General features: G+C 45.0%; 2 protein-coding genes and 1 pseudogene across 7 annotated transcripts in view; all 3 read right to left on the bottom strand.

The window, feature by feature from the left end:
• Positions 1-12,986: 12,986 nt before the first annotated feature.
• LOC132025473 (protein FAM163A) lies at positions 12,987-88,645 on the bottom strand. 5 transcript variants are annotated; one of them, XM_059412799.1, is made up of 5 exons: positions 88,495-88,645; positions 20,876-20,966; positions 17,738-17,759; positions 16,662-16,776; positions 12,987-16,112 (listed from the first exon to the last, which is right to left on the bottom strand). In XM_059412799.1, exons 4-5 carry the CDS (start codon positions 16,752-16,754, stop codon positions 15,705-15,707), a joined length of 501 nt encoding a protein of 166 aa, XP_059268782.1. In that variant the 5' UTR covers positions 16,755-16,776; positions 17,738-17,759; positions 20,876-20,966; positions 88,495-88,645; the 3' UTR covers positions 12,987-15,704. The 5 variants fall into 5 exon arrangements, with proteins under 5 accessions (XP_059268782.1, XP_059268781.1, XP_059268780.1 ...); XM_059412798.1 differs by having other exon boundaries at positions 88,488-88,645; XM_059412797.1 differs by lacking the exon at positions 88,495-88,645 and adding an exon at positions 87,973-88,443.
• A 5,744-nt stretch (positions 88,646-94,389) lies between these two features.
• Positions 94,390-94,993, bottom strand: LOC132025472 (large ribosomal subunit protein uL22-like; annotated as a pseudogene).
• A 30,586-nt stretch (positions 94,994-125,579) lies between these two features.
• Positions 125,580-144,179, bottom strand: part of TDRD5 (tudor domain containing 5) — an 89,167-nt gene continuing 70,567 nt past the window's right edge. For both annotated transcript variants that reach the window (XM_059414034.1, XM_059414033.1), the window contains 4 exons: positions 139,237-139,419; positions 138,347-138,496; positions 131,189-131,384; positions 125,580-125,824 (listed from right to left, as the gene is read on the bottom strand). In XM_059414034.1, coding sequence (XP_059270017.1) covers positions 125,580-125,824; positions 131,189-131,384; positions 138,347-138,496; positions 139,237-139,419 — 774 coding nt within the window. The remainder of the gene's footprint in view (positions 125,825-131,188; positions 131,385-138,346; positions 138,497-139,236; positions 139,420-144,179) is intronic.

A 144,179-nucleotide genomic window follows, 5' to 3' on the forward strand; every position in this document is an offset into this window, starting at 1 on the left:
CTGGCGTCATTTTGACCATCCCACACTTCCCATGCTGGTTATGTAGTTGAGTTTTCTATAGCTCTGTACTTAGGGAAATAGGCTCATTTGTGTAGGTAAGCCTTGGAACTAGCCAGATACCAGGTACCACCCCCACCCCCCAGAGCCTTTTTTTGTGAACTAACCTCGTCCAACATTGCCCTGTGCCAGGTTCCGGGCTAGCCTGAGCTATGAAGCCTGCTTATGCACCATATGCACCAATAAGCTGCCTTGGGCTGACCCAGCCCTCCAAACCCATACAGCGCAGGCCAGACGCCCTGCGTAGCCTTCTGCAACTCGGGATCCCACCTCCTGAAAACTGCTCTGAGGCAGCAGCTGCAAAGAGGGACAATCAGCCCCCTCGAGAACAGAACCCCTGATGGGCCTGTGCCACAGTCAAGGCTCTCGGGTGTGTCTTATTGAAGGCGACCCTGGCTAGACCTCCCATCCAGCCCTGGCAAGGCAGTCCAGATTCTTTCTCTCTGCCTTCTGGGGGAATAATCACATTGGGGGTGGGAGTGGGGAGGCACTTGGGTGGCTCAGTCGGTTAAGCATCTGCCTTCAGCTCACGTCATGATCCTGGGTTCTGGGATCGAACCCCGAAACCGGCTCAGCAGGAAATCCGCTTTGCCCTCTCCTTCTGCCCCTCTCTCTCCCTTAGCTCGTGCACGTGCATGAGTGTAATCTCTCCCTCTTCTCTCAAATAAATATAAATAAATAAATCTTTAAAAAATACAGATGCACATTTGTGTAGGTCAAGGCTTGGAATTCAACAATACAAAGCCCCAGGCGCTCACTCCTGTGAGCTCACCTCCCCAGGCACTTGCCGGGCTCCGGGTCTCTAGCTCCCTGAGCTGCGTGGTTCACACAGGAACAGTGTGTATCATCAGCTGCCTCTGAGCAGTTGGCAGAGGGGGGCCAGGCCTGTGGAAGTTGGGCGTATCCCCGACTACTTGCACTGAGTCATCAGCTGAAATGGGCAACAACAGAGAGTTCCCAGTGGACCTGTTGGGGTCCTGGGCCTTGTGGTACAAGAAGGCTCCCAGATGTCTCTTATTGGAGTACACCACCACCAGTTTGCCCAGTTTAGCCCTATCTGTAAACCAGCCAGTATCCTCTCATCTTCAATCCATAAAAACATGTTAGTCAATGCCTTTCTTTCCAGTATTACCTGCAGTGTCTATTTGTTTTGATGTCTTTAAAAATCCATAGTTCAGTCCAGTACTGGGAAAAGACTCCCCACTCCTTCTTATGGAGGCTCATCAACTAAACTTACCCTTAGCCAAGGAGCACTTTCCTGAGCTGAAGAGCGCATTGTGCACTTGAGGAGTGGCGGCCTGCAAAAGGGCAGTGTTGGCAAGAGGATGGAATGCTTGCCACGGCTGGTCCGTACTATGTGAGCCCTCCCTTTCCAAGCCCTCTCCCTGCCCCAAACTCCGTCCCAGTGTTATCAGCACAAAACTCCTGGCAGCTGTCCCTGTTGGTCAGATTAGAAGCAATTTAAATTTATTTCCCATCCCTGTCACGAAAGAAAGAAGCATCTCTCATCCTGACTTCCAAACACAGGTGCCTTTTGCCTTTTTTCTAGTTAAAAAAAAATGGGTTTTGCCAATATTCATGTCAAATTTCTTGGCATTCCTTCTTTTTCCTTAGGCAACCCTGACTGCTTTTGCATCTGTTTCTTTTCTTTTGTTTTCTTTTCTTTTCTTTCCTTTTTTTTTTTTAATTTTTTTATTTTTTATAAACATATATTTTTATCCCCAGGGGTACAGGTCTGTGAATCACCAGGTTTACACACTTCACAGCACTCACCAAATCACATGCCCTCCCCAATGTCCATAATCCCAACCCCTTCTCCCAAACCCCCTCCCCCCGGCAACCCTCAGTTTGTTTTGTGAGATTAAGAGTCACTTATGGTTTGTCTCCCTCCCAATCGCATCTTGTTTCATTTATTCTTCTTCTACCCACTTAAGCCTCCATGTTGCATCACCACTTCCTCATATCAGGGAGATCATATGATAGTTGTCTTTCTCTGCTTGACTTATTTCGCTAAGCATGATACACTCTAGTTCCATCCATGTTGTTGCAAATGGCAAGATTTCATTTCTTTTGATGGCTGCATAGTATTCCATTGTGTATATATACCACATCTTCTTGATCCATTCATCTGTTGATGGACATCTAGGTTCTTTCTTTTCTTTCCTTTTTTGAGATTTTTCTGGTGGTTTATTTTGTAGCATTATGTTTACAATGCAAATTTATAATTTACAATAATTACAATGTTTAAAGCATTATAGGTACTTAAATGTTTGCCTGAACATGAACTATAACTATTATTTAAATACTCTAATAGACTATTAACTATTAGTTAAAATGACCTATATAATAAACACTTGCACACACACACATATGCATACATATACTTTTGGCTACTGCGCTCACTTACCATGACCATAGGCAGGCACTATTAAGAAAACCAATAAATTGTATTTCTTTCTTATGGATGTTGAAGAAAATGCCTTATTCCCATGGGTTGTCTTGTTTTACTGAGAAGGAATCTTTTTCGTCTTTCTCAGTCAACTGATTTTTGATTGGTTCCAAAAAGACCCAGTTTATACAAGTGGCATGTGTCCTTAAGGATGGGACAAGAAACCGCCCTCCTTTAGCAATAAGTCTAAGAGCCAAAGAATCTTGCAAGGGTCAGGTGACACCCGTGACACCCATGGCCATCAGTGGAGTGACATAGTGCAGTCACCAGGCCTGGAATCTGCTATGCCCTCCTTCACTATTTCCTGTGTGCCTGTTCTTATTCACGAGGCTTTCTTGAATCAGAGAGAGAGGGAGGTTGCAAGTCAGGCCCGAATTACTCCCAGTCTGGGGTGTGCTGGCTGAGCATATGTTAACCCTAAGTGTGAATAACATTCAGCTGTGTGTCTGGAGTGGAAGAAGCCAGAGTGTCTTCAGAATTCCTGCCTTAGAATATTGTCCAACCAGAACTAACGAGCCGAATAGCCCTCCACACCCCTCACCTACCCTTCTCCTGGCTTCCCGGCTGCCCTGTCCACACCCAACAAACACTGGATCTGTTAACAGACATATTTTGTAAAATAGTTCTCTACCAAATCTGAATTTAGTTTTGAAAATCTCAAAGATTCAGTCCTGCAGTTTAGAAAAACAGGAACCCTCAGGAATTCGTCTTAAAAGGCAAGCTTTCATTGAAATGGGCTCCCAAGAATGCGGCAAAACAGAGCCTGAAGGCAAAGAACACAAGATGTGTTAATAGTCGTTCCATAGACCAGTGGAACAGAGAGCCCAGATATGGATCCTCAACTCTATGGTCAAATAATCTTCGACAAAACAGGAAAAAATATACAGTGGAAAAAAGACAGTCTCTTCAATAAATGGTGCTGGGAAAACTGGACAGCTATATGTAGAAGAATGAAACTCGACCATTCTCTTACACTGTACACAAAGATAAACTCAAAATGGATAAAAGACCTCAACGTGAGACAGGAATCCATCAGAATCCTAGAGGAGAACATAGGCAGTAATCTCTTCGATATCAGCCACAGCAACTTCTTTCAAGATATGTCTCCAAAGGCAAAGGAAACAAAAGTGAAAATAAATGTTTGGGACTTCATCAAAATCAAAAGCTTCTGCACAGCAAAGGAAACAGTCAAAAAAACAAAGAGGCAACCCACGGAATGGGAGAAGATATTTGCAAATGACAGTACAGACAAAAGGTTGATATCCAGGATCTATAATGAACTCCTCAAACTCAACACACATGAAACAGGCAAACATATCAAAAAATGGGCAGAAGATATGAACAGACACTTCTCTAATCAAGACATACAAATGGCTATCAGACACATGAAAAAATGCTCATCATCATTAGCACTCAGGGAGATTCAAATTAAAACCACATTGAGATGTCACCTTACACCAGTTAGAATGGCCAAAATTAACAAAACAGGAGACAACATGTGTTGGAGAGGATGTGGAGAAAGGGGAACCCTCTTACACTGTTGGTGGGAATGCAAATTGGTGCAGCCTCTTTGGAGAACAGTGTGGAGATTCCTCAAGAAATTAAAAATAGAGCTTCCCTATGACCCTGCAGTTGCATTCCTGGGTATTTACCCCAAGGATACAGATGTAGTGAAAAGAAGGGTCATCTGTACTCCAATGTTTATAGCAGCAATGGCCACGGTCGCCAAACTGTGGAAAGAACCAAGATGCCCTTCAACGGATGAATGGATAAGGAAGATGTGGTCCATATACACTATGGAGTATTATGCCTCCATCAGAAAGGATGAATACCCACCTTTTGTAGCAACATGGACTGGACTGGAAGAGATTATGCTGAGTGAAATCAGTCAAGCAGAGAGAGTCAATTATCATATGGTTTCACTTATTTGTGGAGCATAACAAATATCACGGAGGACAAGGGGTGTTAGAGAGGAGAAGGGACTTGGGGTAAATTGGAAGGGGAGGTGAATAATGAGAGACTCTGGACTCTGAAAAACAATCTGAGGGGTTTGAAGTGGCGGGGGGGTGGGAGGTTGGGGTACCAGGTGGTGGGTATTATAGAGGGCACGGATTGCATGGAGCACTCAGTGTGGTGAAAAAATAATTAATACTGTTTTTCTGAAAATAAATAAATTGAAAAAAAAAATAGTCATTCCCAGCCTCGCAGGTTTGTGGGGAGGTGACTTTTTCAATACATAAACTCACCACTGGAGGGTGTTATATACTTCTCCAAATACACTGGAACAGACTGAGGCTCCCATACTGTGAAAACTGACCGGGGAGGATGGGTGGGGCTGTGAATTATTTACCTATTGTATGTAATAAAGAGGCTGTCAATCGCAAGTTGCAGTCTGAGTCATAGATTGGTTGATACAGAAGCTGACAAAGATTCTTGACCAAACTTTAGTCATGCTCCGCAACCTTCCTATAGGTCCATCTGTGCACTTTCTTGTAAAATACAGCTTGAGTACAAACCCTGCTAAGTCAGTTTAACCTGAACCCTACCTGCCCCCCAATATCTCATCTGGCTCCTCACCCTCCAGCGTCCCCCACAGCTGGTCTCCAGCAAGAATCCTGTCAGGTGGGTTTAATCAGAAGCTTCCCTCACCCCCGATGTGTCCCTGCCCGTGCTGTATCCAGAGTCAAGCCTGACCATCCTGACCCCCAGAAAATCCCACAGCAGGGGTCCCTATGCCTAGCACGAGGGTCCTGAACAACGTCTGCCTTACCATCCTTAACAAGTATCACTGAACATTTTATTCTCTAACAATGTAGCTTCATCAAGCTACTAGAAAAAGGATATTAGCTACTGAGTGACCCTAGGCTACTCTGTGAAAAGGAAACAGAGTGGGCAGATCCCCTTTAGCAGAGGCGCAGGGCACTCCATACTGAGAAATCCACCCTCCCCGTGGGATCTGTAGGGACTGCAGAGGCCCCCTACTCACAAACACTTAAAAATGAGACACTTAGGTGGACTTTTTCTGACCTGTAACCTGACACTTTCTAGGATCCCTGATTTTCTAGCATCAATGCAAATCACTATTTGAGGGGAGACATCTATTCAGCAATGTCTGTTATTACCAAGTTACCCGAGGTGGCATTGTTAAGATCTCACGTTAACATCCCTCTGTCACTCCAAACATGTAACAATAATAGATAAAATATTTCAAGGGAACTTTAAAAACAGAGCCAGACTCAAAAACAAAGACGCATCTTTGGGGCACCTGGGTGGCTCAGTCGTTGGTGAAGCATCCAACTCCTGGTTTCGGCTCAGGTCATGATCTCAGGGTCACGAGGTCAGGATCTGTGCTCAGCAGAGAGTCTGCTTGAGATTCTCTCCCTCTCCCCCTCTGCTCCCCCCAACCCCCTGCTCCTGGGTGCAGGTGCACACCCACTCTCAAATAAACACATCTTTAAAAAAAAAAAAAGCATCTTTGAGGATCAAAAACAGAATAAAAACAAAGTGGCAAAGCCACAAGGACGTTGCATCCCATCAGGCAGGGGCTGCTGGACGCTGGGAACAAGGCTGCCCCCTGGAAGGCAGAGGGAGTTTAGTTACATAAGCAAGAGGGCTTGTTGGCAACTCCTGCCACTGGTGGTGTTACCTGCAAATACTCAGTAATTATGTTGCTTCCAGCAGCTTTAAAAAAAAAAAAATCTGGTTTGAAATCCCCCTGTAAGTATGCTATAAGCCAGTTTCATAATTTCTTATACGTGATGTAGTATGTCTTTGGCTGAACAAGGTGATTACGAACCTGAGCTACTGTCCTTCTGCTTATAGACAGTAATTTTGTTACACAATGTGGGGTGATAATTACACACCAGACACATTACTAGGCAGTGTGAACACATGTCATATTTTTCTAGTTACTAAATCCCCCTGTTGGCTCTATTGGCAGGGATAATTGGGTGCCACTTTGTCAATTTTCCATTCTATTTCTTCAATCAGATTTTCGCCATATTGCTTCCTGACAGAGCCAGAAATTTCTCAGAAAGCAAGAAAAACAGAAGTGTCGATGAATTCATGAATCTACCATGCTGTCAAAACCATTACCAGTGGTTTTCAAATGTCCCTTTGTACATGGTACTGAATATTATTTAATCATGGAAGTTAACATTTATATTGCACTTCTTTTCTTCAGACTGGATTCTTTATTATATCTGATTCATAGATGCACTTATACATAATTTTGGAGTTATTTCCTTCCCGTGAAATTTTGACATCCAATTTTTAATGAATCCTTACAGGTTGTGAAGAATTTCTAATGGGACTCTTTTCTTTAAAAATGCATGGCCTAAATGGAAATAAATATCTAAAAATTAAATGTGGTTTTAAACAATAGTATCCCAAATAATCATGGGAAGATTAGAATGAGGATATCTAATCACTTAATGCTTTGTTTTATTTACTTTTTTCAGCTTTATTGAGATATAATTGACAAATAAAATTATATATAATTTAGGTATATGAGGTGATATTTTGATGTATGTATATTGTGAAATGATTACCACAATCAAGCTAATTAACACATTCATCTCCTTCCCTGGTTACCTTCTTTTTGTGGTGAGGACACTGAAGATCTTAGCAAATTCCAAGTATGCAATACATTGTTATTGCCATACATTAAATCCCAGAACTTACTCATCTTATAACTGAAAGTGTGTGCCCTTTGATCTATGTTTCCTCATTATTGTTTATATTTTAATTAAGTGGTGTTTGTCTCATCTTATTTTAAAAAAAAATCCCTCTTAAGACCCATATCAACTGTCAATTTGTTTCCCTATTGTGTTCAAGTACACAATTTTTTTTGTACATTGAATTAGCAACTTTCAGTGTCACAACTTATTGTAACATTTTACTCTTGTGATACTAATTTGTTAGCTTAAATGATTAATTGATATGATTGATAGGATTAAATGATAGCTTTTCAAATCTGTCACATTATAGATGTGCTATAGATCCTGAACTGGATTGAGGCATGTACACCATCCAGAGGGTCTCAACCACAGCACCATCTCAAGGCTCTGTCCTTGGGGAACAGCCTCTGAGAGCTGGGAAGGCAAGTGGAACCCACATCCCAAGGAAGGGGAGAGGATGAGGAGCCTCTGAGTGTCAGGGTCCAGCTCATAGTCTCTCAATAACCTCCCAACACTTGAATAACCAATAGGTTCTTTACACTTTAGCTTTAAGTTTCTTTGCATAAAGCCTGTCAGTCAAGAAGCTGTAAAGAAAAGAGAGCATGAAATACTAAAATAAAATGGTCCAAGTGGTCATATAGTCAAACCCCCTCCTTTTACAGGTTTGGGAAACTGAGGGACGCCATGGCCATCTAAAGCCATGTGTTTGTCACTGCAAAACTGAGACCAAACCCGAGATCCTGGCCCCTAGGCTACTGTTATTTCTGCTGTGGAGACACCTAGCAAGTGAACTAGAGAAGCACAATATTTAAAAGAACCTACTGCTATATCAAAAACATAGACAGGGCGGGGAGTGGGTAGGGAGGGGGGAAGAGGGGGTAGGAGGAGGGTAAAAATGTAGAGCTTTGCATCCAAACTTAAATTGCCATCAACTTTAAAAAGGTAAAACTTTGGGGTGCCTGAGTGGCGCTCAGTGGGTTAAGTCTCGGCCTTTGGCTCAGGTGATGATCTCAGGGTCTTGGGATTGAGCCCCGCATCAGGCTCTCTGCCCAACAGGGAGTCTGCTTCCCCCTTTCTCCCTCTGTGCCTCTCTGCCTACTTGTGATCTCTCTGTGTGTGTGTCAAATAAATAAATAAATAAATGATCTTAAAAAAAAAAAAAAAAAAGGTAAAACTTTGAGCTATAAGATAATGAATTCATGGGTACCTGTGTGGCTCAGTTGGTTAAGGGACTGTCTTCCGCTCAGGTTGTGATCCTGGAGAACCAGGATTGAGTCCTGCTCCCAGTTCCATGAGGAGTCTCTTCCTCCCTCTGACCTTCTCCCCTCCCATACTCTCTCTCACTCTTTCTCTCTCAAATAATAAATAAATAAAATCTTAAATAAAAAAAAAAGATAGCCAAGTCATGGGGATCCAATGAACAGTGTGGTAACAATACTGTAGAAAGTAGAGCTTTACGAAGACACAGGATTCCAAGTCTGTGCCCACAGATGGTCTGTAATCTAAGGAAGGAGGCAGAGTACACCCACAAGACAGAGTGCATGAGCAAATACGGTGACCTGGGGACGGAGAGGAAGGCTCAACAAACATGTGCAGCATGAAGAGCGTCGTGGAAGGCTTCCCAGAGGTGGTAATAGCCGGCTCCTTGCTTTCTTTTCTCTTTGTTCAAGTTGGACCTCAGGGGCAGAACGTGAAGTCAACATATTCCGCACATCGTAGCCGATTATCACTTACCACGGTTCTATGCCAGGCTCCTTCCATGCTTTGTATGCTTTTTGCTTGCTTCTCCCCATCCCATTCCCTTCCTTCCATAGATGCCATTCTAACATTCAGTATGACCCATTTTTTGGGCATGAGTAGATCTCAAAAGGCTCATCACTATACAGCAACGACAAATTTATACCTATATGTGGTGATGGGTGTTAACCAAACTTATTGGGGTGACCATTCTGCAATAAATACAGATATCAAATTGGTATGTTGTATACCTAAAACTAATACAATGCTCTAGGTCACTTATATCTCAACTTTTAAAAAGTTAAATAAATACATACATATGTAAGAGAAACTACTGCTGGGGCACCTGGGTGGCTCAGTGGGTTAAAGCCTCTGCCTTCGGTTCGGGTCATGGTCCCAGGGTCCTGGAATCGAGCCCCACATCCGGCTTTCTGCTCAGCAGGGAGCCTGCTTCTCCCTCTCTCTCTCTGCCTGCCTCTCTGCCTACTTGTGATCTCAGTCTGCCAAATAAATAAATAAATAATCTTTAAAAAAAAAAAGAGAGAGAGAGAGAGAAACTACTGTTGAACTATCCTGCGATATGAAAGATTGCTGTTTGCCCCAACTGATGGCTTTACCAGCACTCTGGACTTTTTTCAGAGCTCCCACACACACCCCCAGATTTGTCATGTTTACTGTCTTAAGCCCTGAGACCATGGGACCAGCAGCCCAGCTGGAAGGAGGGGTGGAGGGGGAGCCCCTGTTTGGTCAGTTCATCTACCCAACTGACTCACAGTTCCTGTCCCCCTCCCTCGCTACCTGGGTCTGTTGCTTCCCACCTCCCCAGAGCCAAACCAGCCCTCCAGGCAGCAGCCAATCTGGGCATTACCAAGAGTGTGGGCAGCAGGTGGGGCAGAGCTTCCAGGCTGGGAGGGAGGGCCCAGGAGCAGAGCCTGGTGTGGAGCTAGAGAAGAGGGGTTGCTCCCGGCAGTCTCTGGGAGGTAGGTTGGGAACAGTGTCTAGACATGGGTCCCAGTTTGAACGCATGTGTGCTTGTTTCCCATGCTCCCACTCAAGGGACAGAGCTACTGTTGGTCCTGCTGCCCCAGGAGGAGACAGTCTGCACTGTGCCAAGTCCTGGGAAATAGCCATGGCTTCCTGGGCTTGCGGCCTTGCCCAGCCAGCTCAGGGAGTTCTGAGCAGCCATGGTGCTTCTGGTTCAAACCCAAGGCCTTTGAGAGGCACCAGGGTGGGTGGACGCCACTCTACCCGGTCGGTCTAGGACTCTTGAAAAACACGCATCGGAGAAAAGCCAAGCCTTGAGCGGCGGATGGGTGACTTTAGATTCCCGCCTTCTCCCAGCTGGGCGTGGGAGCAGGAGGAATGGTGGGGTGGTTTTGCAAGAGTTTGGGAAGCTTCTCACTGGAAGAACCAGTGAGTGACCAGCTAATTTGGTCAGGGTCTGTCCTGGTGGCTGAGCAAATCCCAAAAGAGACCAAGCCTAGCGAGGAGGTGACAGGGAAACCGGAAACCTCAGATGTTACGGAAGGAGCGTGGCTTTGAATGGTCTGAGCTCCACGCTCCGGATCGGCTCGGAGAGCTGTCCGATGTCGCCCCTACCCGCCCCTGCCGCAGGCAGCCCAGGACCCGGCTCTCATGCCCGTTACCCGCTCCGTTGCAAACTGGCCACGGAATCCTTTCCTCCAGGGGCTCAGGCGACAACCTTACTACATGTCTGCCATAGTCATGGGCTTCGTGTAAATAAAACCTGCTGTTCCCTCTTCTCCAATATTGTCACCTAAGCCCACTTCAAGGACATGTACAAAGGGAACAAAGGGGTATTCCCTACACTCAAATTTTTCTAGTTCACTTATATTTATGGTATGGTTCTATTTCTTTCTCTCCCCTTCTGAATACACCTGGGGTTTTTTGTTTTGTTTTGTTTTGTTTTGTTGTTTGGGGGTTTTTCGGGGGTATTTTTGTTTTTTTGTTTTTTTTAGTTTTTTTAATGTTAAGAATGGTCTCATGATAGGGAGAAATGCATCCTGCTTCCTTTAGCAGACTTTGGTCACTACAGACCATGTGCGGAGCATAGCGCTGAGTTCAGTGGTGAATTCAGCGCCCTCTGTGAACATTCTGTCTACTGAGGAGATAAAGGGCAGGATCAGCCCTCCAACTTAGAATGCCATGGGGAGGTAGAGATAGGCTGTTTGGGTTATCCAGAAAAAGGGAGAGATCACTGCAAGTGTGGTCAGAGGAGTAAAATGTTAAATCGTGGAAAGGCTTAAAGGACAGAGGAGATTTGCACAGGTGGAGATGGGTGCATGGGGTACGGGTTGTAAGTGAAAAGTCATTTCGGGTTGGATGAAAATTCCTGGTGTTTTTGTGTTTGTTTTCCATTTTTTTTTTTTTTTTTTTTTTTTTTTTTGGTTGGGGGAGGCAGGGATCCTCCTTTATTTGTGGAGAAAGAGAGAGCACTCATGCAAGGGTCAGCAGAGCGAGACAGAGAAAAGAAAAAAGGAATCCCAAGCTGACTTCCTGCTGAGCATGGGCCTGTTGAGGGGCTCGATCTCATGACCCTGAGATCAGGACCTCAGCCAAAATCAAGAGTTCCACACTTAACAGACTGGGCCACCCAGGTGCCCCTGCCTGAATGCTTTTCCGATACCTGATGCACACACATTCCCTTGACTCCCCGGGTGTTCAGAAACCCCATGTGCCTTCAAACCGCTGTTTGGTTGAGTCCCTGGGGGGAGTCTGGTGACGGTTAGCGGGCACCTGGTTTGCTCTCCTTTCCTGCCCCCTTTCCCTCCCCTCTCAGTGGCCAATGGTCCACCTGCTGTGGCAGTGTGAGAACTAGGAAGGGGACAGGTGACTGCTCAGTGGAGCAGGCCCCGTGCAGCAAGGTCTACTGCCGAGAAGTTTGCCGGGATGGCCCTCGTGCCCGGTTTCTGTCTGGGGACTTGTGAGTGGTCTCCCTGAGGCCTCTGCCGTCCACCCAGTGGACCTGAGCTCAGGACCTGAGCATGCAGGTGGCCGGGGAGGAAGGAGGCCAGGCCTCCAAGCTCCCACTGTCGCTGCCGGGCTCCACTCACCTAGCCTTGCCCCTCCCGGCTGGTTCATGCTCTCCACTGCGCAAATCCTCTTCCTTTTCTTCTTAAAATATGCTGCCTGCCCAGGCCTCCCGCCACCTTTCCCGCAGAGTTACATTCCAACACACTCATCTGTGGAGTTCCCTTGAAGTCAGGTTTTGCTTAGGAGAGTCCATTGTGGGAAAAGGGGAAGGGACGACCCCTCTACAGCCCACCTTCCTACTGGTTTGCTAAGACCCAGCTTCTGGCAGGACAGGCAGGGGGCCCTCCTCCAAAGCTTGGTTTTCATTCCATGGTAAAACACAGCTGTTAAAAATAATTCAAACATGAGTGGTCACAGAGGTTCTATTTGGGGTAAAAACATTATCATGGTGGTGATAATTTATGTAATTAATGTAATTAGTGCCACTGGGTCGTGCACCTCAAAATGGTGAAAATTGTAAATGTTATGTTATGTATATATTTTACCACAACAAAAAAATTGCAAAAAATAAAAAAAATATATATATATACACGATATGAACCACGGCCAGTTAACCTTGTTTTCCCTCTGATCTTCCAACCATTGACCTGAGGGAGAGAAAATTGCTCCACACTTGTAGTGGAGAAGGCCCTTTGCCTGTCAGGAGGTGGGGGGAGTCCCCTGGGGGCAAGGAGCAGGGCTGAAGCTTGGGCAGCTCCCCAGTGAGGCTCCCTGGGCCCCTTCCCCTCAGGGGCAACGGCAACTACACTTCACAGCCCTTCCCCAACAAATAACACATCCTCCCTGGGCGTGAGCTCTAATGGAGGCAACGTGGTGGACGCCCTGTTGATGAAGAAGTAGGAGTGGAGAAGAAGCTGGTAGATTTTGGTGTTGAAAATGGACATTTGGGGAAATAAAAAGGAGCATTCACTCTTAAATCCATGCCCGGCTGCCCCCTCCTTGGGTGAATAACAGAGGATTCTGTGGGATTTCTATTTCAAATTCCTCATTTATTTGGACATTCACTTGGTTGTGACTCCAAGTTATCAAAGATGCAGGATGGGAAATTTGTAGCGGGAGCAGTGACATGGAGGCAGAGACAAGATGGCGGAGAGGATAGGGTCTTCATAGCCTCTCCTTCTCTTCCTGTTAGGGTACGATCTGAAAAGTGTCCAGATAGTGTCCCATAGCACAGACACCACAACAAGAGTGTGCAGCGCAGTTGAATGCATAAATTCCTCTTCCATGGGTAAGGCCCTCCCCACAACAGGGGGGCGGACAGGCAATCTGGAGATCATGCCCCATGCGCTGTGGGGGTGTGTAGGGGAGAGCTGTGGCCCATCATCTCTCCAGTGCCCCAAACCCAGATTTCACATGTAGGGTGACAAGATCTTGGTTGGGAAAGCTACGGGAGGAGAGGGGACTCTATAAGATGCTTTTTCCTCAGGGACCCCATAGATCAAAACCAGAAGCAGGTGAGAGCTGACTGGACTGTCTTAATTTCTCCAAAGGGAGGAGGAACAACAATACTATGGTTTCGTGAGGAGCAATGGCCCTTGCTGTGGTTGACTGGCTGTGGAATTCCCGGTCAGCAAGGCACAAGGGCTGGTCATCAGGAGGCCACAATGCCTGTCAGACCCAGCAACTCATATCAAGTAGGGAGTGGGCTTGGCCCAATAAGGACTGGTGATGAGACGGCATGTGTTCAAGTTGCTGTTCTACACTGGTCCGTCTGGACTGGGAGACAGACCTCATGACCTCCTGCCTAGAACTGCCTCCTGGTATAAGGACGTGTAACCGTCTGAGATCACCCAGGGGGAGAATCAGACAAACGTGTTTGCTTTTCACTGAACAATTAAAATCGTTTTGCCTGCTGACCCCATATTTCAAGGTGCTGGCTTAGTCCTCAGTCCACGTCCCTGAGCACTGGATCAGGCGGTTGGCAGGTGCATCCGGCTCCTTCCAGGACTCAGGCAAGGAGGAGCCGCATGGTTGGCAGAACTCTTCAGGGAGTCCTGGCTGTTTCTTAGGGTCCATCTGAACAGGTCTCCTTTTCCTGGAGAAAACTGGCTCTCAGAGAAGATAAATAACTGTTCCTAGAGCCAATGAATGACCTCAGTGTGACCAGACCCCAGGTCCGCTGATCCTCACCCAGTGGGCCCTAATGACAGCTGAGATGCAAAGTGACAGGTTCCAGACAGAGGAAACAAGAGGTGTGGTGAAGGCTCCCCCTCCTCCCCCTCTCCCAGGTGCGCCCAGCTTCTCTCAATAGCTCCTTCCCTGCCCCACCCTCTGCAGCAGGCCCTGATTCAGAAGCGCCAGGGGTTAGGCGTGCCCTGAGAAGGGGGAGCAGGACCCCTAAGTTTAGAGGCAACTGGAAAACTCATCAGGTATTTTCCCTCAGGCCACAGAGGAGTTCTAAGTGGGAACTAAGGGCCAGGCTCGAGCAATTAATAGGCCCTCACTGGAGCCTGGAGGGTTGGGGGAGTCCAGCGGAGGGAGGGCAGTGAACATAGAATCTGGGGTGGGGGGGTGCTGTCCCCAGGGCAATGAAGTCATCCAGCCCTATGACAATGTGGTTGGGTGCCCAAGTAGAGCGCTGGGCCTCCGAAGGGGGTTGGGGGCTTCACAGCTGCAGCACTGTCCCTGGGAGACTGCAGGCCCTCCCCATACCCGTCAGCTGCTTGCTAGGGGACTAGCCACGTCAGTCACCTTTCCCTCACGCTGTCTGAGGTCAGATTTCCCTTTCTAGTCCATGCATCAGAGCCCTTCCACTCTGGGGCTCCCAGAGGCTGCACAGCCCCCCACCCCCTGTGATGTGTGAGGGCGGTGACAGGTGTGTGCCCACCTGAGAACACACACACCCTCACAGCACTGCTCCCCCACCGCTCAGGGTGGCCGACCCAGGCCCCAGAGACATTCAGCAAGAAGGTCTCACTCGCCCAGCTGTTCAAACTCAATAACAAAACTTCAACAAGGTTCTCCAGCAGTGGCAGCTGGTTCCGGAGGCAGAGAAGGAGGACTGGGGAGGGGTGGGGCGGGGAGACAAGGTTAGGCTTCCCTTTTTTCATGCATTCCCCACAAAGAACCTTATACCATGGCCTTCCAAGTCCACTCAGGGTATCCCACGAGGAAGGGGAACATAGCAGGTTCCAGAATCAATGTCCACATTGGAACAGTGGCAGGGACCGCAGTCCCCATGATCACCAAATACAATACTGTCTTGGGACCTGGGTCTCGGTGTCATTTCAGCAAGCAGGTCCCGAAGAGGTCCCCTGAACACCTTCCACCCCCTTCTCAGATGCTGACGTGCCCTACTTCTCACACCTCTCCTCACCCCGGGTCCCTTTTTTCTTCCATCCCTCAAGGAGTCTTGGGGTGGAGGCAGCCTTCACTTAGCTTTCCCTGCTGCTCGTCCTCTCACAGTCCAAAGCTGGGGGGTAGCAAGGGAAGCAAGAGGGGTTGCAGTGGGGCTGGTGCTGGTGGAGGAAGGTTCAGGCACAGAAAGAGGCCCGGCTGCCCACTCGTCCTGCCAGCCCCCACCTACGGGCCATGGGGCCAGGCCCTGCCCTGTTCTCAATGCACTGGGCAGCTCTCATTCCACTGTGGGGCAAGAAAAGCCAAAACAAACAAACAAACAACACGGAGATGTCCTTGTGGGCTGTTGGAGGGGACCCCCGCTGCTCCCTGGTGTTCCTGCCGGGACAGCAGTGTAGGTAGGTACGTGGAGGGGTCAGGGGTGAAGGGGGTTACACGTCTGTACTAATAGCCCTTGGATTGGTGAAGGCCTCATGCCCAGAGCCTGGCCACGTCACCGGGTAACTCTGGGGCACTGCCAACTTGAGGGGCAGGGGTCCCCCTTCCTTGTAGTACGTAGGAGCGAAGGAGAGCCTCTCCCCTCCGCCCCCATTGGGCACCATGTCAGCCGTCCGTATGTAAAAGGGGGAGCTGTACGGGGAGCAGGCGGTGCAGTGGCCGGCCGCCCCCCCACACGGCTGGCCGCAGGGCTCACTGGTGAGAGGCGCCAGGCCGCCTCGGCCATTGGGGGCTTGGGAGCTGCAGGCATTACAGCTGGGGCCTCTGGGGTGTGGAGGCAGGTCGCGCTCCTCCTCCTCCTCGTCTGCATCTCCGGCTCTGCTCTTCTTGCAGCAGTAGTACTGAGGGGACAGTGGGGAGGGACGCTTGAGGGCCGAGGCTCCCCTTGTGGGGCACAAAGGCACCCATACCCCTGTCCACCAAGGACACAGCACAGAGCGCTTTTTGATGACTAAAACTCAGCACCAGACACCCACGTCCCACCAGCACATACTCCCAGCCTTGCTAAACCAATACCTTCCCTTTTCCTTCCCCCTACCTAACCCTAACCCTGACCCTGCAGGATGAGGTCGAGAGAGGCAGGACCTCCATGTCTACTGAGAACAGGGGTGGGGCCATAGATCCCCCAGAGGGGAGCCCTTTCCACCACTCCCGAAATCTCAGCTATGCCAGAGGCACGACACAGTGACCAGCTGTCTTCCCAGCACAGCCTCTTTGGAGAACCCCTAAAGTGGACAGAGTGTGAGAGACACACGGCTCCGGTCTGGCTACCCTCGATTCCCAGCCCAGCCCCCACGCTTCCTGGCTTTGAGGTTTGTCACCCTGGAAGCGGGTCCAGTTTCTGCCCCTAGAATGGGGACATGGTTTGCCAGTGGCCTCCGGGGACTGACCTGGAGCCTGCAGTAGCACAAGACGGCAATGATGCAGAGGAGGATGACTGTAGCTAGGATTCCGCCAGTGATCACAACTGTTCCCGCTGTCATCCGCCCGACGCCCCATCAAACTCTGCAAAGACGTGTGAGCACAGGGAGGTGAGGAGCTGCCACACTGCGCGCAGGGGAGGGGAAGGGCGGGGAGGCCTCCTGGGACTTCCTGCATAGGTGGAGGCAGGGAGGACCTGAGGGCAGCGGGACGAGAAGGGCCGCGGGCACTGAGACACCCGGGGCTTCCTGAAGGCAGAGAGAGGCTGCAGCCTGGGCCAGGCTAACCTGGGGGGGGGGGGGGGGGGAGTCACAGCTGAGGTGGGAGTTGGGGCGGTCACAGCTGAGCAAGGGAAGAGCAGAAGCAGAGCACTAACAGAGAGCAAAATTCCGTTCTTGGCCTCTGCTCAGTTTCAAAGCTTGCCGTGCCTCTCTCTAATTCTCCTTCTCGCATCCTGCTCGGCCTGGCCTCACCTCATGGCTCCATCCAAGGCACGAAGATGACAGCTTCCTTTCCTGGGGGCTTAGTCTGTGGCACTGCCCTAAGCTCTCCCCGCTCCTCTCAGGTAACCCTCAAAATACCTTTCGGGACAGTTCGTTATTAGCCCTGTGTCACACATGATGAACTGCGGCTTCGACTGGTTTGGCTGAGGTTCTGCCCAGCTTGGCTCACCCCGAGGCCATGCTCTCAATCGCACAAAAAGCAGTGGCCCCCCGAGCCCCGGACTCAGGTGGAGGGGACAGGGGCTGAATCTCCCAAGTTCCACCTGGTTCTGTCCTGACTCCAACCCACACTCCTTTTGGGGGCATCTCTGTCCTCTTTCCAACTCCTGTGCAAGACAAGGGCAAGGTGAACCCAGAGGGAGTGGGCAACAGGCAGCATTCTGGCCCCCGGACCGTGGCAGCGAGGCTAGAGAATGGTCCTGCTAATGGGGGTGAAGCTCCACCTCCCCCCAGGCACGTGGGGACAAGGCTGGTGGTGCCCCTGCAGCGGGAGGGCGGGAGGAGCCTTGGCATCTTGAGGAAGAATGACCATGATCACTTACGTTCAGTGACGGGAACAGAGACCTGCAAGACAATAACAGGAACAGAGCTATTGGGAGAAGACTGTTGCCCCTGAAAAAGGCCCCAAGAGTTAGACTAGTCCGCAAGCCCCCCTCCCTACCACCCACACTCTGCCCTGGTCACTGGGAGCGTCACAGACAAGCCCGCAGCTCCCAAGTCAGCCTCCCCTGTGCCTCCCACTGCAGCCTGAAGGACATTTCACTCAGGGGTCCCCCTGGGATGTCCAACTCTGGTACTCTGGTACCTGATATGACAGCCTAAGTCATCACCCTCTTTCGAGGTGGGCACCCCCGCCCCCCTCACCTCCCGTTCGTGCTTCCGCCAGAGGAGGCTGCTTGTTACTTGGAGGCCAAGCAGGGCTATTAGGCGAGCGACAGTCCACGCCAGAAGCCGTAGGCCCTATTGTGTCTGCCTGGAGGAGGGGCGCCTTGTTCTTCACTCAGATACCTTCTGTGGCTCGCCATCCTCATGCACCCCGCCACGCTTTGCCTGCCCCGCGTGCCGGCATGCTCACCCCCTGCGGTCCCCCTCCATGAATCCTCTCTCCACCAAGCAGGCCCAGTTCTTAGGAGGCTCCAGGCCTAGGGTTGACAAGGCACTTTAACGTACCTTGTGGTACGGCCTAAGACACACAGAGCAGGGGCTGTGGGGGCACCGAGCAGGGAGCGACTAACTACTTGGGAAAGGCTCCTGGAAGCAGTTTCGCTCAAGCTGGGTGCTAGAAGCTGAGTGGGAACTTGACCCGTAGGTAGACAAGGGGAGAGGGCAGGCTCAACAGCCCAGGTGCCTGAGAGACCATGGGGGCCTCCAGGAGCTGTAAGGACTCTGTAAAGGCCGGGTAGGGTAGGCATCAAGTGGGAGAGGCTGAGAGCCAGGCAAGGATTGGCATCCCACTCTCTCGGAGGCCACAGCCGTTCCTGAGGGGCCGCTGGTAGCAGAGTGCATGAGCCTGCTTTGTCCACCTGTTTAGATCCTGCCCACCCTCCAGCGCTCTGAGAGACCCCCTGGAACCCCCATCGTAGTGCTCTCTCTCTCTTTCCCTGGATTCCCACTTCAAAACCTTTCCATGGGCCACTTTCCAAACCCTCTCTTGGTAGGATACTTGTTTGCTTTCATGTGGGAACATCTTGACTCCTCTGGTACATGAGAAGTCCTTTGGGATCAGGAGCTGTGTCCGATCGGGCTCCTGCCCCTGCAGTGTTATACATGGCAACGTGCTTGATGAACCAGTGTCTGCTAATCCTCTGCCAAGTATAGGCCTTCCTTCCCCGGCCTGACAGTGATGACCCTGACCGACCACCGGGGGGGCAGCAAGTTGCATGGCTCAGCTCCCATCCGGTCTCGCAGACTGGAGCATCCCCTGTTCAAGTCCAATTTGACTGACTTTGCCAGATGCATGATGGTTCTTGCTTCCGGGATTTGCTAGGCATTTGTGGGAGAATGTATGTGCCCTTATGACAACATGTCTGCCCTTGACCCTGCTTGCCCGGACACTCACCACGTAGGGCCCTTTGAGCCAAGAGAGGCCTGTGGAGTAACCTGAAGCGGAAGGCAGCAGTGACTCACTCTACTTGCAAGTCTTGGCCTTGCCCCCTGAGATATTAGCCTGTTTTAGGATACAGGGAGTGAGGAAGCTATATAAGAACACAGCCCTCCCTCCTTCTGACCTCCACGCCTGGCCTCCCCTCTTTGGGTACCATGCAGCGGTTCCACAGAAGTGGCTGGAAAGTGGGGGTGCATGGCAGAGGCACACATCTGAAGGCCCATCGGAGGCCCAGCTGTGCCATTTAGTGGCTGCCCCATCTTGGAGGCTGACCTCCTTTCTCACTTGCGAAAGAAAGCTTAACAAAAAAACTCAGCTTACCAGTGTGCTTGTGAGGAAAAAGTGGGAGTCACGTATGCAAGAGCCCCTTCGGTACTATAAGAGAATCCTTCAAACCAGTCATTTGCGGGGGAAAAGGACTGCCCAGACATTTTAGATGTCGGCTTCAATGTGGCCTTATAGTCAGGAACCCAGAAGTCACTTGTGAAGGACACGTGGGGAACAGGCCGGGACCCAGCCTCTTGTCCTGCAGACCCTGTGGTCACAGTACAATCTAGCATTTAAATCCCCATCTCCAAGGGCTCCTGTCTTTGCAGGTGGGTTCATTTTCTTGCAACTAATGCAAATGAATCTAAACGGCACTCTCCAGTCTAAACACTGCTTCCATTTCCATCTCTTCCTGGGAGGGGCAGGCTCTAAGACAGCCCCAAATGAGCCCTGCCTCTTGTAGTCATGCCTAGTGTGCTCCCCTGCTCTCGAGGGGCATCTGACACTTGCTTCTAACCTACAGATCACAGCAAAGGCGATGGGATGTCACCTCTGTGAATAGACTGTATGCCATTTTGGCCACCTTCTTGCTGCCAACTCCTTCCCTTGCTGGTTTGCACACAGCAAGTTGCCATGTTGGGAGGCCCCTGTGGCCAGGGACGGGGGTGGCCTCTGGCCCTCCGCCCAGTGACCTAAATCAAGCTGGACCATCACAAGTGAGAGCAGAAGTGGGTCCTTCCCCAGGTGAGCTTCAAGATGAAACTGAAGCCCCAAGACACCTTGAAGGCAGCCTGATGACAGGCCCGGAGATGGTGACCCAGCTGGCCATGCCTGGAGCCCTGACCCACAGATGCTGTGAGCTGGTCCGTGTGTGTTGTGTCAAGTTGCTAGGTTTGTGGGAGTCTGTCATGCTGCAAAAGATAACAGATGTACCTCGGAACCCCATAAAACCCCCACATGCAGGAGAGAAAGTTGGACCTTTAAGTGATTCCCCTCAAGTCATACAATAGCAAGTCAGGACCCAAGGGTCAGTGTTGTGTAGTTTTCATCCTACCCAGCTGCCTTCTACTGAGCTTCCCAAGGCCGGAAGCAAGACTTTCCCTCCCAGGGCCCAGCAGATGGGTTCTGTGGTAGCCAAGTCAGGGAGCAAGGGCAGCCAAAGAGGACAAACCCATTGCCAACTAAAGATTCCCGGGACCTGCCCTGAGACCAAGGTTTTCTGGACCTCACTCCCCACCAACATCCCTCCCCACCCAGGGCCCAGTCACCTTCTCCTGGGGGTGAGGCTCAGCCTGCTCCTCACACTTACGCAAAACAGCGGGGCAGTGACGGCTCGGTCATGCAGGCTGCGCCCGAGCAGACAGAGGTTGGGGGTGCGTCATGGCCATGGGCATCAGTTCCTGCCAGAGAAGAGAGAGGAAGATCTGTGAGAGCTGGAGAGGGAGGGCAAGAGCACAGACAGACTCCGAGACTGAGTGGACGTCCCCCAAAGGGACTTGTCTGTTGGCTTCCATGGCTGCCTCAGTCTCTGAGACCCCCCAGCCTAGGAACCTGAAGACAGGCTTGTAAGGCCACATACCATTCTGTCCTTGATTCCTTCCTTCAGTGCCATTGTGCGGAACCCACGGCCCAACACAGTAGCAGGACGCTGGGCACGAGCCTCTGCCTATTCTGGGAAGCGAGGCTTAAGGTGGGGAAGGGGGTCTAGCTACTTCTGTCACACTCTCCTGGAGAATTCTGGCCTGTCCCCTGGCAAATGTGTCCTTGTTGCCTACGTGGCTGATTCTTTTCTCTATGGCCGCACATACCTCTCTCCCATTCCCTCCCCATCCTTCCCTGGGCTTGTCCATACTCATAGTGCCCACAGCCCCACACTCCTGTCTCTCACTCCTAAATCCCAACCTGCCTCAGGACAGCATGCCTACAGGACAGTCGGGTCACACGCTCACGCTGGTGTGCCGATGGAGGAGGGGTGGCGAAGTCCTACCAGGACGTTTACGAATCCAGTGCAAGCTAATCATTCCCTGAGGTCCCTTAAAATGAAAATTCTTTAAATATCCACTCGACATGATTTCCAGGAGAGTCTGGGCCTTAGACTGGGAACAGAAGAGTGGGAAGGAGGACACTCTCCAGTGAGGCTTCCCTCGGCTCATTGCCCTGAGAGGGTAAGGCCCCGCTGGGGGTCTTGTACTGGGAAGGGAACCCAACTGATAACTGGATCCCCACAGCCACCCTCTACAGGGATGGGCTGACCAGCGCAGGGCTCTCTGTGGCAGCTGCAAGCTGGAGGTCAAGGGCACACTAATGTCTCAAGTCCTGGATCTCATCTAGTTCAGCAGGCCTCAGGAGCAGAACTCTGGGAAAAGCTGAGAAGGCCCACGTTCACCCACAGATTTGGCCCAGGCCCACCCTCACATCTCCTCTAGATCAAGGCCTTCCTGCCTATGATCGACCCGGGATGTTGTGGGCGCTCAGGCTTTCTTTTTCTCAAAGATGTTCTTATTCTCATTAAAATGGCAGTCACGGGTAGCTGGATATCCAAGGAGATGTTTCCTATCTAGGTTTTTTGTTTTTTGTTTTTTTAAGATTTTATTTATTTATTTGACAGACAGAGATTACAAGTAGGCAGAGAGGCAGGTGGTGGGGGGGCAGTCTCGGGAAGAAGGCTCCCCACTGAACAGCGAGCCCCATGCAGGGCTCAATCCCAGGACCCTGAGATCATAACCCAAGCTGAAGGCAGAGGCTTAACATACTGAGCCACCCAGGCGCTCCTCCTATCTAAGTTTTGACTGAGATGTCAACTGATAGAAACAAGAGGACGCCCCATGAGTTTGGGACAGGTCCCTCTTCCCTAGCCCCATGCAGGGGAACACACATGGAAATGTCAATAGTCTATTTCAGGGTCCAGGAGCCTTTCTCCCACTTTGAAAAATACAGATGGGTCAAAAATTTGTGAAGATATGGTGTGGAAGGTTTCCTTGGCAAGTTGCTGCTGAACCATTAATCCCTTACCTGAGCCCCCAAGGGCGGCAGGCCTGGGGCTGGCGCCGGGCTGGCTCTCCTGAGTCCTGTCCAGGAGCGCCCCCCGGAGGCGTGACAAGAACTGCGACTGGACATCCAGGTGCCCTGGGGCTGAGCAAGAGGCTGCAAGAGATGCCTGGGACAGGGCTGATGTGTCTGCCTGGGGTAAGGGAGCTGCAGGAGAGAGGGGCCCAGCAGGCAACCTCCAAAGAGCCCACATACACAAAAAATATACAAAAGCAAGAGCCCTTTTGAAGCTTCCCCTGCTTTCTAACCGGTAAGAATTCCCCATTTCGATGTGGCAGCTCGTGAAACAGACCCTCTTGGGGGTGGTGGGAGGAAGGGAAGAGGTGGGGAAGTACAGACAGCAGAGGGACACGGCACACCACCCCTGCTGCTTTCAACCCGAAGCAGATCCAAACTGGCCCAAATGAGAACACGCTGTCAGTGATCCAACGATTCCAACTTCTACTTTGAGATTGTAGCTGTAGCTGAGTGGTACGACAGGCTATCGTCTAAGAGTGGGTGACAAGAAATGGGACTGGCCCATGTTTTCATCCAGAGGCAGGAGAAAATTTCTTCCATGGAATACATTCTTTTTTTTTTTTTTAAAGATTTTATTTATTTATTTAACAGAGAGAGAGATCACAAGTAGGCGGAAAGGCAGGCAGAGATAGAGAGTGGACAGGAAGAAGTCTCCCTGCTGAGCAGAGAGCCCAATGCAGGGCTCGATCCCAGGGCCCTGGGATCATGACCTGAGCTGAAGGCAGAGGCTTCAACCCACTGAGTCATCCAGGTGCCCCCACGGAATTCATTCTAAAGTAAAGGGATGCTCAAAGAAAAAAAAAAAAGGAAGGAAAGAAAGAAAGATGTTTCTTAAGCACAAAATCATACATTATACTTATTTAACCTACCAGCTACTGAGAGAAAAATGATCGATGGAAATGGAAGGACTCTGAGATCTGGCCCAGTATCTATTTCCTAGATGAAGAAACCAAATCAGAGAGGACATGTGACTGGCTTCACCACACACAGCAAGATAGAGACGGAGCAGCAGGGCCACAGGGAGTGGACCTCCTGGCCCCAGGCCAGGCTGGCCATGAGGCTGCAGTCTCTCCAGCACTTACTTCACCAGGAGCTAAGGTGGTTGAAGTAGGGTCTTCCAAATTATCTTGACAGTAACAATCACCTGAGTCAGGTGTCAAAAAACAGACTCCAGACCCACCAAGAGAAGGGGCCCCATCTCCAGAGAAGGGGCCCAGGAATCTGTGTTTTTAACGGGCTTGCGTCTCCCCATCTGGCCCCTTTTAAAGATGATGTAGGAATGAAAGTCTTTGGGAGGATTTCAGGCTGCAGGCAGCAGGGGGTTGTGTGGGGGGGTAGGTGACCTTGCAGAGCCTGGGGCATCATCTGCTGCAGCCCAGAAAACTGGCTCTGGACTGTGTCCGTGAGGATACCGGGCCAGAAAGGAAGAGGAAAGGAGGAGTACAGGAGAGCTACAGGAACGTGGCAACTCCGGGGAGGGGGTGGGGCCCCCTAAAAGGTCAGTGATGGGGAATCTTTTTTTTTTTAATTTTTTATTTTTTATTTTTATAAACATATATTTTTATCCCCAGGGGTACAGGTCTGTGAATCACCAGGTTTACACACTTCACAGCACTCACCAAAGCACATACCCTCCCCAATGTCCATAATCCCACCCCCTTCTCCCAAACCCCCTCCCCCCAGCAACCCTCAGTTTGTTTGGTGAGATTAAGAGTCACTTATGGTTTGTCTCCCTCCCAGTGATGGGGAATTTTAAAGGCCATTCTTCCAGGAGAGGCTTGGGGGAGGGGGGGGGCTGCAGAGAGAAAGGCCACCCAGAGAAGATGTACTGGGAAGTGAGGGTCCCACTCCCCCCACCCCCCAAGGCCAGGGATCTGTGACTTCAGCTCACTGAGGCAGAGTCACCTGCTCGCTGCTTGAGCGATGTGGGCAGACAAGGCAGCCACAGCTGGCCACAGAATGTGTAATTAACGACCGGCTGCCCCTTGTTCCCCACTCAGGCCCCCTGAGGAGCACAAGTTAATTGAGTAAGGCCTAAGCACCTCTGATCTCAATTTCTTCTGAGGCAATTAAAGCTTCTGCAATCATTTATTAACTCGTGAAACTGACACAGCAGGTTAGCAGCCAGGGAGACAGGGGCCAGGTTTTCTTGTCTGTTACCAGTCTTCCTAGACTGCAGTCCTCAGGCCAGGTCCGCAGAGGGGAGGAGGGGAAGGGGTTCCTATGCCTTTGTGCTTGTGGCCCTGACCAAGCCCATATCCCCGGAAGGAGGGCGTGAAAAAGGGCAGCCACATGGGTTCCTTTGTCCCCAGCGGGTGACGACAGCAGCAGAGAAGAGGTCTTTTCAGGACATACAAGGAATCCTTGCAAATCGTCAAGAGAAAGAAGGGAGACTTGACGTCCTAAGGGGCAATGAGGCTACCAGAAAGTGAAGAGATGCCCACATTCACGGCTAATCTGAGGAATGCGGACGGTGGGCTCTTACTTTACTCTGGTAGGACTGGCAAAAATCAGAAAATGGGCTTGTCAACGTGGGGGGCTTGGGGGGTAGGAAAAGAATAAATGAAACAAGATGGGATTGGGAGGGAGACAAACCATAAAAGACTCTTAATCTCACAAAACAAACTGAGGGTTGCGGGGGTGGGGGGGTGGGGGGCTGGAGGGAGAGGGTGGCTGTGTTATGGACATTGGGGAGGGTATGTGCTATGGTGAGTGCTGTGAAGTGTGTAAACCTGGTGATTCACAGACTTGTACCCCTGGGGCTAATAATACATTATATGTTTATAAAAATTTTTTTTTTAATTTAAAAAAAAAAAAAAGAAAAAGAAAATGGGCTTGTGCCCAGGGCTGGAGTGGCCGTAGGAATTTAGGGGCAGGGCTGGTAAGGGTGTAGCCAGAGCAGCCCCTGGAGGGAGAGACCCGTGTCCCTTAGCCATGGTAAGTCTGCACAAGAAGCAATTCTGCTCCTGAGTCTATTGTCCCCAAACCTTATCAACGCAATATAAGGGGTCACGGGTGAAAGATGCACATTGCTATGTTGTTTATGGTGCAGGGAATTGGAAGTGAGCTCAAGGGATCATCATGGGGGACTGGGGGAGTCATGTCAGGCTGATGCCACCTCGCAGGGTAATACAGCTGTTGAAAGCACTGGGCCAGACAGACCAGAGAAACAGTGGTAAATCTTAGCATGGCACTTAGTGAAAAAACAAACAACCAAAAGCTAAAATAAACAGAGTGAGCTAATACTGTCTCCATAAATTTAAAATGCAAGTGTACAGATCAACAATTCCCATTTTCAAGAACACAACCAAAAAAATGGGTCACACTCAATGTTAGAATGGCTGTCTGTGAAAGGAAGGGAACGGGGTGGAGAGAAGCGAAGCAAAAAGCATACAAAGCATGAAAGGAGCCTGGCATAGACCCATGATAATCCGCTACGATGTGTGGAATATGTTAACTTCACCTTTTGCCCCTGAGGTCCAACTTGAACAAAGAGAAAAGAAAGCAAGGGGCTGTTACCACCTCTAGGAAGCCTTCCACAATGCACTTAATGCTGCACATGTTTCTTGAGCCTTCCTCTCCGTCCCCAGGTCACTGTATTTGCTCATGCACTCTGTCCTGTGGGCATACTCTGCCTCCTTCCTTAGATTACAGACCATCTGCGGGCACAGACTTGGAATCCTGTATCTTCGTAAAGCTCTACTTTAGTTGCCTGGAGTTCTGTGCGTTCTAGACACAGGAATGACCAGCTCTGATGGGGGAAGTCTCTGTATGCAGTGTGCCAGCCCAACACACAGCCTTGCCTTCTGGGCTCATCTGCTGTGGACAGTGGGAAGAGCACTAAGAAAGGAGTACCAAAATTTGGCAGTTCTATCTTCTACACTCCCCTGGATGACTTTGGACAATTAAGAGATTCATCTGCAAATGACACACCTTTCCTTACATGGTAAAGATGACCGGAAGGGGAATGTTATTTTGTTATTTTTAATTATATTGTCTTCTAGGGAGAGTGGGTGTGGTTCCAAGGACTCGGGCTCCCTGCGGTCCTCTGTCCCACCAACAGAAGAGATAGCCTTTCATTCTCACTTGGCCCATCATGAGTTGACCATGCCAGGGTTTGGGAGTAGATCTGGTCAGAGCTGGACCACTCGACACAACAGAATGAGCAGAGTTATTCAGGTGCATGGTAGCAGGTGGATAGAGAGGGTGGGATAAGGAAGAAAGGGGATCCAGAGGAAGGAACTGGCTGAGGTTGGTGGGGCTCAGTTGAGTTTTTTGGCCCATTAAAAATCCCAGCAGTTAGTGAGTGCAAACAGCTTTTAAGATCTGGGGGGTCTCTATGGTTTTTGTGTTGTCCTCTCAGGCTGCCGGTAACATGGAATGATCTTTTTCTCATTTGTGGCAATCAGATGAAGGGGCTGAGATCAGAACGGGGTGCACATTGGTGGACACAGGTGACACAATAAGGACTAATTCAGCAGATGGGGATTTGAGCAGTTCTTATCTAGATCCTTAGAACACATGACCCCAGATTCTGTAAGAGTTATGCCTTGGGGAACTCTTGTGAAAATAGCTTGTCATTCCTCTTCCATTCTGGTCCTGACCTGCCTCTCAGATACAATGCATCCCTAAGATCCCTGATCATGGCCTTGACTAGCATTTCCACTGAGACCTTTGTGTCTCAACATGATACTCATGGGAAACCTATGCCATTCCCCTCACTTATTCTTTGCCTACTAGTCATTTAGCACAGAGCCTGGCTTTGAGCCCCACCTTGGGAACACAAATGTGATGGGACTGAGCACCCTCAAGAAGCTTACAGAGGGTAGGTGAGTAGTAAATAATAGAGAACATGGTCTCTGGACCCTCGGATGGAAGTCCTGGGGCCATTCTGCAGTCCTTATCAGAGCCTGTAAACTCCCTGGAGCAGGCTGAGCTTCTTGTTCAGAGCTTGGGGTTAGCAGTAAATGTTTGCCACAGATATCTAGAAAAGATGGGGGTCCTGCTTGTCTCAGCCCAGGGCCAACCCAATGGTGTCACCTGCATCTTTGATGGCTCTCGCAGAGGTGAGGCTGAGCCTACCTCTTCCCTGTCTGGGGAGGCCCAAAGATGGACCCCTCTGCATAGTCCCTCAGTTAAAACTGCGCTGGTCCCGAAGAGCAGTGGGCACAGACGGGGTCCCACCTGTCCCAGCTCACAGCCTTCTCTGAGCTCACCTCCGGCAAACCCCAAATGCGCTCATAGTCTGTAGACACAATGAGCTTAATTTAATTACGTGTCATTTTTGGTGGGCGGAGGCTATTTTGTACAGGGGATCCTTGTCTCTGCAGCTCTTAGACTCAGGGTCCCTGATCGTGGATCTGCCCTCTCTGCTTCAGAGAGACCAGAGCAGAGGTCAATACACTTGTTAAGGCTGTGATTCACCCCGCACTTGGCTTTGTTTCCCTTGCTGCCTTTCCAAACAATGTCCATTATCGCTTACAGAACTTTCCTGTGTTTCATCTTGTCTAATCTCCAGGCATGGCCATTTTTTATTTCTTTTCCAGAAAACATGAAGTTCGGGAAAGCCATCCACACAGCTAATTCGGGGTGAGGGGGAATGCCCTGTCTGCATTGTTCTCCCACGAATGGTGGTTCCTGTGGGAACACACATAGTGTGTGTGTGTGTCCCTGTGCCCCTCCAGCTCCTCTCCCTCCCCAACCCCCACATTCAATGCTCTTTCCCAGCCTGACCATTTGCAGGAGGGAAGGCAGCACCATGGCCTGTGTTGTGGGAAGGGACTGGCTTTTCCTTTCCATGAGGTTCATTGTTCTGCACCATGGGCTTGGATTTCTCTCCAACTGTATTTGATGTCTACTGTTGTTTGGAAGGTGTTCCGAGATCCCCAGGCAGCAGGCCTCCAGCCTGATGATGGCTAAGCAGGGTTGTTAGGAAAGGGAGACACATCATTGGGGTTTGGGTCTCCTCTCTAGCAAGGTGTCAGCAGGCTAGAAGAGAGCCCAATAAGAACACAGACCATAAAGAAGAAATCAAACTCTCACTATTTGCAGATGATATGATATTTCATGTGGAAAACCCAAAAGACTCCACTCCAAAACTCTAGAACTCATATAGGAATTCAGTGAAGTGTCAGGATATAAAATCAATGCTAAGAAATCCGTTGCATTTCTATACACCAAAAGCAAGACAGAAGAAAGAGAAATTAAGGAGTCAATCCCATTTACAACTGCTCCCCAAACCATAAGATACCTAGGATTATACCTAACCAAGGAGGCAAAGAATCTGTACTCAGAAAACTATAAAGTAGTCAAGAAAGAAACTGAGGAAGACACAAAGAATTGGAAAATGTTCCATGCTCATAAATTGGAAGAACAAATATTGTGAAAATGTCTATGCTACCTAAAGCAATCTACACATTTAATGCAATCCCTACCAAAATACCATCAAGCTTTTTCAAAGAAATGGAACAAATAATCCTAAAATTTATATGGAACCAGAAAAGACCCCAAATAGCCAGAGGAATGTTGAAAAAGAAAGCCAAAGTTGATGGCATCACAATTCCAGACTTGAAGCTCTATTACAAAGCTGTCATCATCAAGACAGTATGGTACTGGCACAAAAATAGACACATAGATCAATGGAACAGAATAGAGAGCCCAAAAATAGACCTTCAACTCTATGGTCAACTCATCTTCGACAAAGCAGGAAAGAACATCCAGTGGAAAAAAGACAGTCTCTTCAGCAAATGGTGTTTGGAAGATTCGACAGCCACCTGCAGAAAAATGAAACTGGACCATTTCCTTATATGACACACAAATATAGACTCAAAATGGATGAAAGACTTCAATGTGAGACAGGAATCCATCAAAATCCTGGAGGAGAACACAGGCAGCAACCTCTTTGACCTCAGCCACAGCAACTTCTTTCTAGAAACATCGCCAAAGGCAAGAGAAGCAAGGGCAAAAATGAACTATTGGGACTTCATCAAGATCAAAAGCTTTTGCACGGCAAAGGAAACAGTCAACAAAACCAAAGGACAACTGACAGAATGGGAGAAGATATTTGCAAAAGACACATCAGATAAAGGGCTAGTATCCAAAATCTCTAAAGAACATATCAAACTCAACACCCAAAGAACAAATTATCCAATCAAGAAATGGGCAGAAGGCATGAACAGACATTTCTGCAAAGAAGACATCCAAACAGCCAACAGACACATGAAAAAGTGTTCCACATCACTTGGCATCAGGGAAATCCAAATGAAAACCACAAAAAGATACCACCTCACACCAGTCAGAATGGCTAAAATTAACAAGTCAGGAAATGACAGATGTTGGCAAGGATGTGGAGAAAGGGGAACCCTCCTACAGTGTTGGTGGGAATGTAAGCTGGTACAGCCACTCTGGAAAACAGTATGGAGGTTCCTTAAGAAGTTAAAAACAGAGCTACCCTATGACCCAGTAATCACACTACTGGGTATTTACCCTAAAGATACAAATGTAGTGATCCGAAGGGGCACGTTCACCCCAATGTTTATAGCAGCAATGTCCACAATAGCCAAACTATGGAAAGAACCTAGATGTCCATCAACAGATGAATGGATAAAGAAGATGTGGTGTATATATACAATGGAATACTATGCAGCCATCAAAAGAAATGAAATCTTGCCGTTTACAATGATGTGGATGGAACTAGAGGGTATTATGCTGAGCTAAATAAGTCAGTCAGAGAAAGACAAATATTATATTATCTTCCTGATATGAGGAATTTGAGAGTCAGGGCGGGAGGTCGTGGGAGGTAGGGAGGGAAAGAAATGAAACAAGATGGGATCGGGAGGGAGACAAACCATAAGAGACTCATAATCTCATGAAACAAACTGACAGTTGCTGGGGGCTGGGGAAGTAGGGATAGGGTGGCTGGATGATGGACACTGGGGAGGGTATGTGCTATGGAGAGTGCTGTGAAATGTGTAAGTCTGATGATTCACAGACCTGTACCCTTGGGGCAAATAATACATCGTATGTTAATAAAAATAATTTTAAAAATAAAATAAAATAAGGTGGGGGAAAAAAAAAGAACACAGGCCATGCTAGGGAAGGGGAGCTCGGTTTTGAGGCCAGGTGGTGTTAGGAGGGCATAGCATTGGGAGAGAGCTAGCCTGTACAGGGCTAGTCCAGACCGAGATGTCAAAGCAGGGGAAGAGGAATTAGAAGACTTGCTCAAGGCTTCCCAAGGGGGTCAGGAGTTGAAGTAGGGATAAGATTATACCAAAGGAAATTTAGACCAAATCCAAGATAATTCTCACAGGACATAAGCAAGTGTAACAGATGGGAAAACTGGCTGTGGGCTCACATCTCACAGGGAGGCTTAGAAGCATTACAAAGCAGGTCGCTCTCCTCCCCTCCTGTCCAGAGGACTGGGCCTCTTTCTACACCAGTCGAGTCTGATGGGGCCAGACTGAGGGCAGGAGGACGGTGGGACTGGAACAAGGCAGCTTCTGGGTTTAGGGACCTTAAAAAAGGCAGCAGAATGTGTTCAGAATATTTCATCATTTCAGAAAAAACATTCTAAAATGGGCAAGAGAGGCCCAAGGAGGAGCATTCTAAAACGGGCAAAACATTCTAAAACGGGCATGAGAGCCCAGGCCTTTGCTGGGGTGCTGGGTTGTGACATTCTATAGGAACCACGGGAGCCAAAACCAAGGGCTTCAGCAAGGGCTCCAGGCAGAACCCCATGGGCAAGCCCAGCCCAGACACAGCAGGATTGGGGAGAGGCCCGGCAGAATCTGCACAGAAGGCATGCGAGTGGATCAGAACAAAACCATCCCCTCAGCCACACAGACTGGAGCTCTGCCTCCCAACTGCCCGGACTTAGTGAGCAAAAATGGGGAGTTCACGTCCAGACGCATCTCAAGTCCACGGCACACCACAATATATATGGTTCCTGCTCCACGTTCGGGGTCTAGTACTTCTCAACCAATGTTTTGGGTGTCTTTGTGAAGGACCAAGCTAAACTCCTTTAGAAATGGCCCTGCTTAAAAAAAAAAAAAAGAAAAAAGAAATGGACCTACTTAACAATTAGGGTCGATACTGCAGAGAAACAAAAACTAAGGGAACAGCAGCTGTATCTCAATGGTATTTCTGTCTGATTGACATACTCAGACTTCTCTGGTACTGGTGGTCTTGTGATGGTTCTTTCAGCTGAATCTTTATCCCTCTGCATCTCGTAGATGGGGTTGGGGAGGCTTTTGTAGATTCTATGCAGCAGCTCCTAACTCTTCCCCCAGAAATAGAGGTGAAGGACAGGAGCCCCATTTCATCCACAGGAACCGAAGGGCTGAGACAGGGGTGGGGTGGGGTGGGGACCGCACGTGGCCGCCTGACCTATCAGGGGAGCCTCCAGAACAGAACGACCCAGATCAGCCAGAAAACAGGTTAGGAAGAGCACATTTAGGGTGCCTGGGTGGCTCAGTGGGTTAAGCCTCTGCCTTTGGCTCAGGTCATGATCTCAGGGTCTTGGGATTGAGTCCCGCATCAGGCTCTTTGCTTGGCAGGGAGCCTGCTTCCTCCTCTCTCTCTGCCTGCCTCTCTGCATACTTGTGATCTCTGTCTGTCAAATAAATAAATAAAATCTTTAAAAAAAAAAGAGTACATTTACTCTTCTTTTGCATATCAGGAAAACATGTGAAGGTAGAACGTTCATAGGCTCTCTCCTCCTCTGCTTTCTGCTAAATTGTGTCTACAAGCTCATCTCCTGGAGTGGGCAGATTTGGGGTAAAAGAGAGGCTGGGAGATCCCATGCTGTTTGAATTTATGTGACGTAAAAAGGTCAGAGTGCTGACCTGAATACACTTGGACAATGAGAGAAGAGGAGGAGAAAATCTAAGAGCCAGCATGAGAGGCATTTGAAACGCATTCTGGAAGGACAGAGAAAAGAGGAGGTTCAAGACAGTTGCCATGTGCCTGAGTTACTGGGAAAGGTGGAGACAGGGAGAGATGATATTTGAAAGTTTTTGAAATATTACGAATATAGTTTCTCCCATTGGGATCTTCCCAAAACATGCAATCAAGATTTAAATTGCTTTCCAAATGTGGTGGGATTTTTTGCATAGAGGATTGGAATTTCCTGGGATAAGACTCCTTGAAGGGACTGAGACTATGGAGTAGCTTCTTTTCTTTTACAGGTGATTCATAAAGGAAGACGACTTGACTAAAGAAAAATAATCAGGAGCAACTTAGTTCAATCCGTGCCACCTTGAGGAAAGTCAAAAAGCATTTACGAACTTCCAAAATTTTAAGTTTGTGCATGTGTATGTGTGTGTGCGTGCACGTGTGTGTGTGTGTGTGTGTGTGTGTGTGTGTGTATGCGTGTGTGCATGTGCTTGCTTCTGGAGTGGCTGTATGGAGATTTCCTTAGTATCAGAGAACTCTGTGACTTCTGAGAATTTAAGGATGACGTATAAAAAGACTATAAAAGAGGAATGGGATGGCTGGATAGATAGATTAGAAGACAACAGCTCTAGGGACGCCTGGGTGGCTCAGTTGGTTAAGCAGCTGTCTTCGGCTCAGGTCATGATCCCAGGGTCCTGGAATCGAGTCCCACATCGGGCTCCTTGCTCAGCAGGGAGCCTGCTTCTCCTTCTGCTTCTGCCTGCCTCTCTGTCTGCCTGTACTCTCTCTCTCCCTCTGTCTCTGACAAATAAATAAAATCTTTAAAAAAAAAAAAAAGACTTTAAAAAAGAAGACAGCAGCTCTAAAAATAAAAATAAAAATAGAAAGGAAGAAAGAAAGGGAGAAGGGAGGGAAGGAGGGAGAAGTGAGACTCCTGTCTTGGGACCTACAAGTAGAGGAATGAAGAATCATTAAATTTAAATCATCTATGCATGGTCAAGACAAGATGTCATTTCCACAAACAAAAATTAGCCAGGCAGAGGGAAGAAAGTAAAAAGACATAAAGAAGTCAGGGATTTGGTAGAAACATGAATGATAAACAGCACCTTAAAACGTTCCCAGGAGGAACCCCTCTGGGAGGAGCCGACTGTCCCCAATGACATGTGGCCAAGGCAACAGCACACATCTGGGTCTCTGACTTTTTTTAACCCCCAAAGGGGATGTTTTAAAAAGCCCTCCTTCTATGTGCATGATCACTTCTTAATTTCACACATTTTCGTACTTGTTATTTTGTGCTTTTTAAAATCAATTTCTTAGAGGGGCACCTGGGTGGCTCAGTAGGTTGAGCCTCTGCCTTCAGCTTGGGTCATGATCTCAGGGTCCGGGGATTGAGTCCCACATCAGACTCTCTGCTCCATGGGGAGCCTGCTTCTCTCTCTCTTTCTCTGCCTGTCTCTCTGCCTACTTGTGATCTCTGTCAAATAAGTAAATAAAATCTTCAAAAAAAATCAATTTCTTTGAAAATTTACCAATTAGGCATACTAACACTTATGGTGTCATAAGTACTATAAATATTTGTCCTACAATGGACTCCTTTTCTACGCAAGCATTTCAAGTTTTTAGGGAGCTAAATCTATTATTACTTTTTCTTTCTTACCTTGTCTAGGAAGTTTTCTTGCACACAAGTTTATGTCAGGATTTCTCATTTTTAAAATATAATTCTTCATCCAGTGTGAAGGATGAAGGTTTCAGTTTCAGTACTTTTTTTTTTTTAGACAGAGAATCAATTCTGCCAGTTGAGCCCAATTTTCTTAGAACTAAATATTTTTTAAAAGATTTTTTAAATTTATTTAACAGACAGAGATCACAAGTAGGCAGAGAGAGAGAGAGAGGGGGAAGCAGGCTCCCTGCTGAGCAGAGAGCCCAATGTGGGGCTCGATTCCAGGACTCTGGGATCATGACCTGAACTGAAGGCAGAGGCTTTAACCCACTGAGCCACCCAGGCACTCCTTTCTTAGAACTAAATTATCATCTTTATGTACATATTACATACATACTAATTTCAGATTTATTTATATACAGATCTATGTGTGAATCTGCTATTCAGTTCTACTGACCTATTTACCTACAATTATTAATAAGTCCTACTGTCTTTATTATGTTGCCTCATAATAAATTTTAATACCTGGTAAGACTATCTTTTAGCCTTTTATTGAAAGGCAACATACAGAAAGTGGACAAGTCATAAAAAAGCATCATTGAACACACCAAGTAACTTGCACCCTTGGTCTCCCCTGGAACTCTGGCTTACGGGTCTGCTTGACCCCAGCAGAGCTCTGCTAGAGGGCATATGAATACAGACTTTCCCAAGGCTACTAGCTCCTTTGCTGCTGGCTCTTGGGCTATAGCTTCTCACATGATGGTTCAGGGCATCAGAACAGGAAGTCAAGGTAGGGACTATGTCATGGCAGGACTATCATGAGAAAAGAAATGGGGGTACTGTTCTAGGCCTTTTCCACCAGTGGGCACAGAATCAAGTCATCTATAAATGAACAAAAGTGAAAAACTCCCAAAGTCTATACCCTCACTGTTTCTTATCAACAGCAGGAAGAGCTGGTCCATTCTCCTTTCAAGCTCCGCTACCCAGGCCAGTGAGATGGGGAGGATCTGGGACACAGTCCTCTTGAGAGGGCGAGGGGCCGTGGGCAAGTGCCAAGCCTGCTGCCTTTTTCTCCCTTACAGAGAGCTGCCAGGGGAGGACACCTGGCCCCAAATCAGAGCCACTCTGGGTAATACTGTAAAACTCCATGACTTAAGAGAGGGATTGTTTTGTAGATAGAGGAATATTGTAGACAGGGAAATTTTTCTGGGTGATTCCGTGTTTCAGAAAATATTTTTCTTTCTTAATTTGAGTTTAGACTTAACTGTCTCTGAGAATGATGTGACCTTGGAAGCTATGTGGTATGAGTGTGTATGTGCATGCACACGTCTGAACCAGCACAAACCCTCTGGAGAACTGTGGTAGGCATCTCTGCACATGGCATTGCCTGAGAGAGAGACAGAGAGAACCAGACATGGAGTGCCAAAACCCACCTCTGACTGCTTTGCCTGATGGAATTCAACACCAACAGGCTCAGACTCTGTGAAATAAACTGCTGACCCACTGTGTCCTTGAGTTGCCATGGAGGGACAGAGAGATGGACCCTAAGGAACACACACGCCCTGTGAGTCAAGGACCGAAGAATGGTCCCCTCTGAGAAAGAGAGACAGAGGAGGAAGAAGGAAGAAATAACTTGCTTTTTCTCCCTTTAGATTACAATATTGGACTGGCCAGACTAAATATCCATTGAAATTTCCTCCTCCCTGCAGAAACCTCCCCTCTAATTACTACCAAATGTCCATCAAATCTGTTACACATTCAAGACCTGGGGTGGGGTGGTCAGAGGGATGAGCCAGGAATGGTGAGGGTGCATTTGTTCTCCCCCTGCACTGCTGCACGCAGGCTAATGTAGCAGAGGAGCATGGCATGAGACGGCCAGTGAGCCCAGAGTCCCAGGGGGGAGAGACACCAATGTGGAACAGCTGAGAAGGGCAGGGAGAGGAAGAGAAGGAGTGTACCATGAGGAGGTGCTGATGCTCGTGGCTGCCTTGTGACTGGATATAGCCAACTTCTGTATTTATTAAATTTTCTGGAGGAGGTGGATGGAGAGGGGAGAGGGAGAAAAACAACATTTGGGTAACAGATAAAAGAAGATGAACTGAAAGTTGCCTGTCTATAACTGTCATTTGTTCAAACAGGTTTACCCCCAACGGTCATTTATGATAGATTTATCTCTCTTCAAAAGACAGCTTTCTCAACATCTCAAGACAGACAGCAGGGCATATGAGGTCCTTCATGCTCTGCTAGATGCTGGGACAGAAAAATCCCCAAATCTGGGACCTGGGCCTTCCATGTGATCATGTAGAGACTCAGGGTCCTCCCATGTAGTGAGTCTGCTTGTAGCCATCCAGACAGAGGAAGAGTGGGCGATCACTGCAGGAAGGGTTTGGTGGGCCAGACTGTGAAGGGGAGCACTCACTCCCACTCACATGCCATTGACAGGCCATGCCCAACCACAGAGGAGGCTGGGAGACATAAAGACACTACGCACCCAGGAGGAATGAGGAGGAGCACAGTGCCTAAATCCTGGTCCACCCTTATTTCTTGGCATTATCTCTTTGCACTTTTGCTCCAATAATACCAAAAATGTATGTCATTTCCTAGGTAAGCCACTCTCTCTCCTATCTCTCCATCCTTATACAGACTATTACACTTCCTAAACCACCCTCTCCACCCTAGTTGGCAAATTTCTATAACTCCTCTAGGAATCAGCTCAAGAACCCCCTCCTTGACTCCTCTAGGAAGAGGTAAACCCTTCTTATTCTCTACCTTATGGAAACCTCCTATGCAGCACTGGCATAATTTATAATTCATAATTTATCATTGTTTTTAATCATCAAAAAATCTGCCTCCTTTGCAAAATTGCCAGCCCAGGTTCAAGCAGGAATGATCTTTTTATCTCTGTATCTGCTTCACAGAGTGCCTGAAACAAAGAAGACTCAGTAAAACAGTCACTGATTGAATGAATGAATGAATGAATGAATGAATCATATACATGGAGATATTCCCCTTCAATTTCTTTTTTTCTTCAGGTTAAACCTTCTCATTTCCTTCTGCTTTTCCCCAGGTGGCATAACTGCCAGGTTTTCCACCATCCTTGTCTCCATCTTCAGAATGAGCTCCAATATATCTCCACCCATCAGATGTGGAGGCAAGGATCTGAACAGGGTGCTCTGGGTTGAACTGATTGGTGCTGATTCACTGAACTGACTTTGCCCCTTTGCTTGATAAATCCACAGCAGATGGAGGACCAGGTCTCAGCTATGGCCATAGACCCTTTTTTCTTCTTGGAATCCTTTCCCCCAGCCACACACCTCTACTATTTCACCCAGGAATCATCCACTCTAATAGAATATTTTAAAGACCTTAGAGGAGGGATGTTAAGTTTAGATTAGTAAGGTATTGCTGGGTTATGTGAGACTCTGAAAATTATGCCCAATGCTTCTCTGTCCTTAGATGGGCACGGTCACTTTGCAGCAGATTTTCTTTCCTAGTGGGAGAATCACTTGAGTAGCCTTTTTTTTTTTGCCACAGAAATATACATGACTGGTGTGGTAGGTGGAGCAGAACATCTTTCCCATCCTCCTACTTGCCTGTCTTAGGCCAAAGCCAGAATGCTAAATGTGACATTTTCCAGACTCCCTTGTATCTAGGGTTCTGGACATGATGTAAGTGTAGCCAATCAGATGTACTTGCATGAGATTTGGGAAGTGGAAGTAAAGCAGAAACTGCTTTTCTGCTGGCTGATGGCAAGTGAGGTTATTAGACATGGAATTTTCTGGATTATCAGAGTCTCAGTGTCTCTCAAAAGGCAGGGCGAGTGGCATCTATTTTTGCAGTGGTGGATCCAGCAGGATCTGTGTGGCTCAGAAGCCAACAGTTGTGGTGGCAGCTTCCTGATCTCTGGAATGCAGCTAAGGCCATGAGCAGCTATGGCCAGCAGCCACGGTCTCAGCTTTATGAACACTCCACTTCCTGACATGATCCTATCATCCCAGGACTCATCTGAAGGGACTCAGCCTAGATCCTGCCCTTTGGATCTCCCAATGATTTGTAAGCACCTAATCCCCTGTATTAAATACACCCCCTCGAAACAGCTGAAATAAAATCAACAAAAATAAAGACAACTAGAAAAAGGAAAAATTTTTTTTCAATATGTAGAGTGACTTCTGTTTTTTGCAACCTGACCAAATGAATAGGCATCCACTGACCTCCAGGAAAGGTAACCCAAGCCTTTTGTAGTTTGATGAAAAGTGTATCACTTTTCTTGAGGCCAGAGCTGAAAATTTAGGGTATGAATTTGCAAAAGGATACCAAGATACTTCTTAGAGGACAAAAACCAAGACTTTATCTCCTTCTGCCCAAGATGTGAAGTTACAGAATCCTGTGGAGTGGCCCTCACCAAGGTCTGCTGGAAGTAAAGAACTACAGGAGTGGAGGCAGAGGGTTGGGGGGCAGGGAGTATCTGTGAAGGATTCAGGCTTAACACAAAGGCGTAACAGTTGTGGAGAGATGACATGTCACCTGGCTTGGGCCAGAAGCTTCTCCTTCTCCAGTTGCCTTAGCATATAGTAAGGGAATTTGGGGGACAATGATTTATGGGAACCAAGGTATTTACCTTGAGACCATGTCCTATTCACCACATCTGCAGGGAGGACTTAGCCACAGCAGTGGACATACACGTCCACGGACAACATAGAGCTAACATTCAATAGTCTGTCATGTAGTATCAATTAGTGCAAGACGACTCAGCAGGATTTCTAGTTTCCTTCTTGGTTTTGTATCTAAAAACAGGAGTAGCCTCCTCTGGGTTAACTAAGACCCTTAAGGGTTGGGGAAAGAAGGTAAGAGAGGTCTCGAGAGGAAGATATGGAGCTTTCAGCCAACAAGAACATTTGAAGGTTGAGTAATTAATTAGAGAATAAAGAGTTAGGAACTCACTTGTACCCCAAACTGGCGAGGTGAAAATTTAGTGAAAAATTAGTTACAAAGAAGAAAAACCTAACTACATTCAAAATTCAAACTTACATATGAAAGAACTCAGAATAAAAATAGATGAAAAGGTAAATAATAAATTGGGAAATTAGCTACAAAAAATATGAGAGCACAGTTTGATGATAAAGGAATATATTAAGACCAAATAGGTAAATGGGCAAAGTACAGAAATGGATGGTTATACAGGATGAAGTAAATTAAAAACCATATGTAGAAATATACAATCTTACTAATAGTCAAAGAAGTACAAATTTAGACATACTTCTTCCTTCTACCAAATTAGGGGAAATTATAATATCTGGTGCTGATTAGACTGGGGTTTAATACTCTATATCACTGGATGAAAATTTTGTAGAACTCTGTGGGAAAATACGTGGCAATATTTAATTTAGGAATATACATAACAAAGGCTTCAAGTTTTAAACAGCTGAGCAAAAGTCTGTATTTATCTTTCCTATCTCCCAACATCTCATTGAAAAAGAGACATATGAAAACATAACCTTAACAGCAGCACTAGGAAACCAGGATGGTGTACCTCCAATTAGGAATTTCTGGATGAGTTGAAGCTGAGGGGAGCAGATTGATGGTGAACCCCAACAACCTATGACCCCCTAACAGAGGGCAAAGAGGACATCCAAACCAAGTGGTTTTCCTACCAGAGTTCTGGCAAATCCCTCTATCAGATGCATTGTACCTTGGGAAAGAAGATGGCCTTAGGCATCAAACTTAGGCCTTCAGACAAACTAACTGAGCCAACCCCTCCCCCTACTGCCTGAGTTAATGACGTGGGCATTTGCCTGTGGGATAAAGCTCAAGTTTAAGGCTCTCTGAAGGAGGAATTTCACTACAGGAATTCCCCAGAACAGACACTAAAGTTACATAAACAAAGCTGTACCCTAATGATCAGGATGGATGGACAGTCCCCAAACCCAAAAGTCAATTAAATTATTGTTCATCTTCCTAGTAATCAGGAAATATATGTTGAAACAATAATGAAGTAGCACTATTTGCCCATCTGATTGGCTAAAATGTGAAAGACCAGTGTTGTTGAAGGCGGGGGTTACGGGTCTTTGCATGCACTTGTTGGTGGGTATAAACCAGCAGAGCCAATCTGAGGGCAATTTGATAATATGTGCCCAAATTTGAAAGGTACAAACAGTTTGCCCCAGCCAATTCTACTTCTAAAGAGTCCATCCCATAGCTATACACATGTGCACAGAATACGGGTACAAGAACATTCCTTGTAGTATTATTTGTAACTGCAAAAACTTGATAAAGAGCCATCGGTAGAGCAAAAGTTAAATGAATTAAAGTTCTCCCATGGAGTTGAGGTAGAGTAAGATTCTATTTGCATTAAAAGTTGGTGTATGAGGGCACCTGGGTGGCTCAGTCAGTTAAGTATCTGCCTTCCACTCAGGTCATGATCCCAGCGTCCTGGGACCAAGCCCCAAGTCAGGCTCCCTGCTCAGTGGAGAGTCTGATTCTCCCTCTGCCCCTCTCCCTGCTCATGTTCTCTCTCTCCCTCTTGCCCACTCTCTCTCTCAAATAAATAAATAAAATATTTTTTTAAACGTTGGCATATGAGATTAACACCTAAAAGTGTTCATATTGTTTGACCCAACATTCCAGTTTCTGGAAATATATCCAGAAGGAAATGATCCAAAATAAGGAAAAAGCTAGAAACAGAGAAAAAAGTTAACTTGTAGTATTATTTATAATTGAGGGGAAAAAATGGAAATGCTAAATATCTAGTGACAAGGAAGTTATTTGCTTATGGATAACACTCAATGAAACATTGTATAGTTACCAAGTTATAATTACGAACATGTTATACTAACATGGGGAAACATTTAAGAGGACAAATTTGGTCATAAGCTCATGTAAAATATGATCACAATCAGGCAAAACATAGAATATAAATGAATAAAAGAATGCACTATATGGTATTGGGCTGGGGAGGAAGTGATGTGCAAAGATTGTAGATAATTTTTCCCTTTATTTTCATCACTTTCTGTAATGCTGTTTTATAATAAAGTCTTATAAATTCTTTGCTGTTCTACAAATCCTCCTTAGATTATTTTTTTTTAGATTTTATTTATTTATATTACAGAGAGAGATCACAAGTAGGCAGAGAGGCAGGCAGAGAGAGAGAGAGAAAGGAGGAAGCAGACTCCCTGCTGAGCAGAGAGTCCGATGCGGGACTCGATCCCAAGACCCTGAGATCATGACCTGAGCCGAAGGCAGCGGCTTAACCCACTGAGCCACCCAGGCGCCCAATTTTTTTAAAGATTTATTTATTTGAGAGAGAAAGTTCGAGCACAGTGAAAGGGGGAGAAGGGGAGAAGCAGACTCCCTGCTGAGCAAGGATTCCCAATGTAGGACTTGACCCTGGGATCATGACTGGAGCTGAAGGCAAATGCTTAACTAACTGAGCCACCCAGGTGTCTCTAAATAAATTTTTACTTGTTTTTCAGTAATTCTAGTCACTCTGATGACCCTCTCCCATGCCCTGTTCCTACCATCTCTCATGTGCTTGCTTCTGTTGGAAGTTACAGGATGATGTCTGTGGTTACATGTTTCCATGCAGAGTCTGTGGTAAGAAGCCCAGGCCTTGGAGCTAAAAGGCCCAGGTTCAGTTCCTGGTCAGTGGAACTTTAGATAAGTCACACGGCCTTGCTGAATTCCCACTTTCCATTTCCTTATGGCAGTACTTTTCCTACCTACGATGTTGCACCATTGTGTAAATGTCCCCCTTTGGCATTTCTTTGTTACCCTGAGTAATATCTTCATGTAATATCTGTCTGAATTCCTTTCCAGACATAAACTCCTTTGATGCAGGGACCTGTCTTATCTATCTTAAAACTCCCACAGCATCTAGCAAAGGGCTCTGTACATCATGGGTACTCGTATTTGTTAAATCAAAGTCTCACCATATAGGCATTGTAAACCATATAAGCCCTTCACAAAAGCAAGAGAATGTTTTTTTTTAATTAAATTTTTTGCAAAATATGCTTTTTATTACAAAGTATTCAATTTTTTCTCTTTTTTAAAAAAGATTTTATTTATTTATTTGATAGGCAGAGATCACAAGTAGGCAGAGAGGCAGGCAGAGAGAGAAAGGTAGAAGCAGGCTCCCTGCTGAGCAGAGAGGCTGATGTGGGCCTTGATCCCAGGACCCTGGGACCATGACCTGAGCCAAAGGCAGAGGCTTTAACCCACTGAGCCACCCAGGTGCCCCTCAATTTTTTTTAACTTAAAATTTTTCTCACCCATTTCTCCTACCTACTCCCCATCACCCATCTCTGGCAACTACTAATGTGTTTTCCATATCTACACTTTTGTTTTAGAAGGTTCATTTGTTTGTTCAGATTTCGCATATTTGACAGATCATACAGTATTTGCCTTTCTCTGTCTTATTTCACTTAGCATCATACCCTCAAGGTCCATGTTGTTGCAAATGACCAGATTTCACTTTTTTATATTTTTATATATTTATGTATTTAAATAGTATTTCCTTAAATATGTACATCACAATTTCTTCACGCATTCATCCTTCAATGGACAATTAGGTTGTTTCCATATCTTGGCTATTGTAAATATGCTGCAGTGAACATGGGAGTGCCAATATCTTTTCAAGTAAGTGTTTTCATTTTCATCAGATAAACACCCAAAAGTAAATTGCTGGATCATATGGTATTTCTTTTCTTTTAAGATTTTATTTTGTTTGTTTGACAGAAATCACAAGTAGGCAGAGAGGCAGACAGAGAGAAAGGGGGAAGCAGACTCCCTACTGAGCAGAGAGCCTGACGTGGGGCTTGATCCTAGGACTCTGAGATCATGACTTGAGCTGAAGGCAGAGGCTCAACCCACTGAGCCACCCAGGTGCCCCCTTTAATCTCTCTTGTGTTAATTTTTGTGTATAATATAACATGGTGGTCCTGTTTCATTCTTTTGTATACAGCTCTCCAGTTTTCCCAAAACAATTTATTGAAGAGATTCTTTTGCCCCTATTGTGTATCTTGACTCTTTTGTCATATATTATATGCGGGTTTATTTCTGGACTCTCTATTCTGTTCCGTGGATCTATGTGTCCAGGCTTATTCTAATGTCATACTGTTAAAATTTCTATAGTTTTGTAATATAGTTTGAAATCAGAAGCATAATGCCTCCAGTTTTGTCTTCTTTCTCAAGGTTGCTTCAACTATGCAAGGTCTTCTGTTCCATACAAATTTTAGGATCATTTGTTCTATTCCTATGAAAAATCCCATTGATATTTTGATAGGGGTTGCACTGAATCTGTATATTGTTTTGGGTAGTATGAATATTTTAACAATACTAACTCTTCCAATTCATGACCATGGAGTATCTTTCCGTTTGTTTGTGTCCTCTTCAATTTCTTTCATTCATGTCTGGTGGTTTCAAATATTCAGGTCTTCCACTTCCTTGGTTAAACTTGTTCCTAAGTATTTTATTCTCTTAAATGCTATTGTAAATGAGATTGTCTTCTTAAGTTCTCTTTGTGATAGCTCACTACTAGCATATTGATTTTTCTGTATTGATTTTGCATCCTGAAAATTTACTGAATTTATTTATTAGTTCTAACAGTTTTTTGATGAGTTCTTTATGGTTCATGTATATATAATACCATGTCATCTGCAAATGGTGATGGTTTTACTTCTTCCTTCCCAATTTGTATGACTTTTATTTCTTTTTCTTGCCTAATTGCTCTGGCTAGAACTTCCAATATGATGTTGAATCAAAGTGGCAAAAGTAGACATCCTTGTCTTGTTCCTGATCTTCGAAAAAAAGCCTTCAGCTTTTCACATGAGTATGATGTTACATGTGTGCTTTTCATATATGGTCCTTATTATGTTGAAGTAGTTACCTCTATTCCTGCATTATTGATGGTTTTATCACAAATGGATGCTGAATTTTGTCTAATGCCTCTTCTGCACTTACTGAGATGATCCTATGACTTTTATTTTCTTTTTTTAATAGATGTATCAAATTGACTGGTATGCAGAAAATTGTTGAAAATCTTTGCATCACTGGAATAAATTCCACTTGATTATGGCATATGATCTTTTAATTGTTTTTGTTGAATTTGCATTGCTAATATTTTGTTGGGAATTTTTACAACTGTGTTCACCAGGGATATCAGCCTATAATTTTTTTTTCATGGCATCCTTGTCTGGTTTTGTTATCAGGATAATCTGTCCCATAAAATGAGTTGGGAAAAGCTCTCTCCTCTTCTTTTTTTGCAAGTTTGAAAGAAATTGGTCTTAAGTCTTCTTTGAATGTTTGATAAAATTTACTGGAAAAGTTTCTGGCCCTAGACATTTATTTTTGGGGGGAAATTTTGATTACTGACTCAATCTCCTCATAATAAGCAGTCTGTTCAGATTTTCAATTCCATCATGATTCAGTCTTAACAGATTGTAGGTGTCTAGGAATTTATCCATTTCTTGTTGGCTGTCCAATTTGTTAGTATATAAATGCATGATGAGCCTTCTAATTTTTAGTTTAGTTTAGTTTATAGACTCTTGGAATTTTGCAAATAAAGCATAAGCAGCTTTTTTTTTAAGGTTTTAATTATGTTATCACTAACAAAGTGGTTACAGTAATGTACATAATATATGTAGGGCTTTGAATATCTCCTGTCATTGGAGAATACGGAGAATGGACCATTCCTAGAGAGGGGCCAGTGAGACTTACAAACAATTAGGTGAGCAATGGTTGGAGAAATCAGTCTTGTTGAGTCTGCCTAAAGATGTTGGATAAAGAATGGGAGGAGAGGCTATGATAACTTCTAATATCTGAAGACCTGTCACTTGAAAGAAGGGTTTGTTTTATTCTATATTTCTGTTCCTTAAAACTGTGTGACTCCATGCTTCCTTCTTCATGATAGTCCTTTTCCACCACTGCCTCCACCTCTCTCAAGTTCCACTTCCTCTATAAAACCTTCCCAAGGCAGGGCCTGTTGTCCCCTCCTTCAAGCTGCCAGCGCCTATCACACTGTGTTCTTTTTTAAAAATATTATCTCTTTGGGGTGCCCGGGTGGCTCAGTGGGTTAAGCCTCTGCCTGCGGCTCAGGTCATGATCTCAGGGTCCTTGGATTGAGTCCTGCATCGGGCTCTCTGCTCAGTGGGGGGCCTGCTTTCTCCTCTCTCTCTGCCTGCCTCTCTGCCTACTTGTGATCACTCTACTCCCTCTGTCATATAAATGAAAAAAATCTTTAAAAATATATATATCTTTGTGTCTCATTCACTGGAGTCTGAGTGCCTGAGGGCAGGAGCTAGAACACAATTTTGCATTTCAGCACCTAATACAGAATAGACATTCCATGCATATTTACATGAATAAATTACAAGAATAAATGAGTTAAGGGTCATGTTTCAAATGGTTTGTCTCTTTCCTACCTATCTCTCCTTCTTTCCATCTTTTCTGTATGCTGCTGTATTTACCTTTTGAAATCATTCTTTGGGCATGTCCCTTCCCTCTAAAACACCCTGGGGTTCACCATCACCCACCACATAAAACACAGTCTCATCAGCTCAGCCCTCCAGAATGTGGTCCCAGTCCTACCGTTCCATCATTACTCCCTGCCTTCCAAAATATGAGTCTTTATCTCGAGCCAGACTGGTCTATTTGTGGACCCTGGCAGTCAGATGCGCCAGGTTCAAGTCCAGTGTGCGCCATTTATTGGTGTGCAATCTTGGGCAGGGCTCTTAACCATATCTGAGTCTGAAAAATGGGCATGGTGACATGACTTTATTATTAAATGACTTTACCTTTCTCCCTGGATGGTTCTGTGGACCAACTAAAACAGTGTGACAATACTTTGAAATTTAAATCACCTTGCAAATATATTGAGTTTTTAGTCACTGACAGTCTCATCCAGGATGCTCTTTGTCATTCTCTTTTAAGGAACACCTCCAGGCAAACTTATTCCTAGTTGGATAATAAGATTCAGGACCTAACAATGTGTTAAAATGAAAAAGAAAGAGAAAGATGAAAGAGGATTGTAGAAGAGAAGAGAGAACCTGATCTCCTCTCCTGGGAACACACTGGAAGATTCTCAGATGAAGTAACCAAAAATTTTCATGCAGTTAAAGAAAAATTGATGTCATGACCAACCAGAGCCATCTTTGGGCTTACTACAGAAGGGGGTCTGGGACCGTCACGTCCACAAGGAGACCATGTCGTCTGCGTTGGCATGGGCCTGGAGGCTGGTGGCTGATGTGTGCTAACTGAGGAGGCTGTCTTAAGGGACAGGGGAGGATAGCAAGGGCTGTGCCCTGCATTCAGGGCCCAGTGAGGGGCAGTTCCTTGTTCCAGATGTGTATAAGCACCAGATAAGTGAAGTGAGCTAGAGGGTCAAGCCTTGCTTGAGAACAGTCACAAAGCCAGAAAGCACTTGTTTGCAGAATTGAACCTTTTACTTTTGGAGATGTTGCTCCTTCCAAAAGCTCCAATTCCACAATTATATATTCTTATGCAGCGTCATACCTGAAACATAGCATGCGTCAATTCCTTTGAATCTTGCAAGATCCTTGGGGTGTAGGTTTTATTCTTCCCTCTCCAGGGATGGTGAAACTGAGGCTCAGCAATTAACATTACATGTCCAGGGGTGGCTGGGTGACTCAGTGGGTTAAGCCGCTGCCTTCGGCTCAGGTTGTGATCTCAGGGTCCTGGGATGGAGTCCTGCATGGGCTCTCTGCTCAGCAGGGAGCCTGCTTCCCCCTCTCTCTCTGCCTGCCTCTCTGCCTATTTGTGATCTCTGTCAAATAAATAAATAAAATCTCTAAAAAATAAATAAAATTACTTGTCCAAACCCATACAACCTGTCAGAGGCAGGGCTGGCATCTCTCCCCAAGTGCACAGGCACCAAAGCCCACACGCCCTACATAGATTTTATGTGGGCTCAGCCCACTGGAGTTCGGTAAGGATCCTCCCAGGCTTTGGCATGTACCAGAAGGCCATAGGGCCAGTGGATGAGCAGGTCTGGGCCAGAGTAGGTTTTCCTTATGAGGCTTATGTCAAGGAAGCCCCCCTGGGAGAAGGGAAATGGGCTCTGAAAGGTTAACCAGTGCAGTCTGGCAGTCACCGTCTTCTTTAAAAACCAGAGGACTATCACTTGGATAGTCCAAATATAGGAACAGGTGAGTGGGCCGTGGGAAAGGAGGAGGATTATTCACTTTCAAAATGGCTCCCTTCTTGTTTCCCTTGACTGAAGAAGAATCCCTTTTCACCTTGACTGGTCGGAGGCTGGAGGAGCAACGAAACAGGGGCAGAAGGGTTTGAGCCTGAAGGTCAAACCTGCTGCTCTTCACACACTGAGAGGAGTGGTCAGGTGGCGGTTGGCAAAATTACCTTTTCGGAGAAAACCCTGAGGAAACATGATCGCTTCTATCTGTGTAGCATTTTACAACTTACAAAGCCAACCTATTACGTCATCGTCCCCAGAATCTCTGAGCTGGAGGACACACTGGCCCTGCTCATCGGGAAGTTCGGTTTCCATGCAGACTCCAGACCCCGCCCAGACCAAAAAATCAAAATATTTGCAGGTGGGAAGCCCCAGGGTTAAATGCCCCCCACAAGGCTCCCCAGGGGTCACTGGATTTGGGCACCACAGCTCTCAGCTAGGCCAACGGCCACCGCCTCCCATGGTCTGTGGATGCGGCCCCGCCTTGGGCTCCTTGTAGGGTTACCATCCTCAATCCTTCCCCACCGGGTCCCTTCTTCACTCTACCACCAGACTCAGCTCCCTGAAACACACCTGATCGGGTCCCTCCCTGACTCCGTCCCGCTGCCTGCCGCCTGGTACTCCAGGGTAGCTGTGGAGGGGCATGTCTAGACCCTGCTGTCAACCTCCAGCCCCCTCCTCGTGCAAAGCTGCTCTGTGGAGGGGTTCCCAATTTCACCCCAGGCCTGTAGCAGGTGCTGTGTATCCTCTATTAGCACCACTCTCGGTGTTGTGCGGTTTTCAATTACAGACCCACGTAACCACACAAGAGTGAAGGGGAGGGGGCCTTCGGGGCAGGGTATGTGTCTTGCTCATTTCCCTATCCTCCTGCTTGGTCAGGGACCAGCATAAGGTACGGGCTCTATAAATACCAACGGAATGAGTGAACAAGTGAACGCACGCACCAGCAGGTGCTGTGAGCTGTCATTGCTTGCTTTAGATCAAGCAGGTCACAAGAACATCTGTGTTTAGGGTGAGCTCTCCTTGCTCAAAGGGCTAACAGCACAGCCAAACAGTTTACTGTATTTACTGTAAATTAAGAGGAGCCTGGGGTGAAAGTTTAGGAACTAGAAGACAGCTTTGGGCTTGATATCACTGGTTCCATGGGCCACTTACGTTTTTAAAATTATCTCATTTAAAATCCTATTAATAGGGCGCCTGGGTGGCTCAGTGGGTTAAGCCGCTGCCTTCGGCTCAGGTCATGATCTCAGGGTCCTGGGATCGAGTCCCACATCGGGCTCTCTGCTCGGCAGGGAGCCTGTTTCCTCCTCCTCTCTCTCTCTGCCTGCCTTTCTACCTACTTGTGATCTCTCTCTGTCAAATAAATAAATAAAATCTTTAAAAAAAAAAAAAAAAAACTTTAAAAAAAAAAAATAAAATCCTATTAATAATACTGCTTTGGTAAGTCAAAAGATGTCAGGGTTCACCTAATGGGCTTATTCTAATCCACGATCCCACATCCCTTGGGCTTGGGGAGGCCTTGCTCCCCTTTCCTAACAGCAAGCCTGATGGGGGCGGGATGCAGACAGGGCCTGTCCCAGCCAGCTCGTCCCACCACGGGACCCTTCAGAGAGGGCCCTGAAACTCACACTAATGCGTAAGGACAAGGACAGAGATGCTGAGCCCAGAAATGCCAGGAACCTAATATGTCACAGATCACACTGGAAAGGCTCCACATAGGGGGTCTGAAGACTGCATTTAAATCTTGGTTCTCCTTGTGACCTTGGGAATGTTATTCAATGACTGAACTCATATATTTTCCTTTGTAAACAGGGATAATACTTGTATCTTCCTTACTGGGCTGTCTTGAGGATTGAATAACCCAGTTATGTCAAGGAGCTTAGCAGGCAGTGGGGCGCTACACGCAGGTGGCTGGTGAGATGCGGCCCGGAGATCGCGCGTTGCTGCCCAGCCAAAGGCTTTGGTGGGGCAGCAGAAGAGCCCAGCCCTGCAGCTGAGCCCACATTCTAGCTCAGGCTCATGCTCAAGTCTGCACTTCTCTCTGCCGATGACCCCTGGGGCCTGCGGCTGACCACAGTGGTGGGCCCTGTAGGGTCCTTCCTCTTTCGGGCTAATCAGAACACAGACCCTTCAACCAACTTGTACCTGGCTCTGGATCCACCCTGGGGGAAACTGGGACCCCACTGCTGTCTGTCACTACCACCCTCCTGAGGGGAAGAATCTAAGAAGGACCTAGCTAAAGGAGAGGGGGGGCAGTGGGCAGGGGTGAGCCCATTTCAGGGTTAAGTTCCTGGTGGTTCTGGGAGCCTTCTGTTACATGACCATTTCGACTAAAACAACATGACATCTTTGTTTTTACTGCAACAAAGCAGTCCATGTTTTAAAAATGTGTACTGAGGAGTCCGTTTTTGGCAACGCAGGGTGGCGGGGGGGGGGCGGGGATACCCAGAAGCATACATTAGCGAAGTGTATGTGCCTTTAACCTTCCCAGAAGGCAATCTGGCAACATGTACCGCTTGTAAAAATCAAGGGTCCAACAACTCTACCTCACTTTTTTACCCCCAAAGAACTAATTATGGTTCTATGCAAACATCAAGTCAGTAATGTCCGCTGCAGCCGTGTATCTGGGGGACAGTCCAGAAGCGATCAGAATGCTGAACAGCAGGAGAAAGTAACATACATTAGGGAACATAGAGAATACCATAAAAAAAATTCACATAAATACTCCTCCGCCAGCAGGCTACAAACCAGTGTTACTGAAGGACACCCTTTAAATGTTTTTGTAAAGAAAAACAAATGTGTGCACCTACAGTCTGGGGAGGGAGGAAAGTCTGGAATAATCTATAGTAAAATGTTAATAGTTTTTGTTTGCTTTAAGGAATGGGATTGGAGTTACTTCCCCATGTGCTTTTCAGTGTTTTCCGAGTTTTTAACCTTGAGCTCATACACACTTTAGACACCACGAAGCAATCACTGTTATGGGGAAAAACAAAAGCAAACCTGGAGTCTGGGTTGGGGTACGTAAGGCATAGAGTCCCACGAGAGGCTTCGAATTCCCCAGCGCGTTCCACACGGCAGGCTGCGGAATGAAGACCCAGGGGATGCCTTTTTGAGCCCTGGCTGGATATTCTTTCATTTTACCCCAGGAAAACCTCTGCTTTGGAAGACGTGGGTATGGAGGAGAGAATGCGCTGCAGACTTGCACTCGGAGTTTAGAAATGCCTGTATTTCTAGCCTGTGCAGTGACCTTTCTCGTCGACCACAATTTATGGTTTCTTAATTGGTTTTCTTGAAACAAGCAGCAGTAAGTTATATCCCTGGCAAGGGAAGAACAAATCCCATCAGAGGCCAGGAGGGTGAGGGCTGGGGGGGAGGGGGCGGCGGGTGAGGGGCTGGGGGGAGGGAATGTGGACAGTGGGGAGTGGAGGGGGGGGGGGGGGGAGGGTGGGCGGGGGGGGGGGGGGGGGGGTGGTGGGAGAGGTTGGACCTGTTCTCTTCCCAACCTCCCTGACACACTGAATTACGGTGCCTTTAATTGATCTGGTGCATCACAGTGAGGAGATGGTGGAGAGACTGGGTTCTAAGTGAATAATCTCTTGATGTTCTATATTTATTTGTCCTCCCGCAGTGACATCCGTGGCCAATTTCTACGGATGGACAGCTTTTTTTTCCACATTTGGGACCACCTGCCTGGTAGCCAGGCAACAGAAGAGCCCAGCTTACCTCAGAAAATTGAAAGGACAGGAATGGGGAGGATTCAAATCACTTGGTAAGTCAGTAAATAAAATCATCACAAGGCAGGAGCCGGAAAAGAATGGCCTAGAGCCCCAGCACTGGGCTTTTATGCACCCGTGATGGGTCTCAATTCTGGGTTATCTTCCACATGCAAGAAATGAGATGCCGGATCTTTTTTCTTTCTCTGGCACAAAACAGGAATTTGGCAAATGTTAGTCAATTTTTTCTAATTTTGTGTTTTGTATACGCAAGGTTTTTTGCCTTCCCCAGGTGATAAGCCCCTCAAAGGATGACACCAGGTGGTATTTTCTCTGCATCTGGGGATCCAGGGATTTGGGGCAATGCCGAACACAGAATAGGAAGGGAATTCTAGGGCACCTGGGTGGCTCAGTGGGTTAAGCCGCTGCCTTCAGCTCAGGTCATGATCTCAGGGTCCTGGGATCGAGTCCCGCATCGGGCTCTCTGCTCAGCAGGGAGCCTGCTTCCCCCTCTCTCTCTCTCTGCCTGCCTCTCTGCCTACTTGTGATCTCTCTCTGTCAAATAAATAAATAAAATCTTAAAAAAAAAAAAAAAAGGAAGGGAATTCTAGAAGGTTACACCAGAGGGACATCTTTGATGTGCCGGCACTGAGTTAACTGCAAATTTAGTTCACCCTCACAACAAATTCTATAATGCAGAATCGTCTTCATTCTCAGATAAGACAAGGGTTTCTGAAAGATTGAAATAACTTGCTTGTGTCACCGCCCTAGGAAGCAACACAGCTAGGTCATAAAAAAGCAGGGTGGATTTCCTGGCCCAACACAGGACAGGGACACATGTAGCTATGGCCAGGTCATTCTTGGAAAACACAGAAAGTTCTGGAAGGCCCAGGGTTCTGGTGGGTCAAGGGCTGCTTGTCTTTAAAGAGAACCAACCCTGAACTGCCCTTCTAGCAACCCTGCAGCCTGGTCAGTGCAGACCAGAGACAGCCTCTAGCTCTGACGCAGATGGGCCAGAGGACACAGGAAGCTCACTGCCCGTTTCTCCGTAGGGACTTCAATTCCAACCAACTATGTCTTCAAGAATGAAGATGACCAGTGTTCGAGCAAACTCTGGAGCCAGAAGGTATAATCAGGGAAATGGTCCTTACAGCCACCTAGCCTAGCCCAGCAGGAAGTATGTTTTTTTACATGCTCAATTACAGAGGGGATGAAATGGAAACTAAAAACATGCTAAGCATGACCATCTCACATAGTGGCCAAGACTTAGGATCAGATTCCAGATTTGCTACTTAATATCTGCAGGACATCAGATAAATCTCGAAACCTTTCCCTGCCCTGCTTTTCTCAATATAAAATTGAATTATCTTTTCCTATATCTTCTACTATTTCTGTGGAATGTTTGGGGATAGAAAAGATAGACAGAAGGAGGCGTGGACTGCCATCCTGTCACCACCTCTAAAGAGCCCGGTGGTCTCAGACAAGTTCCTAAACTTCTCTCGAGAACAGTTTGTTTCCCTGCAAAAGAAGGTATAGACTCGGGACAGTTCAGGATGGCTCGGTGCGAGCGTTCTTTACTCTCCAACTATGCGGTGGGCTTAGAACTGCCTGTTCTAGAAAGGGGAGGAGACAGGCCTCACTGTGTCCCTGCTGACCGACCTCCTGGACCCCTTCACTCACCCACCCCCACTCCAGCCTCTGACCCCGCTGCCCACATGTTGGACCCTCCTTCTCCCCTCCATGCTTGCTAATTCAATGAGTCCGGGTCTGTCCAATTAAGCCCACTGCTGCCCTCGCCAGATCTTCTAACAGCCCTAATTGGAAAATCAGCCCCAGCCTCTGCCCATCAAAGCTGATTACATCTGCAAGCAGAGGGGCCTGGTCCCTGTCCGGGATGCTCTCCCCACCCAGGTCCGTGAGCTCATCCCGCCCGGTTCCCTGGGGCTGTCTGCAGCAGCAGGAGTCAGCCCAGCCCCGAGAGGCGCCTCCTCCACTTGGAGGGAGCAGCTGGCCTCCCCTGCTTCGGTCTGCGGCAGAAACAAATGTGTGCTCACCCCAGCGACCTGGAAACCACACACTCTCAGAGCAAAAAGTCATTTTCACTGAGCCGCATTCACTTTGCCCCTCCACAGTCCCAGGGGAATCTCCAGACCGGGGCGGGGAGGATTTCCTCCAAGAAAGGGTACACTTGCCTCAGGGAGCCATCCTGAGGGAACCACAGTCCAGCCTCCGGAGTTCCCAGAGGTCTGCTCAATGGAATCCCTTCCTCAGGAGGGTCAGAACTGGCAAACAACCAGCAAGGAAAACATTCTTTTACGGAAAAACATTTTTGGAAGGCGCCTGGGTGGCTCAGTGGGTTAAGCCTCTACCTTCGGCTCAGGTCATGATCTCAGTTCCTCGGATTGAGCCCCGCATTGGGCTCTCTGCTCAGCAGGGAGCCTGCTTCCCCCACCAACCCCACTCTCTGCCTGCCTCTCTGCCTGCTTATGATCTCTCTGTCAAATAAATAAATAAAATCTTTAAAAAATAAAAATAAAAACATTTTTTGAAATAAAATTCACACAACATTCAAAATTTACCCATTGTGAAGTGTGCGGTTCAGCAGTGTATGAGAATACCCACGGTGTTGTGCAGCCATCACTGTTGACCCCAGAACATTTTCATCGTCCCCAAAAGAAAGCCTAGACCCATTCAGGGGTCACTGCCCATCCTCCCTTCCCCCCGGGGCCCTGGAAAACCACTAATCTACTTCTATCTCCATTATATCACTGGGTTTAAGACTCACCAGGCATACCTGCTTTCCCTGCTTTCCATCTGGGCATTTTGTCATGACTGGCTACCAAGGGACTTTGCAATCTTTTGCTTTTGGCTCTGTCTATACATCACTTCTTCAAGCTAAATGATTACATTGAAGTCGTCTTGATCATCCTCATTGGTAAACAACATTTCTTGTACTTTTATAAGTATGTGCAGGTTTTGTTTTGTTTTGTTTTAAGATTTTGGTTTTTTATTTGGAGAGAGAGAACACAAGCAGGCAGAGAGGCAGTCCAAGAGGGAGGGAGAATCAGGGTCCCTGCTAAGCAAGGAGCCCAATCCGGGGCTCGATCCCAGGACCCTGGGATCATCACCTGAGCCGAAGGCAGATGTTTAACTGACTGAGCCAAGCAGGCGCCCCATCATAAGTATGTTTTATGTTCAAAATTTTCCATTACACACTAGGGAGCTGAGGTCAGAATCCTTAATGTGCTTGCAAGGGGCACCATCAAATACTGAATAATTTACCCATAACATCAGCACGTATGTGCATAGCCCTGGACCCTTTGGGTGCATCATCTATAGGGTTCTCCTCTGAACATGTGTGTCAAGGCTTGTATCATAATATCCACATGAACCTGCATGCCCCCCCCCCTTGCCATGTGCTTCGCTCCAGGGATGGAGCCAAGACCAGACTTTGAGTTATGGGCAGACACTCTTCAGGGCAGGCACTCTGCGAAGAAAACAACCATACTTTTTCCGTAAAGGAACAGTAATTCTCGTAACAGTAAACACACACACACACACACACACACACACACACACACGGTCTCTATAGTTTATACAGTATTTTTACATCATCTAATACAAAGCTCAAAGGGACCCTGTGACATAGGATGGGATGGCATTACTATTCTATTTAATCCATAAATAAACGGAGACTCAGTTTACTGAAGTGATTTTCCCAAGATCCCACAGTCATTTGGAAAGTCAGCCATGGCCCCTTAACAGCACTTTACCATTCTCGTGGATTCTCAGAGTTAAAACCCCATCTGTCGAGATGGAGGTCTTGGGACCTCCACTTGAAAACAACATAAATCTGTTTGTTTATAGTAGAATGGCAAAAACCAATGGGTGCAGATAAGCAGAAAATGTGAATGCATATTAGTATTCAGCTTTTAGTCTCAAATGCACCAAATGCAAGACCATGTTTCCTGGAACATCTCAGTCTCTTCATTTAGCTGAAACATCATCTTGTCATTGCCTGGGCTCTGTCTCTGAGACCCACTAACCAAGTCCCACGGGGCTTTTAAGGCATGTGGGAGGAAGCAACTCTCTGTCTTAGCTAAGAGCCACTCGCAGTCCCCAATCTCATTAGTTCTCATTAAAGTACCAGGGGATCAGGAACACTGATGGGCTGGGGAGGCACTTGGGCTCTTCAGGGGCTGCTTTACTACAAAGGAAAGGTGTGACCCTGACTCTGACCACTCCAGCCTATCTATCTATCTATCCATCCATCCATCCATCCTCTCTCCTTCTCCCGCCCCCCCATCCCTCCTTCACTCTATCCCTAGGCTACCTCCCTCTTCAAAATGTTTAAATCCAACACCTTCTTTCTACTCCGGCCACCAATACACAGGTTCAGAGCCTTGTGACCCCTTACAGACTATTGCCAGTATAAAATATTTTCAATGTTTATTTTGATATAACTTTTACTCCTTTTCTAATAAGATAAACATTAGTAAAAATTTTTTTAAATAAGGAAAATAAAAACCACCTAGATTTCTAATAACTAGGATAATCACTATTAATATTTTAGATCATTTTTCAATATGGGAGTATCTATTGACAGCATTTAGTTTTGAAAGCTTCCTTCTAAAATACAACTATGGGGGTGCCTAGGTGGCTCGAGTGGTTAAGCCTCTGCCTTTGGCTCAGGTCATGATCTCAGGGTCCTGGGATCAAGCCCCACATCGGGCTCTCTGCTCAACAGGGAGCCTGCTTCCTCACCCCCCTCTCTCTATCTGACTCTCTGTCTACTTGTGACCTCTCTCTCTATGTCAAATAAATAAATAAAATACTTTTTAAAAAATAAAATAAAACATGGGGGCTTAAGTGGGTAGAAGAAGAATCAATGAAACAAGATGGAATTGGGAGGGAGACAAACCATAAGTGACTCTTAATCTCACAAAACAAACTGAGGGTTGCTGGGGGGAGGGGGGTTGGGAGAAGGGGGTGGGATTATGGACATTGGGGAGGGTATGTGCTTTGGTGAGTGCTGTGAAATGTGTAAACCTGGTGATTCACAGACCTGTACCCCTGGGGATAAAAATATATGTTTATAAAAAAATAAAAAATTTAAAAATAAATAAATAAATAAATAAATAAAATAAAATACAACTATGTTGCTCTCCTGCCTAAATCTTGCAAGGGCTCTTCCCACCTCTGGTAAACATCTGCTGCCCTCCTGGGTCAGTCTTATGTCTCCTTTTGAACCTTATTCCCAAGACAGGGGGACTCTAGTTCAGAACCTGAGACAGACATCAAGCGTGCACCTGGCTGGCTGGTCTGTTATGGCTCACAGGGTTTGAAAGGACAGTGTTGCTAGGTGGGGTTGGCAGCACCTGGCCCCGAGTACCTTACACACACACACACACACACACACACGCAGCCTTATACACACAGGTTAACTGCATACACCTGCAGTTGAGATCGCAGCTTGTGTGTCTGGTACACAGATCCGTGTATCTTCTCCTACGTATGTCTACAAGCCTTTGCGCAAGCGATTTCCCCTGCCTAGAATGCTGTTATCCTTCCTACCCTTTGCTCCTGGGCAATGGGATACTCCACTCCATTTTCACTGTCTTTTCTGCGCATGTGGTCTCGCCCTCTGGAATTCCCTGGGGCCTAATATCATCCTCGTCTTCTCTTTTATTCCATAAATGCTGTTCACAGCAGAGGTAGAGGGTTGGTTAGACCGAAGCCTATCATGAAAGTCTGAGGTCTTGGGACCATCCACCTTCACCTGACCTGTCCTAGGCACTCACGCTTTTCTAGAACCCAGGCCAGTAGTACATGAGGAAGCTTCTCTGGCTGACTCGTGATCTTATCTGGGCCGACTGGGATTCTACACTCGGAGTTCCCGGTGGGAGATGGTGTATGGTCAAGACTACCAAGATGAGAAAATGATTCTTTGTATCTTACCTCAACCCAAAATGAATTTTAGGTGATTCAGAAATACAGATCATTCAGTAGGGTAGGAATTAAATAAATAAAATAAGTAGATAAAGACAGCAAGGAGGGTCTCTTAGCAACAGGCGCACAGCTATAAGCTGGTATTCAGAATGGCGGGATGTGGGCAGCAAATCCAACTCTGGGCTTCTTAGCCACCAAAGGAAAAAGGGAAATAGGGTCAGTTACAACAAATCCCAGTTTAAGAGGAGCTCAGTTTTCCTTCCACTAAGCCTTGAGAGGAATCCTCTTAAAGGGAGAGGCTGAGATCTACAGGAGAAAGTTGTCACTACATCATCACATATATTTTAAAAAGCAGCTTCTTGAATCTCCCAGGGCAGTCTGAGAGCCTAAGACCCAAGACCTATCTTTGAAAGAAAGTGTGCCCAGAGGTGGTGGTGTTCAAGTCTTCAGGCCTCCCGGACGAGCCCGACCTGGGGCTCGGCATGTTGAGAACAGGGGTTCTGACAGCTGCTGCCCAGAGTCAGGGAGGACTGAGCCACCTCAGATCTTTGGGGCACGGATGGGAGTGGGGGACAGCGTGTGGAGGCTGATCTCATGGCGCTTCTGGCCTCTCTTCTGCCTCACCCAGAGCACTCTGCTTCTCTGTTTTCTATCTTAGAGTTTGGGGTCAGCTGTTTGACAAAAGGGTTTTGCATCAAAAAACCCGAAGTTTAAGAACCTGTCATGGGTAATATTTCTCCTCACTGAGATGCTGATGGGCTTTTGCCAGCAGAATTTAAATTCATGGTTAAATTTTGGAGCAAAAACTTGGAGATTACCCAGAAGAATGAAAAGCAGGTAGCCACACAAATACATGTGCACACATGTTCTCAGGATCACTATTCCCAGTAGCCAAAATGTGAAGGCAGCCCAAAAGTTAATCAATGGAGGGATAAAAAATTATGGTATATACATAGAATGGAATACTATTCGGCCATAAAAAGAAATGACATTCTGATACGGGCTACAAGAGAGATGAAAGTCAAAAACATTACATGAAATGAAAAAAAGCCGGACACTGAAGTTCACATACTTCAAGACTCTATTTATATGAAATTTCACGAATAGGCAAATCCATAGACACAGGAAGCCGATTGGGGAGAAACTACTTAACAGGTCTGGGGGTTTTGCTTTTGTTTTAAGATTTCATTTATTTCTTTGAGAAACAGAGAATGAGCAGTAGAGAGGGGCAGAGGAAGAGAACGAGAGAGAAGCCGAATCCCTACTGAGCAGGGAGCCTGATGCGGGGCTCGATCCCCGAACCTGGAGATCATGACCTGAGCTAAAGGCAGACACTTAACTGACTGAGCCACCCAGGTGTCCCTGGGTCTTTACTCTGGAGTGATGGATACTGAACAGAAGTGATTGCACAACACTGTGAATGTACGAAATGCCACTGAATTTCACACTTTGAAGTGGTTATTTTATGTTATGTAAATTTCACTTCAATTAATAAAACAGAAACCCTTGGAGGTTAGACCACCAATGGTGGCCACAAAAGGCCATTTTGCCAAGCGGCAACTGAGGGAGCAGAGGGTAGAGTTGACATCCTCAGGACCACGGAAACCTTCGTGGGGGCCCGCATGCACATACTCCCTCCCAGAGTAGAACTGAGGGGCACGCGGCCAGAAGAGAACGTTTGGGCCAGGTCGGTTCTCTTTCCTGGGATTCCTGCCTGGATTTACACTGCCTTTATCTCTTCAGCCCACAGTTAGTGCTCCTAACACATGGACTGGTTGACTAGACCACAAGTCAAGTGTCAGCGTCTGTATTCTGAACTCATGACTCACAGAATGACATACATGACTATTTCCCTAACGCCACCCCCAACCCCCAGCCCCCATCAAGTCATTCAGCCTCATCCGCCTCTGAATTTATAGCAAACAATTACAAGAATTACAGGTGTAATTACAATTACACCTTTCCTGTCCAGGATGCCATGGAGTATCTACTGTGGGTAGAATTAAGATTAACCTCCAGAGGGTCACTTCACAAAGTCAGGTGTATCGTTTTCCTGTTCTTTTCTGCTGGATTAAGGTCCAGCGTCAGCCGTTTTCCTGAGAGCCCTCAAACCATTCCCCGGGGGACAAGCCCTCCCCCAGAAAATGACACGCTCTTTTATATTTGAATTCATTCATGTACTGAATTAGTACTTACTGAATACTGAGCGTGTCTCCGGTGCCGGGCGCTGGGCCAGGGGAGCAGTGGGCTGCAGTGTGGACAGGAGAGACAGCGCGCCCCTACACGGGGAAACAGAGGCACCAGCACAATTACAAGTGTGCTGGGGGCTCTTGAGGGGAGCGCAGGGGGCTGCGGGAACGCACAGGTCCAGGGGTTCAGGGATCTCCCTGAACTTGACAGTCATTAAGGAGAAGGGCTCCTCCAGGACCTGGGAGTGGAAACAGGCTGTCCTGGCGATGACTTCTGCCCAGACTGAGAGCAGGTCGGACCATCTAACCTCACTTGGGGGGAGTGCACACTGGTGGGGAAGAATCAGTGTTGCTTCACCTACGGGCCACAGCAAAGTACTTTCTCCAGGCTTTTCCACTCTGGCTACTTCTCTGCTCCACCTGGCCCTTCCTTGCCCCTCCCTTACCACTCCTCCTCCAAATCCCTCTTTCTTTATGTCACTGGGTATCATTCTAAGCTTTTAGGGGTGTACAGATGCCTTTGAGAATCTGATGTAAGACATGGGTGCTCTCCTTGAAGACAAAAGCCCATGAAGAATTCTGCCTACAAGTTCAGGGAATTCATGGAGCCCCGAAGGCCCACCGCTGAACCCCTCTATGAGTCCATGGGTTCCAGAGGCCTAGGAGGCCTGGCAACCAGCAGTGCCCCCAGCGGGCAGCCCTTGCCCCACAACATGCTTGTCCCCCAGGGCCACTGCTTTTCCAGGTGGGCTGCCCCGTTCTCCGTCCATGCTGGCTCTTTGACACGAGCTCTGCCTGACTCTCTCCCTAACTCCCCCAGATCTCTGTCTGCACCCCTTTATTCTTTCTCCAGATGCCCATCACCCCTCCCTTCACCATCTTTTTGCCACTGAGGCACCCCTCCCGAGGGGAGCGGCCCTCCGGGCCCTCCTTCCCCAGGCCACGTCAGCACCTCTCTTGGCCCCTAATGGGGCAGCTCAGAAAGCTGCTAGGAAATGCCTCTGGGCAGGATTCTCGTTGAGCAGAAGCTCCTGACAGGCGGCTTAATTCCTTCCCATGGGGTCACAGTCAAGTTCAGCAGAGCCGCCCAGGGATGAGGAAGCAGCTGATGCTGGGCAATGCCTTGAGGAAGGAGCCCAGAGCATGGAGAGAGATGACAAGACAGAATTCTTTGAAGTTACCTTAAAATATGCTTCATTGCGTCTCCCCTCACTGCAGTCCCTACAGAAACATATGGATGGAGACAGCCCCTCTCCGTTCATGGCCCCTTTCCTTTAGAAAAGGTTCTTCTCACTCTCTTTTATTGCATTTTCATGTGGCACCACACCTAAGAATCTTGGTGCTTTCTCAGAATGGAAACTTCCAGAAGGTAGAAAAATCTGTTTCACTGGCGTTATTCAGGACCCTACAGGTGAAGAGGGAAATGCTTCACGAATAGCGTTTACACCTGTGGGGCCTGCCCCCGAGAGGCTAAGGCTTTAATGAAAACACTGACCTGGTGAAGGAGTTCAGGCTGAGCCACCCCAAAATATGCCACTCTGGTATGTGGATTATTTTGAGCCGAAGGCATTGGAAATCAGCAAGCACACAGAGGGGCTTTCCCTGAACTCCTCTTATCTGCGACAAGACAGACCATCCAACAAGAACTCAACGATCATAAATCCTCTCCCAGGGTCCGTTTGTCTTTCATCAAAATCATTTACTCTCCCCCTAGTTCCCCATTCCCCTTCCTCCTCCTTATTAAGACCGTATATAAGCTCTTAAATCTCACTGCCTTTTGGAGTATTCACTCTTTTTCCCTGTGATGTGCCCTTGCACATAATATTAAAAATTAATGAATCTGTATGCCTTTTCTCTTGTTAATCTGCTGGTTGTCAATTTTCTTCACGGACCCAGTTACTGAACCAAGGACTATAGAAGGAGTCTTTCCAGTGCTCAACGTCACTCATCATCAGGGAAACACCAATCAAATCCACGATGAGATACCACGTCATGCCTGTCAGAATGGCTAAAATTAACCAGTCAGCAGGAAACAACAGATGTTGGCAAGGATCCATAGAAAGGGGATCCCTCTTACACTGCTAGTGGGAATGCAAACTGGTGCGGCCACTCTGGGAAACAGTATGGAGGTTCCTCAAAAAGTTAAAAATAGGGCTGACTTACGATCCAGCAATCACACTACTGGGTATTTACTTGAAGGATACAAAAATACGGATTGGAAGTGGTACATACATCCCGATGTTTGTAGCAGCATTATCAATAGCCAAACTATGGAAAGAGCCCAAATGTCCATCAACTGGTAAGTGGAAAAAGAAGATGTCATATACATACAATAGAATACTACTCGGCCACCAAAAAGAACGAAATCTTACCGTTTGCAATGACATGGATGGAGCTAGAAGTGTATTCTGCTCAGTGAAATAAGTCAGTCAGAGAAAGACAGATACCCTATGATTTCACTTATATGGAATTTAGGAAACAAAACAGATGAACACATGGGAAGGGGAAAAAAAGAGAAAGCAAGAGGGAAGCAAATCCTAAGAGACCCCCCTTTTTTTACAAGATTTTATTTATTTATTTGAGAGAGAGAGTGGGAGAGAGAGCACGAGAGGGGGTAGAGTCAGAGGGAGAAGCAGAGCCCCTACTGAGTAGGGAGTCGGATGCGGGACTCGATCCTAGGACTCCAGGATGATGACCTGAGCCGAAGGCCGTCACTTAACCAACTGAGCCACCCAGGAGCCCCCACAAGAGACTCTTAATGATAGAGGAAAAAACTGAGGGTTGTTGGAGGGAGATGGGCGGGAAATGGGATAAATGAGAGGTGAGCATTGAGGAGGGCACGGTTTTGATGAGCACTGGGTGTTGTATGTAAGCGATGAACTGCTAAATTCTACACCTGAGACCAAAATTACACTATATGTTAACTAACTAGAATTTGAATAACAATTTGGGGAGATAAATAAAGACCTAACAAATGAACAAAAAAAGGAGAGTCTTTCCTCCCCTGCACTGGCAAAGTATGCGCTGCCCAGAAGGCACCTTACTGCAGGATCTTAAAGGTCTTAAGTTTGCTAATAAACTGGGACTGTTCACAGCAGGACACTGGGTTTTTGGTGTTTGGAGGAAACTGTTAGTTGCTTATAACATCTCCCCTTCCTTATTAACAAGAGAGCCTCAATTCTGTTTTTGTTTCTTCAATTAAAAAAAAAAAAAATGTAGATTTACTTGCAGTTACCGTGTAAAGAAATACTAGAGATCACATATACCCTTTACCCAATTTCCCCCAATGGTAACATCTGGCCAAACTATGAGCACCATCACACCAGGAAACTGAAATAAACACAATCCAGTGACCAGCAAAGTTCACCAGTTTTATAAGAATCCGTGCTTGTTTGGCTGTGTATATTTCCTTCTCTATAATGTGATCACGGGTATAGATACATGTGACCACCACCAAAGACACAGAACAGTTCCGTGACTAGGCCCCCCGGAGCGACCCTTTGACAGCCCCCATCACCTCCCTCTCTCCCCATGCTCCAACTCCTGGTGACCATGGACCTCTTACCCATTTCTGTCTGTATCCATTTCTTACCAATCCTTTCGAGGATGTTATAGAAACAGAATCATACGCGATGTAACCTTTTGAGAGAACCTCAGTGTTCAGCTGGACATTCTGCCATCCCAGAATAAACACTTCATTTCCCAGGTTCCCTCTAATTTCGTGTGGCTATGTGACCACATTCTGACCAGCCAGACTTAAGCGCAAGTTTTATTTGGGTCTCATGGGAAGGTTGCTTAAAGCTTAGAGCCCATTCGGCTGGAAGAGTCCACCTTTCGGCTCTTCTGTTCCTCCTGGTCTGTACTGGGACGTGTGATATTGTGATTTTTGACACGAAATGTAAATTTGGTCTTTATCCAATTCCTGGCACAGAGCTCCTAAACCTTTGGGATATCATAAAGCTTGAAAGCAATAAAAGTGTCTTTTGTTATGTTCATAAGGTAACTTCTACAAAGTCCCTAGGTAACCAAAGGATGGGGGCTGGCTGCCAAGAGAACTAACCCTGGGATTAGAGGTTGGGAACTTTCAGTCCAGCTTCCTGGGAGAGGGGTCCCAAGGGCTTTCAGACTGAGGAGCCTGTGGAGGTTGGGGAGAGTGGTGGGTTCAAAGGGGCCATGGAAGCTCTGTGCCCTTCCCCCCACACCTTGCCTATGTATCTCTTCATCTGGCTGGTGGTTCGTATCCTTTAATATCCTTTGTAATAAACCAGTCGTCTAGTGAGTAAAATTATTTTCTGAATTTGGTGAGCTGCTCTGGCAAATTGACTAAACCCAAGGAGGAGGCTGACAGAGCCTCCAATCTACACAAACACTGGTGATAACGGGGACTTGCAACTGGCACCTGAAGTTGTGGGGAGGGCTGACTTGTAGGACTAAGCCCTTAGCCTGTGGTGTCTGAGGCTATCTGTAGAAAGATGTGATAGCTGGAGCACTAGCAGCCATCCTGAATCATGAGGAAACTTGATGACCAGAGGGTCATGTTCCAGGAGCGAAACAGAAAGCTAGGAAGCTGGGTGTTCTCAGTGACCCCACAAAGCTGCTACGGCAGCTCTGCACTGCCCATGAGAAATAGATTCCTATCTTGGGATGAGAAATAGATTCCTATCTCGTTTAAGCCACTTTTTCAGTCATTACCTCCAGCTGAAACCAATCCTAAGTAAACATGTGTATTTAAGTGGTGTGTTTTAGGACAGCAGTTTTCCAACTTCAGTGTACATCAGCATCTCCCCACACAGATTGCTGGGCCTGGCCAGAGTTTCCAAACCAGCAGGTCTAGAATGAGGCCTGAGAGTATGCAGTCCCAGATGACGCTGCAGCTGCTGGTCCAGGGATCGCACCTTAAGAACCTTGAGCATGAACAGTGGACTGGAAGCGTAAAGGCTGCAAATAGGGCAGGAGAGAGGGGAACAAAAGGCTTCTGCCAAGTGAAGATTGGGTAAAGGAACTCAGAGGAGGGGGATAGGGGAACCTCAGGGACAGTGACAGGACTTCCAGCCTCACAGAGGCAAGCCACAGAAGGGGCCACAGGTAGGAGGGAACCGAGAATGGCAGTCATGGGACCAGAAAGAGAAACTCCAGAGAAGCTGCCATTCAGGGGGTTAGTGCTGGAGTTCGGCCTTATTTGGCAAAGCGGAAAAGCTAACTAAGTGCAGGAGAGGTCGGCATAGAGACCTGGGGCCCGCTGCCTCCAAGAGGGATGTTCTGGAGCAGCCCTGTAGATGGTGTGGGCAGAGGGCAGGGTCTCAATGAAACTCGCTTTCAGAGGCCAGGAAGGTGGGGAGGTGCCAGCAGATGAGTCAGAAGGCGAGGATGAGGCTGGAAGGCCGGCTGGTGCAGAGCCGGGAGCCTGAAGAGAATGTCTGAAAGCAGAGGCTGCGATCAGTCTCCAGGAGGCATGGAGGCCAAGGAGACTCCCAAAGACCTGGGATTCAGTGAGGCACAGGCAGCTGCATGGAGACGGGTCTAGTGAGGAAAGGGGGAGAGAGCCAGCATGAGAGCTTGTGGGGTCACGAGGACAGGGGGAGCTTCATAAGAGGTGACATCCTGCACAGGTGTAGACAGAAGGAAAGAACGGGAAGGGGGGGCAGACGAAAGATACTAGGAAAATGGGGGTCTCGATGGCGCAGCATCCTGAGTGAGGAAGAAGAGGATGGACGCACAGGCCAGAGGGACCCTTCAGAGACAGGACTAGACAATGAGAGAACAGAGCCTCTGGAAAGGAGAGATGACCGTGACAGCGTTCTCACAAACGCAGCACAGCAAGGCCCGGAGAGCAGGAAGAGAAGGCTGCTGGACTCTGAGCATCCAAGGGGCAGGCAGGGAGGGAGGGACCCCAGTGTCACACAAGGCTTGGGTGCAGAGGTGATGGGAGGCAAACCCAGGACACGCACCTGGGCAGGAACCTCTACCTACTGGGCCTGGAGCTGTGGGACCACCAGGGGACCATGTGTAGATGGCGCCCTGTGGTCCTGCACCAGCACCCAGCAGGCCCTGCCAGCAGCAGCTGGAATCAGCTTCCGGTAATCAGCCATGGGAGTACATGTGGGATGACTGAGAGCACAGGAGGGTGGGTGTCTGCGGCCTGAGACAGTGCTGCCTGCTTGGTGCCTTGTGCGTTGCTTTGTTTCTCCTTGCTTTTAGATCAAATATATTCTGTTGATTCAAAAAATAATTATAAAACATCTACAGTATGGGGAGCTAAATGCATTGGGGGAGCGGGGCTGGGGGCGTTAGGGGATGAGCTCAGAGCAGGATCACCAATGCCTAGGGCAAGGCTTCCAGGCAGAGTGAGGTTTCGTTCAGACCTGCCCACAATGAGTTACCCAAGAGTAGGCTGTGGCGGGAGTGAGTGTATCCAGGCAGAGGGAACAGCATGTGCGAAGGCCTGGAAACGAGAAAGAGCATGGTGTCTGAGCACGTGAAAGAACTTCAGGGTGGCCAGGGCATGGGGGGAGAGAGGCCGGGGGTGGGGGGACAAACTGGAGGGACAAGTAGAGTCAAGTCCCCAGCAACTCAGTAAGGCACCGCTGGAGTGAGGACTACCTCTGTGGGCAGAGGGAAGAAGTTCTGGGTTTTCCTGGAGCAGGGCTGGGTGACAGGACCTTTGGGAAGGAACGAGGGATGGGCGACTGAACACATACAATCATATTTACTTCCTACTGTGGACAAACAGACGTCAGTTAGGAAGCTGGGAACGGGGGACAGGATGGTCTGGTGGAGAGACTACCTGGGTCAAAGCAAGAAGGCCTGAGCCCGGGCCTCAGGAGAGAAATCTGGGCCTTCCTGCCCCTGGCCACCCTGCGTGTGGCTCTACGCCGATGCCCCCCAACGGCCTGCAAGTCTCTGTGTGTTTGTTTTCACCTGGCCCGGGGGCGGTGGTATTTTGCTCACAAACATTGATCGTGGTCCATACTGCTCTTATTTCTGCAATAACCTGCTAAATTCCTGGGGAGTGGACAGGGTGGCCCTAGCCAAGTGTAAGATTTTTTTCTAATTTTTTTTAAGATTTTATTTATTCATTTGACAGACAGAGATCACAAGTAGGCAGAGAGGCAGGCAGAGAGACAGGAGGATGCAGGATCCCTGCTGAGCAGAGAGCCCTACGTGGGGCTAAATCCCAGGACCCTAGGAATCACGACCTGAGCCGAAGGCAGAGGCTTTAACCCACTGAGCCACCCAGGCGCCCCCCCTTTTTTTCCTAATTTTTAAGATGAAAAACTTTTTATTACAGAAAACTGAAGACCTATACAAAAGTAGAGAGAGTGGTATAATGCGCCCCAGCCTTTTTCATCCAAACCTCTGATTGTTATTTTGAAGCATATCTTAGATACCATGCATTGAATTTCATAACCATTGTGGTATGCCTTTTTTTTAGTAGCTCTCTTTACTATAATACACTGTCATCAGCATGCCTAAACAAGTTAGCAATAGTCGCATCACTTGATTAAGAAAAATCTGGCGTCCATACACATAGACCCTTGGACCACACCAAAGTCAAAGCCAAAGCTGGGTGTTCTCACAGGCACGCAGCCATCAGCACCAGCCGGCACATCACCGTGGGCCTCGCAGCATGTCAGATTCTGTGGGGGCCTACCCTAGTACACCCAGGTGGGACCAGAGCCCCCCACATCCTGATGCCAGGACCCAGGAGACAACATAGAATCCTGGGCAAACACACATCTGATCCACTGTGTGGTCGCAGGCAAGTCACTCTCCATGGGTGCCTAGCTGCAAAATAAGGGGATAAAAAAACCTGAGGAACCAGCCCAAGGGTCTGTGGGCAGATGAATTACTAAAGAACACACAGTTGGGGCGCCTGGGTGGCTCAGTGGGTTAAGTCTCTGCCTTCAGCTCAGGTCATGATCCCAGGGTCCTGGGATCAAGTCCCGCATCAGGCTCTCTGCTCAGCGGGGAGCCTGCTTCCATTCCCCTCTCTCTGCCTGCCTCTCTGCCTACTTGTGATCTCTGTCAAATAAATAAATAAAATCTTTTTAAAAAATTAAATAAAATAAAGAACACGTGGTGTGTGTACCCACACAGACACACACGCGTGCGCGCGCGTGCAGACACACACACACACACACACACACACACACAGGAATATTACACAGCCTTAAAATGGAAAATCCTTCACACACCCCAACATGGCTGAACCTCATGCACATTACACGAAGCAGATAAGCCAGTTGCAGAAGGGCAGACACTGCATGGTTGCATTCATGTAAGGATCTAAAGTCGTCAGAAATCACAGCAAGTAGAAAGCTGGTTGCCAAGGGCTGGGGGAAGGCAGGAGGCAACTTAGTGTTCGGTGGGTATAGAATTTTAGTGCCGCTGGGTGAGGAAGGTCTAGAGATCTGTGGCTCGCCCACGTGAACATACTGAACCCTGCTGAACTGTGCAGTCAACTATGGTTAGCAGAGTGAAGGTTATGGTACGTCTTTCACCACAAGTAAAAACACAAAAAACTTCTGGCGTCCATCCTAACTGTAGGAATTGGAGGGACGTGCTAATTCTGAGACCTCACTCTGCTCTGTGCTGGAAGGCACCTCAGAACTCCATAGGCTCCTTCAGAGAGTGGGGTGGGAGGGAAGCCGTGTTTGGGACCTCCTCTACTTTTCTCACACACACACACACACCGCACCCCGGAAACAAGAGGGGGCACCCAGCAGCTGCAGGCAGGGGCCGGGGAGCTGGACAGGCTCAGTAAGGTACTTGTTAGGGGCAAGGAGTGGGGGTTGGCCAAGTCAGAGAAACAAAGGGAAGCAAAAGCCTTTATCCAAGGCTGGGCTGTCCTCGGGAACATTCTGGAAGGAAAGGAGAAAGCCCAGTTGGCCGGGGGCAGCCATGCGGGGGGATCCGAAGTGACAGATACAAATGTGTAGTACACTGGGCAGACATGGGGAAGATTAGCAGTGCGTGGATGCTGACAGCGGGCAAGACGGGGTGAGGGGGCAGGGAGCTGGCAATACCGAGTCCCCAAATCTCTTCCCAGGCACCCAGGTCTGCAGAATGCTTTTAGGGCACATTATCATAAAGCTATTTTTCAGATTCTCGCAAGCCTGGCCCAAGGGAATCCAGGCAGCAGGAGACAGGACTGGAGGTCCAGCTGCATGTCTCCTACGTCTCCCGGGAAGGCTCCCCCGGAATCAGTGCAGCCAGAGAGCAGAGACCAGATTCTCCGCACTGGACAATAACATCATCTCGGTGCCCGCCACAATGTCTGGGGGAAGAGGACCGGGAGAGGGACGGCACAAAGGACTCACGTGCAAGCCTGTGAAAAAGGAATAAAGGTGTCTCGAATGTGAGGGGCACCAGTGATGCTCACGGGGCTACTCAGATTATTTGGGAGAGTTGGGTCCATCCATCGCAACTGGAGGCCTAAGAGCCAGGTGGCTCATGAAAGTCAGGGTCTAGGTTCCTGCTGGGCAATGTCACCGTGAGGAGGTGTTGGGTGGGGGCCAGCCTCATCTGGGGGTTTGGGTCTCTTCACGCAGCAGCTCTGAACCTTTCTGCAGTCACCTTCCATGCCTGTCACACTCTCCACGTGTGACTTTCTAGGCATGAGTGGGGCACCACATCCCTATGTCTACCATTCCAGAGAGCAAATCCGCGGACAGAAGTGAGAATAATAGGATTAAAGCTCTAAGTCTTAAGCCAGCTCTGTTGTTTAAAATAAGCAAAAAAATGACTCCCCGTGTGTATTTCCTTGATCAGTGTTATTAACTACCTGCACCCATTCCTCCCTAGAGATGTCCACACCCGCTAGTGGTTTGGGAGCCCAGGGGGCTTCCCCACTCACTGAGCTGCTCTCCTAACCCACTCCAAGCACATCTAAACGACCCCCATCCCCCACTAATGCTCTAACCTTAGGAAATTCTCGTGGGCATGAATTCCACAGGCTTTCACTTGGGCTCACCCAGACTGTCACACAGCATGGCCTTGGTCTCACGCCGCGGGTCCCGGGCCCACAACTTCACCCTGAGCTTGGTACAGATGCAGAAACTCGGGCCTGATGAATCAGAATCCACACTGAACAGGTTTTATCAAGATCCCCCGCTGGCTGTTGTGCACGGTCAAGTCTGAGGGCGACCGCACTGAGACATCGCACCCTACCTCCCCCGCCACCTGGTAGAAAAGTGGAGGAGCATCCACTCCGAGGCCCGGGCTGATCAAAACAGCTTCCACCAGCTGCAGCCGTCCCTATGCTGGTGGGGCGGGGGAGACACACACGAGAAGTTGCTACAGTGAACAAAGTGCACCTAAATTTGGAGATACTGAGGGATGCCTGGATAGCTCGGTAGGTTAAGCAACTGCTTTCAGCTCAGGTCACGATCCTGCGGGTCCTGGGATCGAGTTCGCATCAGGATTCTTGCTCAGCAAGGAGCCTGCTTCTCCCCTGCCTGCCACTCCCCCTACTTGTGCTCTCTCTCTCTCGCTCTCTCTGACAAATAAAATCTTTTTAAAAATAAAATAATAAAAAAATAAATCTGGGGACACTGAGATGAATTCTAAGAAGGCACTCCATCAGTCCTGAGATCCTGGAACCCTGGGTTTATTAATAGGCAGACACTGGCAGAATGATGACCGGAGCTAACACTGGCTGCCCCCTTACTATAAGACAGGCCCTGTTTTAAAATCAAGATGTTTTACATGTGATTTCTATAATTTCACATAGCAACCTTTTGAGACTAGGTTATCATTATACCCATTTTACAGGTAAGGCCACTAAGGCACAGACAGGTCAAGTGATTTGCTTCACAGCTGGCATGGACGACTGCCAGGTGAGAACACCTCAGGAGGGAGCTGGGGGAACACTGTCCCCACCCCAGGCGTTCCCTCTGAAGCAGGGACACGCTCACAGTGATCACCTGTCTTCATTTGCCCACGACTGGGAGGGTTTCCTGGATGTGAGAACTTCAGCGCTAAAACAGAGGGCGTCTTAGGCAAGTTGGTTATCCTAGGGTACCCAAGGCCAAGACCTTATTTCCCACAGAAGAACGACACAAGAGAAATAAAAGGAAAGGAAAGGAAATGTAGTGAGAAGCCTTGAAATTATATAGAATTCCAGCACTGGAGCTCTGAATCAGAGTCTGGGCAAGCTGTTTCTATGCGGGGAGCCCCACAGCCTGTCCGCTGGACTCCAGACAGGGCACAGTCTGCAGCTATGGCCTGGTCTCCCTGCTCCTCCGATGGCTGTCCTCTGCCTTGCTGACTTCCCCGTCCCTCCTGCCCAGCTGCTAGGACATGAAACAGAGCCTGTTGCTGCGGAGTGGGACAGCGTCAGTGTCCCGAGGAAAGAAAAGCAGATAAAAATACTGCCTTGTGTCTCCCTTGTCAAGGTCACCCTATGCCCACATGGGCGTCTCTCCATCAGCTCTATTTTCTGCTGTACTGCCAGCCAGTTCTGTGAATCTTGTTTCTTTTGAGCCCCTGGGAAAGTTGTTTGATTGGTTCAGATTTCATTTAGCCTGAGAGCCATTTATGATTTCCATTATAAAATACAAAGAGCACACTCAGCCTGTGTGTGTGTGTGTGTGTGTGTGTGTGTGTGTGTGTGATCTTTCAGAAATAATTTTTCAAAGTGGTTCCCCAACCCAAACTGGATGCGGCTGGTGAGGAAGCCCCAGAGGCAAAGTCAGAGGGAGGCTCAGAGAGAAGAATGCAGACTCCTCCACACACCTGCCTGAGGCCTCTGGGAGGTCTGGGAGAGCACCTTTTCTCAGGTAAGGGAAGGCAGCTGTCTCATGCCCTTTGCAGAGATCCATGCATTGGGATTTCCCTGCCTTTTGGGGGTGGTGGTGATGGTGAGAGTTGGGGGAGGGGCTGTTCTGGTCTCAATTTCCACATCTGTAAAATGGGACTTGCCCCAGCCTACCACCAAACATCTCTGGGGCGGAGAGGCAGGTCTCTAAATGCTCCCTCTACCCTTCCTAAGAAGTCAGCTCCTGTAGGTCTTTGCTGATTAACCTTATTAGTCTTGGACTGGAGAACTGCAGGGTCTTAGAGCAGAAGGAGAAGAGAAAAAGGCAGAATCCATCCCAATAGCCTCATTTCTCAGAAGAAACTAGCCAGCCCTGTGTCCAGCAGCCCCTTCGCTCCCAGAAGTCCATGAGTCAGTGGCATTGCTCTGGGATCCTACGAGCACTGTGTATTCTCTTTTCAAGGAAACTGAGCTCCCGGCCTGAACCATTTCTCTTCTCAGCCCCCACAGCAGTGTGGACACCACGGCCTTCACTCCTGCTGCTGGCTGCCAAAGGCAGAGGCGGCACAAGGAATAGGTGAGCTTTTTCTCTGCACAGCAAGGAAGATGAGTAAGGAGATCAGAGAGGTGAACCTCTGCTTTCCTCCTCCATCTCTCCTTGCTGAGCCAATAACCAAGCCCTGAGCAGCCCACGTGGAGAAAAACAGCTCTTCATGTGAGTTCAGGGAAGGCCATCCGTTTGCTACAACCTTGAAAAAAATAAAAATAAAAATAAAGCATTTCTCTCACCAGTGGCCCAGGAAAGCTAGCTGTTTGGGCCTCCTTTGCAGGCACAGGCAAAGTGCTAGGTCACGGGAGGACCTTGGTAACCAATTTGCAAACATCTAGCTCTCTTCTCCGGAACCGTGACAGCACGGCCTGACCCACATACCCAGCGTGATCCCAGTTCTCCCCAGCACTCGATAAACGACTCTCCGGAGGTTTACTCCCATTACAGCCATTCCTCATAACTCTTGGGGAAGCAACAGAATATGAGCGAATCCTGGCCACATTCATTTGTAGAACTATCTACGCCATAGATTTGTAATGTGATTATGTCTCTCTGCCTTTCACAAATCATTCTCTCTTTTGTTCATCCATCCATCCACCCATCCACCCATCCATCCAACAGGAGAATGTGGCATCTACTCCACGCTGAGTAACGTCTAAGCCAAAGACATTTTCCAAGCTTTAAAATTCCCTGCCTTTACAGTCTCTGTCAAGCAGGGAGGTGTAGGCCGGGGTGGTGTTCATCAAAAAAAAGAAAAAGGTTGGGGTGGGAGGGGCTATGTTAAAACCTAAGCTGTTGGGGCACCTGGGTGGCTCAGTGGGTTAAGCCGCTGCCTTCGGCTCGCGTCATGATCTCAGGGTCCTGGGATCAAGTCTCGCATCGGGCTCTCTGCTCAGCGGGGAGCCTGCTTCCTTCTCTCTCTCTCTCTGCCTGCCTCTCAGTGTACTTGTAATTTCTCTCTGTCAAATAAATAAATAAAATCTTTAAAAAAAAAACAAAAACCTAAGCTGTTGTTAACTAGTTATTTATTCCTTCTGAGCCTGTTTCAACAGTTCCAAACAGGGACTGTGGGAAGAATTGTCCTGATGTATATAGTAAATGTATATAGTTACAGACTCTGGGCTTGGCACAGAAAAGGTACTTAGTAACTGTTAGGTTAAAGAGAGTGACCCAATATTATGCTGAGCGAAATAAGTCAATCAGAGAAAGACATTATCATACGATCTCCCTGATATGAGGAAGTTGAGAGGCAACAGGGTGGGGGGTTTGGGGGGTAGGAAAGGAATAAATGAAACAAGATGGGATTGGGAGGGAGACAAACCATAAGAGACTCTTAATCTCACAAAACAAACTGAGGGTTGCTGGGGGTAGTGGGAAGGGAGAGGGTGGTGGGGTTATGGACATTGGGGAGGGTATGTGATATGGTGAGTGCTGCAAAGTGTGTAAACCTGGCGATTCACAGACCTGTACCCCTGGGGCTAATAGTACATTATACCTTCCTCCACACTCTATTGTCCTAACACCTCACCAACCCCAGTCAATATCCCTTCATGTTTATTTTGCTTCCCAGGACAGTGTGCTTTTGGTTTTAATCCACTGGTGAGCCAGGCCTGTCTTTATTCGGACTGATGGGCTGCACCATTCTGCGACTATGATCTGTATTGAAGTCAGCCAGGAAGCTCCTGGAGCTTGGGGAGGATGGATTCATAAAGTCTTGTTAATAAATAAACACACAGACATCAAGGCCACCGGCTGGGCTGTCGGCTGGCTGTCGTCGTAACAAGACTTTATGCCTTCCTAGCTCCTGTCATCTTCGGGACTGAAAGCACTTAATGAATCCTTCTTGCTTGCATCCTCCAGGAGGATACCAAGTGTCTCCGAAGAGCAGTCAGGGTCACCAACTCGAGGTCAGGGACTCTTGGGAACACTGCTGAAACCAGACCCCTAGAGCAGCTTTGTACATCTTTTGAGTCTCATCATAAAAGTCCTAATTGTGTATTAGAAGATTTTTAAAAATGGGTAAGTCAAATTCCCCTGCGACTCCGTCCACTGGGAGATAAGCGCTGGTGATACTATGTCATCCCACCTCCCCCCCAACGCATGTACACACACGCACGCATGTACACACGTACACTCACACCATTTTATAATTTAGCAATAGATTGCGAATATCTTCTCATGTAAAACGTTTCCACATCATTTTATGTGGCTGCTGGTTTGCTGGAGAAATCCCTCCTTATTTGAAACAGTGAAGTTGATAGAAATTGCTTTCACCGTGAGAACCATTGAGCATTTTCTCTGCTTTCGGATTTTGCCCAGAGGTGGAGTGGGATGAGGACACCCAGGAGCCCTTGTAGGGAACCTCCAGGGACACACAAGAGGAGGGGAACACACAGAGGCCTTCAGCACTTCTAGGCTTTGCAAGGACCGTCTGGCAGCAAGACAGGAGCAGGTGTCCTGTAGGGGACGACAGCAGAGACCCCACACCTCCCTCCACCCCTGTGTTCACCTTACAATCAGTTGCCCTCTGAGACCCAAAGGTTGCATTTGCTGCCATGGTCTGGCCCTTGCCTGCCCCTCCAGCCTCCTTCCCTACCTGTCTCTGCCCTGCCATGCCGTGTGGATGCTCTGGGTCTCTGCTAGATTGTGCTAGGCCCAGCGTGCCCCTTCTCCTCCCCCTTCTCACCTGATGAACTGATTTTTTTTTTAATCAATTGGTTTAGGTGTCACTTCCTCCAGTTTTCCCTGACCCTCCCCATCTCCCAGGCTGGATTAGCTCCCTCTTCACAGGACATCTTGAGTCTGAGTGCATTATGTCCATGTCCCTACTAGACTTGGAGTTGCCTGGGTCAGTGTCTTACACGTTGGGCAGACAGTGGGTACCTAATAAATGTTACTGAAAAAGGTAAAGGTGGTCCCAGTACCCAAAGCCTTGGGTATGACCAGTACTGGCAACCCTTAGGTATGACCTTGGGCATGACCAAACCCTTGGGTATGACCAATACCCGTACTGCCAACCCTTGGCTATGATCATAACATTTGAGATATCATGAATGGGGGTGGGGGGCAGACCTCAAATCCATCTGTATCTCTCTCCCTCTCCACTGCCAAGCTCCAGGCTACCCTCAGCCTCCTGCCTGGCCCATTCAGTCCTTTCCCAACTGTCTGCCACTCAGCAGACAGACGACCTCCCTCACACATCAGTCCGTGTGTATCTCTTTCCTTCTTATAACAGCACAAATATTTGGATTACTACTACAACAGCACCGTTTACAAGGCCCTGATAACCCAGTCCCTACCCACTTCTCCAGTCTTGGCTTATACCACTTCTCCCTTTGGTCTCTAGGCCCCGGCCAACAAGCCTTCTTTCTGTTCTTCAAATAGCCAAGGCCCTTTGTGGGATCTTCTTGGGATCTTCTCTTGCCAGGAACGTTTAATCCATCATTCCTCATGGGACTGGCTCCTTCTCGTCCCACAAGCTTCTGCTTTACGGCTACTTCCCCCAGGAGGCCTGGCTTCAGAACTGCACCTAAAATAAGTCTCCTTTCATTCTCTAGGAGGGCACATGCTCATATTTTTTCCCAGAGCTTCTTTATACTTAGTAATTGCATTTTTATTTTTGTGATCAGTTGTTTGAGAATACTTTCTATTCTCTCTGTGGGGGAGGGGGTATTATGTCCCCAATGGGGACATTTGGCAAGGTCTGCACATGCATTGTCACCACTGGGGGAGGGCGCTGCTCACCAGCATCTAGTGTGTAGAAGCCATGGACCGCCGAAGCCCCAACCAGACATGGAACAGCCGCCCACGGCAAAGGACTGTCCACAGGGATCCGACTGACAGGCCCTGCTCAAGACTGCAGGTCCCCCGAAGCCTGGGGGGGACCCCGCCTCCCTCATCCACCATTTTATCTCCAGCACCCAGCTCAGTGCCTGACACACAATGAACCCCCACATAGAGCTGCATGGAAAAACAGGTGGTGAAGGAGAGTCATGAGAACGCCTGGTGGGGCACACGGGGACCAGTCGGAAGTGATGCCACCACAGCCCGGGGGCCGGCAAGAGGCAGTCCCTGCCGTGCCGGGCATGATCCCCTCAGTGCTGGACTGTGGGGGGAGTCTGGGTGTCCTAAGGGAGAGGCTGGAGCAGCCCCAGGTTGGGGGGATTCAAGGAACCCCAGGAAGCGGCCATTCGCAATATGACAAGAAAGCATATAAACACTGTGGCACCCTGCACCGCCCTCCCAAGTCACACCGCCTTAACGTCAGCCCTGGACGGAGGGATGGGTGTCCAGAAGGCCAGGGACCACTGGGCAGTGGCTTATGAGGTGAAGAGAGGAAAGGGGCAAGAAGGAACTGGTACTAGGGTCTCTGAAGACCCAGAATCTCTGTGCCTTTTACACTTACACTCACCGAGTGAGGGAAGGGGTGATGTGGAGGGGGTCTGAGCGGACGCACGGAGGGCACGGAGAGAAAGCAGAAGTGGGGGGGGGGCAGCATTGATGTGTTTCTTCTTCCTGTTGTTCGTCTCCTAAACCACTAAAATCCTGTTTCCAAGAAACTGCAGCTTTTTCTCCGCAATTACTGTGGGGAAATACCTTGATTTAGAGTCTAAAGAATCCAGAAGATGGAGTTAGCCTGTGTCCGCCAGTGAGGACGCATTTGGGGAAATGATCTGGTTGAGAAATCTCCGAAATCCCAGTAAGAATTCTCTCCCAGAGCAGATCGGCATGTTCTTGGAGCAAGGCTTTGTTCATAGAGACAGAAAGGGAACAAAAGGCTACAAGAAGACTTCTTGCAGCTCCCGCTATGACCTTTCGATTAACAAGGTATCAAGAATCCAGTAACAATAACAACACCCAGGAGCCTGTATCACCCGGGGCTCAGAGATGCCAACGGCAGGTTCCTGAGCTTCTCACTGGTTCCAACACCTTCTCAGTCCAAGGGGAGCTTCTGCCCAGCAGCGGAGCTAAACAGCTCTGTTCGCAGAGTCTGGAGGCTTGAGAGGATGCTGGCTTTTAGCACCCACATACTCCTGAGATACTCTCATCACCTGTAGGACTTGTGGATTTCATGCCACTGCCTCGATTCTGACATCCTCAAAAACCTTAGCTCCCTCCTCCAAATTCTCCCCCAAACAGCTGTCAACACAATCACCACTATTCTGTTGTCTGGGCTCAAAAACTTGAAGTCATGGATGCTAACACATCCATTCCCCTTAGGGATTGTTCCAAACCTTCCCCCTTCTTCTCATGGCCCCCACCGACTCCCATTCTTTTCACATAACCTTGTCTACATCATGGGGGGTACTGACGCCACCAAGGGCGAACCTTGGTCTTCCAGTCCCCATCCCTAACCTAACCCAAAGTCTTATCCAGGGTTATGCCAATGCTCGTCCTCGTCCTCTGTGCCTAAAAGCTGAAAACTTCCTCCCTCCTGGTCAGTCCATCCCCCTACCTGGGGTCCAGATCCTACCTCCCCTCTCTCCTTCCAGTCCAGGCTCCATTGAATATTCTCTCTGCCTCTACCTACCTCACTTCCCCTCTTGGAGGTATCACCTTGGCCCACAGACATGATCGAGTTTCTTCCACTCTGAACAACAACCCATTGTTTCTCCTCACACACCCCTCTCACTGTTATCCCAGCTGCCTCTTCTCTTTCCCAGCAAAGCTAGGAATAAAAGTCTACACTTGGTGCCTTCATACCCTCACAATAATCATCCAGATACTGGTGCATTTCTCTGCCCTTCACAGCAAAATTTCTCACATGTTTGTGTATACTTCCATTTCTATTTTCTCAGAACTTATTCATTGTGAATTCACTGAAATCTGGCTTCCAACTCCCACCCACTACTCAGAAATCACTTCTGACAAAAGTCTTCAATGACCTCCGTGTTGCCCCTCGCAAAGAGTCTACCACTGACTACCCACACCTCCTTGAAGCCTCAATCCCTTAACTCTTCTCCTCACCACCACTCATGCAACCCTGACTATTGCCTCATAGACTATCTCCTCTAGACCACTCCCCTCATAAACATGAGTCTTTCCCCAGGCCCCATCCTTGCTCCCCCATGCCTGTCCATGGTCAACTCCCAGAGCTATGTCACTAGGCTGAACTCTCCTGGGTTTCCAGCTTGCGCCACCAAATGGCTCCTAGACAACTACATCCTTAGCTCTCCCATTGTTAATTCGAATGGTCTCGAACAGATCTCATTATTTTATCTGCTCTTTGCCCACTTTTCCTCCAGCATTCCTCCTCCTAGTAAATGGTACCGCCATCCACCCAGTCCCCAAGCCCAGTAACCTGTGAGTCATTCAGTCTCCTCCCTCCAGCTCTCCCCTCAAATCCACTCAGCTACTAAATCTTATCCACTTCATCCCTTAAATGTTTCAAGGGTATATCCCTTCCCCATCCTTCTATTACCATTATCTCCATTTGCCTCATTAACTTTTTCCCCTTTGCTAAAACACTGACCCACTCAGTACACTCACATCAACAAAGGCAACTGAATTCTGCATCTATCTCCACCTAAATAAGGTTGCGAACTCACCATTCTCAAGTCTTCACCTCCTCTCCAAGTCTCTCCCCTGTTGTACTCCCTGCCTCTCAGAATGGCACCATGGCTCCCCAGGCCTCCTCCCCCCATTCAAAAATCTGAAGGTCATTTTGGATTCCTTACTCTCTCTTTCCATCCCTCTCAACTCTTGACCAGGCAGGGGCAATACACCTGTCTGTACCCAACCACCCACCCTTACTAAGCCAGACAAGGTCAGTATTGCTTACTGTTCTCAGTGTACTAGTCTGGCTTTTCTACTTAGACTATGAGATCTTTGAGGGCATGGACCAGGTCTGGTATTTTTTCAGATTCCTCCAATGTGCCCAGCATAGCACTGGGTACAGAGTTTGCCCAACAGAGAAGAGAGTCGGCGATGAATCCCGTCTGCCAAGAGAAGCCTGCTGTTGAAATATCAGCCCCCCAAGATGAATGGCGCTATTGGCCTGACTCCTTTGCCGCAGCAAGAGGACATGCCTGGGATCAGCGAGACCTCAGCAAAGAGGCTGGAAATGATTCTCTGAGACATCTGGGAGAGAGACTTCACCAAGGACAACATCACGGACTGTCGAGTCATCATGTGGACTCAGCCAATTTCTGAGGTTTTGAACCTGAGGGTCCCCATCTGTAGGCTATAGTGGTACTCAGTGACCCAAAGGCTTGGAATTACATCCCACCTGTTTTATGGTGGCCACCTCCCCTTGGAAATAAGCAACAATTCAGTCTTTTCAGGAGTCTAGTCTGTTTTCCAGAATTAGACTCTAGAGTGTTTCATTTCCTTTGAGGTCCATGATATTTTATTATTCTTTACCACATCCCTCTCCCCATCACTGCCTCTCCTTCACTCACTGAGGACTCTAGCAATTGTTTCCCTTTCATCTGAGGTTCTACCATCATCCTAGAAAGTTCTAATATACACAGATAGCCTCTCTTAACACCCCAGCCTCTATTTCCACGACTTCCACAATGCCAGTGGCTTTTAGTTTCATTTCACTCATCCACTAGCATGACCCCACCTTGGACCCATGTCACTGAAACTGCCGTTAGGTCAACCCTCACCTAGACCATGACCACTGCCTCCTGACCAATGAGTGTGCTGCTGTCCAGAATTCTACAGTGGCTTTACATCTACAAGTTCAAATCCAGGTCCTTAGGCCAGGACGCAGAACAGCAGCCTGCTGTCGGGTCTCACCTCATTCCTGCAACCTGGCATTTCCTGTTCTGACTTCGGACAAAATCCATTTTCCATTCCCCCAACCCCCACCGTCTCCTGACCCCCACTGGGCCTAACTGGGCCTCGAAGGCCCAGAAGACTTCCCTTCATGTCTGCAAGGATGGAACTTTCCCTTCTGGCCCACACAGATGTTAACCTTCACATTCTAGCTCAAACACCACCTCCTCTGGGAAGCCTTCCCTGCCTAGTCTGGGCACATCTAAGGGCTCTTTTTTCTGTGCTCTCCAACACGTGATGCTGTCTTTACAACTTTTGTCTGGTCAAATGACTATCACAAGGGCAGGAACCATTCCTATTCACTCTGTATCTCGGCCCCGGGTACAGGCCTGTTTCAAAGTTGCTTTCACTGGATGTTATAAAAGACATGAAGAAGTGACTTCAGTAGATGCCCTGTCCTCTGTAGATGAATGAGGTCAGAGGAGATTGGGCTCTTGAATTAATTGAACCTCTTCACTCTTCACCCTGGCCCAGTGCCCTGCCCATATGCTTGACTCCCCTAATAGAATCTGCCCTGGCTAAGCACCACGTACAAATAAATCCTTCAGCATGAAGTAGCAAAAAAGCTTCTGACTGCTTAGAGAAGAGACTGTGCTTCACAGATAGGAAGGGAGACAGGCGGCATATGGAGAGAGGTCTATCTGATTTTTAGGTACTAAATACCCAGGAGTATTGATGACTATTTCATACTACAATCAAGTCTGTGTTCAGCCCTGTACTAGCCGCTGATAGTAAGAAGAAAAGTTCAAACAGCAGCATACGTCTGCTGATCACCTTCTACGAGCCAGTCACCAGCCTGTGGAGTCGGCATCCTGGTGATCATTCCCATTTCACAGGTAAGAAAACAGGCTCGATGTCACATGGCTGATAAATGCTCCAACGGTATCACCTCTCACTAGTTTCTTCACCCTGTCCCTTCACTGTCCTCATCACCCTCATTTGAAAATAAACTTCTTCCTCCGTCCTGCCTCCCCACTAACCCCCCTCCTGCTCTGCATCAGACAGCAACGTTGTCACCTCCAACACCTCATACAAACTCACACCTATCCACATCCTACCCTCCTTCAGTCCAGTTGTCCAAAAGAATGACCCCTCTCCATCCTGAGGCCTATCCTTCCACCCTCACGTTTGAGGCTGTCTGTCCATGTTCTTAGAAACCTCACATTAGGGCGCCTGGGTGGCTCAGTGGGCTAAGCCTCTGCCTTCGGCTCAGGTCATGGTCCCAGGGTCCTGGGATCGAGCCCCGCATCGGGCTCTCTGCTCAGCAGGGGGCCTGCTTCCTCCTCTCTCTCTCTCTCTCTCTCTCTCTCTGCCTGCCTCTCTGCCAACTTATGATCTCTGTCTGTCAAATAAATAAATAAATAAAATCTTAAAGAAAAAAAAAAAGAAAGAAACCTCACATTATGACTTATCCTTCCTTGAACCTATTACATTTCCATTCGAATGGATCTTTCCCATTGACACGTAGAGGTGCTCAACTCTCTCCCATTCAAACAGAACAAAACCAGCCTGTCTCTTCAACGATCAGGGACAAACCTCTGGAAAGACTCACTTACGGGTTCTGGGTCCACTTGGTCCTCCAACAACTACAGTCTGGCTCTAGCCCATCAAATCCCATTGCTCTTGATTAAATCACCTGTGACCTCTGTTTCTGAAGCCGATGGAAGTTTACTGGTCCCCATTGTCATTGTCAGGGACTTCCCCGCAGCCCCTATGCTTCCTCTTCTCCTTATTCGGGAAACACTCTGCCCTTGGCTGTCATGACATTTCCCCCTCCTGGCTTTCCTTCTGTCTCTCTAGATCATCCTTCTCTGCTTACCTTCTAGGCTCATCCTAACTCAAAGTCAACGCCAGGCCTTCCCTTCCACACCCATCCTTCCTCCCTCGGCAGCCTCCTCGACGCCATGGTTTCCTTTACCCCTGGGTGTTGATGACTTACGGGAGCACATCTCCTGCCCAGACCTCTCCTTCTCCAAATTCCTGTCCCTATAGCCCCCTGGCTTCTCGACCTCTGCACTCTGATGGTTCAAAGGGTCCTCACGTACAACACAGTGGGATTGAACTTGGGATGTTTGACGGTTCCCGTCGCAGGAATCTACACCTCCATCCACCGCTACAAAGCTGGTCCCTAGGGCTCATCCCCAATATCTCCCTCTCACTTCGTACATTCAAACCATCACATTCTGTCCATCTGACCTTCTAAACCGCTCCAATCTATGTGCTTCTTCCTACCCCACAATAAATGTCCCAGCATGAAAAACCGTCTCCCGATAGGTCTCCCTGAATCTTCCCGTGGCCACCTCGAATCTACTCCCCACGCTCTACAGTCACAGTGATCTTAGGCATAGTGATCCTTCTGAAATGGGACATCTGGCTGTGTCACCCTCCTGCTTAAGTACTTCTGTGACTACCTGTCACTCTAGAATCAACATCAGAGTCCCTCCTGTGGCTGCTAAGACTCCCTCCTGCCTCTCCTGCTCAGCTCACGTGCTTCTCCCTCTCCTTCTCTGCACCCTAGTCCACTGGCCTTGGGCATCTCCAAATACCATGCCTGCTCTAGCCACGACCCTCTCCCATTCCTGGAATATCCTTTCTCAGTTCCCAAACTCCCTGCAGCAACTCTGCTCCTACTCAGTCTCCAGGTCCCGGCTGAACCATTGTTTTCTGAGGGTGATTTCCCAGGTCCTCCCCGAGGGGGCCGGACCTCCTGTCAAACACTCTTATCATGTCCTGGGCCTCTACTTTTATAAGTGTCATTTTACATTTACTCGTGACAGATTTGTTTCCCCAAATGACTTCAAGTTCCATGAAGGCTGGGGCTTTGACTGCTCTGGTTTTCCCCCCTCCACCTTGTATCCCCCGTGACATTCAATAAATACTTGCTTGACATCATGAAGACATGACCCAGCTTCTGGCCTCATTACTCTTCTGAAATTGCCCTTGCTAAAGTCATCAACAACCTTCAAACTGCCAGAACTGTACGACTGTGGATCCCTGGTGTTCTACCAGCTGGACCATGGGTTTCCAGCACTAAAATAGAACCTTGGCAGTCTTTCCCCAATTCATAGGGAAAAAAAAAAAAAAAAAAAATGAACTGACAGACTATCCTCAATTTAAATCTTTTGTTTCATAAAGTTTTCTTTCTCAACACTTGGTGTCTGCTAGTCTATGTCTGTGGGCAAATGTAGCAGGAGATGCTCTCTGATATAGCTCAAAATTTTATATTCAGCCCTTTCAAAATTTTATGGTATTCTCCAGAAAGCATAACGATTCCCATGGGTTTCACAACATGAACAAGTGTTTGAGACCCACTGGCCAAATCCAAAGAAACATTTTTAGCCCTCTGTGCTCTCGATCTGTATCTGTTTATCAGGTTGTATAACTCTTGTATCTGTTCTGTTTCTCAGGCTGCTTATTCATTTTAGCAACCAGCATTTACTGAGCACATACTATGTTTTCCCACCGTCCTTCATTGCTATTCTTACTGTGGCATTTATCAGCTTCTGTGATCTCTCCCACGTACTGCAAACTCCTGGAGGCTGCAGGGACATGCTTTCTCTTTTGTCTCTCTCTCCCACTCTCTCTGTCTCTCTCTCTCTCCCCCCAGCTAGGCCAGCACATGGCTCAGGCACAAGCATCATCTTTGTTGCACGTAGGAATAAATGAACGAGTGAATCCAGGGGTGAATGAACAGCTGAACAAAATGGTGGGGTACAGCTTGAATCCCCATTCGTGAGGCTCAGCTGTTTCTCCACGGGGAAGCTCATTGTCATGCAGCGGTCACATACAACAGAAATGTCAATTTTACACAGGTAAGCTACCATCTGCTGTTACTGTAACAAGTAAAATGAATCTGATGTAAACTTAATATAGTTTTATAGTCTTGAGCTTGTGGAAGTCACTTCTATTATTTATCCATCACCAAGCCCTGTTGATTTTACCACCTAAATAAATAAATAAATATCACAGTGATTGCCTATCTTCTGGAGATATAATCAGTTTTACTCTAAGTATCTGAAAATACTATGTATTTTGTCTGCAGCAGAATTTGAGTAAATATTGGCATTACTGATATTAATGTATCTTTAAACGCCCCACAGCCTATCAAAACCCATTCTCTTGGCTTCTTCTGCCCCTTCTCCTGAGGTTGTCTATCAAAATTTAATTAACCTTCAAGGCCCAGCTCAAAAATCACCTCCTTCAGAAAGACTTCAGTAGTCTTCTGGAATTACAGGGCCAGCCCCAGGTTCACTTGAGCTCTACTGCATGTGACTGTAAGTCATTTGTGGCTCTACTTAGCCCTTCTTTCTTTAGTCTGCAGGGTACAGCTGCTGATGTAAATGGTCCTCTCCCACACTGCTCTGTGGGCAGCTCGAGCCCAGGGACCACGACTTGCTCATCTTTCTGTCTTCCCAGTGCCTTGAACAATACTCATATTCCGAACTGAAATATGTTAGACTACCATTTTGCTATGCTACACAAACACCATTTTAGTGTGTCATAAGGTGACTTTTTTCCCTAAATAGTTGGGGCATCTGGCTTTTGCCCCAACCCCCCGGCTGTGGCAAGGTTCTAGCAGCCCTACCTGAGAGCCCCATCCAGCTTCCTGCTCTCACCCCCATGAGCCATAGCAGAACATAGAAGAAACAGCTGTCCTTGCTCTAGAATTCATTTGGGGAAAAATTCAAGCTGTTACCTTTTGAAGTGGAATGGGAGTCAGAGGTGAGCCCTAGCCAGTGAGCTGTGTGGGAGGAGAAATGTTTGCAGTGAGCCAGGCCCGTGGCTCTCAGACTTGTTTTGTCAAACAGCAGGCAGGCTCCCAGCACAGACCTGGGCCTCGGGGGCCACCCTGCCCACCTTCTTCCGGAGGTCCCTTGGGGTGGGACAGACACAGGGCCTTCCGAGCATCTCGATGCCACTAACATCTGGAGCAAAGCAGAGACAACCCCTCCTTTTCCCCCTCTTCCATCCCCACAGGAGATCACGCTCACGGTCCACAGGGCCCAGCCCTAACGCACACGCCACAGAGACAGGTGCAGGAAAGATGGAAATTCAACATAAGAAAACTGACTGCTTTGTCCCTGAACTGTGCCTTGTACAAACCTCTCCAGACTGCAAACATTCCAGCTCACCCATCAAAGTGTGTAACGTTCAGCCACATGCTGTTAGAACCCAAAGTGAGTCTCCGAGCACCTGTGATGCTCCTGTGCCCCTGCTTCAGGTCACCGTGCCGAGAAGGAAAGTCATCGGGGGAAGAGCAGAAAGGTGCTGCTTGATGGCAGAGAGCCTGGGCTCCCCCACATACGTGATCACGATATTAAATGAGATGATGTAGGCAGAGTGCTTAGCAGAATAGCTGGAACTTAGCTCTTAAGGAAGGCTTCCCCCCTAACTGTGCTGGAAAGCCTGCCCTCATGCCCTTCATGCACCTAGAAGCTTCCAGAATGGGTGAGGATCATCAGAAGGGAAATCCTGGGGAAAGGGAGTGCTGAGCTGGCCGTCTGTGCTGATGGGAGTTTCCCGAGGGGGCGTTCCAGAACACACTGATGGATGCCTCCACAGCTGTGTCAATAACCCTCCTTCCTCCTCCGGGACAATCTGGCCCTAGACACCAGAGCAATTTTCAAAACTTTTCTTTCAAGCGTATCTCTCCTCCTCTCCTTTCAGAAGCCCAATTGTAACACCAGAAATAGACCTACTGACCTTGCTGATGGGCAGCCACATGCTGCCCAGGGGCTAGCAGTGTCTCCTGGATAAGGGAATTCTCTGCCTCCTCTCTCATAACATAGACATTAGCGTGTTAGAAACCCTCTATGCATATTTTCCACCTAGCCATATATCTTAGAAATCATTCCCTGTCAATTATGAAGAAACTTCCTAAGTCCTTTTTTTTTCCTTTTTTTAAATAATAGGACAGTATTCAACTACCCGGAGGTACCATGAGATTTAAAAAAAAAAAAAAAAAAAAAAAGTCCCTCTCAGACGAGCACGTAAATTGTTCTTTCAAATGATGCTATACTGTGCGTCTGTCTTTGTGACTGGAGCCAATACAAGGGCAAGCTCAATTCCTAAAAATGGAGTCACTGGGTCTGACGGTGGGCACTTCTAATTTTGGGAGATGTTTCTAAAACACTCTCCAAAGAAGTTGTACCCATTTTCTCTTCCAACAGTAACACAGGAAAGGGACTGTTTCTCCAGGATTTCATCAGCAGTTTATAAACCTTTTGGATGCTCATTGAAAGTAAATTGCAGTTTACACTTTATCTATTAAAGAATCAATCTTCTGTGTACAGTTAAACCCCTGAGTCCTCGAGGGAATGAAGAGCACGTAGTTTTTGTTGTTTTGTTGTTTTTTTGTTTTTTGTTTTGTTTTGTTTTGTTTTACCAGGCCAGCACTTTCCCTAAAGCCCAACAGGATCCCAGCATCTCTTGGTGTATGTTCACCACGGCTCCAGATTTTCAGCTTCCACACCCGACTCTGTACTTAACAGGAGACCAGCATCATGGAAGGAAAAGGGCCTTCGGAACTGGGAGACCCGACTTCACGCAGCAGCTCTGCCACTGACTGGCTTGATGCTCTTCGCAAATAATTTAACTTCTCCCCAACTCAGTCTCCTCTGCATGAAATACAGAGATAATCATATTGATTTTTCAAAGCCTTGTGTCTGGCACAGAGAAGGGACTTAATAAGTAGCAGCAGTTTTCATTAGTGTTAATGATCATCAGGCTGGATTCGAGACCTCAGGGCACTTTTCACAATTGACAAGACCTGGAATGGCCCAGCCAGGGCCGTTCTGTTAAGAAGCCACCCAGACGACTCCCAAGTTCTGCTCCGATCCATCCCAGCCTCCTTCCAGAGTTGCCGGGAGAGGCCACTACAATCCCACCCCGGGCCTCTGGGTGAGGGTGGGCGTTTCCTGGGCCCCGGTGGCTCTGTTGTTGCCAGAGCTTGTCTGCACGCAGCCCCACAAATCTCTGGGCCAAGAGGAGCTCATTTCCAATTACAGACCCATCTGCTGGAGACAAAACAGAGATCCTTGAGCAAAGAAGGAGGGACTTGCTCCCATCAGCCCTGGAGCCCATTCAGCTTTTCCTCAGCAATTTTTGATAAGGGCACTAAAGGCAAATTTCTAGTTCTGGCAAGAATGCCAAGGATGCCCACCACTGGGGTTTCTGTGTGTGTGACACAGACATCCTGCCCCCAGCAGCCTTTTCAGAAGCTTTTCTCATTCACACTTGGTCTTCTCTCATTTTATCCCCCAGGTGGCAGAAATTCTAGCCATGATCCTCATGAGGGGAGAACTTTGAGGAGGGGGCTGCGATCCCCCACCACTGGTCCACCCTGGGTGTCCACTCCACCACCCCCCACCTCCATCTCTACATGCTGGTTTAGATCCTCGCGGGCACTGCAGCTGGAACCACTGGAGAGAGGTCTGAGAAATTACCGTCGCTCTCCGAGAATATACCTCTACTCTTTCTTCCCTTTCATCGGCCTCTGTCAGTTTAAAGGAAAGGGGCGGGAGCTGCATACAGTCCCGAGTACTTCAGGAATACAGAAAGGAATCTGCCTCCCCCGCCCCCACCTCGCCCCCAGGAAGACTCCAGATCCCAGCGAATCTCAGGCAAAGTGCTCTTGCCAGACCTGAAGTCTCCCCCCGCCCCCCGCTCCCTTCCCGTTTGTCTCTCACGCGGTATAAAACGTGGGTCCGGCTCCGCCACTGGAGGACCCGACACAGGACACAGAGATACGACTGCGTAGACGTCAACCCCTGCCAGTTACGCTGGCCCCCCAGCCTTGCGGGTGAGAACCCCCAGCTCCATCCGGGTCCTCCGGCCAGGCCACGAGTGTGGCCCCGGGCTGAATGAGGGTCGGGGGGTGGGCAGACTGGAAAGAACCGGAGAAAGTGCCTCCGCTGACTGCGGGGGGAGAGCGGCTGCCTGACCCCACCCTCCACTCTCCGCCTCAAACTTGCTAGAAAGAGCAAACTTTCAGGGCCCCACAATTCCACCCGGAAAAAAGGGATGCCCAAGTGTGACAGAAAAGCACGGGTGGTGTATGTAACCCAGGGACAGATCTCCACTCCTGCGCTCCCCGGTCGCCTTAGGCAGCGCAGAGACCGGAGGAAGCCACCCCGGCAGGAGGTCTCCCGGGCGCCGCTCCGGGCACTCTCCCCGGGCCACCCAGCCAGACGGGTGATGGGGACGCGAGCACTGCCTTCAGCTCTTGCCCTGCTTCTATTTGGGCCAAACCCTCCTCCCGGCCGCTGAGCGAAGCTTCGATGTGGCCCGGCGCCCCCAGCGAAGCCCTCGGCGCACCGCCCGGGGGAGAGCGGTGCGCGACGCCGCCTCCGGCCTCGGGAGCGAGCGGACCCCGGCCCGGGTGAGAGTCCGGTTTCTCCGTCCCTCAGGCAGACTTCGGCCCCGGTTGCCTTGGAAATGGCGACCCTGAGCCGCAAACGCACCTCCGCCCTCCTTCCGTGGTCAAACTTCAGCAAAATCTCCAGCAAACCGCACCCAGGTTGCAAGGCCGGCGCAGAGGCGCCCGCGCGCTCCGAGGTACCCGGACACACGGACCGACGGCGGTGGCGCTGCCCGCCCGCCCGGCTCCCACCCGCCGCGGTGCTCAGCCCCGGCCCCGCTCACTCACGCGCGCCGGACGGTCCCGCCGAGTGTGCAGCGTAGCGAGCCGGGGCCGCCGCATGCTCCCGGGAGGTCGTGGGCGCCCGGGCGCAGCAGCCGCGTCCGAGTGCGCACCGGCCGGGGGAAGGCGCTCGCGGAGCAGGAGCGGGCGGCAGCGGCGCAGGCGGGGACAGGAGCCCCGCAAGTCCGGCCCGGAGGCGGAGACAGCGCGCCCAGCGACCTGGCCACGAGGCGGGAGACGTCCACCCCCACCCCCTAGAAGCACGCGGCTGCAGATGTGGAGCCGGAGAGCCGAGCGCCGAACCAGACCCGGCACTGCCCGGTCACGGTCAAGATAGGGGCGTGCGGGGAAGGCGGCCCCGGGGCTCGCTGCCGCCGGTACTAAGGCGCCATCGGAAGTACGCCCGGCCTGGCACTTCCCCGCGCCAAGCCCGGCACCCCGCGGGATCCTCGGCCCGCCCCCCTCCGCTCCCTCCCTCCTTTTCTTCCTTCCGGGAACCTCGGCTCCAAGAGCGCCCTAACCCGTTACCACGGCGCTTCGCTCCGGCGGCCGCTCCTGGGTTCGGCTGGCACCGGGTCTGCGCGCGTCTTTCCGAGCGCCCGGGCCTGGGGCTGCCGGCGGGAGGCTCCTCTGCCTTCCCCGGCGCTCCGAGCACTGGCCCCGCACTGAGCCGGGAACCTCATCGCCCCTCCAGGTGGCCGGGGCTGGGGGCAGGTACCGAGCAACCTGATTGGCGCTGGCCGGAGTCCTGGGAGAATCCCCCACCCGAGAGGCCGCTTGCACCAAGGCGAAGGGAAGGGACAAAACGGCGCAGGCTGGTGCCTTCCAACGAGTCCCTTAGCTCCGCTGTCTTTTTGCCCAAGAAATGTGAGCTCAGGAGTCGGCGCCCTAATGATGAAGTCCCAGAACCTAAGTCAGGTTCGGTGGGGTGAGGAGGTTCGGAGCCCGACGACTAAAAAAGAATTCTTAAGACATCTTTGGTGCAAAATGGTGGTTTATTAAAGCACGGGGACAGGACCCGTGGGCAGGAAGAGCTGCTGCTGCCCCGGGTTGTGAGGGGTGGTTGGTTATATACACAGGAGTTGGGTAGGTGAGGACAAAGGGGTGTTCAGAAGGGCTATTGGGGCAAAGAATACTATCAGGATACTGAAGGCTTAGTTGCTATCAAGTAAAGACAATTGGAAGTCTGGTGGAATGTTACATTCTTACTATCAAGCATCCTTGTTAATGAGATTTAGGTTTAGAAGAAATTTAACTTTATTTACTTTTCCTTCTACCTCCGCCTCCTTCCGTTTTTCATGGAGGGGAGGGTGACATTAGGGCTATTGATAAGGTAACTTCGTTGTTGTAAATATCAAGGACATTTGCAAACCAAGGGAGACTCCTACCTTGCAGAGCTGTGATCTCTGCAAGTTAACTATTTATCGTTTTATGGCAGTCGGGGGTGCCTGAGGAATGCTACACATATGGAGGGGAGCGGATGAAGGGGGAATGCAAGGCGCCAGCTCTTGCTTTGTCCTCAGCCAGCCTCCTGCTCCCTCATCACTAAGAACTTCGCGAGCCACCACTCAAGTCTAGCACGGAAAGTCCTGCAAGAATGATAGTTTTAAGGACCACGGAGTGTCGCTGTCCCCTGGACTTTGCCTGGAGAGCCTCCCGAAAGGCTCCTCTGTTTCCCCATTTCTGGCCAGCGCTGGTCCCTGGAAGTCCAGTCACACCTGGATGTCCCCGCGGTGGAGGGACACCGCGTCCTTGTAGCGGGGCAGGGAGGGAGTAAATGCAAATTGGAATTATGATGGCGAGATCTAGCAGGAAGAGGCATGAAAGGAGACGCAATGTCGTCCTCTTCCCCCAACACGAGGAGAAATGTTAACAGTGCTCTAGATTTCTTCTCTGAAATCACCATCCTGTAATGTTTTCAAGCTCTACAAGTTGCTTATGTGCTGTACCCCCCCGCCCCAAACCGTAAATTCTGACATCAGTCTGCTTGGAGAACATGGCGGGGCGAAATGGAAGGAAACGGTCACTTTTTCGCATCTCCAAAGCATCTCATTATGGAACCTTTGCCTGTTCCTATGTGTTCATCCCCCCCCCCTTCCCCCCTTCCCCCGACCCTACTCATCAGGCTTGGACTAAAGATAGGGGAAGAGGGAGGGAAGGAGGGAGAGGGTCACCAACGTTAATGCTCAAGGTGGGGGGGGGGGTGCTGTTCTTATCAAATATGTTTTCCTCTTCATACTCTGGACAGTCTGGAGAATTCAGAGCAAACATGAGCATTTTATCAGTTTCTGGAGAGAAGGAAAAACACTGGTCCCTCAGTCCAGGTCCACCTTGTAAAGGAGAGGAGTAAGAAATTTAGCAACCTTTATTATTCAACTTGGAGCAATCTTTATTATTCCTGAAGCACTCTAAAAATATATGCGTCTATCCAAGGGCAAGCTACACACCCAGTGGGTCCAGCAGGCTTCCTGTTGTTTCCAACACTCCATGTTTTTCCTCTTTCTCTTTACAGGTTTCAAGTTTGATCTCGGATCATCATGCGCTGCCTTTTCTCACACAGTCAAACCTCACACCTACATACTTTCCTTGTCTCAATTCTTCTCAAAGGCAAAGCTGCAATATAAAGAGATGTGTTATTTTCTTAGGTACAATTACACAGAGAGAGGAAGAAGCTGGGTGCAGCCTGAGCCACCATCATAAATCAAACCTGTGTACTCAGCCAGGTCACTGACATCACCCCTACCACTGGCCCCATTCCTCTTCCTAAACCCTTCCCTTCCCCCTAAAGCAACAGCCTTCCTGACTTCACGGTAGTTACCTCATGTATGTCTACCCAAACACGGTTGTGTTTGCTTATTTTTGTACTTTATGTAAATGATATGAGTGTGAATTATTTTTTTTAAGATTTTATTTATTTGACAGAGAGATCACAAGGAGGCAGAGAGGTAGGCAGAGGTGGGGGGGAAGCAGGATCACAGCTGAGCAGAGAGCCCAATGTGGGGTTTGATCACAGGACCCTGAAATCATGACCTGAGCTGAAGGCAGAGGTTTTAACCCACTGAGCCACCCAGGCACCCCTAGAGCATAAATTCTTTGTGTATCTGGCCTCTTCTTTCATTTGGTTATGTTTGTGAGGTCATCCATTTTTGTTATATATTGTTCTCGTTGGAGCTATCACAAATAACACTGCTAGCCGCATTCTTGTACGCATCTCCTGGTGTGCAGAAGCAAACTTCTCTTTAAAGTATACACCTTGCAGTGGAATTGCTGGGCCACAGTCTATGCCCATATTTAACTTCATTAGATAAAGCCAAGTTGTTTACCAAAGTGGTCATAAAATTCACACTTCCACTAAATATGTATTTTGCAGTCACTCTATATATTTGCCCAGATATCTTGTTAGAGTTCTTAATTTTTGTCAATCTGGTGGCTATGTAATGATATCAAACCTGTGATCTTCATTTCACATCCCTAATTACCAATAAGATGGTGTGCATTTTTATGTACTTAGAGCCTATTTGAAATTTCTGTTTTGTGAAGTGCCTGTATAAATCTTTACCCATTTTTCTACTGAGTCATCAGATTTTTTTTCTTTTTGATCCATAAAGGTTCTTTGTATATTCTAGCTATATAGAATGTCACTTTGTCACTTATAGATTGCAAGTATCTTCTCCCCTTCATTAATCTTCATCTTTTGATCAGGAATAATTTTTTAAAGGGGGATTTTCATTGTGAGATCACTGTAAATTCAGAAGTAATTTTAAGAAATTATGCAAGGGTCCTCGGTACCCTCGCCCAGTTCCCCGCATTGCTACGGTCTTGCAAAACTATATCACACGCAGGAGATTGACATTTCCAGAGTCAGAACATTTCTATCAGCACAAGAATCCCTCAGGTTTCCTTTTAATAGCCACACCTACTTCCCACTCCCCACCCCTAATCCCTAGAAACCACTGGTCTGTTTACCATTTCTAAAACTGTGATTTCAAGAATAGTAAGTAAATGAAATAATATGGTATGTACGCTTTTTTTTCTCCCCCACTCAGCATAATTCTTTGGGGGTTGATCCAGGTTTATTAATTGGAAGGTAGGAAGGTACCAAGACTTGTTTAACCATTCATTCACTCACTGAAAGACATCTGGGTTTGTTTGGTTTTTTTCCAGTTTTGAGCAGTTATAAATCAATCCACTATAAATATTTGTGTGTAGGTTTTGGTATGAACGTAAGTTTTCATGTCTCTGGGGTGAATGTCCAGAAGTGCAGTTGCTGTACTGTGTGGTAGTTGCACATTCCCTTTATAAAAGAGATGGCCAGCCTGTTTTCCAGAGTGCCTTTTTGGACTCACACTGGCAATATATGAGGTACCCAGTTTTTCCACATCCTTGCATTTGGTGTTGTCACTGTTTTTAAAAATTTAATCCATCTTCATAAATGTATAGTGATAATTTCACTCTGGTTGTAATTTCCATTCCCCTAATGACAAATAATGTTGAACATCTTTTCATGTACTTATTTGGCATCTGTATTTCCAAATAAGTGCTCTCTTTGGGGAAATGTCTGTTTATGCCTTTTGGACATTTTCTTTTACTTTTTTTTTTTAAGATTTTGTTTATTCATTTGACAGACAGAGATCACAAGTGGGCAGAGAGGCAGGCAGAGAGAGAGGAGGAAGCAGACTCCCTGCAGATCAGAGAGCCCGATGTGGGGCTCGATCCCAGGACCCTGAGATCATGACCTGAGCTGAAGGCAGAGGCTTAACGCACTGAGCCACCTTTTGGACATTTTTAATTAGATTGTTTGTTCTTTTACTCCTGAGTTTTGATAATTCTTTACATATTTTAGATACTAGTTATTGGATTTTGTTCTTGTTTTATTTTGTTTTTTTGTTTTTATTTAGAGCGAAAGTGTGACGAACAGGAGGAGGGACAGAGGGATAGGGAGAATCCTAAGCAGGGTCCACACTCAGCCCAGAGCCTGAGGCCGGGCTCCAGGAGGCGCTCGATTTCACAACCCTGAGATCATAACCTGAACCAAAATCAAGTGTCTGATGCTTAACGAACTGAGCCACCTAGGCACCTGGAGATCCTTTTTTTTTTTTAAGATTTTATTTATTTCTTTGATAGAGAGATCACAAGTAGGCAGAGAGGCAGGCACAGAGAGGGGGGAAATCAGGCTCCCTGCTGAGCAGAGAGCCCGATGCAGGACTCGATCCCAGGACCCTGGGATCATGATCTGAGTTGAAGGCAGAGGCTTAACCTACTGAGCCACCCAGGCACCCCGATCCTAGTCTTTTTGCAGATACATGGTTTGTAAATATTTTCTCCCATTCTGTAGATTGTCTTTTATCCTCTTTACATAGATTTTGCAGAGGACTTTGTAAATTTTGATAAGGTCCAGTTTTTCAGTTTTTCTTACTATGGGTCATGGAATTTCTGTCAAGTCTAAGAACTCTCTGCTTAGCCCTACATCCCAAAGATTTTCTCCCATTTTTTTTCTCTTCCAAGTTTTACCTTTAAGTCTGTGACCTGAGTTAATTTTTATATAAGATGTGAGATTTTGGTTGAGATTTTTTTCTTGCCTCAGTATGTCCAATTGCTTTAACACCATTTGTTTAAAAACTCTGTCTTCCATTGACTTACCTTTACACCTTTGTCAAGAACTTGTTAGCATACTTGTGTGAGTCTGTTTCTGGATTCTCTTTTCTGTTCTGCTGATCTATTTCCTCCACTCAATACCAGGTTGAAACTGAGCAGACTGATTTGGCCCATGTTATTCTTCCTATTCACAATTGTTTTAGGTCAGGATGACGGGGTGACTCAGTCATTAAGCATCTGCCTTCGGCTCAGGTCATGATCTCAGGGTCCTGGGAATAAGCCCCTCATCGGGCTCTCTGCTCAGCAGGGAGCCTGCTTCTTCCTCTCCCTCTGCCCACTACTCTCCCTGCTTGTGCTCTGTCAAATAAATAAATAAAAATATTTAAAAATAAATAAAAAATTTAAAATATTGTTTTAGGCCTTCTAGTTCCTCTGCCTTTCCACTTATACTTTAGAATAATCTTCTCTATATCTACAAGAGCCTTGCCAGCATTTTGATATTATGGAGAAATATTGAGCCTTTCATCATTAAATATAAATTAGCTGTAGATATCACATTCACAATTTTTCCTTCTAACTGTAGGTATCAAGTTGAGAAAATTTTCTTCTATTCCTTTTTTTTTTAAAGATTTATTTATTTATTTATTTGACAGAGATCACAAGTAGGCAGAGAGGCAGGCAGAGAGAGAGAGGAGGAAGCAGGCTCCCTGCTGAGCAGAGAGCCTGATGCGGGACTCGATCCTAGGACCCTCAGATCATGACCTGAGCCGAAGGCAGTGGCCTAACCCACCGAGCCACCCAGGCGCCCTTCCTAGTTTTTTTTAAATTTGCATTTTTTCTGTGCAAATTTACTCCCGGGCCATAAGTTTTTGTTTCTTCAGTTTCTTCTGGGATATCTTTTTCTTCTGTGCAACCTCCTCTTCTGGTTTGGGAACAATCTGCTCTTTTTCAGTAAGGATCATCTCAATGTGGCAGGGAGAGCTCATGTATGGGTTAATGCAACCATGAGCCCTGTAAGTCCTACGCCACATCTTGGGGGCTTTGTTCACCTGAATGTGCTCAATGGCCAGAGAATCGACATCTAAACCCTTAAGTTCAGCATTACTCTCTGCGTTTTTAAGCATGTGCAATAAAAATTCAGCACTATTCTTGGGCCACCGACCTTGTGTCCAGCCCCACTGTTTGGCCTGGGCACACCTACCAACTCCACCATTGTAGCGACGGAAGGTCACACACTGCTTCTGCAAGTGATGTCTTTCAGATACTTGGTGGCTTTTCAGATATGCATACCCTTAATGGCCTGGGCAGTTTCACGTGTGTTCTTAAAGTGAACACGGAGATTTGAACCTCTTGACTTGCATGATTTCGTAGGGTTTTTCGGGTTAAGCAAATAGCGAACCATTTTCAGAGGTCACCCCAGGCCGCTGAGAGGAAGAGCTTCTATTCCTATTTTTGTGAAAATGTTTGTGATAAATGGGTGTGGAATTTTGTTGAGTGCTTTTACATTAGGTTATAGAAGCATGTGATTTTTCTATTTTAGCCTGTTAATATGGTGGATGTGTCCATTGCTTTTTGAAAATTAAACCAGCCTTGCTTCCCTGGAATAAAACCTTCTTGGTCATGGTATATAATTCTTTTTATGTATTGCTAAATTCTATTTGCTAACATTTTGTTGAGCATTTCTTGCATCTGTATTCACAAGAGATATTGGTCAGTGGTTTTCTTTATTTGTACTATCTTTGTCTGGTTTTGGTATCAGAGTAATACTAGGTTCATTAAATATATTGGAAAGTGTTCCCTCCTTTACTATTTTCTGGAAGAGATTAGGTAGATTTGATGTTAAGGCTCATTTAAATGTTTGGTAGACTTGTCTGGTGAATCTTTCTGGGCCTGGGCCTTTTAGAAAACTTGAAATTATAAGTTTGATTTTCTTAACAGTTATAGGGTGATTCAAATTGTCTATTTCAGACTGGGTGAGAGGTGGTACTTTGTATTTTGTAAAGAACTGACATTTCCTCTAAGTTGTCACATTTAGGTGTGTAGACGGGCTTATTGTATTCCCTTTTTCTTCCTTTGACATCTGCAGTGTCATGTTCCTGGAACATTGGTCCACCCTCCTTTTTGTCTTTTTGCCAGTCTTGCCAAAGGTTCATTAATTTTATCAATATTTTCAAAGAAACAGTGTATTTTCAATTTTATTGACTTCTTCTTGTCTTAATTATATCCTTTCTTCTTGTTTTAGGTTTATTTTACTCCTTTTCCCTTAGATTCTTGAGGTGGAAGCTTAGATTATTGATTAAAGACTTTCTTTTCGGGGCATGGGGCTGGCTCTTGTGACTCTTGAGATCCCAGGGTCATGAGTTGAAGCCCCACTATAAAAAAATTTAAAAAGAGCTTACTTTAAAAAATTAAAAAAGAAATTAAAGTCTCCAACATTTGCTGTTAAATTGTCTATTTTTTCCCTTCGATTCCATCAGTTTTTGCTTCATGTATTTTTGAGCTATAATGACATTTTTCACATATGAACATGTAAGCAAAACTTCAGAATTTTCACCACTAAGTATGATGAGCCCCTGAGATGACCATGGTGTAAAGAAACCCAGGATGAGTGGCAAAAGAGCATCACTTTGGCCACACCCTACACGTTGGAAGTGAGTTACCAAATCTAGCCCACATTCAAGTACAAGTACTCCTCCACCCCCATTCACGCTACCCTCCAGTAGAAGTCCTTTAGACTCCCAACCCGAGGCAGGAGGTTGTTTCCTAGCATCCATAACTTGGGTGAAACATAAGTTCCAGTATTTGATTACCAAATGCCCCCCAGTGGCCCCAAATGTAAGGCTCATCAGTGTGAATTTCTATCTTCTCTTGAGGCTTAGAGCTAGTAATTCCTTATGACCTTGTTGGCTCTTTGATGCTTTTAAGATGATTTTAAACATTGTCTCAAAACTCTTAGTTATCTAAAAGGTTTTTTTAAAGATTTTATTCATTTATTTGACAGAGAGAGATCACAAGTAGGCAGAGAGGCAGGCAGAGAGAGGGGGAAAGCAGGCTCCCTGCTGAGCAGAGAGCTGAGCAGAGAGCCTGGCTTGATCCCAGGACCCTGAGATCATGACCTGAGCTGAAGGCAGAGGCTTAACCCACTGAGCCACCCAGGCGCCCCTAAAAGTTTTGATAAACAGCTTACTCTGCCCTTGTCAGAAGTTGAAGTGCTTCAGCTGCATATGTGAATGTGTTGTTTTAATCTGGAAGGACTTCTATTGGGTGAAAATACTGACTTTTTGGTAAACATCAATAAGACTATATCAAAGAAAAAATTATCCACGGCAATCAGGAATTACTGAGCTCCTCTCGTCTGCCCCTGTAGCCTGGCTGATGCGTGAGATTCCCTAACCTCTTTACAGCTACTTTCAAGACTGCCATGGTCAGCCTCTTCCCTTAGGAGGATACAAATATGACTCACTAAAACAATGTGCTGAAGAACACTATAAACATAGCCAAGTACTTTCTCATCATTGAATTAAAATAACGGGTTACAGCAAAGTGGGAATTAAGAAAGTGTCTGTGGCTATATGGGGACAGAGTACCAATGCCCATACCCTAAATGTTCCACCAAACCCAGAGAGCTGTGGGGCATCTGTATTTACATAGAAAGCAAAGTTGACATCCAATTTCCATGTCAACATGGGCCTCCAGAAGACATTTAAGGGTGAATCAGTTCTTAACTAGAAATTCACAAAAGAGCTATAAGATAATTCAGTAAATGAACAGATAGCAATTTCATATTCATATTTGTATCCTCTCTCTATAACTGGTTCCTGCAACTTCTGTAAAATATTAAACTATAGGAGGGCCATTTAAAGAAATGGAATTAGTTGGCCTTTGGTCTATTTTTAGTCAGCTAAAACATAGGCAAGATACTAGCTTATTTATCTTTTCCAACACAATTATACATTTAGCAATTAATTCACATTAGTCCATTTCGCACATGAGATAGAGTATATAAGTGACTTACTCAAGTTATACAAAAGATCCCAATAGACCTAGGAGCTCATCATTGACACTAAGTCTCTCTTTGCCATCAAAAATGTAATATTGGGGGGCACCTGGGTGGCTCAGTGGGTTAAAGCCTCTGCCTTCAGCTCAAGTCATGATCTCAGGGTCCTGGGATCGAGACCCACATTGGGCTCTCTGCTCAGCAGGGAGCCTGCTTCCCTCACCCACCCCCCCACCTGCCTCTCTGCCTACTTGTGGTCTCTGTCTGTCAAATTAAAAAAAAAAAAATGTAATATTGGTCTTCGTCCTGATCTTAGTGGAACTTAGAGCTTTTCCCGTTGAGTATGATGTTAGTTTTGAGCTTGTCCTATATGGCCTTTCTTATGTTGAGGTACATTTCTTCTATAACTAATTTGTTAAGAGTTTCTATCATGAGAGGATGCTGATTTTGCCAAGTGATTTCTATTAAAATGATCACATGATTTTTGTCTCATTTTGTTAACATGATATTTGTATTTATTGCCTTGTGTCTGTTGAACCATCCTTACATCCAAAAGACCAATCCAACTTAATCATGGTGTATGGTGCCTTTAATGTGCTGTTGAATTCTGCTTCTAGTATTTTGTTGATGATTTCTTCAAAGAAATCAGGGATATTGGCGTGTAGTTTTCTTTTTTTTTTGTAATGTCCTTATCTGGCTTTGGTATCAGAATAATGCTGATCTCAGGAAGAAGACAAGGACGCCCATTCTCCCCCCCTTCTATTCAGCACAGTCCTAGAAGTCCCAGCCAGAGCAATTAGACTACAGAAGGAGATAAAGGCATCCAAATTGGAAAGGAAGAAGTAAAACTGTTTCCATTTACAGATGACATGATATTATACAGAAAAATCTAAAGATTCCATCAGAAAATTGATGGAACTAATAAATTTAGTAAAGTAGCAAGATAAAAAATGAACATGCAAAAATCAGTTGCATTTCTATATACCAACAACAAACCATTAGAAAGAGAAGTCAAGAAAACAGTCCCAGGTACAATAGCATCAAAAACAAACATACAAAAAAGTACTTAGAATTAAATTTAAGAAGGAGGCAAAAGATCTGTATGATGAAATCTACAAGACACTGAAGAAAGAAATTGAAGAAATTACAAACAAATGGAAAGGTAGCCCATGTTTACTGATTGGAAGAATTAATATTGTTAAAATGTCTACACTACCCAAAGTGATCTACAGATTCAATGCAATCTCTATAAAAATTCCAATGGCATTTTCTACAGGAATAGAAAAAAATATTAAATTCCAAAATTCATATGGAACCACAAAAAAACCCAAACAGCTAAAGCAATCTGGAAAAAGAACAAGCCTGGAAGTATCACACAAACTGTAATAACTAAAACAGTATGGTATTGACATAAAAAAAGACCTAGACCAGAATAACAAATTTTAGAGCCCAGAGATAAACCCATGCATATATAATCTTTGAAAGGACTCCAAGAACATGCAATAGGGGATAGAACAGTCTCTTTAATAAATGGTGTTGGGAAAACTGTAAATCCACATGCAAAAGTGTAACACTGAACCCCGATCTTACAAAACTAACCAGAAATGATTAAAAACTAAAAGATAAAGCTTGAAATGGTGAAACTTCTAGAAAAAAACAGGGGGAAAGCTTCCTAACACTGGTCTTGGCAATAATTTATTGGATATGTCACCAAAAGCACAAACAAAAAAAGCAAAATAAAAGTGGAACTAAATGAAATTAAAGTTTCTGCACTGCCAGGGAAACCAAGATCAAAATGAAAAGGCAGCTTACGGAATGGCAGAATATATTTACAACCTTGTATTTGATATGGGGTTAATATCCAAAATACCTAAGGAACTTACAGAACTCAATAGCAAAAAACAAACAAAACAAAACAAAATTCCATTAAAAATGGGCAAAAGACTTGAATAAACACTTTTCCAAAGAAGACCATAGAAATGGATAACAGGTACATGAAAAGGTGCTCAGCATCACCTGTCATCAGGGAAATGGAAACAAAACCACATTGAGGTATCATCTCATACCTATTAGGATGGTTTTTATCAAAAATATAGGAAATAACAAGTGTTGGTGAAAATGTGGAGCAAAGGGAACACTTGTGCGCTATTGGTGGGAATGTAAATTGGTGCAGCTGCTCTGGAAAACAGAATGAAGGTTCTGCAAAAAATTAAGGATAGAACTACCATACAATGACCAATCCCACTTCTGAGTATGTATCCAAAGGAAAGAAAATCATTATGTCACAAGTTTCTGCAGTGCCGTGTTTACAGCAGTCTTACTCACAATATCCAAGATATGGAGACAACCTAAGTGTCTGTCAACAGGTGAGTGGATAAAGGAGATGTAATGTATGTCGTATATTTAATGTATGAATACTATTCAGCCATGAGAAAGGAAATCCCGCCGTTTAAAAAAAAAAAGAAAAAATGGATGGGCCTTGAGAACACTATGTTAAGTGAAATAAGCCAGACAAAGAAAGACAAATACTGCATGATACCACTTACAGTGAAATCTAAAAAAGCTGAACTCAGAAAGAGAGTAGAATGGTGGTTGCGAGCGGCTGAGGAGCAGGAGAGAAGGGGAGATGCTGGTCAACGTGTACAAGTCTTTAGTTATAAGAATAAGTTTGGAGGAATCCAAAAAACAGCACGGTCACTCTGATGAATAATGCTGTATTGGATACTTGAAATTTGCTAAGAAAGTAGACCTTTGGGACGCCTGGGTGGCTCAGTTGGTTAAGCAGCTGCCTTCGGCTCAGGTTCCTGGGATCGAGTCCTGCATCGGGCTCCTTGCTCAGCAGGGAGCCTGCTTCTCCCTCTGCCTCTGCCTGACATTCTGTCTGCCTGTGCTTGCTCTCTCCCCCTCTCTCTCTCTGATAAATAAAAAAAAAGAAGACCTTCAATATTCTCACTTCACGTGTGTGCGCGTGCGCGCGCGTGCACACACACACACACACACACACACACACAGGTAACTCTGTGAGATGAGGGCTATATTTATTAACCTGATTGTGGCAATCATTTCACAAGACATATTAAACCATCACCTTGTACATATAAAAATACATGAGTGTGGATTTGTCATTTATACCTCAGTGCATCTGGAAAGAAAAACACATAAAGGACAGCAACTTCACAACAACAAAAAAAGGATGTGCCCCCCTAGAGACTTTATATAGCATATCTGTAAGCAGGTAGAAGGGCACAAGGGAAGAGATGGTGTTCTAACAACAGGCAAACCATGTGAAGACACAGGGAATCGTGATGGCTGTTCTAGACACCGCCGTGGGGACAGTGCTCAGTCTTGCCGTAGCCGCCCACGTCCAGAGCATTGTTTGTTTGGCCCAAGGTGGGCAACACTCGTCCGTCAATGTTTTCTTTTTATACCAGAAGGTAGAGTTTAAAATCGACCATATAAATTCACTGCCGTCTCCTGCTTCTTATCTGGTAGAGGCGGCTGCCCTTGTTCCTCCAGAAGGTTGGCACTGCTCTCCCACTGCTATCACCGCCGTCCAGGAAAGAACCCTCAGTCCCTGGACTTGGGTCAGAACTGCTCTCCAAGGCTCTCACATCCCAGGTGATCTGCTCATTGTCATCTGGACATTTACAGCTACTTCCATCCTTCCTTCGCTACTTCCCATCCAAGATTTTCATGGCATATTACCTCCCAAGAGGTAACCTCCCCTCTCTTAACAGGCCATTCTGTCTGCCCGTGTTTCAAGCCTCCCACGCTACATCGATTTGTCCACTGACTCTACACACAATATTGGGAAGAGTTTTGCTAAACTTAATGAAGCACAACTAACCATTTCAAAAAATGAGTGTGTTGGATTTGTATCACGAAAACGAACTGTAGGTACTAAAAAGAACCATACGACTTGTTTTGCAAATTCATTGTAATGCCAAATTCCATAAAAAAATACATCAAAATTTCTTTTTTTTTTACATTTTTTATTTTTTATAAACATATAATATACTTTTATCCCTTGAGGTACAGGTCTGTGAATCGCCAGGTTTACACACTTCACAGCACTCACGATAGCACATACCCTCCCCAATGTCCATAACCCCACCCTCCTTCTCCCAATTCCTCTCCCCCCAGCAACCCTTAGTTTGTTTTGTGAGATTAAGAGTCACTTATGGTTTTGTCTCCCTCCCAATCCCATCTTGTTTCAAAATTTCTAATTAAATAACAAAGACATTAAAATTCCAAATTCAATACCCAATTCGGCAAACAAACTTCTTCATAAACTTGGAGCTTTCCTCAAAGAGGCGGCATTTACTGAAATAATTAACTGTGGGGACAACACAGGGTTAAACACAGAATCTATCCATTTGTTTTCCCTACCAACAATGATTTGAGTTTTATTTTCAATCTGTTTTTTTCATAGAATTTTCAAGAGTTGCTGAAAGCAAATCCTTTTTTTACACTGCTTTACACTAAAGGCGTGCGCACACACACACACACGCACACACACACTGGTTTCAGATCCGGTGTAATAACTTGCAGAGCTGGGCGCTTATTATTTTCTGCCTGATGACCACAAAAGTGTTCATTTCAGCTTGAGAAACAAACACCTTCCCCTCCCCTCATAGATTCTTCTTGGGATACTGGTTTCTACTTTCTATCAAATGCAAAGAGAATGTTACCTCCCCAGAAACTTGCTGCCTGGCCCCTAAGGCAAGAGTCCAAATACTGCTCGGATCCACCAAAGCCACATCAGAGGCCAAAGGTGAAGGCTGGCTGTGTAGCCCATCTGTCACCTGGTGACCCCCAGGACCCTTTGGAATGACTTCTACCACTTCAGTGGGTGTGGATATGCTATCCTCCTCCAGCATGTGTTTCCCAGAAAGAGGCAATCTCTTTTCACAGGAATGCAAAGGTTTTGGAGGCTTAGCCTTGTCTCCTATTGTGCTATTTGCAAAGGGCTTTTCCAATGCTTGCACGTGGGGGAATCAATGCCCTCCTCCAACCCTTGCCCCATAGGGAATGAAAGGAGACTGGGCTGTGGGGACAGGGAGTGAGGGCTCTTTGCAGCACCCAACTTGTCTCTCATCTTAGCTACTGACCTCAAACACTGAGCTCCTCCCAGTCAGGGCTGACGGGAGGCCAGGCCCCAAAGGTGGGAGGCTGATGTTCAAATCGGCTAATGGAGCTTGACAGCAGCCGGATTAAAAGCCCAAATGCAGCATCCTGAAAGCAGTGCAGGACAGCGTCTGCATCCTCTCCCCACCCATTTCCCCTGCTCTTGGCTCTTTTACTTTTCTTCTTCTTTTTTTTTTTTAATGTTTTAGAGAGCTGAACCATAAGATAAATCTTTGCAGAGAAACAGAGGCTTAAGAAAAACATCACGCTGATGAAAGGGCTTCAGTGAGTGGAAAAAGAGGACGGACATAGACTTTGTGGTGAGATTTCTAGGGGCCGGGAGCTAAGCTTGTCTTGCAGAACCGATTCCTTAGAGGAAGCAGGGAGATCAGAGAGCGAAGGATGTCATGACCGACGTGGCGATGCTGTGCTGCTAGGGAGGCCCATTTGTAAAACCAGGCTGGCTTGGAAAGCGACTTCTGACTTTGTCAGCGTAGGTGACAACTGTGACGAGCAAGAAAGAGCCTCCGCAAACTGGCTCAGTCTCACCAGTGTTCTCAGCACACAACCTGTGCTTTAGCACCGAGTTGTTGCCTCCCCCGGCTGCTGCAAATCTAAGATCCCTGTGGGTCAATGCATTGAAACTATGTCGATACAAGGCGACGGCTGAGTGCGGTCCCAAATACGTGGTGTTCCACAACGAATGTACACCGCACGATCTCAGGAAAGGAGACTGTTCTAGAGCGCGCACCGGGGACGGCATGAAGAAGCAACAGTTCCAAGAGGAGTGGCTTCAGGATGCTGCCTTTCAGCTGACGGGTGGAGAAACAGAAGGGTCTGGTCTGACGCTGTCACCTTGAAGATGAGAAGGAATGTTCTTCTCCTCCCAGAACAAAAGCTACTCAGCTGGGTACAAAATAGATGCATTTATTGAAAATCTGGGATTTGCTGGTTCTTTAACAGGACTGACCTTTGGCATGTGGGCCCGCGTTTGGGAACCAGTTTGGATCTAGTGCTTGGAACAGGAGCTGGTGCCTTGAGGGACAGGATCCCAGTGACTCTGGGAGGAGCCCTGTCAGCCCTCTTTCCCCTCTGCTAGTGTAGTTTGTGTTGATTGTAAGCTACCCAGATTGCTTTGCCTTTTTATCCCTGTGGCTAATCTTTGGCCATACAAGTGTTCATAAATGGTGACAACTGGGGACATGTCTGTTTGGCAGACAGCAAACAAAAGACCAAAAGCAAACCAACCACAAACACGCCAATGCCACCTCTTCCAAACGGTCCCAGGAAAATATGGAAATACCAGAAAACCTGTCTTGAGCCCACAAATTCTCTGGGTGCTCTCACATCCGCGCTACGATCCAGGTGGTCGTGAGACAGAGCCACAAACAGAAGGAGAAGGATCATTTACCGGCTGAAATCTGGTGTTTTCCAGCTCCTCCAAAGCCCTCTTCCAGGCTGAAAGAGACAGTCATGGCCCCTCATCCTGCCAGCACCAAGTGCACCCTGATGGGTCACTTGAAACACAAAGCCTCTCCATTTACAATTGCTGGAAATGTGTCTTCTATCCAGAGAGTATGTAACTGTGGATAATCCTCTGAGTGACTGTGCATTTCTCAGGACTAATATAAGACAATCACAGATTGAAAACATTTTTAGGAGAAAAAGGACTCTGAACAGACAGCAGAGACTAGGGGTAAGAAATACGCTCAGAATAGGGATGTGCTTGGGCGCCTGGGTGGCTCAGTGGGCTAAAGCCTCTGCCTTCGGCTCAGGTCATGATCCCAGGATCCTGGGATCAAGTCCCACATCGGGCTCCGTGCTCAGCAGGGAGCCTGCTTCCTCCTCCTCCTCCTCTCTCTCTCTCTCTGCGTGCCTCTCTGCCTACTTGTGATCTCTGTCAAATAAATAAATGAAATCTTTAAAAAAAATAAAAATAAAATCACAATGATTTAAAAAAAAAAAAAAAAAAAAAAAAAAAAAAAAAAGAATAGGGATGTGCTTGTTCTGTACCAGGCACTGGGCTCAGCGCAGTTTACGCTCTGCTTGATTTAACCCATGCAACAATATTCCAGCCACTGTCCCATTTTCTGTCCCCTCACAGCAAGCCTCTCGAGTGAGCTGACATTGTCCCCACTGTCTCACTTCCCATTCAGTCTTTCACCCACTGTCAAGGTCACCAACCATCCTCCCATGGGAAGACCATCACTATATCCTACTCCATACTTCACCTTTTGGCAACAATTGACAGAGCTGACCATACTCACCTGGAGAGCCTCAAAAGCTGGTTCTTCTTCGGTTATTTTATTTTTCTTATGGGATTTTTCAGTACCCAAAGCTGCTTTGTGTCTCTCCACACTAGAATGTAGCCCAGTAAGGACAGAGATTCTGTTTCATTCACTGCTCTATCCTCAGGATCTAGAACAGCGCTCGGTGCCATTGGCCCTCGGATAAAAAAGGTATTAAGGGAAATGGATTGGGGAGGGGGAGACTTTTTCTATAGATCCTTTAAATTCTTTTAAGTTTTGTACAATGTGTATGTTATTGGCTACAAAAATAATCATCACACAAAATTTCCCAAACACTGGAATTTACAGTAGGGGAAGTTGAAGAAATTGCAGAAGTCATTCATTCTTCTCCCCTACCTTTTTACAGGGTCCCACCAAACTGCACTACATATTGTTTTAGAGGACGAGGAGTGGAGACAGATGGAAAGTAATTTTTGTAGGTCCTTGATAGTCCATCTTGGTTTTCTTACTATCTCACACTCAAATCCAGATGCGTTAGCAGCTGCTTGACTGACACCGTCAATAGCCATGTGAGGATCTGTGAAAACATTATCCTTGGGAAGACTTGGCATTTTTTCATCCACCTTACAGGCCTGGGAAAGCATGCGGTGGGATTCCTTGATGTTGACTGTCCTTGGAAGCTGGGAGCCAGCTCAGGTTTTATTATACCTGGCCCTGGTTTCTGGCCACAGATGTCAACTTCTCATCCATAATTAAGCAGCTGATAACTTTGCAGGGAAGAAAGGTGATTCGTGAGCCCAAGATAGATTCAAGATGGTACATGCCCTTCTCTTTGCCAAAATGTCAGACATGGCCTCTGTAGGTCTGGACTAAATGGTAAGCGTCATCACTGAAGTAATGGAATCATAAATCACAGAAACAGATTGAGGGACTCCGCAGGGTTTGTGTCACAAGTCATTCTTCTTTTTCGGGGACCCACTGTGTTTGGGACAACCCTAGAGGATTCGTGTTCGGCCATTTGCCAAGACAGATTGTGAACAACAGAATTACATACATAAAGCCATTCGGCAATGAAGGAGATTTCCCATCTTCACTAGAATATATATTTACTTTTAGATTAACCAATACTAATCCTTATCTAAATGCTTTTTATTCCAAAAAGGCCCCCAATATTATTATAAAAACCACTATTCCAAATTCCAAAGCTATTCTAGGGGAAAGCTATATTCCTAAAGATTTAGGGTCTCAGACATAAGTTGATATAAAGGAGGCAATATAAATTACATTTATTGAGCACCTCCTACATGCCTGACATAGTTAAGATGTTGGCCTGAATTCAAGAAAAGAAGTATCAGTGAGAAAGATACTATGTAGATATTCCTCATGAAACAGGAGTAGTAGACCGCAATTGCTCTTAGACTGTAGACCAGAAACCTTGGTATAGAACCCAGATGACTTCCAATGAGAAGCATCTGGATTTCCTAATTCTGAGTTCTAATGCTGTCCTCTAATAACTGGGCAGTCATCAACATCTAAACCAGGAACATCTAAAATCCTAGTTTCGATCTTATCCATACTTTAGGGACAAGGTGGTATGGGCATGGAAACACTCAAGATTTACTAGAGGCCCCACTAAAGCAGAAAACTCCCAAGTGGGCCAGCTGTCAGTATCTTCTGAAAGTTCCATACGTGATTCTTACGTCTACTTGAGACCGATCACTGTCCAGCATATTGTCGTAAGATTCCTCTGGAGTCTGTGAAGCCAACCTCTCCTTGCTTGAACAGACACAGGCTTTGCTCCCTCTGAAAAGACTGTTTTTTATTAGCATTTTCTTTACTGAGATTTAATTCATATGCTATAAAATTCACCCCCTTAATATGTACAATTCAGTGGTTTTTAGTTTATTTTTTAAATTGTGAAACCATTGTCATTACCTAATCCAGAATATTTCCATCACCCCAAAAGGAAACACTATGCCCATTAGCATTTGCTCCTGGTTTCTCCTTCCCCCCTAACCACTGGCAGTCACTAATCTACTTTCTGTATCCATGAATTTGTCTATTCTAGAAATTTCATATAAATGGCATCACACAGTATGTAGCCTTTTGTGCCTGGCTTCTTTTGCTTAGCATGTTTTCGAGGCTCATCTATGTTGTAAGATGTGTCACTACTCCATGCATCACTGTAGCTGTGTAATATTCCACTTTACAGACAGACCACGTTTTATTTATTCACTCCTCAGTTGTCATGAGTCACTGGGTTGCTTCTACTTTACTGGCTACTGTGAATCATACTTCTATGAACATTCACATCCAAGTCATGTCCATAATTTTTATTCCTCTTAAGTAGCTAGGAGGTAAATTTTTAGGTCACAGGGTAATCATGTGTGTAGCCAGACTGTTTTACAAAACAGCTGCATCATTTCATATTTTCACCAGAAATATAGGATTTTTCCTATATTTATTGTATTTATTATATATTTATTTTTTATATATATTTATTATATATTAATTATATATATTATATGGAAATATCCAATTTCTCCGCACTTTTACCAACACTTGCTATTATCTGTTCTTTTTATTAGAGCCAATGTCGTGAGAGTGAAGTGTTATATTGCGACCCTGCTTTGCATTTCCCTGATTGTTAATGATGTTTAGCACTTTTTATTGTGCTTATTGGCCATTTGTTTATCTTCTTAGAAGCAATATCTGTTAAGATCTTTGCCCATCTTAACTGGGCTATTTGTCTTTTTATTATTGAGTTGTGAGAGATTCTTAAATATTTTAGGTGCAAGTCCCTTATCATATATACATCTATAAACACTTCCTCTCATCCTTTGGACTGTCTTTCCTGATATATTTTTTGAGGAACAAAAATTAATTTGTTGAAACCCAATTGATTTTTTCTTCTGTTGCTTTTGTTTTTGGTGTCATATCCTAGGAATCATTGCTAAATCCAAGATCACTGAGATTTATGCCTATATTTTAACAGTTTTATAGTTTCAGCTCTTAAATTAGGTCTTTGATGCACTTTGAGTTAATTTTATATATGATGCAAGGTAGGGCCCAACTTCATTCTTTTTCATGTGGCTTATCCATTTGTCTCAGCACCATTTGTTGAAAAGATGATCCTTTCTCCATGTAGCATCTTGGTACCCTTGTCAAAAATCAACTGACCACAGATGTATGGGTGTATTTCTTGACTATAAATTCTGTTCTCTAGTCTGTTGACTTACATGGCTATCCTTGTGTTAAGTACCATGCAGTTTTTACTACTGTAGCTTTATAGTAAGTTTTGAAATCTGAAAGTGTGAATCCTTCAATTTCCCCCCCTCCCCCAGATTGTTTTGGCCATTCTAAATCCCTTGTATTTACATATGAATTTTAGAATCAGCCTATCAATATCTAAAAAAAAAAAAAAAAAAAAAAAAAAAAAAACACTTTATCCTTTGATAAGAATTGCATTGATCAATTTAGAAATATTGATGTCCAACAATATTAAGTCCTCCAATCCATCAACATGGACTGTCTTTTTATTTATTTAGGTCTTCTTTAATTTTTTCAGCAACATTTTGTAGTTTTTAGTGTATAGATCCTGGACTTTGTTCCTAAGTATTTTATTCTTTTTGATTATTTTGATTTACTCTTTTTGATGCTATTATAAATGGAATTATCTTCTTTATCCTTTTTAATTATTATGTTGCAATAGCTAACATATAATACATTATTAGTTTTTGATGTAGTGTCACAGGTTCATTAGTTGCATGTAACATGCAGAACTCATCACAACATGTGTCCTCCTTAATACCCATCACTCAGCTCCCCCCCCGCCACCCCCCCCTATAACCCTCAGTTTGTTTCCTGGAATTATCTTCTTAATTTCATTTTAAGATTATTTATTGCTAGTATTTAGAAATACAACTGATTCTTCATATGGATCTTGTAACCTGAAACCTTCTGAATTTCTCAGCTCTAATGGATTATGTATGTACATATTAGGATTTTCATTTATACAAGGCCATGTTATTTACAAACAGAGATAGATTTTCTTCCTCTTTTCCAAGTTGAATGCCTTTTCTTTCTTTTAGTTGTTGGATGCCTTGACTTGAACCTCAGATATAATGCTGAATAGAAGAGGCACGAGTGCACATCTGTGTCTTGTTCCTGATCTCATGGAAAAAGCTTTCAGTCCTTAACCATTAAGTACAACATTATCAGTGGGTTTTTCATGTGGGCCCTTTATCAACTGAGAAAGTTCTTTTCTATTTCTAGTTCATTGAGTGTTTCAATAGTAAAAGAGTGTTGCATTTTGTCAAATGTTTTTCTCAATCTATTGAGATGATCATGTATATATAAGACTTTATATATTATTGAGTTATTATCTTAATGGTTGCCATAGGGATTACAATTAGCAACTTAAACAATTTACTTCAGACTAATACCAACTTTCAAGTTGATTTCAAATTCATTTCAATAGTGTGATGGTTAATTTTATGTATCAACTTGACTAGGGCACATGTGCCCAGATACTTGGTCAAACATTATTCTTGGTGATTCTGCAAGGACTTTTTGATGAGATTAACATTGTTAAGTTGATAGATTAAATAAAGCAGACTGTCCGCCATCCTCCCCAATTCCTCCCTACCCACCTCCCAGCCTCATTCAATCAGCTGAAGACATGAATAGAAAAGAAGTGACCTTCCCCCAAATAACAGAGAATTCCTTCTGCCTGACTGCCTCAAACTGCCTCAAACATCATCTCTTTCTTGTTTTCAGACTGAAGCCAAAATGTTGGTTCTTCTCGGGTCTTGAGCCTACTAGCCTTTAGACATGAACTGGACCACTGGCTCTTCTCCTGGTTCTCCATCTTGTTGACTTACTCCAGATTTGGGGATTTGTTAGACTCCATAATCACAGAGGTCAAGTCTTTAAAATAAATATATATATATATATATATCCTGTTTCTCTGTAGAACCCTAATACAAACAGTATACAAAAACTCTGCTCCCATGTATTTCCATTCCCCTTTGTATTACAGTATTCATATAAATTACATATTTATACATTTTGTGTCCATCAACACAAATTTAAAATTACTACTTTACAGATTCATCTTTTAAATAAGGTAGAAGAAAAACAGTCACCAAAATGTGTATTTTTACCATCTTCCATATTCATCTATGTAGTCACCATTACCAGTACCCTTTATTTCTTCATGTGGATTTGAGTTCCTGTCTAATTTGTTTTTGTGTTAGCCTGAAGGATTCATTATATTATTTCTTGCAGAACAAGTTGGCTAGTAACAAGTTCTCTGTTTTTATTTATTTTGAAACATCATAATTTCTCGCTCATTCTTGAATATATTTGCTGGATATAGAATTCTTGGTTGGCAATCTTTTTCTTTCAGTGCTGTGAATATGTCATACCACCACCTTCTGGCATCAATAGTTTCTTTTTTCTTTTTCTTTTTTTTTTTTTTAAAGGCTTTATGTATTTGAGAGAAAGAGAAGGAAAGCACAGGAAATGGGGAGAGAGAAGCAGACTCCCCGCTTTGGAGTTTTGAAAGAACTCCAATTCTGTTGTACCCCTCCTGTGATACTGCCACCCTGCTGGTTTTCACTATGTATGGGCTGTTGGTTTTAAGAGTACTATGATGCTAGGGAAATGGCGATGGAAAGAGGGGCAAGTAAATGCCACAAAGCTTGCTCCTCATACCAAGTTTTTCTTGAATAATCATTCTCTGAATTGTTGTAAGCCAGAGTTTTGAAAAAGCTAATTAACAATTTTGCCAGTGTTTTCATTGCTTTTATGAAAAAAAAGTATGGGTTTTTTTCTCAGATGGGTTTAGGTCCTGGGCTAAGAAAACTTATCTGCCTTTCCACTGTATGTCAAAGAAAATATCAAATTTAGCAAAAAAAATCTCTTTTTCTGATAAGCTCTTTGAACTGTCTCTGTTTCAAAAAGAGGTCATCTGATCCTCTCTACCCCACGCCCTTCTTTAGGCCTTCATTGCTTCTATGTGAATAACAAATATTGCAAAAATCTCTTAATCAGTGACCCTGTTTCCTATCTTTTGTCTTTCAGTCTATGCATTTTTTAAGAAAAGGAGCTTTGATTAGTTCTAAGTGATTCACTGGAATTGTGAAAATGGAAACTTCTGTTTCCAAAAAACTGGAAGAGAGATAACTATAGTTCAATTCTTCTTGGGGTGCCTGGGTGGCTCAGTCAGTTGGGTGTCTGCCTTCGACCCAGGTCATGATCCCAGGGTTCTGAGATGGAGCCCTGCATTGGACTCTTTGCTCAGTGGGGAGCCTATTTCGCTCTGTCTGCTGCTCTCCCTGCCTGTGCTCTCTTTCTTTCTCTCTCTGTCAAACAAATAAATAAAATCTTAAAAAAAAAAAAAAAGACGAATTCTTCTCAGGGCATTCTTCCTAGAAATGTGGGGAAAGTTCTATGAACTTTCAGTGCTTAAATACACATACAGTATTAGATACAGCTGGAGAGGTCGAATGTCAATGGATATTGATTCAAGACACATAGATAAAATTATTGCTTAGGATTTTGTTGTTGTCTCTTTGATTTCATATAATTATATGTGGAGACAAGACACGGAGAAGAGTTACTTTTTCTGATAAGCTCTTTGAACTGTCTCTGTTTCACAAAGAGGTCATCTGATCCTCTCTCCCCCCACACCTTCCTTTAGGCCTTCATTACTTCTACATGAATAATGGATATTGCAAAAATCTCTTAATCAATGACCCTGTTTCCTATCTCTCATCTCTCAGTCTATGCTTCAAATTTGCTGTCAAAGTGATGTTTATAAAGGGCTTTGAAATCCTTCAATTCATAAAAAAGAATGAAATCTTGCCATTTGCAATGATGTGGATGGAGCTAGAAAGTATTGTGCTAAGCGAAAGAAGGTAATCAGAGAAAAAGAGATACCACATGATCTCACTCATATGTGGAATTTAAGAAACAAAACAAATGATCCTGGGGGAAAAAGAGAGACAAACCAAGAAACAGACTCTTAACAATAGAGAACAAACTGATGGTTACTAGAGAGGAGTTGGTGGGTGAGAGGATAAAGGAGGGCACTTGGAAGCATAAGATCTAAGAAGGACCTCTTTGGTCCTAGACACTTAGAATGTCACTTTCTTTATCCATTCATTGACTCTTGATAAGGCAGGCAATCCATAAAGGGCTGTATAAACCATCATAGCCATGGGTGCACCTTTTGATTTGGTTTTGTCGCATTCCCCTGCTACATAGCCAAGTTTTCTGGGAATTTTTATAGGAAGAAGGATGGGGCTGGGGATAATGTTATAAGTGGATCCTGTAACTGTGGAAATTTTATCAGCCTTGAAAATAAAAGTAACAGGGGCACCTGGGTGGCTCAGTGGATTGGGCCACTGCCTTCGGCTCAGGTCATGGTCTCAGGGTCCTGGGATCGAGTCCCGCATCAGGCTCTCTGCTCAGTGGGGAGCCTGCTTCCCTCTCTCTCTCTCTCTCTCTGCCTGCCTCTCCATCTGCTTGTGATTTCTCTCTGTCAAATAAATTTAAAAAAAAAAATCTTTAAAATAAAAGTAACAGCACTGGACCCTCAGGCCTGAACATTCCAGATCATTACCAACAGTCTGCTGGGCCCACCCTGAGCATTTTGTTCTTGTGACATGATCTACCAAACCGACTGAAAACAATATTCTTGATTTGGTGCTCAAAGTGTAATTTTTTTTTCCCAGTAAAATGATCTCACTTTTTTAAAACTTTTTTTTTTTTGCAATTCAATTATTTCCAGAATCCCACTGCCCCAGGTAATAGGAATAATAAATGTACAGTGTCAAAACAAGTTTAAAATATTTCCTCATAGAACATTATTGCCAAGGAATAGAAAAGCATTATATTAAGCCAAAGATGAACACTGATGGAAAAACCTTCAGGTTGTTGAAGCAAGTGCTCAGAGAGCAGAGATTCTATCCCTTTTTTATATACATCACAAGGAAGAAAAGCAGGGGCGGGGGAGATTAAGTCAGGGGCATAGATTTGACTGTAAGACACTAAGAGTTACTAAGAGCAATGGGTAAGTTTGAATGGAACAGCAAGATCCTGACTGTAAGAGGCACCCCCAGGGTCAGGGAAGGGGGGCAAGCTAGGGCCCCAGCTGCACTGGGACAGGGCAGGGCATCCCATGGCCAGTTGTGGAGCTCAGTGGACAAAGAGGGGGAAGAGTTGGACATGAAAATGAGAGAATGGCCATTCCCAGTGTCGCCCAGCTGTGCCTTACAAGATCTGCCCGTCGAGGCTCCCCTCCACACCCCTGCCACACCCCTGGGCTATCCTGAGTTCTAGCTAGCATCTGGTCTTTTTTTTTTTTTTTCCCCCAAGAAAGAAAGAAGGAACAAGTTCTTGCTACTGGCATATAGTTGACCCACGGCCTGCTTTTTGTTGCTGTTTTTTCTTCCCCCTGAATGCCTGGTCAGTTGCACTAGGAAGCTATCTTCTTTTAGTAAAGGATGAGCTCTTTTAATAAATTTAATACCATGGAAACAGGAAGTTACACAGCCTGTGTCAAACAGGCCCATCATAAATTTTCATTGAATTAGAAAATGACAGCCCTCTCATCTAGGGACAGAGAGAGGCAGCAGTTCCGGCTAGAATGCAGGGGGAAGAGAGAAGAGAAAACCATTCTCCCCCCAAGAGATTTCTTTCTCCATCTTTCTAATGTGTTTTAGCCATGTGACCATGACACTTCTGTAAACTGCCCCAGATTTTTCTAGTAAGCAACGGCATATTAAGATGGTCATTTCTCTATCCAATAATTCAGGAACAGAAGAGTGCAGAAATCGGGTGGGTTGAAAACGTATATAAAGCCACTGAGTAAACATCATTATCCCCATTGTTATGACTTTTGCTCCTGGGATGTGGTGGAGGGCAGTGATTTTCAGCAGCCAATCTGCTTGTCCGTGCCCCGTCTTCCGTCTCCCGCAGCACCTTCCTGTTGGCGTCATTGGAGACTGACGCCAACAGGCTTCCTGTGTGCGTTGTAATTGATCTGTGCGGACTACCGCGCGAGGTCACCGAGAGGGTAGAGCAGACGTACTTCTCACTGCTCCGGCTTCCTAGCTGCTTGGTTTTTCTCTTGGGGGTTACCAACGGAAGAAAACAAAAACAAAAACCAGGGGAAGATGATAGGATATGAGCGGGACCAGGAAAGCTATGGTGCTTTCTTTGGAAAGGGGGCAAATGTGGCCCATCAGGCCCCATTCTCTTTCCTTTGATCAGACAGGCAGGAACCTCACTGTAAGGTCCTTCTAAGTAGGAGTTATCTTGTTTATCCTTGGATTCTTGGAGTTTTGCATAAGTCCTGGCATACAGAAAAGAAACAAGTTTGAAAAAAGAGAAAAGAAAGAAAAAGAAAAGAAGCAAGTTTTTTGTTGAATAGAGGGTAATGCAGAGGCTCCTGGGGCAAGATAATTGCCCAGGCAGAGAGGTGTGGACAGACCTGTGCCCTGACTCAGGATGTCCCAGGACAAAAAGACTTGCAGCTGGAATGAATGTGCATTCCCTACCTCGGCCAATAATCTCTCCAGCCTCTATACTCTCAGGTTCTTCAAATACTTGTCCTAAGGCAAATTGAAACAGAGATATAATGCAAGGGAAAGGAACACAGGCTTTTGAGATCATTCCATTATTCAACAAATATTTATCATGTACCCATGTTCTCTTGTTTTAGCCTTGCGGGATATGATAATGAACAAAGCAGACAAAGTTACCTGCCTTGTGGGGAGTTACATGATGGTTGACAAACACAGCACAGAATAAAAACGTATGTCCTGTGTTAGAAGTTGGGTGCTATGGGGAAAAAAAGAGAGCAGGTCAAGTGGCGGGGGCGGGGCACGATCAGGAGCATGGGGATTAAGTAGTAATTTTCAAAATGATCTCTTTGAGAAGATGCAGATACTGGAAGGAGAACAGCCAAAGTCAAAGGTGGGAGCTGCCTCCTTGTGCTCATGAAATTATGGTCAGTGTGGGTGGAAAGGAGTGGGCAAGGGGGCGGATTGTGGGAGAGGAGGTCAGAGAGGCAGTGGGGGTGGGGGGCGGGGTGGGCACCATGTTGGACCTTGGAGTACTGTTGGCAGATTTAGAAAACAAAAACATGGATTCCCAGTTATTTTGAGTTTCAGGTTCATAATGAATATTTTAAAAGTATGATTATGTCCCAAATATTGCATGAGACATATGTAAGACTAAAAAAGTACTATTTATCTGAAATCCAAATTGAATCAGGCATCCTGTGTTTTATCTGGCCAATACCAACAGTTGGGCACCATTGCAGGGACTCTGAGGAAGACTGGGAGCCCTTGGAGGGTCTTGAGCAGAAGAGGGCTTCCCATAGACTTAGAATTTGACTTTTCTCCCAGGCTGTCTTGTGATCAGAGGAAAGAGCGCCATAGGAAGCAGAGGAACGAGATAAAATGGCTGAAGCAACTGGGGCCAAACACCTCGATTCAGACCAGGTGGCAGAAACGCAGGCAGTGGGAAGAGATGCAAGGCCAGACACATTCTGGAAGTACGGCCAATAGGATCTCCTGGCTCAGCGGGTGCAGGCTATGAGAGAAATTGGGAAGAGTCGGCAATAATGCCAAGGATTTTGGTCTGTGTATTTAGGTGCAGGGAGTTACAACAACTAGTTTACAGAAGACTCTGGAGATGGCGTGGTTGAGGGCACAGGTGGGGCCAAAATCATGAGTGCCATTTTGGACCTCCTAAGTTTGAAATGGCATTTGGGTATCTGAATGGAAAGATTATATAGGAATTTGAATATGGAGCAGGAGAGAGCACAGAGCTAGAGATACAAATATAAATCCCAATCTTTGCAATGTAGATGGTAGTAAAAGCCATAAACCTTGAAAAAGCAAGGCCTGCTGTCCTGCAGCATTAAGAGGTCAGGGCAAAGAGGAGGAACCAGAAAAGGAGGTGTGGAGGACTGACCAACAAGCAGGAGGGAAGCCTAGAGAATGTGACGTCCCTGAAGGAAAGAAGAGTCAAATGCTACCGATACAGGTCAGGCACAGTGAGGACTGCCTACTGAATTCAGCAGAGATCACTGGATACCTGACCAGGAGCCCATTGAGTGGAACTGGAGTGGGTTTAAGAGGGAACAGGAGAAGCATAACAAAAGACAATATAGGTTACTCTTTGGAGGACTCGTATTTAGTCTGCAACTTACTAGATGTGACTTTGAGTCAATTACTTCATTTTCTGAGCTACAAATTTCCCCTCTTGTGGAAAAGAAAGAGTAATAAGGATGCTGTGAAAATTAAATTATGTAAAGTACAGCATATCTTAAGTATTTAGTAAGTTGATATTAACATTATGACACAGTATTAATTTCTGTCAGTGTAGTAAGATACTTAACCTTTCTGTGTTAATTCCCTTATCTGTAAAATGGGAGTAATAGAGTACCTACCCCATAGTATTGTTATAACAATGAAATAATCTACAGAAAGCACTTGGAACCAACAGTTTGTGGCACATTATATGAATGTAATAAAGCTCTTACTATCTAAGCAATTCTCTTAGGAATGCTAGTCTACCCCTTTTGTAAATGCGGCACTCCCCAGAAGTGAACAGGGTGCAGAACTTACAAAACAATTTCCTGTCTTGAGTAGTGCTATCCTTGTGATAGTGTGATCTAAACTCATCAACTTTTGATGGCAGCTGTCTCCACTGCTTTGCGATGTGGAAGGCCCTCTACAAGTGACAGACACTATAACAGATTCAAGATCTCATTGTGAGTTAAACCTTGAGAGTGAAGTCACAAGGGTTAATGGTTGTTTTCTATCTCCCGGGAGAACCTGGAGAGCTTTCAGTCTTATAACATAGGATACAGAATTTCTGTAGGCATTCTTTTTTTTTCTTAAGATTTTATTTATTTATTTGACAGAGATCGCAAGTAGGCAGAGAGGCAGGCAGAGAGTGAGAGGAAGTGCTGAGCAGAGAGCCTGATGTGGGGCTCGATCCCAGAACCTGAGATCATGACCTGAGCCAAAGGCAAAGGCTTTAACCCACTGAGCCACCCAGGCGCCCCTCCTGTAGGCATTCTTAATCACTTCTGAGAATCTGAGGAACCTTCCCCCAGAAAAAACACATGTACACAAAACTTAAGGCACTGGAATAAGAAAATCCCTTTAAGAGTCAAAGTGTGCCTAAAGTATATGAACTTTGCTTTCTTTTCCCTACAACAGAAATTTATACAGGAGTTAAGAACCTGTCTGCCCTGGAGTGGAAAAAGGGGGGGGGGCTTAGAATTTTTTCAATGGAACAAGATAGAATTAGTGGTTGTCGCTTCTGAATATGAGTAGAGGCTTGTTGGTATATCCCCACTACCTTCAAGTTGAAAGGAGTGAGCTCCAAGCACCCCCTCTAGCTCAGCTGCTCTCCCGGGCAGGGGAAGTAGGAAGGATTTCAAGAAAAGGAGCGGCCACGGGCCTTGGCCACAGAACGCCTGTCCTAGAGCGCCCCCTGGCAGTGAGGGGCGGGCAAAACCGGCTCTCTAAAGAAGGCTTCCTTCACTTTGAGAAGAGCAAAACAAGTGGTTTTTGGTTTTTAAATCCAGCGTTGGTGACATGGTCCCCTCATCAACTCTAAGGAGCAATTCAAGTAAAGAAATCCTAGGTTTATAATCCCTAAAATTAAAACGCCTACGAGGTTTCCATGCGCTACTTCCGCTTCCAGTTGCAGCCGCTGTTCAGTAGCTGCTCCTGAAGGCTCAGTCGTGTGTTGTCTGGGAGGAAAGCCCGGGCCCGCTCGGCCGACAGGCCCTCAGCTAAAGCCTTGAGTTGACGCCAGACCACCCTAACACTCCTGCAGTCTCCTTCCAAAGGCGGCAGGAAATTCAGCTTTGCTCAGCTTTCCTGTCCTGGTTCCCCGATAAAATGGCTGCTGTCTGGTCAGCAAAGGACCCAAGAGCGAGTGTCGCACTGGCGCCACCACAGGGCGCGTGTCCTCAACGTCTTCCAGGTGGCCATCACCTCTGGTCCTACTGAGTGGGGGGAAAAGGCCGCCACATGGGTCAAGCACGTAATCCCACTCACATTAAAGCCTTACAGTACTTAGTGGAATATAAGAACATGATGACCGAGTTAGGATCAGTATGTGGGAAATGGGGAGTGGTTAAACGGTGGGGTTAAAAGTTCAATAATGCAAGACGGGTAAGTTCTAGAGAGCTGCCTTACGACACAGGGCTTAGAGTTAATACTGTCCTGTGCTCCTGAAAATCTGCACTCTTAAAATTAATTGAAAAAGTCAGTTGCCGTAGGTTGTCACGACCCTATTTCGAACCCAAGAGTTCTCAGAGTCTCTGTCCCAATGGCTCCCTGCGCTGTGGTGCCTGGGAGAGGACAGGTGGATGATTGGCTCCACTTGCTCAGGCAAAAAGGCAGAGGAGGAGATAGAGGGCCAGCTGGAGACGGCAGCCTGACTCCATCTGAAAAAGTGTTCTCCTCACGGGTCTAGCCCCTCCCTTGAGAATCACCCCTCTAAAGTTTAGAGGAAGTGTGTGTGGAGGGGGGTATTAATTAAAAGGAATGAATGGCAGAAGAGTCACCAAAAAAACCCAAAAGGGGTTTCTTGGTAAGCAGAATAGATTCTTTGTTTTCTTTCACTAACATTATTATTATTATTATTTAAGATTTTATTTATCAGAGAGAGAGTACAAGCAGGGACAGGGGCTGAGGGAGAGGGAAAAGCAGACTCCTCACTGATCAAGGAGCCGGGACAGACATGGGACTTGATCCCAGGACCCTGGGATCATGACCTGAGCTGAAGGCAGATGCCTGACCAATTGAGCCACCCGGGTGCCCCTCATTTCACTTTTGCCCCTGCAGTCATCATTTGGCAGAGTATGGCACTGCCACAGGCCTGCCCCACCCTCCTTACTACAATTCATTTTAGCCCCAAACTCAAGAGAGGCCACCAGAAAGTCCAAAAAACTCGGTTTACAACCAAACTAATATATTAATCCTAAAGAGCACTTTTAATTTATTTGTTTCATCATTGAACCTGGGTCTGAGGTGCTGAAAGATTTTCTGGAAAATGAACAGGGATGTCAGAGGTATAACTCCACGAATAAAGAATGATAAACTAAAAAGAGCCAATTTGATAAATCAAACTTTTCTCAAAGGAGGCCGCAGACGCTGATTGCTGAGAACTCAGCAGCAAATTATCAAGCTGCCTTTTTTTTTTTTTTTTTGCCCATTTTCTTTCACAAACCAGAAAAAAATAACCAAGTATGGTTTGTGCAGAAAACTAACCTAGACAACATATGTGGTCTTTCTACTTAGTTCTCTTAGGTGGAGAACATGCTCTCTATTCAACCTTATGCAGTTTAAGTAGGATGTTTCTTCGTGTTTGGTTAGACTCTTCCCAATAGAGCCTTCTGTTTTATAGACACTCAGAACACAGCACTGTAGAAAAAAGATCAAGATTTCAATGAACCTTGCTTATATCCTATTCTATCTTGTTGACTCATTTATTCACTCAATAAAACTTACTGAACATCTACTCCATGCCAGAAAAGACATAAAGGTGGCTTGGCCTAAGGTGATGGCAGTAGATTTACAGAAAAACAGGTGGGTTACTGAGATACTTACAAGGTAGAATTTGGCAGGATTTGATAATGGATCGAATGCGGAGATGAAGGGCTGGGAGCAGTCAAGGATGATTCTGCTCCTAGATTTTCATCTGAGGCAACTAGTGGATGGCTGGGGGGACAGTGGAGGTGAAGGAGGGTGAACTTTCCAAACTCCTCCTATTCAAGAAAGTGTAAGGTAGGTTCCAGGGGGCATGGACTCCTAGAAATTAGGAAACAGTTTTGTATGAATGTGCGCTTTCTCAGGAGAACTGCCCTTACTATTTGACATTTAAAATAACGTTAATGACTCCATGAAAGGTCAGGGATTACCAGTCCATTGCATATAGAACCTGGAAATTCTCAGACATCATATTCATGTCAGACAGACGATTCTACCAAGTTGTTCAAACAAATGGTCTTTAATAAGGCTAAGGCTCAAAAGTATTCCATGCTTATGACAAGGACAAGGTAGTATCAGTGAGCTCCTATTTCTTTCAACTTAGCCAAACAACAAAAATTCCACAGAACTCTAGATTCGATACAAGTTGACTCCCCAGTATTGAATGACTCTGTAAATCTAAAAAGATCCTAAGCAAAGCCAATACAGAAGGCAGGTTTACGGATACTTAACTACACTGATGTTTGCTACACCTGATTTGGTTTTTGTTAAAAAACTCGCCATTTTGCTCTTAAGGTTTTGCAACAACTTTGCTGAGCCTCATGAATCTGGATAAAGTCAATTCCAAGCAAAAACGACATAAAGACCAAAAAGTGCTGGTGGAGTTATGTTTCTGCATCTAGAAAGTTTAACAAAAATAAATCAACATCAATTGTAGAAAAGGTTTTGAAAGATCACATTCTAGCTGATCCTAAACAGATGCTCCACTGCCTAAAACGTGAAGTGCGGAAAGGATGCTATCACTTAATTATAGCCAAATGTTCCACCCCCCCTACTCCCAATTTAACTTTCTTACTCCAGATCAGTACAGAAATGTTCTTATTTTTAAAATTCAGAAAAGAAGGGGTAAACTTTTGACTCTGGCCCATATCATGTATGTTTTAAGTTTCATCCTTCCAAGCAAAAGGGAAGACACATATCATGGGCAAGAAATAGGGAACATCCTGTGAGGATACTCTTTGCCTCAGAGTCGATATCCTGGTACACACACAGTCTCTCTTAGCTGATGGGTATTTTCCTATATATGGTATCAGAAGAGATTTTTCACATGAGTGACAACTGCAGTAGCAGAATACTTTAGTCAGGGAGTCATTTGTTGCAGTAAGAAATGAACTGAGCTGACTTTGCTGTCTATTTACTGTCTTGTGGAATGACAGATTAAGGGTAAGTTTGACCAAACCACCTGAAGGGAGTTTGAGAATCGCCTAGAAATAGGTTCAGCTCCCGGCAGAAGAGCTACTACAGCAAATGAAGGCTCTGAATGGGGACTCGGGCAATCAAGTGAACAGTTGAGAAAACACTGAAATACAGCGGCAAGTGGAGAGCAGGCTTGCTAGTCTGTGTGGGGAAAGTCTCAGAAGAGAACTTAAGACACTGGAACATGGCTGAGAAGGGTTTGACAAGTTGCTATTAGCAAGATAAATAAAACAAGTCTAAAATGTGGCGGTCAGCTACTTAAGACATGGCTCTGGTTGTGAACTCCAACTTCATGGAATAAAGTATTTACCTACAACAGAGCAAACATTTACAAAGGTCAAGAATAAAAAGGTCATGCCAAAAATGAAGACAAATATTTTAGCCAAGAAGAGTGTCAAACCTCTGTCTGCACAACTTAGTCAACTAAGTTCTTTGGGTCACATACTTAAGTGAAGTGTTCCTTCCAGCAGAATCATCACAATAAAAACTAGTTACAAAAAAACACCTTGACATTTTTTGACAAAACAAATTCCAGCTTCACAAATATATAAATCAAATAAAATGCTGTTACAAACTCTAAACATTAGGCCCATCATAATTCTTTGATCCCAATAACTTCCCATTAGTCCCATAACAAAAGTTTAGAGAGCAGAGAAAGAGTCCTAAGCTTGGTTTCCTCATCAAATTATTTATCTAAATTGCACAAAGATGTAACAATCAAGTAAACATTATTTCTTATAAACATTTTTCTATAAATTAAAAACTTTTTAAATTTTAACCAAAATATAAAACAAAGTTTATACTGAACAGAAAGCTAAAAGCATTTCCTGAAAACTATGCTTATAACCAAGAAATTTTAGTTCTGAATAAATTCTCCACTCAGGTTTGAAGTGGGTCCAACACTCAATTTCATGTGAAAAGTGGCACACAAATCAATTGTGATTCTAAATGTTAGAGAAGACCTTGACTGAGAAGTTAAAATAATTTGTCTATCTGGTTAAAAAGAGCAGAATTTAAAGTATTCTGGATCCAATAAGCTAATGACACCAAGAACTTCCTAGGTTGACTGGTGAATGACTAAAAGAGACAAATAACATATAATTGTTAGGAATAGGGCTATGAGAATATAAGAATATAAGCAGACTGAGTTGTTATGCACGTTTGCTCGCATCTTGGAAAATGTCAAGATCAGAACAGGCTCCAGGAAATCAAAATTTTTAAATGTCTTAGTGATGGCTCCCGCAAAATTACGAATAATGCTGTCCACAACACTGTACATATAAATAAGATGAATTTAATTCTGAAAAGAGATAAAAAATTGGTTAGAAAAGTCTTGCTACACCTGTATAAATGTCAGTAGGAAGCTTCAGAAAGACTGCTCTATAAGATGTTGGTTTCTCATCCCTTACCATGTCCTGTACATCATTCAGATTCTTTAACCACGGAATTGGCCCACTATTATTATTTAAGCTAGCCACATTTAAGAATACAAGATCCTATAAATCAATCTCTTTCCCCTCCAACACCAGGGGTTTGCCCAGCTATCAGAACCACCATTCTTTTGGACTTATCTGCCGAACTATGTCTTCTGGCACCAAATCATTTAAACTACTCAAGACAGAATTGCAGTATTTTCCTGTGGAAAGGGTGCTGAGTTAGGAGTCAGCAGAGAAGGGAATTTAAGGCATGTGACCATAGATGGGTCAGTCTTTCTAGTCTTCAAATTTCTTCATCTAAGGTCCCCTTTAGATTAACACTGTAATTCTAAGTCTTCAGGTTGGATGGAGCCTGTCTAAAGGCAGAAGCTCGAGTTATCCCCACACCTTGAAATGGGCAACTGGCATCTCAGATGTGTGAGAGTCAGATGGTGGGTACAGGCATAGCTGACTGCAGCTGGAAGGGCCCCTCTTTTGATACCCCATGGTGTGTTCTTAGATGGGAGATGGGTATTGGCTGAGTCACTAGATTTAAAGCCCCAGTGGCTGTTAGTAAAGCTACTCCCTCTTCCATCCCTAAAGAGTTTATAACTAGGATTTTCTTTTACATTCTCATCTCCATCCCTCTCAAGCACTTGAAGCTCAAACTTGATAATCAACACTTCTTAGGGAACTCCATTACTTCTATTGTGAGCAGGACTGTTCTAAGTATAATATATGTCAACCCATCTTTAGACAATAAGATATAATTAACTTAACCCTAAACTACAGAACATCTACCTATCTTTTTAACATTTCTTATTGCTATTCCTGCCCATATACATGAATCTATTTACTCAGAATCAAATGATCTAGTACTTTTTTTTTTTAAATGATGCTTTGGGCTATTTCAGTTAACTGCCAAGCAAAAGCCACCTTATGGGAGAAGGCAGGTAAACAATTTGGCAGATTGGCAATCTTAGTCAAAACCAAGTAGTCAAAATATGTCCAAACCTCTCAGAGGTTCATTCTACACTCTGCTCACTCAGGATGTTAACTATTAATTTTTTTTTTTTTAAAGATTTTATTTATTTATTTGACAGACAGAGATCACAAGTAGACAGAGAGGCAGGCAGAGAGAGAGGAGGAAGCAGGCTCCCTGCCGAGCAGAGAGCCCGATGCGGGGCTCGATCCCAGGACCCTGGGATCATGACCTGAGCCGAAGGCAGAGGCCTTAACCCACTGAGCCACCCAGGTGCCCCATTAACTATTAATTTCTAAATAAGCTTCTTTCAAAGTGTATTGACACTCATTAGTTTGAAAGATGCCTCTGTCTAAAATGATTCTCTATTTGGCCATTTGCAAATGGATGGGATTACAAAGAGCCTTATTAGCACACTGATTCCATAACCCCATCTAACTGGCAATGTGTAAAATTACTTGCTGTCAGGTCACCGAGCACTGGCAGAGTTCGTCCTGGTAGCTCATGCTATTACACAGAGTTATACGATGACCTACTAAATATGTAAATACTACCAGATTCACTTTGTCCCAAATGCAATGACTGCCCATCTGGAGAAGTGAAGCATATTATTCAAACTTGGTTTCTTTAAAGGAAGGAGTCTAAGTAGCATAATTCCAAAATAAATTTTCTTTAGAAACAAATTGTGGATAATTACCTAAACCTACATGAAAAACAGAACTTTTCCAGTTCATATCATAATTAGAGTATCATAAGTGATATTTAACTGTCATATGATATTTAACTCTCCATATAACTGTGTAACTTTCTCTCTTCTCCAATCAAGATGTCTGATACAAACTCACAAAAACCCAAATGGAAACCTGTTCTTTCTGTTGGATCAACTATCAGTGATATTTCCAGATTCCTTTATTTTTGCTCAATTAGAATATCGTTCTCACAGATACATTGGAATTTAAGGTGAATCTGGATTTTTAAATTGTGTTGCCATTAAACATGTTTCCTCTAAAGTTTTTAAACCAAAACCGTCAGTATTCAGAGACTTAGGGTTTAACTTTGTTTCATGACTTCTTAATTCTAAGAAAGAAGTTTCAATCAGTAATAGTCTAAATTTAAATGTACTTCATATTTATTTCATCTCATTCCCTTCCTCAGTGGACATTTTAAGTAGTTGAGTGATTAAGTGGTTGAGAAGAGGAGAAATTCCTTATTGTAGAAAGAGAGAAGGAAGTAGGGCCAGCTCTGCCATGTAATGCTGAAACAGGAGGTGGTAGAGGAGGGGCCCAGAAGGTGAGAATCGACTTATATTCAGCACACCAGTAATTTGCAGCTCTTTCTAGGGTTTTACTTCAAGAAATGCTTCTGTATTGGATTTTTTAAAACTTGGGGATAGGTCTGGTACTTTACCACAAATAATTTAAATTAGTACCATTCATATTCTTTAATTTCACCTTTCGGTCTCTTATTTATACTTGATGGTTCATACTCACACAGTTTGACTTCAGAGAACACCATGTCCCACAGATGCTTCAATGCTGAAGCTCCTGGAACTGTGAGGCCGAGAGAGACGGCACGGCCAAGTTTGAGCAACCAGTCTCTGGAATTTTGTTAGAGGTCTTCAGGAAACTGCCTGTACTGAAAGAGAACTTAAATCTTTTAAATGTGGAAGTGTTTACATGACCACAGCTTCAGAATGTGTATTTTCTCACTGATCCTAGCGTTTCAAATAAATAATGTAGAATTGGAGTCCTGCATTATCTCTATGATAAAGAAAATTTCAAATGAGAAAGAAAAAGCAGCCTTACAATTCAGACATCCTTTTTCTGGACATAAGAATCTGAGATAATTTTTGTCTTACTAAATATGGATCGCAAAACATTAGTTTTTCAGCTTTCATTTATCAGTCATGATATGTACAAGAAAAACATTTACAGAAACACACATACACAAAAGCAACAAAAAATAAAAATGCCTTTAAACCACTCTGTCAAGATGAACAAAACTATGCGGAATAAGAAACATCATCAATAAAAATTAAAACTAACATTGAATATCAATACTTACACAGCAAAGTGGACTGTTAGCAAAACAAAGCTAACATACGATCACAAAGAAAGACAAAGGCATCAAACATCAAAATAGTGTTTTGTCTCAATACCTCCTCCTCCATATTTTGGCCTTGGGAAATCACCAAGTCCTAACGCACCTGGCTTATTATTTTCTCCCCTACTCACTCCCTCATGCTTCCATTCTTTTCACACTGGGGTACCAGTGTAAGAGGCTCCTGGAGGTGGCCAACCGTGCCGCAGCTCCCAAGGCAGCAGTGGCTGTGCTCCGAGGAATGTAGAGCTTCTGGGAAATCTGGTGCTCAGGAGACAAGATCAAAGAGAGCTGGTCCATGGCTTCATGACTCTTGTCTTTGAACACTGTAATAGCACGGCTACTAGAGAAATCGTTCTTCAAGCTCTCTGAAGAGTCCTCCACTGAAAAAGAAAGAACATACAAGTTTTTTCAAGGGGTTCTCACACTCATTGCCTTCTCTTTCCCATTCTAGATGTTTCCTAATGTGTGTGACAATCATTTTCTATAGAGGCTGACATCCACTGTTATAATTAGAGAGGATAAGACTCAGAAACCAGTCAATAAATAGAAAGAAATGAAAAAGGGGAACTGAGTAGAAGTAAATCCTTGTCAGGATGGGGGTGGGGAGAGGGAAAAATGTACTTATGAACAGGGAAGGGAAAATTTCTTTCTAGGATGTCATAAAAATAAATTGGATATAATTCTAATTCCAGAGATGAGTCCTTAAGCTCCCCTATTTACAGCAGTAAGCACAATGGCGTCCCAGAGGTGTTTTCTATTGCCAAAGTGGTTTCAGTTTGAGTCTATATCAGTGTAAAAACAAAACTGACCAAGATGTTTGTAAGAAGTTCCAAAAACCAGTTATCAGACATAAAATAAATTCCTTAGAATTAGTGCCAAAAATTCCAAATAGCCAAGGAAGGGAATACATATACTCTAGACCACGGTGACCAAAGTGACTGGTCTGTGAACTCTTTATTACCTGCCTACAATGAGAGGAGCTTTTGCAAGCATCTAAGCAAACACACTGCTTTTTTCAAGAAAATTCTGCTTTAGTTTAAAAAAAAAAAAAAAAAGCCAGGTGAGCTAAATAATGTGCTAATGTGTTGCCTATCTAAGCAAAGACTTCACAGACTGGTGTGAATATGATTACATTTTGAAAAGTACTGCTCTAGACCTCAAAAAAATCTAGAGAAAACACCAGCATAATCCAGTACATTATTCATCTTTACATTTTTAGCAACTAACAGAGCAGCAGGTGGTATATGTTCTATGCATTTGTGATGAATTATATTCAAGGAGAATTTGACAGGTATTCCAAAAGGTAAAACTCTGATCAAAAGTTATAATTAATGCCCACTAGAGAGGAAAATTGCTAGTGAGTTCTAATAAAATAAGTGGTTTTACACAATTTTGGTGAGCTCAGGTTTTAAAAGGTACAAATATATGAAAACAGGGACACATGATCAAAGAATTTAAAAGAGTAGCAAAACTTCTGCTTCCAGTTATGACATTAACTCAACAGTGATTGAAAAAAATCTCTCCTGCTTTAAATAACTGGAGAGTTGGACAAAATGTATGAAGCGGTAGCAGATTCATATACTGAACAATAAGCACGCAAGATAGTGATCCCTAAGAGAAAGGAAACAAAGTGAGCTCTACAAGGGCCTTCGCTCCTGCTGAAATAGTTTCTAGGCTTCAGTACAAGAACGGAGAATCAAAACTGAGCCTGGAGATCTTACTGGGTTGAAAAGACTGAGCTTGGAATTCAAGAAGGCCAAGGTGGGGGCACCTGGGTGGCTCAGTGGGTTAAAGCCTCTGTCTTCGGCTCAGTGGTTAAAGCATCTGCCTTCGGCTCGGGTTATGATCTCAGGGTCCTGGGATCGAGCCCCACTTTGGGCTCTCTGCTCAGTGGGGAGCCTTCTTCCCTTCCTCTCTCTCTGCCTACTTGTGATCTCTGTCAAGTGAATAAATAAAATCTTAAAAAAAAAAAAAAAAAAAAAGGCCAAGGTTCTGGAATTTGTGGGAGGAAGGTACCAGAGAAGAGGCAGCTAGAAATCTACGTAGATAAGAACACATGTAGTAATCTCTGAGATCAGCCATAGCAACTTCTTTCTAGATATGTCTCCTCAGGCAAGGGAAACAAAAGCAAAAATAAACTATTGGGACTTCAAAATAAAAAGCTCCTGCACAGCAAAGGTATAAGCAACAAAACTAAAAGGCAACCTATGGAATGGGAGATGATATTTGCAAATGACATCTCTGATAAAGGATTAGTATCCAAAATATAAAAAGAACTTATACAACTCAGCATCCAAAAAACAGATAATCTAAATGGGAAGGGGTGTTTGGGTAACTCAATCTTTAAGCATCTACCTTCTGCTCAGGTCCTGGGATTGAACCCCGCATCAGGATCCCTGCTTAGTGGGAAGCCTGCTTCTCCCTTTCCCACTCCCCCTGCTTGTGTTCCCTCTCTCACTGTCTGTCAAATAAATCTTTTTAAAAAAATGGGCAGAAGACATGAATAGACATTTTCCAAAGAAGACATACAGATGACACATGAAAAGATGCTCATTATCACTGAACATCAAGGAAATGTATATCAAAACTATAATGCTTGGGGCGCCTGGGTGGTTCAGGGGGTTAAAGCCCCTGCCTTCAGCTCAGGTCATGATCCCAGGGTCCTGGGATCGAGTCCCGCATCGGGCTCCTTGCTCATGGGGAGCTTGCTTCCCTTCCTCTCTCTGCCTGCCTCTCTGTCTACTTGTGATCTCTGTCAAATAAACAAAATCTTAAAGAAAAAAATTACAATGCAATATCATCTTGCACCTGTCAAAATGACTAAAATCAACAATACACAAACAACAGGTGTTGTTAAGAATGTGGAGAACTATTGGTGGAAATGCAAACTGAGGCAGCCACTCCAGAGAACTGTATGGCAGTTCTTCAAAAGTTAAAAATAGAACTACTCTATGATCCAACAATTATAGTACTAAATATTTACCCAAAGAATACAAAAATACAAACTCAAAAGGATACATGCACCCTGATGTTTATAATAGCATTATCAACAATAGCCAAATTATGGAAACAGCCCAAGTGTCCATGGACTGATGAAAAGATAAAGAGGTGGAACATATATACAATGCACTACTACTCAGCCATAAAAAAGAATGAAAGCTTGCCATTTGTGATGACATAGAGCTTGAGAGTATTATGCAAAGTAAAATAAGTCTGTAGGAGAAAGACATACAGCATACGATTCACTCCTATATGAAGTTTGAGAATTAAAACAAATGAGCATGGGAGAGAAAAGAGAGATGCAAACCAAGAAATAGACTTTTAACTATAGAGAACAAACTGATGGTAACCAGAGGGGAGATGGGTGGGGGGATGTGATGGAAATTAAGGAGTATACTTGTGATGAGCAATGGGTGAGGTATGGAAGTGCTGAATCACTGAATTGTACACCTGAAACTAGTATTATACTGTATATTAACTATACTGGAATTTAATAAAAACTTGGAAAAAAAAAAAAGAACTGGTTACCAAAAGTGGGGGGGGGGGCGGAGGGGGGGGGGGTTTAGGGAGGGGGGGGGGGGGGATTAAGGAAGCACTTGTGGTGATGAGGACTGGGTGATGTACAGAATTGCTGAACCACTATACTGTACACCTGAAACTAATATTACAGTGCATGAAAAAAATCCCAATAAACATTTTAGGTTTTGTGCAAATTTATGTTGATTCTACAATTCATATGGAAAATGACCTAAAATAGCCAAAACAATTTGAAAAAGAACAAAATTGTACAATTTCAAGATATAAATCCCCACTAATCAAGGCAGTGGTATAAAGCCCCATAAACCACTAAAACACAATAGGAAGTCCAGAAATAGACCCTCACATATACAGCCTACTGACTTCTGACAAAGATATCTAGGTAGTTTATTATTTTTTTTAAGATTTTTATATCTAGGCAGTTTAAAAAAGGCTTTTTTTTTTTTTAAGATTTTTTTTAATTTATTAATTTGACAGAGAGAAATCACACAAGTAGACGGAGAGGCAGCCAGAGAGAGAGAGAGGGAAGCAGGCTCTCTGCTGAGCAGAGAGCCCGATGCGGGACTCAATCCCAGGACTCCGAGATCATGACCTGAGCCGAAGGCAGCGGCTTAACCCACTGAGCCACCCAGGCGCCCCTTAAAAAAGGCTTGTAACAAATTGTGCTAGATCAACTGAATATTAAATGTAATCAAAATAAACACTGATCCTTACATCACACCATTATATTAACACAAACCGTAACTCAAAAATCAACAAATTGGATCACAGACCTAATTTTAACAACTAAAACTACAAGACTTTTCATAAGAAAATGAACAAATCAGTTACTTGGGTTAAGAAAGATTTCTAAACAGGACACAAAAATACAAACTTCATATTAAGAAAAAAATCCATCAGACCTCACCAAAATGACAACTTTTGCTCTTTCAAATATGCTGTTAAGGAAGTCACATGCTTGAGAATATTTGTGATATATGTATCACATACATATAGCTGTATATATCTGACAAAGCTTTTGTGTCCAGAATAAAGAATAAAAAGATTATAATCCAATAAAAATGAGCAAATATTTGAACATGTAATTCACTAAAGAAGATCTACAGATTGCATATAAGCACATAAAAAGATGGTCAACATCACTGGCAAACAAGGAAATATAAATTAAAACCACAATAAGATACCACTACACACACACCAGAATAGCAAGATTTTAAAAGATCGATAGATAGCATCAGTGACAATAAAAGGAGATGGAGCAATCAGATTTCATGTATTATTGGTGTGAATAAAAAATGGAAGAGCCACTTTGGAAAACTTTTTGGCAGTTCTTAAAATGTTAATCATGCAGTGATCACATGACTAAACAATTTTACTCCTTGGTATGTACTGAATATGTCTACACAAAGAGCTGTGTGTGAATGTTCACAGCAGTTTTATTCATAATGGCCCAAATCTGTTCATCTGATGAACAGATGTCCATACAACTGGATACCACTCAGCAAAAAATAAGAACAAACTTTTGAAACTAGCAACAACATAAATCAATCTCTAAAACGTCATGCTCAGGAAAAAAGATCATACTTAAAAACTGTGTAATGCAGGACTCTCTTCTTATGAAATTCCAGAAAAGAAAAAAGGAACATGCTGGGAACCAGGAAGCAAGGGAAGAGAATGACCGCAGAGGGATCAAATAACTGGTGGCGTTGTTCTATGTCACGACTGTGGTGGTTATAAGACTGTACACAAGTGTCAAAACTCACAGAATACTTAAAAACTGGCAAGTTCTATTGTTTGTAAAACAGACTTCCCCCAACCAAACTGCTTTTTAAAAAAAGAGAGAGAGGGCGCCTGGGTGGCTCAGTGTGTTAAGCCGCTGCCTTCGGCTCAGGTCATGATCTCAGGGTCCTGGGATTGAGTCCCGCATCGGGCTCTCTGCTCGGCAGGGAGCCTGCTTCCTTCTCTCTCTGCCTGCCTCTCAGTGTACTTGTGATTTCTCTCTGTCAAATAAATAAATAAAATCTTTAAAAAAAAAGAGAGAGAGAGAGAGAGAGGAGTAGCAAAACAGAAGGGAACAACAGAACCCAGTAAGGACGTGAGACAAATGCTAAAGTCAGCAATTTTTCAAGTTATGTTCCGAAGAAGATAAATGAAGGTTTTCAGCAAGATGACACACCACTGTATTTGTCAATTACGTGTAAAGCTACCTGAAGCAGACTTTTTTTCTGCAGAATCAAGTGCCATGGGAATTGCACTGAGGGTTGCCGCGGAGAGCTGGATTGGCGTTGCCTGAGTCTGAACGCTGCTGGGCTCGGGTTGGCTCCCTTTTACTGACTGCTGCGACTGGATCAGAGAGATGTAGAACTCCTCCAATTTGGGCAATGTGGAAGAATCTGAAGAATTCTCTATGTTTGGCTGCGGCAGTATGAGAAAAGTTGGGCAAAAGCATGAAAAGCAGTTGTTAGTATAACAGAAGAATTAACCCTGTTTCAGTTCCTTAGTTGTATAGACAAGACATACTTTTTTCACATAGAACACCATTACTCCCTTTCAAGAACCTAGTTCCTCTCTTAAAAAAAAAAAAAAACCCAAGTCCTTTTCTAACTTAATGGCCATCAACTTAATTCGAGAAGCATTTACTGGACCTACATTACGAGCAAACACGGTGCTGAAAGCTGCCGCACAGAGCTGCAGCAGGGTGGCAGGAAACGTGAGCAAAGGCAGCACACTGGCTGGCACACTGCTAGGTTCCCTACACATGCTTCCTCATTTCAACCTCGGGACGACCGACCGCTCTAACTCCAGGGTTCTGTCGTCCTCCAGGGTTCTGTCGCTCTAACTCCAGGGTTCTGTCGATCCGATATCCTACCATACAGTCATTGCTAAAGCAGATACGATCTATGGTAATTTAGCATTTATCTTCTGTGATAGTAACTGGCATTAATATGACTAAAGCCAGCCCTACCCCACCTATAAAGGCTGAGAGTCTAGGATTTGCCCTGAGTGAAATGAACCAGTAATTATACAAACAGAAAAGGTAGCTTTGTCTGTTCTTCAGGATCCTATATAGTAGACATTTCATATCAGTTGCCATTTCTTTTTTGTTCCACAACAACAACAACAAAAACCCCTGCTCATTTTCAAACATGGCTGGCATGAATGTGGTTATACAATTATGCAATATATAAAGGGCTATGTGTGTAGCCTTTTTTGACAGCAAGAGTGAAATTCACATTCCAGATAGCTATATTGGCCACATAATATGCTACTTCAGGAAATTAAAGATCCAGATTCAAATTGTTACTTGGCTTATACAATTCATGTGTGCTTTAGTTACCCTGTAAATTTATTCTCAGAATGAGGCTAAGCATTAGTGAGTTTTTTTGTTTTTAATTTTATTTATTTGACAGAGAGATCACAAGTAGGCAGATAGGCAGGCAGAGGGAGGGGAAAGCAGGTTCTCCACTGAGCAGAGAGCCCAATCCAGGGCTCGATCCCAGGACCCTGAGATCATGACCTGAGCCAAAGGCAGAGGCTTAACCCACTGAGCCACCCAAGCGCCCCATTGGTGAGTTCTTTAAATAAAGCTCCAAAGGTATGTAGATGAATATTAATACAATAAACTTTCAGAGCTGGAAAGATCACTACCTAAATTGGTCTTTGCAGATGGACAAACAGGCTCCAAAAATGTACCTTGTGCCCACCTAGTAAATTTTAGCCTGCGGTGAGGCTAAGCCATAGACTGCTGACCAACCAGACCAAGTGTTTTTTACACATCAGTAGTTTAACAAAAATTTAAATCAGAAACAAATTTTTAAGGCTATATCCTTTTTTCCTTGTAAGTATGACTTTGAAGAAAGATGCATTTTTAAAATGCATTCTGATAGCGTATTCTGAAAACAAACAAACAAACACAGGTGAATGCTTTCAAAATTTGTAAAGACACTCTGAAAGCAAATGCCTGCAAATCAACTTGAGCACTTATTTGACAATCAAGGTTCTTTCTCAAAGAGTGTTTTCCAGCCTTGCTACCCAAAGCTGGGTTTGCCAACCAGCAGCACCACCTGGGGCTTGCCAGACATGCAGAACCTAGGTCCACATCTCAAATTTGCTCAGTCAGATCCTGCAGCTTCACAAGATTCTTAGGGGATGTGTAGGCACATTGTACTTTGAGAAGCATTGTTCTACCAGCTTTAGTTCTCTGTAGTTATCTGAAAATTCACCTCATGGAACTAGAGGTAAATGACAGATTTTCAAGAAACATGTTTAACATACATAATCAAAAGCACAGCCTCAAACCACAATAACATACAACTTCACACCCATTAGGTTGGCTATGATTTTAAAAAACAAAAAATAGAATAACAAGTACTGGCAAAGATGTAGATAAATTGGAACAATCTTTTTTTTTTTAATAATTTATTTATCTATTTGACAGAGAGAAATCACAAGTAGGCAGAGAGGCAGGCAGAGAGAGGAAGGAAGCAGGCTCCCCACTGAGCAGAGAGCCCAATGCGGGGCGCGATCCCAGGACCCTGAGATCATGACCTGAGCCGAAGGCAGAGGCTTTAACCCACTGAGCCACCCAGGTGCCCCAAATTGGGACAATCTTATATGGCTGGTGGGAATGTCTGTTTAGGAAAGTCTGGCAATTCCTCAAAACATTAAATAAAGAGTTACCATATGACCCAGCAATTCCACTCCTAGGTATATACCCTCGTAAAATTTAAAACACTTCTACATAAAAACATGTACATGAATGTCACAGCAGCATTATTCATAATAGCAAAAAACAAAACAACTCAAATGTCCATCAACTGACGAATGGATAAACAAATTGTGGTCTATCCATACAATGGATTATTCAGCCATGAAAAGAAATAAAGTACTGATACATGGTCAACCTTGAGATTATGATGTTAGGAAGCCAGACACAAAAGGTCACAGACTGTACTGATCCTAATTACATGAAATGTTGCAAATCAATGGAGAGAGATAGTAGATGAGTGGTTATCTGGAAGACATGGGGTAGGGTGTCAGCTAACAGATGCAGGGTTTCTTTGGGGGGATAATGAAAACGTTTTACAACTGCTTGTGGGATGAATATACAATAAGCGAATGGACTAGTGAATATACTAAAGCCATTAAACTGTATAATTTAGATGGGTAACTATATGGAATATAAATTACACATTATAAAGCTGAGGACTCAGGGGATGGAGTCTGAGCCCCACCAAGGGTTTTCAGCTGAGATCCCCAAAGGATCCCCCATCAGGAGTAACAGCCACATCTAAGGAGTAAGGACAAAAGTGAAATACAGCAGTCCTAACAAAGTCTAAAGCCAAACCTCAGTGTGTGTGTTATAGTGACTGGGTGCTACCTGCCAGCCACAGGACATCTCAATCAGCCTCGGAGGAAGGGAACTCACCCAGAACCTCTCTAATTTTTTTATCCATTATGTCCAATATTCAATTTTTAAAAAATCATAAGGAATGCTTCCCACTTTCTCCACCCTCTGCCCCCTGCCAAAAACAGGATGGGGGGACAGGGGGTCGAAAACATACCCAAAGTTGATTTGGATATTGGCATTATCTAGAAAAAAAACTTTAAAATAACTATAATTAGCATGATCAAGAATGTAGAGGAAGTGACATAAAAAATTGATGAAAATATGGAGAATTAAAACAGAGAATCCAAATTAAAAAAAAAAAAAAAGAATCAAATTGGCATTATAGAACTGAAAGGAAAAAGGTTTGAAGTAAGAATTCAATGTGTAGGTTTAGCAGCAGAATGGATCCGCAGATGAGAGGACCAGTATTCCAGAAGAATCAATAGAAAAATCTCCAAACTGAGAAAAAAGAAAAGAGAAGAAAAGATAAAAGAATGTAAACATGAGAAAAGAGCCCAAGAGGCATGTGGGACTCAGCCAAAGTGCTAACACACGGATAACTGGAAAGCCAGTAGGAGGGCGATAATGAGGGAAAAGCACTATTTTATAAAACTGATGAAGGGCATCAATCTTCTTATTCAATAAGCTCAGTGAAACACAAGTAGAGTAAACCCAATGGAAATTATATCTAGATATATCAGTATCAAAGAGCTTAAAGCAAAAGACAGAAAAATCTTAAAAGAAGCCAGAGAAAAAAGACATCACTATCAACAGAGCAATGATACCTGACAGCTGACAATTCAACAGAAGCCAGAACATAATGGAAGGACAACTTCAAAGGCTGAGAAAAAAAAGTAACACCCGAAAATTCAATACTCAGGGAAAATATCCATCAAAAACAAAGATTAAATTTGGAAACCTGGGAAATTAAACAATATATTCCTGAACAGCCAATGGGTCAAAACAGAAATCAAAGAGAAGCTAGAAAATATCCTGAAACAAATGAAAACAGCATACCAAAATTAATGGTGATGAGGAAACAGAAGGCTGGCTGAGGACAAAGCAAAAGGCTGGCACCCTACAACCTCCCCCAACCCAGACTCCTGGGTGGGACATATTATGACATTCTTTAGGAATCTCCCACCCATCTTAATGTTAATATTTTGCTACAGGGCAAAACAACCTTGGCAATGGCAAGGCCTCTGGTATCAGGTATCTTGGTATGTTGTAGGTCCTCTTTAGCATATGAAAGTTCTTTGAAGCCTCCCTTTTCCTTACTTCCCCCACCCCCAGGGTACATAACCTACCATCTCTCACAACCCTAGGGCAGCAGCTCTTCCTGCCCACAGGTCCTGTCCTGTGCTTTAATAAACCACCATTTTGCACCAAAGATGTCTCCAAGAATTCTTCCTTGGTCATCAGCTCCGGACCTCACCCCACTGAACCAAACTTATATTCTAGAACTTCATCAATGGGATACAGCAAAATGAGAACTAAGTGGAATTTTTTTTTAAGACTTTATTTCTTTGGGGGGGCAGGGAGCATAAAAGGGGGAAGGGGCAGAGAGAGCTGAGCAGGAAGCCCAGTGCAAGGCCCAATCCCAGGACCCCAGGATCACAACCTGAGCCAAAGGTAGATGAAGAAGAATGTTTATAGCAGTAAATACTGACATAAAGAAAAAGAAGAAGAAGAAGAAGAATCACAAACAACTTTATATCTTAAGGAATTAAAAAAAGAACTAAGGCTAAAGTTAGCAGAAGGCGTGAAATAACAGAAATTAGAGTAAAAAATAAGTGAAATACACCAAAAAAAATCACTGAAAATAAGAGCTAGTTTTTTTTTGAAGCTATAAAAAAATTTATAAATCCTTAGCTAGACTAGGAGAATACTCATATTATCAACAAACAAAATTAGTTCATTAAATGAACTACTTGAAAAGGAAATTAAGGAGTGCCTGGCTGGCTCAGCTGGCTGAGCATGTTGCCTCAAGATCTCGGAGGGTGTGAGTTCAAGCCCCACACTGGGTGTAGAGATTACTTGGAAAGGAAATTAAGAAAAAAATAACATTCACAATAATACCAAAAAGAATAGGAGGTGAAAATTATGTAACACTGATGGAAGAAGCCATAAATAAATGGGAATACAGTCCATACTCACAGATTGGAAGAATTGATATTATTAAAATTTCCATACTACCTAAAGTGATCTACAGGTTCAAAGCAATTCCTATCAAAATGTCAATGGCATTTTCCACAAAAACAGAAAAACAATACTAACATTCATATGAAACCACAAAGGACCCCAAATAGCCAAAATGGTCTTAAGGGTTGGGAGAAGGAGGAATCACCCTTCCTGATTTCAAAATATACTACAAAGTTCCAGTAACAAAAACATTATGGGACTAGCACAAAGTAGACATAGGCCAAAAGAATAAAATTGAGAGCCCCGAAATAAAAACACACATATTCAGTCAACCAATCTTTGGTAATGATGCCAAGGCTACACAATGGGGAGAGTGTTGTGGAAAAATAATCAGACCTGTGAGAGACCAACTGACACTCCGAGAAGGAGGAGAACTCATATTTATTTTACACCAGTGGACCCAAATGAGATCGTGCTCCAAGTTCTGGGCCAAGGTCAACAGGATTATAGGGCTTTTATAGGGCACTGCAGGCAGTCAGGTTCCAAGGACTATGCTGACTCCTGGTAGGCAGGTTTAAAACAAGGGAACAGGGCTGCTTTAGGCGGGAACAGTAAAGCAGTGAGCCTGTGGCTGGAAGCCTGTTCACAGAAGCAGAAGCCGCTGGTTATCTCTTGCTCCCAGTAGGGCTTCTGGTTATCTCTAGCTTATTGTTAGTAACTTCCATCCCCTGGGGCTGCTTGGCCTGGGCCTGCTCTGGGTAATTTTCCTCTTCAAAAGGACAGTGTCTTCACTACATGTTGCTGGGAAAACTGGACATCCACAGACAAATGAATGAAACTGGACCTTTATCTTACAGTACGCACAAACACTAACTCAAAATGGATTAAAGACTTAAACATAAGACCTGAAACTATAAATCTCCTGGAAGAAAACACAGGACGGATGCTTTAGGACACTGGTTTTGGTAATTACTTATTGGATATGAAACCAAAAACATAAGCAACAAAAACAAAAATAAATAAGTGGGACTAGATGAAACTAAAAATCTCAGCATGGCAAAAGAAACAACACAATCACGAATGACCACGTATTATATGACATTTATATGAAATGCCCCAAAGAGGCAAATCTATAGAGACAGAAAGCAGACTAGTAGCTGCCTCAGGCTGTGGGAGGATGGGAAAGGGGTGTGACTGCTAATGGGTACTGGGTTTTTTTGATGGGTTGAGGTGTTACCCTAAAACTAAATCTGTGCTGTTAAGGACTCTGTTTCTGGAACAGAGTATCCTATATAATATAAAATACTTTATCAATGCTCTCATACAAAATAACCATATTTTGAAGGAAGTATATCATTCAGAAAACTCCTCTTCCACAAATCTGCTTTTCAACAAGTCTCCCAGTCTTGAGCCCTTTATTTTCAATGTGACACATGAAAATATAAAAGTGCAGAGGCCTGGTGGCCAGATTTCATGATGCTCATAATATATTTGAAAAAACAGAAAACAAATATATTTTGTTTCATGATTAGTGCTTTCTACTACAGGAACATAAAAGAAAAAAATTATTATTTTTATTTTTGGCTAAATTATATAAAAATAACCGTTTTCTACATCTCTTACATAGAGATTTTATCAATCTTTCAATTCTAAGCTTGGGATTTTCTTCTGAAGAGATAAATAAATTAAGTTGACTGAAATTAATTTTAAAATCAACCTACACATTGTGTATATGTATTCTACCAAATGCTAGAGTGGGCTCATTAACCAGAATTTTACTCTCTAAAAATGAAAGCACTTCCTCATGAGAATCTGTCAGTAACATTCATTAGACATTTACCTTTTGAATCCTGGTTGTGCCAGTATTTTTTTCCTGAGCATTTAATGCCTCTTGTTTTTGAACTTCTCCTTTCATTCCATTCACAAGGCCTGAAGGCTGCCATGAATCATCCCATGTATCTTTGGGTCCAGAAAAGCACCAATCCTATGGAGAAAAAATTGCAAACACAAACCAAGGCATAGTGCCACGTGATCCAGACAGAGAAGAACATGGGCAAGGTAAAGGCAAGGAGGCAAAGTTGATTAAACAAGAAAATATGTTTATTAAGTTCCTGTATCAGTGAGGCTTCCCCACCCTCCCTTGTTTTATTGGTCCATATCTGATATCTTGAATCCTTGGAACACACAGATGTCATAAAAATAAATACAACTGTGGTTTGTAGTATTTTCTTCAACACTATTTTCATGGCCAGATGACTTTAAATGATCATCTAGTATTTAAATGGCATAAATAATAAGGAGCAATTTAAGTATAGCTATTTCCTCTAAGAAACAGTGGGAAGTAAGTTATATTTTAAATATATTTTAGGGCCAATATTAGCTACTATTCTCAATGCAGAATCCCAGAGATTATATTACAATGCTAATACAATAAAAATAAAATTAGTTGAAAACAGCATTTTTATAGATCCCAAGGCCTAAGATTCCAGTGATAAAACAAAAGTTATAATGGTTAAAAGGTTAGATGGGATAATAAGTCCATGATTTATTCTTCCCTGTTTCAACTTGTCCTCCTCCCTATCACTACCACCTTTGGGGAAAAAAAATGAATACTTCTGAATTATCATTTGATATATCCTTTTGCATTCCAAAGTGTATAGATTTCTTGAAGAAATTTACATTTCCATTTTTAAGTAATGATCTGTTGTTTCCCAGGGATCTAACCTTTTGCAGCATTTCTTTACATGATGGATATGGTTTCTTTCCACCAAGGCTTGAGGCAAATAAGTGGGAGGCAGCATCGTCCCCTTTATCCATTTTAGCCTGCAAAGGTAACCAATTTTCATCCCAAACATCATCACCGATAGTCACTGATTCCAGGCATGGCATTCCAGTGGGAATCTCATCCTAGAATGTATCAGAAGACAAAGAAAACTTTTAACTTACAGTTGCTATATATTTTAAAATTTAGTTTTACGATTTTTTTTCTGGATTCTAGGTAAAGATGGCAGTTTGAATACATAATTGATTACCCTCTCTCTCCTGAAACATCACCAAAATATTCAGATTTTAGATATAAACTCACTGTTAAACCAGAAGAAAACACAACATACATTCTGGATATAGAAAAGAAGGTAAGTGATAACCTAAGAAGTCTGAGAAAGTAGAATCCTGAGCTTATAGCAGGAAAAACTGAGAAGCAACCTGAATTTATACCAAAATGGCAAATGCTCAGAAATTGCTACTACAAGGTTTTTGGAAATGAGAATGTAAAGTGGGAACAAAAAGAAAAGCACTGATAAAAAGTGTGTGTAAGAAGCAATTAAATCTCCAGATACCCCACCCTATTCCATATACAAAGGAAGCCACACCTCTTTTTCATGCTGGAAAGCCAGAGGGTCTTCTGGAGGATAAAAGGGAGGGTGGAGCAAGCATAAACACAGGGGAATTCAGCAAAGGTTTTTATACCAAATATCAAGACCCCTAGGTCTGTTTTCAATAGCAGGACAGAAATAAAAGTAAAGAATACATGATCCTGAAGAGAGATCCATAGGAATGATCCAATCTGAACAGAGAGAGAAAAAACTGGGAAAACAAAAGCAAAAACAGAGCCTTGGGGACATATAGGACAATACCAAAAGGTATAACATTTGCTTCATGGGAGTACCAGAAGGAGAAAAGAAAGAGTACAGTACAGAAAAAGTATTCGAAGCAGTGTCTGAAAATGGCACAAATTTGATGAAAGACATAAACCTACAGATTCAAAACCTTAGCAAACCGCAAAGAGAAATTAACATCTAAACAGATTATAATCTACCTCTTGAAAACTAAAGACAAACAATCCTAAATGTAGACAAAGAAAAATGACATGTTATTATAAAGGAACAACAATTCCAGTACTGCATATTTTTCATCAGAAATTATGAAAGCCAGAAGGAAGTGGAAAGAAATTTTTAAAGGCCCGAAAGAAAAAAAACTAGCAACCCAGAATTCTACATCCAGCAAAAATATCTTTCAAGAATAAAGATAAAATAAATACACTCCCAATGAAGAAAACTTAAAAAATTTATTGTCAACGGGTATACTCTAAAATAATTGCTAAAGGAAGTTCTTTGGATAGAAAGGAGAGGATACCAGAAGGAAAGTTGGTATATCAGAAATAAAGAGTAACAGAAACGATCAGTATCTGAGGAATTGTAATGGGACTATTCTTCTATTGAATTGTTTATAATATATTTAAAGGTAGAAAGCAAAAACTATAACATTATAAACTCTCAAACTATATACTTGTTATATATAAACAGCATAAAGGAGGTGGAAAGGGGTAAAATACCTAAATGGTGGTAAGATTTCTACATACCACTTGAATTAGTCCATATAAATTACATCTACTATGTAAAGCCAAGATGTATATTGTAATTCCTAGAATAACCAGTCAAAATGCTATACAGGCAGATATAATAAAAATATAATTAAGTAAACTAAAACAAACTATTAAAAAAGAATACTAAGTAAGAAAAATACAAAAAAAAGAATAACACTAAAAGGAGGAAGGAAAAGCAAAGGAATGAAAAGCCGAGGTTAAAAAAAATATATTATAATAGACCTATAATCAAAATATATCAATAATGATATTAAATGTAAAATGTATAAACATACTAACTAAAATTCATATCATCAGAATGGATTTAAGAAATGACTAAACTATATGCTGTCTCAAGAAATTTACCTCAAATATAATGACATAGGTAGGTTAGAAGTAAAAAGATGAAAAAGGACATATTATGCCACAGTTAAAAAAATAAAGCTGGAGTGGCTATACTGTTATCAGACAATGTAGGCATCAGTGCAAAGAAAGTAACTATGGATAAAGACATTTCATAATGATGAAAGGGTCAGTTCATCAAGAAAACATACCAATCCTAAATACATGTCACCTGACAATAAAACTCCAAAATACATGAGGAAAAAAACTGACAAGGAAAGAAAGAGAGGGGACAGAGGTATACTGGAACAAATTATAGCAGAGAACTTCCCCAACATGGGGAAGAAAACAAGCATTCGAGTCCAGGAGGCACAGAGAAACCCCCTCGAAATCAATAAAAATAGGTAAACACCCCAACATATAATAGTGAAACTTGCAAATCTCAGACACAAAGAGAAAAACCTGAAAGCAGCTCAGGACAAGAATTCCATTACCTACAAAGATAGAAATAATAAGACTGGCAAAAGACCTATCCACAAAGACTTGGCAGGCCAGGACTGGCACAATACATTCAGGTGCTAAATGAGAAAAACATGCAGCCAAGAATACTTTATCCATCAAGGCTGTCATTCTGAATAGGAGAGATTAAAAACCTTCCAGAACAAAGATAAATTAAAAGAATTTGTGATCACAAGTCAGCCCTACAAGAAATAGTAAAGGGGATACTTTAAGTGAAGAGAGGGCCCAAAAGTAATATAGACCATAAAGTAAAAAGACAACATAAAAGAAGTGACTTAACAGGTGATACAATAGCACTAAACTCCTATCTTCCAATAATTACTCTGAATGTAAATGGGTTAAATGTCCCAATCAAAAGACACAGGGTAGGGTGCCTAAGTGGCTCGGTTGGTTGGGCGACTGCCTTCGGCTCAGGTCATGATCACCAAGTCCTGGGATCGAGTCCTGCATCAGGCTCCCAGCTCCATGGGGAGTCTGCTTCTCCCTCTGATCAATCCTCTCATGCTCTCTCACTCTGTCTCTCTCTCTCTGAAATAAATAAATAAAATCTTAAAAAAAAAAGACACAGGGTATCAGATTGGATAAAAAAGTAAGGCCCATTCATATGCTATCTGCAAGAAATTCATTGTAGATCCAAAGATTGAAAGTGAAGAGGTGGAGAACAATTTATCATGCTAATGGTTATCAAAAAAAAAAAAAAAAAAAAAAAAAAAGCTAGGGTGGCAACACATATCAGATAAATTAGATTTAAAACCAAAGACTGTAATAAGAGATGAGGAAGGACACTATATCATAATCAAAGGGTCTATCCAACAAGAAGATCTAACAATTGTAAATATTTATGCCCCTAACATGGGAGAGGCCAATTATATATTCCAATTAATAACAAAATTAAAGAAACACATCAATAATAATACAATAATGATAGGGGACTTTAACACCTCTGTCACTGAAATGGACAGATCATCTAAACATAAGATCAACAAGGAAACAATGGCTTTGAATAACACACTGGACCAGATGGACTTAACAGGTATATTCAGCGCATTCCATCCTGAAGCAAGAGAATACACATTCTTCACGAGTGCACATGGAACATTCTCCAGAATGGAAAACACAGTGGGCCTCAAGTGGTGCCAAAAGATTGGGATCATTCCCTGCATAATATCAGACAACAATGCTTTGAAACTTGAACTCAAGCACAAGAGGAAAGTTGAAAAGAATTCAAATCCATGGAAGGTAAAGAGCATCCTACTAATAAATGAATGGGTCAACCAAGAAATTAAAGAAGAATTTAAAAATTCATAGAAAAAAATGAAAATGAAAACAACTGTTCAAAACCCTTGGAATGCAGCAAAAGGCAGTCCTATTGTACACAGTAAGCAATTCAGCCTTTCTCAAGGAACAAGAAAAGTCTCATATACACAATCTAACTTCACACGTAGAGATGGAGAAAGAGGAGCTAATAAAGCCTAAACCCAGGAGGAGAAGAGAATTAATAAAGATTAGAGCAGAAATCAATGAAACAGAATGGATGAATTCCTAGAAACATATAACTACCAAAATTGAACCAGGAAGAAATAGAAAACCTGAACAGACCCATAACTGCAAGGAAATTGAAGCAGTAACCAAAAATCTTCCAATGAATAAGAGTCCCAGGCCAGATGGCTTCCCAGGGCAATTCTACCAAACATTTAAAGAGATAATACCTATTCTTCTGATACTGTTCCAAAACTAGAAATGGAAGGAAAACTTCCAAACTCATTCTACAAGGCCAGCATTACCTTGATTCCAAAACTAGACAAAGACCCCATTAAAAAAGAGAATTAAAGATCACTATCCCTGATAAACAGATGCAAAAATTGTCAACAAGATACTAGCCAATTGAATCCAACAGTACATCAAAAGGATTATTCACCATGACCAAGTGGGATTTATTCCTGGGCTGCAAGGGTGGTTCAAAATCCACAAATCAATCAATGTGATACAGCACATTAATAAAAGAAAGGATAAGAATCAAAGGATAAGAATTATATCATCCTGTCAATAGATGCAGCAAAAGAACTTGACAAAACACAGCATCTTTTCCTGATTAAAACAAAAAACAAAAAAACCCCTCCAGAAAGTAGGGTTAGAAAGAACATATCTCAACATCATAAAGGTCATACACAAAACACCCACAGCTAATATCCTCTTCAAGGTCAGAAACATGACAGGGATATCACTCTCACCACTGTTGTTCAACATAGTACATAGTCCTAGCTTTAGCAATCAGACAACGAAAAGAAATAAAAAGCATCCAAACTGGCAAAGAAGAAGTCAAACTTTCACTCTTGACAGATGACATGATAACTCTATTTAGAAAAACTGAAAGACTCCACAAAAAAATTTACCAGAACTGATATAAGAATTCAGCAAATTCGCAGGATAGAAAATCAACGTA

This window comes from Mustela nigripes, chromosome 10 (genome assembly GCF_022355385.1).
Source record: "Mustela nigripes isolate SB6536 chromosome 10, MUSNIG.SB6536, whole genome shotgun sequence".
In the NCBI taxonomy this organism is placed as follows: Eukaryota; Metazoa; Chordata; class Mammalia; order Carnivora; family Mustelidae; genus Mustela; species Mustela nigripes.

What these genes read in the sequence shown, in the direction of transcription:
- LOC132025473 (XM_059412799.1), bottom strand. Translation starts at nt 16,754, where the DNA reads ATGACAGCGGGAACAGTTGTGATCACTGGCGGAATCCTAGCTACAGTC. An exon ending in TGTGCTACTGCAGGCTCCAG is followed by an intron (nt 16,113 to 16,661) that starts GTCAGTCCCCGG and finishes CTGTCCCCTCAG; the next exon opens with TACTACTGCTGCAAGAAGAG.